This window comes from Triplophysa rosa, linkage group LG20 (genome assembly GCF_024868665.1).
Source record: "Triplophysa rosa linkage group LG20, Trosa_1v2, whole genome shotgun sequence".
NCBI lineage: Eukaryota > Metazoa > Chordata > Actinopteri > Cypriniformes > Nemacheilidae > Triplophysa > Triplophysa rosa.
Window position 1 is genome coordinate 10074944 of NC_079909.1, and position 103505 is coordinate 10178448.

General features: G+C 40.9%; 8 protein-coding genes and 1 long non-coding RNA gene across 15 annotated transcripts; 5 read left to right on the top strand and 4 right to left on the bottom strand.

The window, feature by feature from the left end:
- Nucleotides 1-13689: 13689 nt before the first annotated feature.
- Nucleotides 13690-16589, top strand: rpusd4 (RNA pseudouridine synthase D4). The gene is made up of 7 exons (XM_057361928.1): nt 13690-13937; nt 14037-14202; nt 14284-14488; nt 14739-14832; nt 15104-15248; nt 15346-15443; nt 15669-16589. Exons 1-7 carry the CDS (start codon nt 13746-13748, stop codon nt 15870-15872), a joined length of 1104 nt encoding a protein of 367 aa, XP_057217911.1. The 5' UTR covers nt 13690-13745; the 3' UTR covers nt 15873-16589.
- qrich1 (glutamine-rich 1) lies at nt 16247-25220 on the bottom strand. Its single transcript, XM_057361927.1, has 12 exons — nt 24987-25220; nt 23570-23846; nt 23405-23485; nt 22329-22466; nt 21531-22223; nt 20656-20809; nt 18038-18192; nt 17811-17925; nt 17622-17730; nt 17383-17534; nt 17205-17295; nt 16247-17070 (listed from the first exon to the last, which is right to left on the bottom strand). The coding sequence occupies exons 2-12, from the start codon at nt 23816-23818 to the stop codon at nt 16881-16883; spliced, it is 2127 nt and encodes a 708-aa protein (XP_057217910.1). The 5' UTR covers nt 23819-23846; nt 24987-25220; the 3' UTR covers nt 16247-16880.
- Nucleotides 25221-25462: 242 nt separating this feature from the next.
- On the top strand, nt 25463-32504 carry LOC130571148 (uncharacterized). Of its 2 annotated transcripts, none has more exons than XR_008965055.1 (3): nt 25463-27061; nt 27139-29874; nt 29964-32504. It is a non-coding gene; the product is annotated as an uncharacterized LOC130571148 (long non-coding RNA). The 2 variants fall into 2 exon arrangements; XR_008965056.1 differs by having other exon boundaries at nt 25463-28225; nt 28559-29874; nt 29964-32499.
- A 1683-nt stretch (nt 32505-34187) lies between these two features.
- On the top strand, nt 34188-35704 carry LOC130571598 (uncharacterized). The gene is made up of 6 exons (XM_057362712.1): nt 34188-34472; nt 34551-34670; nt 34746-34864; nt 34949-35117; nt 35190-35308; nt 35500-35704. The coding sequence occupies exons 1-6, from the start codon at nt 34253-34255 to the stop codon at nt 35578-35580; spliced, it is 828 nt and encodes a 275-aa protein (XP_057218695.1). The 5' UTR covers nt 34188-34252; the 3' UTR covers nt 35581-35704.
- A 3154-nt stretch (nt 35705-38858) lies between these two features.
- On the top strand, nt 38859-55189 carry tmcc1b (transmembrane and coiled-coil domain family 1b). 4 transcript variants are annotated; one of them, XM_057362670.1, is made up of 8 exons: nt 38859-40817; nt 41114-41290; nt 44751-44794; nt 45622-46386; nt 50775-51206; nt 51349-51824; nt 51992-52127; nt 54006-55189. In XM_057362670.1, exons 4-8 carry the CDS (start codon nt 45796-45798, stop codon nt 54318-54320), a joined length of 1950 nt encoding a protein of 649 aa, XP_057218653.1. In that variant the 5' UTR covers nt 38859-40817; nt 41114-41290; nt 44751-44794; nt 45622-45795; the 3' UTR covers nt 54321-55189. The 4 variants fall into 4 exon arrangements, with proteins under 4 accessions (XP_057218653.1, XP_057218655.1, XP_057218654.1 ...); XM_057362673.1 differs by having other exon boundaries at nt 38905-40817; nt 46124-46386; XM_057362672.1 differs by having other exon boundaries at nt 38859-40379; nt 44751-46386.
- A 942-nt stretch (nt 55190-56131) lies between these two features.
- mustn1b (musculoskeletal, embryonic nuclear protein 1b) lies at nt 56132-57122 on the bottom strand. Its single transcript, XM_057362677.1, has 3 exons — nt 56944-57122; nt 56741-56861; nt 56132-56494 (listed from the first exon to the last, which is right to left on the bottom strand). Exons 1-3 carry the CDS (start codon nt 56950-56952, stop codon nt 56388-56390), a joined length of 237 nt encoding a protein of 78 aa, XP_057218660.1. The 5' UTR covers nt 56953-57122; the 3' UTR covers nt 56132-56387.
- A 288-nt stretch (nt 57123-57410) lies between these two features.
- Nucleotides 57411-63298, top strand: LOC130571580 (uncharacterized). 2 transcript variants are annotated; one of them, XM_057362676.1, is made up of 4 exons: nt 57411-57983; nt 59043-59145; nt 59260-59476; nt 61972-63298. In XM_057362676.1, the coding sequence occupies exons 1-4, from the start codon at nt 57717-57719 to the stop codon at nt 62012-62014; spliced, it is 630 nt and encodes a 209-aa protein (XP_057218659.1). In that variant the 5' UTR covers nt 57411-57716; the 3' UTR covers nt 62015-63298. The 2 variants fall into 2 exon arrangements, with proteins under 2 accessions (XP_057218659.1, XP_057218658.1); XM_057362675.1 differs by having other exon boundaries at nt 57411-58586; nt 61972-63296.
- Nucleotides 60120-75040, bottom strand: stimate (STIM activating enhance). The gene is made up of 8 exons (XM_057362674.1): nt 74033-75040; nt 65323-65371; nt 65021-65116; nt 64768-64889; nt 64372-64484; nt 63866-63943; nt 63305-63454; nt 60120-62047 (listed from the first exon to the last, which is right to left on the bottom strand). The coding sequence occupies exons 1-8, from the start codon at nt 74199-74201 to the stop codon at nt 61931-61933; spliced, it is 894 nt and encodes a 297-aa protein (XP_057218657.1). The 5' UTR covers nt 74202-75040; the 3' UTR covers nt 60120-61930.
- A 1117-nt stretch (nt 75041-76157) lies between these two features.
- sfmbt1 (Scm like with four mbt domains 1) lies at nt 76158-99962 on the bottom strand. 2 transcript variants are annotated; one of them, XM_057362423.1, is made up of 21 exons: nt 99879-99962; nt 97054-97111; nt 95279-95373; nt 94679-94922; nt 93144-93232; nt 92592-92844; nt 91229-91326; nt 88677-88778; nt 87673-87832; nt 86850-86932; nt 85926-86052; nt 85652-85765; nt 80842-80884; nt 79414-79484; nt 79181-79323; nt 78951-79060; nt 78677-78852; nt 78412-78590; nt 77987-78211; nt 77539-77667; nt 76158-77460 (listed from the first exon to the last, which is right to left on the bottom strand). In XM_057362423.1, the coding sequence occupies exons 2-21, from the start codon at nt 97076-97078 to the stop codon at nt 77320-77322; spliced, it is 2607 nt and encodes an 868-aa protein (XP_057218406.1). In that variant the 5' UTR covers nt 97079-97111; nt 99879-99962; the 3' UTR covers nt 76158-77319. The 2 variants fall into 2 exon arrangements, with proteins under 2 accessions (XP_057218406.1, XP_057218407.1); XM_057362424.1 differs by lacking the exons at nt 94679-94922; nt 95279-95373; nt 97054-97111; nt 99879-99962 and adding an exon at nt 93355-93472.
- Nucleotides 99963-103505: the final 3543 nt, after the last annotated feature.

Consider the following 103505-nt stretch of genomic DNA (forward strand, 5'->3'; position numbering starts at 1 on the left):
CTCGGCGGATTTCACCCCCTCATCTCACCACCAAGTGGCCTTCTCTTCTGGCTCTCCTCTACCAGGCATCTCACCACCAGTGGTCATCTCTGAAGAATCTTTGGGTCGAGGTTTCTCCTCGCTTCATGCTCTCCTTCCGCGGGGTTTCTTTGGACTGCCGTGGTTTCTTTGGACTGGTTCGGTGGTGTCTGGAGGACTGTTTATTATTTCTTGGTGCATTATCGTATTGGACTTTTCAATAAAACCTTCCATTTTTACCCGCACTTGAGTCTCTGCATCCTCTGTACAAGCGCAGTCATGACAGTCATATCACAGTTGGAAAACAGAGTCGTTAAAGCAGAGCACTATAAACGCAGGTGGTGTCTACAACTATAGAGTGTTCCAGAAACGGAAACTGAAAATGTCAAGGTCAAGGTGACAGAGATATGAAAGGGAGTGGTACCTGAGCTTGCAGCAAAGATGAGTGAGGCAGTGGATGCAGCTCACAGACTGGGCAGGCCGATGTTGGGCGCTGCGCGAGAGATTCCATCTGGAAAAGTGCAAAGAATAGCGACTACCTCACAGAACGCAAACTACGCTTCGGAGAAGACCTGACAAAAGAAGAAAAAGAGTCCCGTGCACTACTCTGGCCTCATGTGCAAAAAGCTCGCAATGAAGGGAAAAAGGCTTACTTCATCAGCTCAAAAGCATACATCAACGGCAGAGAATTGTTCCAGAAAAAAATGAATACTACTTGGGGTTATTTTAGCTTGAAGCAAAACCAGAGATGACTGAAAGATAAGCACTTTTTGTTTGCAGTGGTGTAGTGGTGCCTGGAGAAGTGGGTATACTGTTAATTTATGCCCCCATTTTTAAAGCGGCCCAGCAAAGGATGAACGCCTCAGTGTTATAATGTAGCCAGGTTTCCACCCTGGGTTTATGCACATTTTGAAGTTCCCTTTCTGTCGGTCTCTCGACGTTGTGTCGAGCCGACAGATGGGGTTCGTCCTTGAGAACCAATCGCTTCCGACTACTTATAAAAGGCCAATGAAATTGGCGAATGAAATTTGAATGCCGGACTCCGCCCCCAGATATCCGGGTATAAAAGGGAGACGGCGTGCCTCATTCATTCTCCTTTTGTTTTTCGGAGCCTTCGCTCATGAATTGCAGACCTTCGCTACTATTTAGCAACACAGACTGCCGGTTCTACGACGTGGTGCAGCGGACTGTCCCTTCCTGCGGCGACTTCCCCTGGGCATCTCTGCGGTTCCAGAAGTGTTCGAGTTTTTTCTCTAAGAGAGCAAATTTCTCCAGCGTGGCATGCCCCGCTGTTCTCGTGGGTGCAACACACTCATCGAGGAGGGGGACGGACACGAGGTCTGCTTCCAGTATGCTGGGGCAGCCCTTGTGGATACGTCCTGCCTGCACTGCGGTCGGTTGACGATTCAGACGTTGCGTTACGGGTGGCTGTGTTCCCACGGGACTCAGCCACCACCTCGTCTGCTTCCCGTTCCGTGATGGCAGTGGCTACGGTGAGCAGCGAGGGTGATATGAGGATTACTGTGAGCGCTAATCCGTCAGCCACCGGCTCACGGACCGTTCGCACCTCGTCTCGCTCGTCTGACCATTCCCCATGAGACGGTCCCAACATCTCGTTCCTCAACCACGTATTCGGAAATGGTGCGTGATGATTAGATGTCCGTTGCAGCATCGGAGGGTGACTTACTGGCATCGGACTCCGACGACTCCCTCGGGGGGTCGAGCCCAGGAAGAAGCGGACGTCGAAATGTCAGCCATGCTTTCCCGGGCCGCCGGCATTGGGTTGCAGCGCACCGTACTACCTCTGCCAACGCTCGCGACTGGATACATGGTACCTCGGGTTTGAGAGCGGCTCCAAGCTGCACTCGCCCTCAGTGCCATGTTTTTCCGGAAGTGCATGAGGAACTTAGTATGACCTGGAACGCCCCCTTTCGGCGCGTGCACGTCAACTAGTTCCATCGCCCTTTCTTCCGTCGATGGTGGGGCAGCTAGAGGATAGGTCGATGTCCCCCAGGGGCTCGACCTAGACTCCCGTCCAAAGCATGTAGGTTTTTCGGCATCTTAGGTGTCGAGAGCTTACTCTGCTGCGGGCCAAGCTGTCCCCTCTCTCCACGCTATGGCCATCCTGCAGGTCCATCAGGCCAAGGCATTGAGAGAGCTCCACGAGGGTAAGACCGACCCAGCGCTTATGCAGGAACTCCGCGCCATCACCGACCTCGCTCTACGGGTGACCAAGGTGACCGCGCGGGCCCTGGGTCGGGCACTTGTGGTCCAGGAGAGACACCTCTGGCTGAACCTTGCACAGATGAGTAATATTGAGAAAGTTTGGTGATACTTTCGAGCCGCAGTTCTCGACAGTAAAGAAGCAGACAGAGGATACAAGCATATCCTGCCCCGCCGCGATTCGGCCGCCCTCTGGCCGTCGATATCCCGTGCACAGTCTGCTTCCCAGCAGCCCTGGACCCTGGTCCCAGCCCTGGAAACGCCTTCTGATTTCGGCGCCCCCCACGCAGGCGGCCCCCCGGAAGAAGACATCAAAGAGGAGACCACCACCCCATCAGCAGCTGCAGCAGAAGCCGAAGCGGCCCTCATGGGAAGACCCCAGGGAGATCGAGAATACCTTCGGGCCCGACCCCAGCCATTCCATCGCTGGTTAGTCGATCCGGGACGGTTCCTGCCCCGTCCCAACAGCCCACTTCTAAGAGTTTTTCTCTCTCTCTGGGTGTTTATCACAGCCGCTCTCACCCTCTACACGACGGTGTTCGGCAACTCGACGTTGCGTCACAGCGAGACCCAATGTCGAGGATAATCAGCAGCCTAAGCACTCTCAATCGACGGAGCATTGTGCTACATCATCGCCAGGCAGGTAAAACAGCAGAGCCGATCTCCTCTCTGGGGGCCACCCCACGGCGAGGGATCTGGCACTGCCAGCCATCGAACCACCCCCTGGGAGGTCGATGAAACAGAACGTACCCCTAGCCTGTCTCGGTGCCTGGGAGCCTGACAAGAGTTTCCCAAACCGTCACGGTGACTACGGGATACGCTCCGTCTCGGCTACAGGGTCCAACTCCCCAGACGCCCGCCCAAGTTTTGGGGCATCCTCTCAACCTCAGTCAGAGGCAAGGATGCTCCCGTGCTTCGGGCCGAGGTCGCCACCCCTCTGGAGAGGAAGCGATCGTGCTCGTCCCTCTAGCCGAGATGTTCAACGGGTTTTACAGCCCGTACTTCATCGTCCCCAAAAAGGGGGTTGCTAGATCTGCCGTTCAGGATGTTCACGCAGAAGCGCATCGTGGCATCTATCAGATGTCAAGATTGGTTCATGGCAATCGACCTGAAGGACACTTACTTTCATGTCTCAATTCTCCCTCGTCATCGCCCGTTCCTACGTATCGCTTTCGAGGGTCGGGCATATTAGTACAGAGTCCTCCCTTTCGGTCTGTCCCTGTCCCCACGAGTCTTCACGAAGATCGTGGAAGCCGCCCTCACTCCCCTCAGGGAGAGAAGTGTGCGGGTACTAAACTATCTCGACGACTTGCTCATTTGACACACTCGCGAGATCTGTTATGTACACACAGGGACCTAGTGCTTCCATAGCCGCGGGAACGTATTTTGAGCAGGGGGTGCTGTGATTTTTTTTATGACTGCCATGGGCGAGCCGCTTAAGTTTAATGTTAATAAATAACGGAGGAAAAATTAGTTGCTGCCGAGAATGAAGAAGATCCCAGTGTGATTATAGGATGCAGCATAAAAACAAACATATAAACGCATGTATGTTATATGTATGCCTATAGCCAAAGCACAATCTGTTGTACGAAAACTAGCTGCGCGGCGGCAGCTTAACCACCCAAACAAAAACCATGGGCAAACCGGTCACGCGATTAAACACAACTGCATGCTGCACGGCAACAGCACAGAAATCAACCCGTAACATTACATATTCTGCCTGTAGACCTAGCCACAATCTCAAATCAAGAAATAACTGTCTTACATTTCTGCTGGCCTGCATGCAAAACTCCGAAAGTGGCATTTCTTTCTGGGTTTACGCTGCTGAAGTCCTGCATGAGGTAAAAAAATCTGAAATTCGTTTTTGCGCCATTTGGACAAGACCACTCATTACACTTGATCTTCACTAACGCCGTGACGTCATAAGACACTTGCGTTGTCATTGTAACAGTAACGTTATTAAAGCAAAAGCAGTGACGTTATTAATGTTTTCAATGGATATTAGTGCATTAATAAAATGTATTACTTTGTATATTTATTTTTGATAAAACATTTCATTTACGGAGTGTCTATTTACACGGAGTAATGTTACAAATAGCCTGCCCAAGGCAGCAATGCTTTTTACTCTAAACAAAAATAGCTGTATTTTCTTTGGATTAAGTAGAAATAGTTGTTAGATGCTACTGATACTTATAAATAGTGGCAAATAATGTTACTTTACCCTAAACTTTATGAATAATTTTTTTATTGAAAACAAATGCGAGAGTTTGATTAGAACCCCGGCCTCCTGTGTCACACTATACAGACTTTACACCTTACGCCACTGCAGTCATTGTTCAAAATTAAGTCGTTCTTACATATTCTCTATTCCAATCACATATTGGTGGGCGGACCTGGTGCAAATAGTCGCTGCCTTTATTTATCTTTCACACTGTTTCAGTTTTTCTTTTCGCTCGACGCCAGGGGCGACCCCACTTCCCGCGGCTATGAGTGCTTCGGCACCTAGATCGATTGGGACCACAGGTCAACCGGGAAAAGAGCAAGCTCTCCCCTGTGCAGAGCATCCTCTTTCTTGGTATGGAACTCAACTCTGTCTCCATTACGGCGCGACTGACTACAGAACGGGCTCAGTCAGTGTTGAACTGCCTGGAATATTTCAAGCGGTCCCCCTGAAACAAATTCAGAGGCTTCTGGGCACATGGCATCCTCGGCGGTGGTGATACCCCTCGGGTTGATGCACATGAGACCGCTCCAACACTGGCTACAGAGTCGAGTTCCCTGGAGAGCGTGGCACACCGACAGCAGGCGGATGGTGATTACGCCTCTCTACCGACGCACCCTAACCCCTTGGTCTTCAATTACCTTTCTACGGACGGGGGTCCCTCTCGGGCAGGTCACGAGGCGCGTTGTGGTGACGACAGAAGCCTCCCTGCAGGGTTGGGGTGCCGTGTGCAATGGGCACGCAGTGTCGGGGCGATGGACGGGCCCCCGCCTGCGCAGGCATATCAACTGCCTAGAGTTGCTGGATGTGCTACTTGCACTGAAGGGGCTACAACCTCTCATGCAGGACAAGCACGTGCTGGTCCGGTCGGACAGCACAACTGCCATAGCGTATATCAACGCCAGGGTGGCGTTCGCTCACGGCAGCTAACACGACTCCCCGACGCCTCCTCCTGTGGAGTCCGCAGGTGAGCAGATCCCTGCGAGCCACACATATCCCAGGCGACCTGAACTAGACAGCCGATGCGCTCTCTCGTCAGTTGACGCCTCGCGGAGAGTGGCGACTCCACCCCCGCGCAGTCCAGCTCATTGGGTACAGTTCGGGCGGGCTCACCGGGGGGGGGTGGGACGGTTGCTGGCAGGATAAAGAGGGGAGGAGAACACAGGTTTAACCCTGGACACATGAAAGACAGAGTGAACCCTACCAAGGGAGGGGGGAAGTCTGAGCCTGACAGCCACTGGATTAACCACCTTGGTGATGCGGTATGGACCAAATGAAGCAGGTCCTTGGTGGAGAGCCATACCCGCTGACCACACACATAGGCTGGAGGAGAGGACTGGTGGCGATCGGCCACTGCTTTGGTCCGTCTTTCAGTTTGGGCCAGAACCCCCCTGTTGCCTTTTCCCAGGTGCACCGGCAGCGCTGAATGAAAACCAGAGCAGACGGGACCGCAGCATCGGGTTCCTGTGACAGAAACAAAGGGGGGTTATAACCCAAAGAGCATTCAAAGGGGGACATACCTGACGCGGCCGATGGGAGGGAGTTGTGGGCGTACTCTACCCACATGAGCTGAGAGCACCAAGAACTCGGGTTAGACGATGTCAGACAGCAGAGCATTCTACCAAGATTCTGACTGGCTCGCTCGCATTGCCCATTGGTCTGGGGATGAAACCCAGAAGACAGACTCGCAAAGGCCCCGATCTGTACAGAACTCTTTCCAAAACCAGGAGGAAAACTGGAGACCCCTGTCCGAAACAATGTCGACCGTCAAGCCATGGAGACAGAAGATTTGATCCACCAACAGTTGAGCGGTCTCCCGGGTGGAGGGGAGCTTAGGGAGGGGAATGAAATGGACCGTCTTGGAGAGATGATCCCCCACCGTGAGAACCATGGTGTTACCTTTAGATGGGGGAAGCCCTGTGACCAAATCAAGGGTGATGTGGGACCAAGGGTGGGAGGGGATGAGTAAAGGGTGGAGCAGACCGGGGGGGCGATTTAGCGGCTTGCATTGAGCACACGTCGGGCAGGCCAACACGAACTGTCTGACATCAGCGGCCAGTGACAACCACCAAAAACACTGATGGACGGCAGCCAACGTTCCCCGAATACCTGGATGGCAGACCAGTCTGGAAGAATGACCCCACTGAAGGACATCAGGACGCAGCGCAACTGGCACTCGTTGCTCGATACCACAGGAGAGAGCCCCAACCACCATCCTCTCAGGGAGGATGCCCTCGGCCATAAGCTCCCTTTCCAGGGCCTCGAACTGATGCAAGATGGCATCGGGCTTGAGGTTCTTAGACCCAGGCCGGTACAAGAGGGTGAAGTTGAAACGGCCAAAGAAGAGTGCCCAGAGGGCCTTGCACAAGCTCATCCTCCTGGCCGAACGGATGTACTCCAGGTTCTTGTGGTCCATCCAGACCAAGAAAGGCTGCGCTGCTCCCTCCAACGAGTGACGCCACTGCTCACCGCTAACAGCTCCCGGTTGACAATGTCGTAATTTCGTTCTGCAGGGCTAAGGCGGTGAGAAAAAAATGCGCAAGTATGCACCTTCCTGTCGACAGGAGATCGCTGATATAACACTGCGCCAACCCCGACGTCAGACGCGTCGACCTCAACAATGAACTGGAGTGCAGGATCTGGAACACACAAGATAGGTGCAGAGACAAAACGGGACTTTAAAGTGTCAAAGGCAACCTGAGCGTCATGATTCCACCTGAACAGCACCTTAGTGGAGGTCAACACAGTGAGAGGCACGGCGATGAGGCTAGATTTCCTGATGAATCGCCGGTAGAAATTGGTGATACCCAGGAAGCGCTGGAGTGCCTTGTGAGTGCCAGGGGAGGGCCATTCGGCAATAGGTCTTATCTTAGCAGGATCCACCTTGATGCCGCTAAACGAAATAATATGGCCAAGGAACGTAACAGACTCGGCATGGATTTCGCACTTCTTCGCCTTGACGTATAACTGGTTCTCGAGCAAGCGCTGGAGGACCCACCTAACATGCTGGGTGTGTACCTGGAGAGAGGGGGGAAAAATAAAGATGTCGTCCAAGTACACAAAGACAAACTTATTTATCATGTCACCCAGAACTCTATTGAGGAGGTCCTGGAAGACAGTGGGAGCATTGGTAAGGCCCAATGGGAGAACCAAATACTCGTAATGTCCCGTTGGGGTGTTGAATTCCATTCATCACCATCACAGATGCGGACGAGGAGGTAGGCATTTGGGAGGTCTAATTTGTGAAGACCCGGGCTCCTAGCAAGTGTTCAAAGGCAGAAGACATAAGAGGAAAGGGGTACCTATTCTTAACAGTGATGTCATTCCAACCTCGATAATCAATACAAGGACGTAAGGAGCCATACTTCTTCTGAATGAAGAAGAACACCACACCCGCAGGGGAAGATGAGTGCCAAATGAGACCAGCCAGAAGAGACTCTTGAATGTATTTGTCCATGGCCTCTCTTTCAGGACCAGACAGGGAATAATGGCGAGCCTTAGGAGGTGAAGTGCCCGGGAGGAGATCGATGTCCCAGTCGTAGGGGCAATGCAGAGGCCCGGGACTTGCGAAAGACCGTGCTGAGATCATGGTACTCCAGCGGGACACCGGTCAGGTCTGCGGGCTGCAGTACCAAGACATGACATATGACACGAAGGCCAATGTGCAAGACCCCTTGGAACTGCAGGCAGAAGGGCGTTGTTGTTTCTGTTGAGGGGTAAGGCGCAGGCGTCCCAGCTGCATAGGTTCAGGGTCGGTTGCTGGGCTCACAGCGGAAGCCGTGGCTGGCATGGGCTGAGGACGCCAGAAGGGGTGGGTGAGGCAGCACTGGCGGCGGTGAGTCAAACAGCTCTCCACCCGGACAGAGAGGTTGATAATAGAATCGAGATCGCTAGGTAAATCCAGAAGGGCAAACTCGTCGGCGATGGAAGGGTTCAACCCTTCGTTCCAGTTGCACGCTGCCATGAGGGTCCTGAGACAGATGCCGTATTCAGTTACCGAGCCCCCCTTCTGAGTCAGCCGAGCCTGTAATAGATTGTCCTAAATCCTTATGTGTTGCGTTAGATAAATTATTACATAATTTTATTACCTGGGGACCTCTAGTCATTTGTAATAATTGCAGAGGTTGTCTGTGATCTTAATTCTGTCCGAATCAGCCATGTCTGTAATTTGTAAAGTAAAAATTCCCCTGCAAATTACCTACCATATTTTGACGAACACCGAGGTCCTGTGGTAATATTAGTTCCGTGCGAATCGGCATCTCTATGATTCGACGGGCTCATGTATTATTTTTCAAGGTTTTATTCACCGGTTGCGAATAATGGAGGCTGTTTTGAAGTGTTTTGATATCATTTCGGGTGCTGGGTCATATCCATACCTGCCAACACTATCGTTTTGGCCGGGAGTCTCCCGTTTTGTTATTTCTCATGGACTCTCGTAACATGTGAGACGCGATCGCAGTGATCTGCCTGGTTCGCGATCGCGGGTCTCAAATGCTGACACCCAGCAAACACAGAACGTTCCCCTAACGTTAGTTTTTGGTTCCCTTTTGGTTCTATTTTTTTTGGTCCTATGTTTTATTTTTTTGCGACCAGAAAATAACGTTCCCAGAACGTTACAGGCAGGTTTTTTAAATAACCAGAAAATAACGTTCCCTGATTGTTTTTTTCTGGTATTTTTTTGCAACCAGAAAATAAGCAGAAAGTAACGTTCCCTGATGGTTATTTTTTGGTTATTTTTTGCAACCAGAAAATAACGTTCTCTTATGGTTATTTTTTGCAACCAGAAAATAACCAGAAAGTAACCTTACCTGATTGTTATTTTCTGGTATTTTTTTGCAACCAGAAAATAAGCAGAAAGTAACGTTCCCTGATGGTTATTTTTTGGTTATTTTTTGCAACCAGAAAATAATGTTCTCTTATGGTTATTTATTGGTTATTTTTTGCAACCAGAAAAGAAACAGAAAAGAACGTTCCCTGATGGTTATTTCTTGGTTATTTTTTGCAATCAGAAAATAACGTTCCCTGATGGTTCTTTTTTGGTTATTTTTTATGGTAAAAATAGTCAATACTGCTAAACGTCAGTGACATGTGCAATACAGAAATTATAAGATCACATTAACACATGTTATTCTGACCAAATGGAATTATTAAATGTGCCCTTTAATGGCTGAAAATAATAAACTAGATAAGCTAAATGAAAATACAATCATATATATCCATGTGTATTTCTTTAGTGTGGTTGTCTGTTACTGTATGTGTGTGCGCTCGAGCACGTGCATTCTCCGCTCTGCCGCACACTCCCGTCATTTAAAAATTAACGGTCATTTCGTTTTACCTCACCCACTAACACATTAGTTTAGCGGTTTATTTATTTTTTATTTAAAAACGTACAGATGTGAGAGTAAACTTATATTTTCGTGATTTTCGATTGATTTGACACATCTAAATCAACAGACCATGATGTAAGGACTGAAACTCAGGGCTTTTGATTGTTATATCTAAAGACGGAGCCGCGCTATACTTCTGTGGTTAGACAAGAATATTGTTAGCCTGAAATTCAATGTTTATTCTTCTGTCAATAAAAATCTGCTTTAAATATTGTGTTGAAGTCATTGGTTATTTTATTTCAATATCTATAATGTCTGATGTTGAGGTAGGCCTACACACAGTGTGGTTTTATTAGAAATGATATACTGTGATATACTGTAGTGATGGGAAGTTCGGATCATTTTACTGACTCGGATCTTTGAGTCTCGTTCAGCAAAATGAACGAATCTTTTTTCGAGTCATATCGTTCATTTCGTTCATTATGCAAACGTTGATCACATTACAAACAATACAAAACTATAATGCTATAAGAAACAGAAAAGATTAATTGATTGTTTACCTGGGTCTTTAGTCTATGATTAGCTCACCACACCTCTTATCTGACAAGTCCTCGGGTTTGACTCCTTCGTTCATCACGTGACAGCGTCGTAAGCTAAACCAATGCAGTCAGAGCCGGAAAGAGAATTGATTAGTTCACCTCTCGAGTCTTCGGGTTTGACTCGTTCGTTCATCACGTGACAGCGTCGTAAGCTAAACCAATGCAGTCTGAGCCGGAAAGAGAATTGATTAGTTCACCTCCCGAGTCTTCGGGTTTGACTCCTTCGTTCATCACGTGACAGCGTCGTAAGCTAAACCAATGCAGTCAGAGCCGGAAAGAGAATTGATTAGTTCACCTCTCGAGTCTTCGGGTTTGACTCGTTCGTTCATCACGTGACAGCGTCGTAAGCTAAACCAATGCAGTCTGAGCCGGAAAGAGAATTGATTAGTTCACCTCTCGAGTCTTCGGGTTTGACTCGTTCGTTCATCACGTGACAGCGTCGTAAGCTAAACCAATGCAGTCAGAGCCGGAAAGAGAATTGATTAGTTCACCTCTCGAGTCTTCGGGTTTGACTCGTTCGTTCATCACGTGACAGCGTCGTAAGCTAAACCAATGCAGTCTGAGCCGGAAAGAGAATTGATTAGTTCACCTCTCGAGTCTTCGGGTTTGACTCGTTCGTTCATCACGTGACAGCGTCGTAAGCTAAACCAATGCAGTCTGAGCCGGAAAGAGAATTGATTAGTTCACCTCTCGAGTCTTCGGGTTTGACTCGTTCGTTCATCACGTGACAGCGTCGTAAGCTAAACCAATGCAGTCTGAGCCGGAAAGAGAATTGATTAGTTCACCTCTCGAGTCTTCGGGTTTGACTCGTTCGTTCATCACGTGACAGCGTCGTAAGCTAAACCAATGCAGTCTGAGCCGGAAAGAGAATTGATTAGTTCACCTCTCGAGTCTTCGGGTTTGAATCGTTCGTTCTTCTTGAATTCCAGTACAGGACCCATAGAATGTTGCGCAATGCGCATGCGCGGCTGAACGAATCACTCCCTACGACGACTCGTTCTTCCCGAGTCACATTAAAGTTTCGTTCAAAATGAACGAATCGTTCAAGAACGACCCATCACTAATATACTGTATATACTGTGCTGTTTAAATCGAAAATTAGGCTACTTCAGTAATGAAAAAGGAATTATTAGGCTGAAAGAATAATGCATTGATTTCATCCTCCATATTGTGTGGGATGATGTATTTTACTTATTTTAATTAGATTAGACAAGCGATGGATAAAAACCCAGCATGGATGTATTCATTACTGACGTGTAGTGAGGCCAAATGGACCGAGAAAAATATGTTAGGCTAACGTTCTGGGAACGTTCACCTAACGTTCGTTTCTGGTTCCCAGAAAGTTTTTTAAGGTTTGTTTTTGGTTATCTTTACGGAAATAAACGTTAGTTTCATGGTTTCTATAACGTTAGGGGTAACGTTCCCCTAACGTTAGTTTATGGTTCCCATAACGTTCTGGAGAACCAAAAACGAACCTTAGAAAATAACGTTCTGGAAACCAAAAAACTAACTTCAGGGGAACGTTCTGGTAACCAAAAACTAACATTCTGTGAACCAAAAATTGTTAGCTGGGCGCCACCGTTTTTTATCCCAAAATTTTAATCCCGCATAGCAACAATCCTTATCGGGTCCCGCGGAATGCAGACCTCTAATTTGAGGTATTGTATTTTTGTGTCCCTTCTTACGGTAAATTACCCATTAAATTAGCAAAATTCCACCAACAGGTTTTATTATCATGGTAACTCATCTATAAACATAATTTCTCACCTCACTGTTGCTTTATTTGGAATAATCAGAGTATTGTTTACAGAAATAAATCATTATTTTTTGAAAGATTGTATTTGAATAACTTTTTTTGTTAATCAGCTGATGGATGATAATGGTCGATTTTATTCCTTTTCAGAATTTTCTAGGAAATTTGATTTTGGATTTTCGTTAAAAGAATTTAACACTGTATTTAATGCCATTCTTAGTACTATCAAAATTCTTCTGAAAGGCGAGCAAACCTTTAATTCTGTGTCTTTGTATAATAACTCTATTTCAGTATAAGGGATTTTGATCATTAAGGACGAATTGAATAACTGTTTTGTTCGAAATCTTATTAATAGAAAGTTTATTCCAGCTTTGTCTTTTAAATGGATGGCATTGTAAAATGTTAATTGGAATGTTATCTAGTCTTGGCTTTCCTGTGGCTCAGAGAGCATGGTGCTAACAACGCCGAGGTCATGGGTTCGATCAGGGATACACATTTCAGGTATGGGTCACCATACTTGACAAATAGGTCACTTCACTTCATAAAAGCGTCTTCCAAATGCATAAATGTCAAATGTGACCCTGGATCACAAAACCAGTCTTAAGTAGCACGGGAGCATTTTTAGTAAAAGACAAAAATACATTGTGTGGGTCAAAATTATTGATTTTTCTTTTATGCCAAAAATCATTAGGATATTAAGTAAAGATCATGTTCCATGAAGATATTTTGTAAATTTCCTACCTTAAATATATAAAAACTTTATTTTTGTGAGTGGGTGGTCTGCCATAGTGCCCCTGATTAACAACTTCAAAGGCAATTTTCTCAATATTTTGATTTTTTTGCGCACTCAGATTCCAGAGTTTTAAACGGTTGTATCTCAGCCAGATATTGTCCTATTCTAACAACTCATATGTCTATAGAAAGTTTATTTATTCAGCTTTCAGATTATGTAAAATCTCAATTTCGAAAAATTGACCCATAAGACTGGTTTTGTTGTCCAGGGTCACAAATGGTCTCTTTCACACAAATATATATTAACAAACAAGATAAAGGAAAAGGAACATTTAAAATATTACATATATGTTACCCGTGTAATAGCGTACTTAATACGTATATGCAAAATATTGTTTATTGTTTATTTAATATAATACTATATTAAAAAAATTCCTTGGTGGGCATAACAAACAAAAAATCAATCAAAAGTCAAAAGTTGCTCTAAATGTTTAATCTTAAATAATTCCCCCCTCTGGTTTATGTTATGTTATCTTATTTTTTGTTTATTTGTTCCTTCTTTGTTGTTGTTTGTTTTTTGTTATTGTCATTCTTTCTTGTATGGTTATGACTTTTGTTAAGTCTAACTCTTAATATTAATCTCAGTAGTTTCTGTATGTTATACTTAGTTTATTGGCATTAATAAAAAAATCCTTTCACTGGAAAGTGTCAAAATACGGAAGTAAAAACGATCGCAACTTCCGGTTCATGGGGACTTTAAACTAAAAACGCTCAAGTTTTTAAGATTCTCAAAGACTTTTATTTTGAAGTATTTTGTATCATGCGGTTTTTTTCGTTCTTCAAATTTTGGTGTAGAGGTTTTTGGAAGGGGAATGGCGTTTGAACAGTTTTTGGTAAAAATGCGACACCCATGTGAGATGTCTTTCATGATGTTCAGGAGAGTGTATGTCACAGCGTCAACTGCAAAGACAGCGAATTCTGACCAAAAAGTAGGATTGAAAGCAGCAGACATCGCGAGAAAACTTCGGAGTGAGAAACAGAAACCGACAGTTATCAACAAAGAGGTCGGCAGAGTCTGTTTTTTAATCATTTGCCTGTTTTAACTGAAATTACTTTATGTGCAACACGTTCAATGTCCCGTCTTTCTGGTTTGCATTTCAAAGGTTCCGGTGTCCCCTTTACAGACGAGAGTAAAAGAACTCAAACAGTTCACTCAGCAACTACAGTCTGTGCACCCTAGTGTATTTGCTAAGGCACTTTACAGGAGCATCCTTTATCAAGACAAAAACATACTTGTCGTAAATAAACCATATGGCGTGCCTGTTCATAGTAGGTTTGACAGCTCATAGTTATATATCTAATAATATGAATCTTAAATACATGCAACATTAACTCTGCGTTCATTCTCAGGTGTAGATGGTATCAGGAACAGCATTGCGGAGTGTTTGCCTTTGCTTGCTAAAATAACCGATGACATGCAAGCAGGATCACATTTTCACATCTGTCACAATCTGGAGAAAGATAGTACCGGAGTTTTGATTTTGGCGAAAACAAAGGAAGCTGCTGAACATGTACAAACACTCATCAGATCACATCAAATACAAAGAAAATACTTGTAAGTTAAACCTTTAATCCTTAATGACTGTATTGCATGTATGGGTAATTGCATTTCTATTTTGTAAACTGATCTAGGAGAATGTAGTGGGCCACAGTATATCTCTAAAAATGAACCACGTTCAGCCTCAGATGTCACTACAGCACAATCACATAAACTTTTACTTAAATTTACAAATTAAAACTTATTGTGAACAGATTCCCATACAATAGCCCACAATCACAAGCCTGTTTCTATTTGTCTCACTCAGAGTGATTACTGTGGGTGTGCCTGTCCCATCTGAGGGTGTGATTGATATTCCCATAATAGAGAAGGAAGTTATGGGACCTCAGCCACACTTTAAGGTACTAGAACATTTTATATACAGTGATGAAGGTCATCTTTGGAGGACCAAAAAAAAAAAGATAGGAAATAAATAAAGGAATAAATTATCTAATTAAACAAATACACGTTTTATTTTAAATTTAGTCCTGAATTTATTTTTCTATTTATTTTATTATCTAATTTATTTATTTTTCTCTTAACTTTTCTTTGTATACAGTAACAGAGAAAATGCAGTGGGGAAAACACGTTTTTTTATTGAAATATTCTAAAATTTAATGGTTATTTTCTTAGATGGGTCTAAGCCCATTGTTCAGAGTTTGTGAAGATGGAGTGACCAGGGTAAGAGCTCATCGGCAAGCAGAGAGTGCAGTCACACAGTATCGAGTTTTAGATGGCACCAATGGCTGCAGCTTGGTGGAACTGCAGCCTGTCACAGGTACTGAATAATATGAAGGGAAAACCATACCAGAGTTGAATCCAAGAATATTGTTATTCACAACTGTGACCTGATGCTTTTATCAAATGTGTTTCAGGAGTAAAACACCAACTTCGAGTGCACTTGGCTCTTGCTTTGGCCTGTCCCATTCTGGGAGATCATAAATATGCTAACTGGAATAAACTAGCACCTCAGGTATGATAAATATAACACAACTTCATATCAAGTTTTACTTAAATATATTTTACAGGTTACAAATAACTACCCTAGGTTCATAATTCAAGATCTTCTGATTTTTACCAAAACCATTTGTTTAGTCTTAAACAAAATAGCTTGCTTCGTGGTGTAGTGTTTTCCTGAGACATGACTCATAGTAACGTTTGAAGACTGAGCGCACACATCTCACATTTCTGATTACAGAAGCTGCCAGAGAGTGCACTGCGACGGCTGGATCTGGTACAGAGTAAAACCCGATACCTCCCACTTCACCTCCACTCCCGAAGGATTGTCTTGCCAGGGGTCAAAGGTCATCATGAAATCACAGTGTCGTGTCCTCTTCCTAAATATTTCACCAATGCATTGAAGAAACTACAGATTCCACTACCAGGAAAGGAATGTGACTGATCACTCAGCCAAAGAAACTTTTTAAATGTTCAATATCAGTTGCATTGAGGTTATGGTGAACTGCTTTAATGTTGCAGATAAAGGATATTTGTAGATTTTTTTATGGCATTGTGTAAAGTGTTTCAACTTTTAAAGGAAAAACTGGAAATGTTTTATACTGGACAATGATTTGGTTTTGCAAATTGTTCATAAAACCTCTCTTGAATTGAATGCAACACTAACAATTTACAAAATGGTTTCATAAACGATTTACCTAGAAATGTATTATACTCAAGTTTAACAAACAAGGCTCAGTGTGTGTTTGAATGCTTTAAGATCTGTGTAATGGAACCGTCCTGAAGGAGTAAAGAAAAACACAAATGCCAGTGCAGAAATTTCACTGTACAAAAAGGCATGTTTGAAAACACAGGTTTCAGTTCTCCAGCACCACTATAATATCAATACATGTCAGATTACCATAGATGCATGTATGGTTTCATATAGAAAAATAAAAACAGAACCAAAACGTCCTCATGTATAATACACTCCTCAGGTATGTGGGCTACCTCAAGCTCCTGGGGGTGAGCGAGGGTTGTGTTACATGTTTGTTGAGGTGTGTACAAGAGACCATCACATGGTTTTCAAGACCAATGCCAATAAATGAGCTTGAGATCTTAAAACTCTCAGATTCTTTCAGTTCATGACTAATTCCAAAAAAAAAAAAGCGCGCGAACAAGAGAGACAGTATCAGTATGTGGGATGGAGCGTAACATGGCAAAGAGAGAAAATGCACACAACATGAGATCTGGGCCAATACGATTCAATGGACATTAGGTGAACATGGAAATAGGCTTCTGTATCTAGAAAAAAAGGCTTGAGTGTCCAGTTCATTGAAAGCCTCTTTGTTCCCTTGGTAATAATTATAAGGAGACACTCCAGAGGCAACTTGATTTAGTCTCTTTAAGAAGAGAAATGAAAAGGGAAAAGGTGCTTTCTCATTTTATCTTGCTTTGTTTTCCCCATCTTCTCTCAGTGTACGCTGGCCTGCGCAATGGAGATTATCTCCTGGATTTCCCGCACCACCATGATGCGCGTGAGCATGTGCTCCAGTTGCTCGCTCGTGATTGGCTGAGTGGAGTACCAAATAGGGCTGTTAGGTGCCACAACAGGCTCTGGTGTTAGGTAATACGTGTCATTACGACCCTTGGCAGTCTGAGGGCTAAAAAGCAAAAACAAAAATCAGGAGGCTAAACAAAAACGCTATATATATATATATATATATATATATATATATATATACACACATATACTGTATGCATAATGTACTAGCATGTGATAAAATTAGTGGCTTACCATTTAAAGAGGTAAAAGTCATAAAGTTTAATAGGGCATCGCAGTGGGTTCTCTGGGTCCTCAGCTTGCTCTGCATACATGTCATCTGTGACTATAAATCAAAAATCAAACGTTTATATCTAACTAGTTTAATTGTGCAAGTACATTTTGACACCATTCCTTAATGTTGCCTCCTTACCTTTCTGTCCAACATGGTGGGGCCCAACTCCTTTCAGGTATCGGATGCTGGTGCTCTTGTCTTTTGGGTTGGTGGGGTTCTTCTTGGTGTGTCTAAGCACTTTGGAGAAGGCCACTTTCATATGCTGCTCTACTGTTGTCAGGTGGAAATACCTGTATGGAGAAAACGTTTAACCACTCAGCAATCACTGCCTTATCTTTGAACAACAGGTAATAAGAACAAGACACACGGAGACTCACTTGGTGTTGAAGTACATGAGTGTAGTAAGTAGAGTGGATGGAGAATGAGCTCCAAGCTGCTTACACTCCCACAGCATCTCTTCAGTCACATGACTTGGGATAATGTAGCCTGCGGGACATTAAAAAACAATTACCCTACAATTCTAAGATTTCAAAGTATATCATTTTCAAAACACAAATGTTCCTTACCGAGAGGATGAACACTGGGTCTCCACTCTTCCAGGATTTTGTGTAAACACTGACAAAACCGGCCGTAGTACTGATCTGAGAAGATGTCGTCTACCCTGTTGTTCTCAAACAAGTACTTACCAAAACAGGAAAAATAAAATTAGCCATTTCAATCTATATATGCTGAATTTATTATTTTACAGAATTAGTGATGATAAACGACAGTGTGCATCGGACGCAGGACATACTTTCTGTATACATAAAAAAACGTAGTAGAGCGAGTCAGGTTCAAATGGCTCCTCTTCCAGGCCCCGAGACTCTTGGGTCATCAGGGACAGAGCCAAGTTGAGCTCGCCCACTGAACTCGACACCAAATCGTCCTGAAACCGCAGCGGCTGCCGACCTGCAAAAACAAGTTTCAAGTTTAAGTTTTAACAATTTACTTTATTTGTCAGTGTAATCATTTACATTGATAATGGCTGCAAAAACGGATCTATATGCAACACACTTTAACTGGTCCGAAAATACAAACTCGTGCCATATTTTGTACAGAAATCTATGTCCGTGCACGTCTGTGTGTTTGCTTGCAACAACTGCAGTGTGCACGCATGCGCGCAAGGGTGACGACACGCGACTAATGTAGCCTATGAAAACATGACAAAACTAAAATAAGTTTCTAAATAACATCGATCATCTTATTTTGACTCGATCATTAATGGACCCTGTAGACGGACATTAGAATTTGTTTGTGCAAAGCAGGGAAATGGAAGCAGTAAGGAGATGATGAGTTTGAGTTTTGGGGAGGTAAGACTTGATAAACAAACTACTGTACATCCCCAGCCATTAGAGGAAAAATGTCTCAGGAAAACCTTTGTCAAGTCTGTAAAATTGCATTGTTGCTTAGAAAAACATTTGTGTTCCCTACTTACAGAAATGAAATTAAAATTTAACTTACTAGCTCTAGTTAAGGTCATTAAATAAAAAGTTGGCAGTAACTATGGCTGAGATAACTATGTGCTATTATAGGCAGTACAGTTTAATGCAGTAATGAATAGTATGTCTGAAACCTCAGTATGCAAAAAACAGTAGGCAAGAAATACCCGGATGGTCTACTACTTCCGCCGAGATTTGTGAGTGTGGATTGGATGGACACTTCTCTATCCCATGATGCCACAGGAGCTGAGCAACGGTCAAATTTAAAAAGTAAATCAAATAAATATAGCGGAAAACTTTAAGGCGGACGTCTGTTTTTAATGTAAGTGCCAATAAATGAATTTCTCTTGACTAAATTAGGTTTTTATCAATGCTCACATATAGGTTGTTAATACATCATAGGTCAAAGAGCATACAGGTCACATGACCATAAAACATGGCGGACGCAGTATATCCGAAATGTATTCATACTACTCCCACTCATACAGAACATACTGTTTTAACAGCTGATAGGTAGGTACTTATTCAAATTCAGTACGTACTGTCACAGTACGCAATTTCAGACGCAGCATTAGTTAAAAAATTAACCAACTTTGTTTGGACTTGGCTGTGAAACCAGAAAATATATATATATTTAAAGATAAAATATGCTCTTAATATTAGTTGGAGCCATAAAATGATTGGTTTCTTGAAATACTGTAATTGTAAATTCTTGAAAAGATGTAATTATTGATTGTTATCATTGTGTAATCAATGCAGATGTGCAAGAAAAATTCTCTCTGCTTTCATTATTTCCATACATGCAACCATGTTAATAAAGTTTGTTAAGTATGTTGAAGATTCTTTAATATTTTTAAATACATACTGTTTACTAGGGCTGTGCAAAAATATCGATACATGTAACTATCGCAATATTTTTTTTTCAATTTTTTCAATAGTGTATCGATAGTGATACCTCTACTATCAAATTAAAAAAAAAAAATCATGTCATATACATACGGCCAAAAGTAAGTGGCATGGCGAAAAACATAAGAACGCTTGGAGCTCTCAGAGCTGATGTGTGGGTGTGCTTTGGTTTTCAAAAGAAGTCATGGAGTAAATGAGTTATATAAAATAATGCTGTTTGTGGGCTTCGCAAGTCATGACACAAGTCACTTGGCTACTGCAGTGCATTAGACAAAAAGTTTATTAAGAAAACTAACAATGACATTTATTGTGCTTTCACGGATGTGACACCAGCGCATTTACAGCACGGATGAACCAGAGGTTTTATACTGCCCATGTTCATTGTTTTAACTGCACAACAGCCTTTAATGCACAACAGCCTGCATGCGTGAGCCACCTTATTCCCCTGTGCTACCCACTTGAGGGGCGCAATCCACAGTTTGAGAACCCAAACCTCTGATCTAAACGTCCATGCATCGCACATCATGGCCACTCTGCAGAGGTAAGGGATGTTTTTACACTTATCCTTACAGAAAACCCCCGGTGGTGCACAGCATGTTGTATTTCTAGCTCTACTTTTTACATTTTCTATTTAAAGTATTGCAATATATCGCAAATGTGTATCGTATCGAAATACATACCAATATATTGTATCGTGACCCATCTATCGTGATATGTATCGTATCGGGAGGCACTTGCCAATACACAGCCCTACTGTTTACCTTTCCCAGTATTGTTGCACTGTAGGAATAGTGGTTTAAAGAAGGGAAGTTTGTATAGTACATTGTGTTGCATACTTCTTGCACACAGCAGGTTTTTAAGAAAAAAATGATAGAAAAAGTAATGGGGGCCTGTGCCCCAGTAGAGCTTTAGGTCTAGCAACGCCCCTGCTGGAAACTTGAAGATTCTCAAGAATTATTAGAAAATTATTAGCACAAATAAAGAGATAAATCATAGTTAACAGAGCATTTATAGAACACAAACTCACGTCCAATAGGTGCCAGCTTATTTTGTTCATTTTTATCCAGCTCTGCATTTTTGCGCTGAACCCAAAGCCTCCAGACCTCCAGCCCCTCCTCAGGCTTCAGTGTGTTGGGCAGAACCAGCTCAGGGGGAGGTTCCACCTGTGGCTCCGCCTCTGTCTGAGCAACACAACAAAATATAATTTGCGACATAAATTACACAAAGAATAACGTACTTAACCTTAAAATACACCTGTTCACCTGTATCACCTGTTGAGAAAAAAAGTTAAAATTACTTTACATGCGACAGTCTAAAAAATATTAATAAATATTTCACACAAAACCTCTTATTATTTACGTCATATTCTTCAAAACCCATATGTGACCCTGGACAACAAAACCAGTCTTATGGGTCAATTTTTCGAAATTGAGATTTTTACATATTCTGAAAGCTGAATAAGTCAACTTTCTATAGATATATGAGTTGTTAGAATAGGACAATATCTGGGCGAGATACAACCGTTTAAAACTCTGGAATCTGAGAGCGCAAAAAAATCAAAATATTGAGAAAATTGCCTTTGAAGTTGTTAATCAGGGGCACTGTGGCAGACCCACACAATGTATTTTTGTCTTTTACTAAAAATGTTCCCGTGCTACTTAAGACTGGTTTTGTGATCCAGGGTCACATATGATGACTTCTGTGCAACACAAGTCTTAGAATAAATAACAAAAGTCAATAAAAACTAGTGCCATCAAGCCAAAAAATAATATAAATATGTGATTTATATATTTATAAAGCTGAGTTTAAAACAACATGATGGTAAATAAATGATGACATAATTTCATAAGTATAATCTTCCTTCCAAGCATGCAGGCTTTCTCAGTACATGTTCATGCTAACCTGCAGGTGGAGCTGTTGTTCCTGAGCCTCTCCATCCTGTATGTGCTGCTGCGGATCCCATATGTGCAGGGCCTGCGTAGTCCCCGAGTAAGCACCCCCCACAGTCTGCACTGCTACAGGGATGTGAATATTTCCATTCATAAACTGTGCAGGGAACAGCGAATGCACAACCTCCTCCTGCGTGGTCACTCCTGAGCCAGACATCGGGACAGCCACCGCCCCAGCTTGAGATATACCCGCTATCATCTTATCTCTGTCTTTATCCAGTGCGGTATGTGAGGCCTGCACTTGCACGGTGCTATAGGCCTCCTGAGGGATGGCGATGTGGGCCACGCCTTGCTGCTGTGGAGCAGAGTACACGGGGATGGTCCATGTCTCTCCCGCTGGCCCTGTAATGGTACCTGTGGTGCTGTACAGGTGAGTGCTATCGACGGTTAGCAGGTCTGGTCGAAGTGACAGGTAGCCTTGCTGTTGGCCCTGTGGGATGGCTAGTACAGTAGCGAGCTGTTGCCCTTGAGGCAGAGAGTAGGAGACAACCGTAGGTACGTCCACCTTGCGTTTCTTAGCAGGCTGAAGGACAGCAGGTGATACCCCAGATCTTCTGTCCACCTCTCTCGGAGAGCCCTGCTGCTGAAGAGGTGACAGGGCCTCGACTGTCTGGATCTGAATCTGCTGAACCAGCTGGGTCTGGATCTGCGAAAACAAAAAAATATATTTTGTAGATTTCTCTTAGCGGATCTAGAACTCATCAACTGTAGAAGATGATTAGTTTTGCATATACTGCTGCATGAGCATTACCTGCTGCTGCTGTTCTTCTGTAAGATCTGCCTGCTGTACCAGCTGTGTTGCGGCAACCCCTTGTAGGAGCTGTTGGGTAGGTGAAGCTACCTGAAGTACCTGGCCAACTGTTTGACCCTGTTCCCCCTGAATCTGAACCTGCCGGTAGGAGATGGACACTTATTTAAAGCATCTTTCCATGAGTAACTTTTTCGTTATGAAGAAACATTTTAAAATTTCACATGGTCAAACACAGTTCCTCTGTGGGACAAGGGTATTACAGTTTACTAAAATGTTTAACTACTAAAACATATCTGTTAATTTAAATCAAATCAAATATCCCCCTAAATTGAGAAAATGACTAAATGAAAATTAGAAATGTCGCCTCAGCATTAACCTGAAATAAGTTAAGGCACTAAAGTTGCAAAAAGTTGATCCACCAAATTATTAACTGCAAATAAATTAAAACTAAATCTAGAAGTAAAATTCTACTTATATAGCAATATACAAATACACAAATAATAATTTCTGTTCAATTTGTAACAATTTTGTCATTAACAAGAAAACTAAAAATTAAAAAAGCAAATTAATAGCAAATACAAACTATTAATAAAGTAAAACTATAACTCTGCTGTGGGAAAGCTCAGAATAATTTTTATGTCTAAAAAACTCCCGTTGTCTTGTAAACGGGTCCAAATAAATTGCAACCAAAATTTGTTTTACTGCTTTTTTTACTATTAATAAAATTAGAGGTTTACGTTCCACTCAGAAAAAAATGTCCGCCCCTTGGCTTTAAGCATCAATTTGTTTTGTTTTCTACATTATTCCCAATAAGTCTTTCGGGGACAGAGATGGGAAACATGACTGCTACAAAAAGCCTGTCTTGATTAAACTACCAAAGCAGCTGATCATGTAAATGCCAGATCATCTCAAATAACATAAATGTTCAAAAATCTGATTTTTTTTCATTAAATAGCTCAAACATACATCGCCTTAAATAGGTTTCATTTGTACTAAAGGTGGTCAGGAAGTGCTGTTAATGTTATAAAACTGTTCTGTACATCAGAGAAGCGTAAATAGAATAGCATGAGTCTGACCTGTACTTGGATCTGCTGTTCAGATGCTTGGTGTACAGCTGCAGCCAGCTGGGGCGAGATCTGTGTAGATGTCACCTGCACCTGCTCAAAGATCAAACAGAAGATACTGTTAGTGGCTTCCAACTAATAAAAGAAAAAAGAAACTAGAAAGTGACTCTGCCCTACCGGACATGCCAACTCCAGCAATGACCCTGCCACCTCAGTGCTGTCTGTATAGATACAGTTGGCACCCTGCTGGTAAACCATAGTTGTGGTGGTGCCACTGGTCTGCTGACTAAACTCCTGCAGAACCTCAGGGCCTTTGGTAACCAGCGACTCCAGAAACTCTTTCATGCGGTGCTGAGGTACAGTGCGTGCTTTTTGCCGCACATACTCGTCGAACGAGATCGCACCGCCTTCAATGGGCTCATTCATGACAGGTCAGTCCACCCTGTACTGGAACCTGGAACACATGGATATTACACTATTAACATATACCACAAATCACACAACTGAGACACACAATATTTTGCCTACATATAAATCAGAGTAAGTACAGATCTGTCCAGATTTTTAACCGCCATTGTAGTTGATCAACTACAGACTCAAACAACTACACTAACAAATCAGTCTAGTATCTACATGTGTAAATGAAAATGTATAAAACATTTAACGTTACAGAGACGCACTGCAAGTCCTGCATAGGCTTAAAGTCAGAATAAAAGCCATTTAATGCATATCTGCATAATGCAGAAGATCTGATTTCACATCAGATAGAGAACCAGTAGACAATACAAGATAAATATAAAACCTGTATCCACCCTTTGCAGCACGTAAATTATGGTATAAACTGGGCTTTTCACGTGTTTTTTTTCCGAGTGATTTAGTACACATGAATCTTAATGTGTGTATGTGCAAAGAGGATTCACTGAGATACAGCCCCTAACCCTTCTGGACTTTGGACCCTTCAAGCAAAGCTAACGTTACTGAAATGCAATGATGGTCCTAAACACAAAGCAAACCGCACAATGAGTGATCACACAGTACACAGATAAACTATGCTGACTAACAAATGTGTAACCAAGATCTGAACTAGTTTCGCCCATAGTGAATTACACACTCAATGCTTTGCCACGAAAAAAAAAAGTTAGCATCAAAGCTAACGCGCTAACCATTATCAAACGCAAACCCCATATCATAAGATGCAGACTATCACTTGCATTGAGCCCTAAAATATATTTATATTCTACTACTGAACTGAATTAATCATCGTTCAAGGAGTGAACGTGTATCCGTGCGAGCAGTTTTGTAGCTAATATGAGCTCAAATGCTAACATAGCCGCGCATCTTTCCATGCTACCTTAAATAAAAGCCGAAGCAATTTCCGCCAAAACACGCTGTTCAAAAACAAAAACCGCACTAAAATTCGCCGTGCACACGTAAACCCTGTTTGCTCGTCGTTGAGTCGTTATTTTTGCGCTCAAACGCCTGTTACACATTTAAGTATGATTTATGCCGTGACGTGTGCTTATTCTACCACACACATAAATCAAACCGATAAAGCGCAGCCGCGATCTCCAGGTCGCGTGCAAACATATCCTACCGTATTGGGAAAAACACGAACGCGCTGATTGAACGGTTCGGATGGCTGTAAAATATTGTTTTTTTAATAACTGTGTTTTCGGTAGAGCTGACGGAAGTAGGCCTGCTCTGACAGTGCTAGACCCCGGGCTGTCCTGTAGCGTGAGCGCCGTGTCGGGTGAAGGCGGGGACGGAATCGCAGCTCCCCCTTCCGGCTCAACTACTGCCGCGAGCACATTCACAATGCCATGAACGCGGAGCCTGTCTGCAGATGGCTCGGGTACGCGCACTCACCGAATGTGTATGCACTAGTAAACGACTATACCGTTGCATAAGATGACACTCAATAGGCGTCCCAATAATATTTAAGGGGTGTTTGTCAATTTTACATTTATTTATGTATAAGTAATTAATTTAGATGCCTTTGTTTCCATACTCTTTGTGGATCAATGTGTTGTAGATCATATAGTTTTGGACTAATTAATATACATAGATTTAACATATTTTATTTTATAAATACGACAGACTAGTTAGTTAGATACAGCAAGTATTTAATACTTACGCAGTGATTCACGTATAACAATTCACATTACTGAACAAGGTAAAGTTTTAAGCTGTCATTCAGCGTTGGTCATTTCAGCGTGCTTGTGCCTTTAAGCAGAGCTTCATTCACCCCAGTCCGCCTTAAAGCGCCAAGCATGTGTCTGTGAGGGCCTCCCCCTGATCGCTCTGCAAAAGACTGACTGACTGAGCTCTTAAGGTGGACCGGGCGAGATATGCTGTACATCTATTAATTGTGCAACTGTTATGAGATCATAAAGAGTTAATTCCCACGGTCTGTCGCTTAACCTCAAAATGACCCGGTCTTGTAATTTGGATAAATGTAACATTATTTACGAGCTATTTATTATTTTACATAATTAAACTTAACACGATCAACTGTTTTAACAATTGAACATGTTTACTGTAGTCCAATATAAAAACCAGATAAAACCTTTTAAACAAAACTATGTACAACAAAATTAAATGCATTTTTACTAGCATCAACTTAACAAACCTTAGAATTATGGGCTTTTAAATGCATTTCTTTTTTACATCAACACACGTTTTTTTGTGAACAAAACAGATCGGTATGCCACAATGCTAATGGTCTTACTTAAATCACTTATATTCAGGGGCATAGCCAGAACTTTTTTTAGAGGTGGTCAGGTAAGACCCAGTGGTTTTATTAGGGTGACCAAAAAATCCTTACAGACGGAAATTCTTTAACTTCTACTGTAATTTACACCAATTCTTCATTACACATAGTTTGCTGGTCAAAAACATACACAAAGAACGTAAAGTAAACAATTTATTTGCAATGCTTTCATGTGCTAACATTTTTTAAAAATAATTTGCTAGCTATCATTTGCAGTAAGTTAGCATTTTTTATAGAAAATAAACATTGCAGTACCCCAACTTAAACTTTCGTGAAAATGTAATTAATGAATGAAATCCAGTTCAACAAGACTGATTTTACTGACTTGGGGCCTCTTGTATCAACGTTGCGTACGCCAGCTTTCACGCTCAGGGTCGGATGTACTAACAGTGAAATTAATGAGAATGTGCGTTCCTCCACGCCAACTTCATGTCTGGCGTGAGTTTTTTTGTGCGTACGCACATTTACAGCTTTGTCCGTACGCAATGTTTTAGTATGGAATCAACGCAAGTCTTTGTACATGAGACCCCTGATCCTTCTGCTCGCGATGGACTTCCATGGTACACAGACAGTACCTGTCACAAAGCGGTAGCAGTTGTTCAGCTATAGCGCTCAGACTGTTTGTGTCAGTGCGTCAGCGTATGACATCATATTAACGCGAGAGTAATGTTCTCGCGTTACTTTCAGTGCATACGCTCAATGATCTGCGCAGCACTCCGTAAACTCCGACACACATCTTAAAACTGCTTCGCACAACAGAGGTGGCCAGATAGGTGGCCATCCTTCATTCAGGGGTAGCCGTGTAGCTACGCCCCTTCTTATATTAAAGGGATTACCTTTAACATCTGTGATTCCAGAAAACAACAGTAATTTGCCTAGACCTGTTGAAAACTAAAAATGTATGTTTTTTCATTTTTTGTATGAGATATATAATTTTATACATTCTATGAAATGTCCTTTTTCTTATTTTTCACAGCTCTTGGGTCTTTGTAACCTATATTGTTTGGACTGAGGTTCAGGGCTTAGGACAGTCGTGCGTTAGTGCAGAGTAGGACATCAACCAGATGGCAGAAAGATTACAAAGCAACCTCAGGTGGACTGCATTCTAAGCATCAGCTTGGAGAGGCAGTAGTTTTAGGGAAGGTTACAATCATTGATCACGGACACACCAGTGATAAACCGAAAATGAATCACATTTGAGAAACACTAATGAACTGCAATTTTCGATTTCTGACCTGAGAAACAGGTAAGTGTTATTCTGTTATATTTTATTACTGTGATGAGCCTTGTATTGACTACATTTTACTCATTGTTATGCTGCATGCCATGTCTGTTTTTGCAATAATCATACACATCTCCAAATCTTTGCATATAAGTTTCCTCACCTTAAAGGAATAGTTCATCATCTATTCACCCTGTTTAAATGTCAAGGTCCCCAATGACCCCAATATGGACACAAAACCAATGCAAGGCAATGGGGACCAACGGATTTCTGTTATCAACAATTTTTAAATATCCTCTTTTGTGTTCTGAAAAAGAAAGAAAGTCACACAGGTTTGAAATCACAAGAGGGCATTTAAATAATGACATCATTTTAATTTTGAAGGTGAACTATATCCCTTTGAACACTTTTCAAATTATTGTTTTACCTATTAGCATTTTTTTTATCAGTTCAGATGCTGTTTAAGAAATACAATACATTATAATAGGGGTAAGTAAAGTTAAACCAGTTGATTACAGATATCTTATTAGATATTTACATTTACATTTAGTCATTTAGCAGACGCTTTTATCCAAAACGACTTACAGATGATGGAAACAATGGAAGCAATTGGAACAACATAAGGACGACACAAAGCATAAGTGCAATAAAAAAACTGGTCTCATATAGTATACAGAGCTAAGTTTTTTTTTTTTTGAAAGACTAGAAAAGAGATATAAGTCAGAACTGATCGGTCAGGAAGAGATGTGTTTTCAGACGATTCTTAAAGATGGCTACAGAATTTGCTGATCTTGTAGCAGCGGGCAGATCATTCCATAAATGTGGAACCGATTCAGAGAAGGTACGTGAGAGAGATTTTTTTACCTTTTTGGGATGGCACCACATGGTCGTTCGTTTGGAGAGCGTAGGGATCTGGCAGGTACATCAGAAGATATAAAATAGCTATTACTATGATAGTTCTTATAGTAGATTTATGATATACTAACTGCATAAAATCTTCACTGCTTCTTCAGTAAAGATATAATTACAGTTTTTCAGGTTAGCCTTGCTTTCCGCTACCTACATACTGCATATCTAGCATGTTTTTCTGATTTTAACTGGGTTAACAATTTCACTTGAAAAACATGGTTTTAATAGTAGTTTTAATAATCTATATATATTCTGTTTTGTCAAGGGGCAGGTCCTGGCACCTTTTGTCTCAACACAGCCTGTGGAAATGATCAGAACATGATGGCTTGGCTCCTCACTCCAATATTAGGATGGCCTCTTGTGCAACCTGCTACCACACATAGCTCAATCTCAACACAATCCTTGGACCAAAACGACCTAAACTCCCAAGGAATTAATCATTTTCAGCAAACTCATTCCATATCTCGTCCCTCAAGCTGGATTGACGAAAGAGTTGACAATAGGTTATACAGAGACTTGCTTTTGCCCATTTGGCCCAACTTTGCCATTAATGGGGATCAGGGGAAGGTAGTGGACTTCAGTGGCGTATTGAGGTTATGATGCCCTCTAGCGGACTGTTAGAGATGGACACGTTCATTTCAGACAGAGCAGAGAAACTAGACTTTGAGGACCCTCCCGTTCCACAAAGGCAAACACAATATATTGTAAGCGATGACGATGATCGAGATGTCATTTTAGCAAAGACAAACACTGACCTTTATCAAGCCACGTCCACAATGCCTGTTCAGTTGACTACACACACACACCACATTTACAAATAACAATGAGAGAATGAACAAAGACCAGCTTTTGTTGACAACCAGCAAACCAATCACACAGAACAAGACTACTGTAAACTCTTCTCCGGTCAATATGCATGTACATAGTTTTATAACTAATGACAAACTCGATCACAGTACATCACTGAATGAGTTACAGATGAACAACAATGAAGATGTTAAGACTTTTAAAGAAACAAGGTTTACTTCATCCACACAGCTTTTACGCTCCATCACAAAGCCTGAAATGTTGGGAAACAAAGACACCCTTATGGTGCAATCCGAGTCCTTTGATAATCTCACAGTGAAAGAGGAACGGTATGTTACAAACCACGCTCCTACATCAACACCACCATTAGAGACTGGTTGGTATAAACAATTGGTGATTTTTGCATAACTATTAGTTATTTACAATTAGTTGTGGAAACGACGGGACTCTAGTTGGGGACAAAAATCCCTCTATACTAATGTATGACATATGCCTAAGGTTTGGAGGCTATTAAACGGATAAAAGTTGTAAATCATCTATGCTTTGAAGTATAACTTGAAATTTATTGCTTGGACTCCCTCCGAGTCCCTTCTATTTCGAGCCCTAATTATAATACATACAAAATAATGATTATCTTTCTATTTCAGGTCAGTGGAGAGGTGAAGAGACTACCTCTGAATTACAAATCCCCACAGAATTACCATTAACAAATCTGTCTGTAATACAGGCAAATACAAGTACGGATAAAACTGAAGAGCAAGGTAGTCATATACTGTGAGTTTTATTATTATTAGAACTAGCTATATTCTTTATATCTTCATCTGAGTGTACAAATTCTGATGTTTTCTCCATTTTCATAACAGATGAAAAACCAAAATGGTTTGGAGGTTTGTTTGGACCATTAACAGACTTGTCTGGTACAATAGCGTCATGTATGCCAGGTCCATGTGTGGTTTCCACCAACAGCAACATCACTCGTCTACAGTGGGAGGATCTGAAATGGACACTAACCTTTGCGTGGGACCGTCATGTCTATGGATCAGCTATACTCTTCTCATTGGTTGTAATTGTTGCTACTCTTGGCGTCATTGGTGGAACTCATATGCACCATCCTTGGACTTTCATTCTTGTGAATATCCTGCTTCTATTGGCAGGTTTGCTTCGATTAGTACTGTTCATTATAGACCCGTACGGTACAAGAAAAATAATGCCTGACCCCCCTAACTATATTCTATAACTTACCCATTACCTTACTGCTCTGGGCCCAAGCCACCCTGGCACTGACAAGAGAGACTGAGCCTTCAAATCTCCTCTCAACATCTCATTGATTGGCGGCCATGCACTGTACCTCCGTCCTGATGGCTGACCTGCTATCAAATAACTTGTCTCCAGCACTACCATCAATGCTCCAGACACTTGTACTATTTGCTGGGGTTTACCACTTTGTTTAGGAATCTTTTTCCAGTCTCTAAAGCAGCACCATCCTTCACACAGGACACCGTTACCAAGGTAGAGCGCCTCCAAGCGCATAGTAAACAACGTCAGACGTGTGCTTTTGTTGTGTGGCCTACTGGGGGTGCTCTCTTGTGCATTACACATCTATCTACTGGCAAAGGTTTGGGTGGGGCTGGTGGGTGATCCAACTCTGTGCACGACTGTTGGAATTGGCATGGAGTTTTTCTCTTCTGCTGCTGGGATCTCGGGTATTCTGGAGGCCACGATGAGAGCAGAGCAAAGAAAGGGGACTACTAGAAGAGCACAGAAAGGACAAGAGATGTCATATCATATGTAATGATGTGATACGGAAAGGCATCTCCCTTTGCTATACTTTGACCGTGAAGTGATTCTTTCCTGCCCTTTGACACTGCCAACAGTTGCCTCCACCGTACCTTCTGCTGACCCTCAAGTACCCCTAACTTTTTACCCTTTCCCATGGTGGTATTATCCATCTCCTCCTACCCTTGCGCCTGGACCCAAAGTATGACTCTTGTGGCATATTTTTCTACTATTGCAGTAAATGGATGAGATGGGGGGGATGACATCTGTTTGGTTACTGACACTCTTCCAAATATCTTTTGTGTTCAGCAGAAAATGTTACAAGACCATTGTCAAACAAGTACAACACTCAGGTTGACGTTATAAAACTTGTCAGATTTATTGGTGGCACTGAACAAATGAATACTACACACAAGGACACCTCAAATACATGAAAAAAAATACACATGAAAAGGAATACAAGAAAATTGTACAGCACTCAATTATAACACAATTGAGAGTCACATTGGACATGCATCTAAAAGCTCATCTCTACCTATGTTTTACCTCGCGCCCTCGCGCCCATTCTCCCAAACCGTGGGAGAAAACAAGTTACAAACAAAAAGAAACTAGTCAGTCCTCAAGGCCTTACCATCGGGCCTAATTACTCACTCACCAGGCGGACAAGAAAATTAACCAAAACCAAACAAAAATACCAAATAATAAATGAATAACAAGAAAATAGGCCCCTGTCGAGCCAACCTAAGCTCTGCAGTGCTGTCTCAAAGATCCAAACAGACCCACACGTAAACAACTTTGCAAATAACAATGAGCAGGACAATCAACTTCAGATTCTCGTATACATGTCCATTTATTTCAGACACCACAGAGCGGTTTCAATTATCAGACATGCAAATCTGTTGCATAACCCCAATACAGTTCATGCACCGATCTATTTCAGGCACCAGAGAGCTGCTCCAAACATCCAACACTCACATGCGAATCCTTCGCGTGCCCAGAATGTGTGTCAACTTATTTCTGCCGGCCAGAAACCAACACACCTAACAACAGCTTCCTACCTAGAACATTTATACTGTTGACCACACCAACTTCATTCATAACTATAATATGTACTGTACATGTTTGCAACAACCTGGGGTGAACTATCCCTTTAACTGGTTCATGTGAGTAACGTTTATTTGTTTACTGAAAACACAAACACCTGTATGTTTTGACAACTTGGTATTTTAAAGTTCTGTTTTGAGTCTCTGACATTCTATGTCTCCGTCAAATTTTGCCACGCGCAGTATGACCACAGTATGACAACACGTATGCTCCATCATTGGGCTTTCATTCTTTGCAATATCCTGCTGCTGTTGGCAGGATTGCTTCGATTAGTGCTGTTCATTATAGACCAGTATGGTACCTTCAAACCTCCCCTCAAAACTCTCTCATTGACTGGCGGTTTGGCAGCCATGCGCTGAACCTCCATCCTGATGCCTGACCTGCTATCACCATTAATGCTCCAGACACTTACTGTTTGCAGAACTGTTTGCTGTCCTACATTCTTCAAAAATGTCATCTTTTGTGTTCAACACAAGAATAAAAAATTATAAAGTAATTTTTCCTACTATGTGAGTCAATGGGGGGGCAAAATCTTCCAAATATCTTTCTCTGTGTTCACCAGAACAAAGAAATGTATACAGATTTGGAACAACTCGAAGGTGAGTTAATGATGACCAAATTTTCATTTTTGGGTGAAGTCCCTTTTGTTGAGTTCGACCATTTCCCCACTCACATTATGGGTGTTTCTCAAACGCAAGGACGCGTCCTGGGCAGGTTGCAAATCTCGGCTGCCATGTCATCAAGTATCAAGTGCTGCCGAATGACATCTTAAACAGAAGTATGCTTGGAAGGAAGCTTTCGCTTAGTGTCCTTCGTTCAGGCTGTTTTGCAGGATACAACAACTGTATCTTTCGCTGCCTGAAATCACCCACAATCCTTTGCATACGTTCGCAAAGAACATCGCGAGAATCCAGTCAGCACTTTCTTTACATTATTTTTATATAATAAAAGACAAAAAATGCAGAAAATGAGTAATTCAATATGTATAATGATCTATAATATGGTACATGACATTATTAAAATGAAAAGTTGTGTTAATGGACCTGAGCTAACATGAGCTAAAAATGAACAGTTACGTTGTTATGCACAACATTATAATACACGACTGAAAATAAAATGAACAATAGGAGATGCTCTCTCTATGATTTTATTTATTTTTCTGTGGTCACACATGACTTCTCCCTTTAAAGTAACGCCGCGGAGGCGGAAACAGTAATTATGTTGCTATGCGCTCTTACTAGACCATCTCATTCTAGCATTTAATGTCGAAGAGGACTCTCAACATCTACCTTTAGAAGGAGTGCTCTAGGCAGGAGGCAGCCTCACTAGTATGTGTCCTTGCATTTGAGAAACACCCGTTAACCTCAGTGACAGTATGGATAGTACCGTCCATTATGCTCACTTGCTCGGAGTAGGTACCATTTTTTGCCCATTACCACCCTCTTGGGACCAAAATGAGAGAGCATTTGAAGGTAGCATCACATCACCCTGCCCTAACAGAGTCTACAGGTGGACTTTAGATCGTTGCTCAAGCCCCAGCCCCACACATCATTTTGGGACTGCCGTTCAACGGGCTCATGTGTCTATGATTGAGCCCCTGGCATCACTGACTCCAGAGACCAAGTGTGTGAGAGAGATATAGATATTCCAAAAATCACTGGTGATGACTACTGGGCTAGCAAAGCTAGTGGGGATGATGTTCCTAGTCTTTAAACAATAGCAGTTTTCATCTGAAAAATAGAAGATTAGATTACTGTTACTGTATACTGTATATGCAGTTCACATTCATTTTTTTTTAGAAAACTAAGATTCCTATTCTGCACTGTATGAATTGAAAATGACATGACATGATATATGATATGATTAAATCTATTTAATGTATGTATTGTGAAGCAACTTTGTTTTGACAAACTGGAAAACCAAACTAAAAAAATTAAATAAAACCGCATTGTAAATCATTAAAACGAGAGTAAAAAAAGAATGTCTATCAATACAGGCTTCACATTTTCTAGATATTTGCATCCCTTGTGTTAACTCACAACGTAATGAGACACAGGTGAAAACAATAAACTAAGTGATGATTGATTACACAGATGACAGATTTTATTGGTCAGCCATGTAAATTACCAAGTGATTGAATACAAAAGGTGAGTACAAAAAGCATACTCTGTCTTGATGAGATTTTCAACTTCTGCAGTTAAGTTTTTCTTTACTGAATTGAGTTGTTATAGCAGCACTCACAAATAGAGTAGAACAGTGTATTGCCCTTGCGATGCTGGGGCTTAGGGATATTTTACTTTTTGGCTTGACTGTGGTGACAGCAAGCTGTTTAAGGATTGGTCATGCTGCTTTTTCAGGTATGGGTTTTTCTCATGGCACCATTGCCAACAGAACACTCAATTTTGGCAAGCTTATTATTGGCAGTGGTGTATCCAATGATTCTGCTGAAAGACAAGGAGAACAGCCTAATGGATACTGGTCTGATGAACAAGGTATGTTAATTGCATGTTTAAATTACAGCTTTATTTAAATGGGCAACTGGTTCACTTGTCTCATTTAACTAAATTAAGCAAAATTTCAACTTGCTGAGGCTAAGCTGAAACGCCTGGGTCCTTCGGTGCACTGTGGTAATGATGCTATGACCCTGCGTGTTCCTGGCCTAAAAATGCCCCACTTCCTGGTTGATAGAGGTAAGCCTATACAACCTTTTGGTTTCCTTATCACATTTTATAAGGTCTGTTAATGGTATGGTTTCGTTTAAATAGGAGTGGGGTCTCCAGTGCCTGTGTCTGAGATCCCTGCCAGCTGTGGTATCTCTGTGAAGAGGGTTCGTCGGGATGTTTCGTTTTCTGTTCCTTTCCGTGGCTGTCCTGTCCGACAACAGGTTAGTGTGTGCGCCTGCAGTGCTAAAAATGACATTGCTTCTGTTGCAGTGAAAGTGGGTCTTAATCTTTCTCTCTTCTGACAGAGTGGAAGTTATATTCTGTCTCTGATTATAATGGGGGCACCAGTGCAGGCATCATGCCCTGCAAGTTTTCTGCTTCCGACGGTTTCTGCTCCCCTTCCTACAGTTTCTTGCTTGCCCACTGGAATGGTTATCTCGCTTGGGTTCAGGGCTGATACTGTAAAGATCAAAGGTGGTTTTTGTCTTAAATTCTTGCGTGAAATTAAACTTAACTAGTTCTTGAGGATTTCCCCTCTCCTTTTAGTTGATGGATTATGGCAACCCCTGCTGTTAGAGTACTCTAAATGTGGGTTCACATTGGTTACTGTTGATGGTGCTCTGGTGGTTACAGCACCATTTACTGGAGGCTGTTGGGTAATGAAGGTAAGACGTAATAGTCCTGTCAACTACACAATTTTCTTACTCCTGTTTGTGAAGTACAAAAAGAGCAGCAGTTTCATATTATGAAAGCCTAGATTAATAAGATTGTCTTTCTCAGGATATGGAAAGACATCTTCCTTTGCTATACCTTGAGCATGAAGTGATTCTTTCCTGCCCTTTGACACTGCCAACAGCTGCCCCCACCGGACTTGAGTGGCCTGGACCGCCAACAGCTGCCCCCACCGTACCTTCTGCTGACCCTCAAGTACCCCTAACTGTTTACCCTTTCCCTGAGTGGCCTGGGCCGCCAACAGCTGCCCCCACTGTACCTTCTGCTGACCCTCAAGTACCCCTAACTTTTTACCCTTTCCCTGAGTGGCCTGGGCCGCCAACAGCTGCCCCCACTGTACCTTCTGCTGACCCTCAAGTTCCCGTAACTGTTTACCCTGGAGCTGGGCGGCCTGGACCGCAAAGACCTGGAGCTGGGCGGCCTGGACCGCAAAGACCTGGAGCTGGGCGGCCTGGACCGCAAAGACCTGGAGCTGGGCGGCCTGGACCGCAAAGACCTGGAGCTGGGCGGCCTGGACCGCAAAGACCTGGAGCTGGGCGGCCTGGACCGCAAAGACCTGGAGCTGGGCGGCCTGGACCGCAAAGACCTGGAGCTGGGCGGCCTGGACCGCAAAGACCTGGAGCTGGGCGGCCTGGACCGCAAAGACCTGGAGCTGGGCGGCCTGGACCGCAAAGACCTGGAGCTGGGCGGCCTGGACCGCAAAGACCTGGAGCTGGGCGGCCTGGACCGCAAAGACCTGGAGCTGGGCGGCCTGGACCGCAAAGACCTGGAGCTGGGCGGCCTGGACCGCAAAGACCTGGAGCTGGGCGGCCTGGACCGCAAAGACCTGGAGCTGGGCGGCCTGGACCGCAAAGACCTGGAGCTGGGCGGCCTGGACCGCAAAGACCTGGAGCTGGGCGGCCTGGACCGCAAAGACCTGGAGCTGGGCGGCCTGGACCGCAAAGACCTGGAGCTGGGCGGCCTGGACCGCAAAGACCTGGAGCTGGGCGGCCTGGACCGCAAAGACCTGGAGCTGGGCGGCCTGGACCGCAAAGACCTGGAGCTGGGCGGCCTGGACCGCAAAGACCTGGAGCTGGGCGGCCTGGACCGCAAAGACCTGGAGCTGGGCGGCCTGGACCGCAAAGACCTGGAGCTGGGCGGCCTGGACCGCAAAGACCTGGAGCTGGGCGGCCTGGACCGCAAAGACCTGGAGCTGGGCGGCCTGGACCGCAAAGACCTGGAGCTGGGCGGCCTGGACCGCAAAGACCTGGAGCTGGGCGGCCTGGACCGCAAAGACCTGGAGCTGGGCGGCCTGGACCGCAAAGACCTGGAGCTGGGCGGCCTGGACCGCAAAGACCTGGAGCTGGGCGGCCTGGACCGCAAAGACCTGGAGCTGGGCGGCCTGGACCGCAAAGACCTGGAGCTGGGCGGCCTGGACCGCAAAGACCTGGAGCTGGGCGGCCTGGACCGCAAAGACCTGGAGCTGGGCGGCCTGGACCGCAAAGACCTGGAGCTGGGCGGCCTGGACCGCAAAGACCTGGAGCTGGGCGGCCTGGACCGCAAAGACCTGGAGCTGGGCGGCCTGGACCGCAAAGACCTGGAGCTGGGCGGCCTGGACCGCAAAGACCTGGAGCTGGGCGGCCTGGACCGCAAAGACCTGGAGCTGGGCGGCCTGGACCGCAAAGACCTGGAGCTGGGCGGCCTGGACCGCAAAGACCTGGAGCTGGGCGGCCTGGACCGGTCCTCAAATTGGTGTTCTATTGATGCCTGGAGCGGTCCTCAAATTGGTGTTCTATTGATGCCTGGAGCATCATGTTTTGTCTTTCAAGTTCTTGAACAAACCTAATAAAGCTTGAATGACTACAGTTTTGTTTGTGAACGGATGTTTAAAGTTTGAGTAGTGACAGTTTTCTATGGCAGTAAATGGATGAAATGGGGCAATGGTTACTGACATTCTTCCAAATATCTTGTGTTCAGCAGAAAATGTTACAAGACCATCATCAAAAAAATACAACACTCGGGTTAAGTAATAAAACTTGCCAGATTTATTGGTGGTACTGTACGAATGAATACTACTCAAGGATGCCGCTCTTCCATCACAAATGACCTCTGAGAACGTACGTTAAACCAAACCCAAAAAAATCAAATGCACATGAAAAGGAATGCAATAAAATTTCAAGTGGGAGAACAAGTTTCAAACCGAAAGAAACTAGTCAGGCTTACCATCGGGCCTAATTACTTGCTCACCAGGCGGACAAGAAAATTAACCAAAACCTACCAAAAAATTAATTGCATAAACATTTAGGCCCCTGATCCAACAAGCGAATCCTTCGTGTACCTGGAATGTCAACTTATTTCTGCCAGGCAGAAACAAACATGCCTAACAAGTTTCTGTTTTCTACCTAGAACCTTTATACTGTTGACCAGACCCTCTTAACACTCTCTGTACCACCTGGTACATGTACTGTACATGTTTGCAACAACCTGGGGTGAACTAAACTGTATCCAGTTGTACCATGCCATGTACCATGGTCCTCAACCAATCAAGTCAAAGATGCCATCTGTGTTTAAATATCCCTTCATGCACCAATTTGCTCAGTCATAAATCCGGAGAAGTCCTTAAATTGGTTTTCTATTGATGCCTGGAGTGTCATGTTTTTGTCTTTTGGGTTTTTTAACAAACCTAATGTAGCAGGGCGAATCACGTGATGTCTGCATGGTCCGCTGAATTAATTTATTTTGAGCCTGTGGGTATATGAGTGAACTTCGGCCACTTGGATGTGCGTCATTGTTGGCACTGCCTTTTTCTTTGGTGATGTCGTCAGTTAGGGAAGTGCTGTTTGTAGCCCTGGATCTATGTATTAAGGATGGGTGTTAACTACATTTATTGCTAGCAGGGACTGTTGCATGCCCTATTGGCTGGGTCCTGGCTGCCTATTTCCCTGGCTATGTGGCTTATTTTAACTTTATTAGAAAATTGTTTAGTACCTTATGGTTCGTTATTGTTTTTAGTTGGGCTTATGTACCATGTTGCTGGATGAGTGCCTGCCAGGAATGACGTGAGCTCCGGTATTTGGTATGCAAGATAATATAGTCTATACTAATACGTTTGTTTTTCTTTAATGTTTAATGATTTTTGCTTTATGCTTAACAGGTTACATCTGCATAGAAGGGTTTCAGTGGTCCTTTGGAACTAAATGCTAGCTACGTGGCTACTTTGCCGTTTTGCCCTTGTTCGCTTGGCGTTTTGCTGTTGTTTGTACCTGCTTTGTGGGGAGAACCGTTGACGTGGCATCTTCCGGTCCTGTTAGCTGTCTGGCGGCTTCCACATGTGTTATGGGAAGAACTGTTGTTGTGACGTTTCCCTGTTTCCTACCTGTTTAGATTTGGGAGAATTGCTGTCGCCACACCTTCCTGTTGATTAGCGGTGCCTGGACTATGTTGCATCGTGGAAAGCCAAGTTAATTTTGTGTTTTTTGTTATTTTGGCTTTATCTGTATTTTTTGTTTCTTTTTATTTTGGCCATCACCGTCACCATAAGTGTGGGAGTCCTGCTGTTCACTGCCGTGCCGTTATGGTGGCTGTGAGTACGTAGCTAAAGGACGGAACCGGTCAGGTGGTGATTTTGTGAGCGGTGACTCTGGGATTGGTCTGGTTATTTTGGTTTCTTTGTTTGTTTTGTTTTATTGGTTGTCTTTTATGGTTTAATGTGTTTCTTTTGTTCTTTGGTTGCAGGAGCTGAGTGTGTCCGGAGGCGGGCTGACTCCTTGTTGCACCAAGTGGCGCAATCCTATTGAAGGTTGCTGCGTCACTATTGCTGTGCCTTTGGTGTGATCTTGAGTGGTGTGGTTATTCTCTTGCACAATTAGTGTGTGTGTTAGCCTGCTCTGTCCACAGGACGCCTCAGCTCCTAGCTGATTTATTTTGAGTTTGATTGTTATTTTGTATTTTGGGCTTTCCTGATTCATGTGTATTTTATTGTTATTTGGCCAAATCTATTTTTTTATTGTAATAAATTGAATGCTGATTTTGTAACTACCTTTAGCATCTCTTGCCTAAACCTTTTTGAGTGGCAGGGATCTGTGTTTCTTTATTTATTCCCCATTCATTTGGGGTGGTGTAGTCAGCACTACTAGGCTCACAGGCCTTGATTGCAACGCAAGCTCGGCCACACTAATAATGCTTGAATGATTACAGTTTTGTTTCTGTGAATGGTTGTTTAAAGTTTGACTCGTAGCAGATTGTTGGTCAGCAGTCTCTTTAAAATGCATCTTTAGGCCCAAGTAAAAAACCTCCTGACTAATTTTCTAAAGCGCCTGCATTTTATGACACCGGATGGGAATGGTTCACCAAAAAACAAAATTCGGTCTTTACTTGCCCTCAGATTGTTCCAAACATTTATACATTTCTTTGTTCTGCTAAACGAATGCTAAAGCTATTTGCAATGACATTAACCAAACAGATCTCACCCATGACTCATATTTTTCTACTAGGGCAGTAAATAGACGAGTCGGGGGATCTGTTTGGTTACTGACATTCTTCCAAATCTTCCTTGTGTTCAGCAGCACAAAATACATGTTTGCAACAACCTGTGGTGAACTATCCTTTTAACTGTTCCATGTAGTAACATTAGTTTGTTTGCTGAAAACTGCAACGCAAATCGCTGTAGGCTGTATTTTGACCAATTTCTGTTTTGAGTCTCTGATGTTCTATTTGTCCGCCATTTCGTGCCACGCGCAGTATGACCGCTGCGTCGTGTGCGCGCCGCTGACGTCACCGGGGGCGTGTTCCATCTTGAGAAATTAACGGACATCGGCACAATTCTCTCAGCGCTCAGTAAGTTGTAGTATTAAAACGCCTGTACTTGGACATTAGTCGCCGATATGTTGTCGTTAGGCCTGCAGGTTCGATCATTGTTTTTCGCCTTATTTGTTAGCTAGTCGGTTTTAGCTTGTTGATCCAGTCGGTGTGACGTTAGCAGAATGTTCGCCTAGAGGGAGCACGCCGCGAGATCAGGTGCAGCAGGTCAGACAGCATAAAAAATGACGTGTGATCGATTGTGTCCGTTGTATCGACTGAATACTTCTGATACAAGGTCCACTCGCACTGCGTGGTGCCACCCAAACAAGCTGCTTCGCTCGACCAGATGCTGATGATGTTGGATGTCTATTTGTATCTTTTTGACAGACATTAACATACAGTCTGTATTGTAACTCGCAACCAGTGTTTAATAGCTGATCGTTCTTAAGTGTCGTGTTTCCGATGTTTTTATTAGCCTCGGTTGATTGTTTGCAGCGGTGTGTGTATAGTATTAGCCTGGGTTGGGCGTAAACTGTCCGTTCACCAGCTAACGTTAGCCGGGCAGCTAACTCGGCTAGCGACTACATTAACTGGCATAAGTTATCTGGAAAACGATCGGAATAATTCTTCAGTCACATCCGTCAGTCTCAAATAGACAAATAGGTTTGTATTAATGTTTTAACCCTCTGTGTAGCATGTCATCCTGAAATCTGTCAGTGACAGCTCGACATGGCGAGAGTTGGCAGCGTCAGTTAGCTTCGTATGCTTAACGTTACACTATCGTGTTCTTTACAATGTCTGAAATTTTTATCATTCATTGATTTCAGTTTAGAAACGTGGGCACCTGTGTCGCGCATAACTGTTACCCGCCAACCCATTAAAGTTTCAATGTAACACTAGTCAATTGTTTTTTAATGTCTTGCTTAAATCACTTCATATGCATTTTCTTCATTTTACAGCTTGTGATACACATACATTTATGAGGGGCAAGCTGTCTGAAGTGTCCAGAGGACAGTATCCAGTAGTGATTCATTGTCTATGTGCAGAAGACCGTTTTGGATTACTAAAATTTGTCTACAGTATCAGTTTTCTATGTTAGGAAGATAGAGCTGGCCTGCTGATGACTGAAACTGAAGGTATGGCGCTGTGTTTATCACCTATTGTTTTATTCAGGCACCTGAAGAACAATTTGTCGCTTGTTTCACAGTAAAATATATTGCAAATTAAGCTTGAGTATGCAGACAGAACGATGCATAAGGATTTATAATGTGCTACTTTTGTGGAATGTGCTGACTGAGTGTTCTGAATGTCTTGAAGTCTGTAGTTGAGTGTATTATTGCTCAAAGGCGCGCACACACACACACACATACAGACACAGAGTGATGTGACCTTGGGAAGATATGTAAACGACACTGGGTGAGAGAGAGATGGAGAGAATAAGATGACCCATTTCAGCAACAAAAATCTAGTTGGTTTGAAGTGTTTTTGTGTAGGCATGCTAAATAAGGGAGTAACATTTTCTGATGCCTTCCTATCACAGTTTGTTTAATCCCTGTATTAATCTTGATATATCAGTTTTAAATTGTGTCAATAATCAGTTGACAATAAAATTTGAATCAATAGTCATTTAAAGGAGTTCACCTGCCTTTCCAGTCATAGTACAAATGATTGTAAACAGGTTTGGTTTGATATCCTAAGCAGAAGCTTGATCCAGAGCCTCGGCTTGAGACTCAAATCTCCAAAAATGGATAAAATGTAGGGATGCACCGAAACGAAAATTCTTGACCGAAGCCGAACATGATGTGAAACACTTGGCCGAAGGCCGAATAATACCGAACACCGAACATGGTTTTTTGCATTTCTTCTATTTATTAAGCCATTTTTTTCACTATTTTACAAACTGAATAGACAGAATGTGCTTTTTATAATTTGTTTTGCTTTTCAATGAAATACAATGCAACTTAATATAAAATTGAGCAAAACAAAGTAAATTCAAACAAGAAATTGAATAGCCTCTATATTAATTAGGCGTATAACTGACTGCTAAAAGTATGTAATGTAAGTTACTCTGTACCCCTACAACAAAACACTTCATTAAAAACTGTCATTCCACATTAGGCCATAAGCTAAAAAAAATGAATAAACTAAAACTGTTGGATTATTATAGGCTACATTGCAAAATGATTTGAGAAAAAAAAACATCCAATGCAAGCAATTCTGACTGACAACCATTTCAGTTCACGTCTCTCCTCCAAACTCCACCCACAAAAGCTGACTGTTCTCTCAGAAGGTGTACTCGTGGCCGAGATGCACAGAACATACTTTGACAAGTTGTTTAGTACAGGGAACTGTGTGCACGCGACCACTGTATGATGTCAAAGGATGTCGCGAGCGGCGGGGCTACTGTCAGACTGCCCGCTTCCGTCTGAAGTAAAGTTACCGACCGGTAAAGACGCTTTCATTCGGAAATTTACTTCCGTGTGGCAAGTCCCGTGCTGTGTCTTTCTCTGACACAATGCTCCACGCACACGCACGCACTGCCAAAATGTTTGCGGCAGTAATAAAGCGCACGCGTGTCTCTCATTCGGCCGAACTTGCGGTTTTTTGCTATTTTCGGCCGAACATTTTCGGTGGCCGAACATTCGGTGCATCCCTAATAAAATGTGGATGAATTAAAATTAAATATAGGAGTTGAGGTGAAGGGAGACATGCTGAAAGAATTGTCTCTAGCAGTAGGTAGGCAGCCACTTGTATACACTTGTATTCAGGACTGAATGATCAGGCAACTTGGTGTTTTTAGTTTGTTCTTTTTTGTTTGTTTGTTTTTGAGTCAAAATTATTCAATCGCAAAGTCTTTTTAAAAACAAATTGATTAACTGTAAACCCAAACAATTACACACCTAATGCCAGGTTTAAGTTTAGTTTAAGCTTTCACATGTCACAACTCAAATATTTCATAGCCAAATGTCCACAGTTATGCCTGTGTTGGTACATTATGACTTGGACTAGCATTAAATGATGGAAGAGAGTTAAATATCAACTTCAACACTCCAGAATAAGTTGGTTATATGTATGTTCCTCAAACAGGTGCCTGGTGCTTTTCTGTTATGTATACATTTATTTTTGTTCTGTAAATACATCTAGATGTAACTGGTGTGACAGCACCCCAGGGTGTTCTTGGGTGTGTGCTATGCTTGTTAACCTGCTGTTGTGTTGAATATAATTGTGTTAGAATAGCTGTGCTGAGCGTATGCGTCACTCGTCCATTTAATTATGCATGTAGGACACAGACACATCAACACTTCTTTACGGCTATAGAGGGTGTGCAAGTGTCGTCACTTTCCCACGTGAACACTCCGGAACGCGCCTGCTTGAGTGGTAAAACACTGGGCAAAATGAATGGTTACAATAATAGGAAACGCAATTCCACGCAACATTTCAGTGTTTAAGAACACCTGATTCCTTTGTAAGTCATAAGGTAGTCATAAGGATCACTGTCGAGTCCAGCTGCTTGTATTTTCAGCAAATAATTGCGTTTTTTAGACCAGGTTTTTGTTCCTCCTATTGAATGCAGCTATTTTGCCTTAGTTTTACCACTCAAGGGAGCGTGTCCCAGCGTGTTCACGTGGGAAAGTGATGTCAATGCATACCCTCTATAGCTTCACGGACACGGCAGTTCGTTCACAGCGCCGTGTGTCACCTTGCTTTGTGCCACTCCCACATCTGAAGGATACTATGTTTCTAAACAAATTAAGGTCAGGGTTATTTACTCCACTCAGGTGTGGGTCACGGGTTTAGTTTAACATGGTTCACAATGATGGCTGTTACTTACTTTAGCACGCTGGATAGTCATTCTTACAATTTAGACACATTTTTCACATTTTCTGTTTGACCATGGATCCAGGTGTGGTTGAGGTTTACATTCATGAGATGGTTTTGGCAGTGCTGTCTGTTTGCAAAGGGTAGAAGAAACATTTGCATGTTTCCCAGTAGACTCAATAAGGTTACATGAGGTTAACATTCATGATATTAAGAGTTGAAATGGTTATAGAGCAGCATGGTACTGCGGTAAGCGGGTTCATGTGTGTTGAAATAAGCTGAATAAAGAGGATTAGGGCAGACTGTTATTCTCTCCATCGGAGGCCCATTTTAGCCCTGAGCTCACACGCCAGACTCGACTCGATACATCTGAAACTTTAGGTCTGATTTTAGACCGTGTCGGATATCGATGAATGAAAGAGATTTATTTTACTTTTTCTAATGGTTCTGTGCCATGGTTGTTTGCCTACATTTCTGTTTGAAAGTTAATGTAGTCATTTATAAATAAAACAAGTAATTCAATGAGTTAATGGAATGATGACCTAATGATGTAATCATATGTTCCCCGGAAATTGCTCAACTGTGGCTGTTCGAAAAGAACACATGCCATAATCATTTATCATAATCTAAATATGAACACACCCTGTTTTCATTGTTTCAAGTATGGATCATTACACTGACGGTGTAGAATTGGCTTTGTGAAAGTGTCTGTTATCCCTGTATGCCATATTGGTTAGTGGAGTCCAGTGTGATAGTGACAACCATTTTCTTCTACAGCCAACCCTGAACTGTGAGCCAGTGGAGGCCAGGCTGGACTAATGGTAGGAGGCACAGTTTATCTTCTTGAAACGTCCAATTATTGCTATTGTATCAGTGTTTGTATGTAAATATAGAATGTGATATTGATTTGTAGAATGCTGTGTTTATTTATTCTGATTAAAACATTTTCAAAACAAATTTATCATGGATAAATGATTGGTTGAGAAACCGTCTGGGGCATTAGTATGGCTTCAGCTTCAATGGGTGATTACAAAGGAGCGTTTTTCACCTCGCCCAAAGCTCACTTATGTGTTTAACAATGCCAAACCTTTCACTCACCATCATGCTAAAACCTCTACTCACCATAGTTTTGTGTTATGCTTCAAACGTCATCCACAAGGGTTTTGATAATGATTTATTAAGAAATTTCTGCAATGTTTTTCACTAAAATGGTCAAATTTAGTGTGTCTGAGTAAACTTTGAGTCACTAAACAGTTGACCCACAGACCCTTGGAGCATTTCATAAATTAGCACTTTTATGTTTTCTTTGTAGTTCTGTCATGCCTCATTCGCTTCGCAACACCCATGGCTGTAGATTGCTAGAAGTTTGTTAATAGTGATATAGTTTTATTATGCTAATTTAGTTTTATTCGGTTGGCTCAGAACAATTGACCTTTGCCGTCACTGTCAGTAATTTGTCATTCTCTTAACGTCATCATAAATGTAATCTATCTGCATCAGGTTAAAGTAAAAAAAATCAAAGCCACATCTTTTAGTTTTAAGCCAACCGACGCGCTATCGTTGTGATTGAAAATTAACTTGTTGTTTTTGCTTGTTCCATCGCTCACGGCTGCATGACATAATCCATTTTATTTTCCTTCTGTGGTAGACGAGCATGACTTTACGCCAAACCACAGATGCATGTACGCTCTCAGAGTCCACCTGACCGCTGCTACCCTTTGCTTCCTGGCTTTTGAATCGGCCTATCAGAGGGCTGGTGGGGGCTGAGCTTAGCTAGACCCCACCCCTGTGCTGACCCTCTGAGTGAGACTGGCGCCTCCTGATGGATCAGGGTGGTAGCGAGCAGCCTGGGGTGGAGGAGCCAGATTCTGGGGGTCGTGCAGAGCGAGAGGTGAGCAGAAGGGCGTCTGAGCCTGATCATGGCCTGTCCAAAATTACCCACAATGCCTTGGAGAACATGGGTGCGCTGGGCCACGGCCTGAAGCAGTTCTTCCAACCTCAGCGCAGACGCTCGTCCGTCTTGCCGTACGACTCTTCCTCCACAGGCCTTATCCCTGAGCCCCTCGACTCGGGGGCAGAGCTGGGGGAAGCGCCTGCCATTACGGTCGCCACCCCTAACTCTGACCCCCACGCTTCCGCCCCCCCTGCAGCTCTGAGCCGTGTGCTGCAGCAGATTCGAGGCCCCCCCATGATGAAGAGAGGGACCAGCCTGCAAAGCCGGCGCAGCAAGGCAGGGGGGGTGGGGGAGCCCCCCCAGAAAGGCAGCCCCCAGATCCACAGGCGCAGCACCCAGGAAACCTTGCTGCAGGCAGGACGGCCACGCTCCTCTTCCACCACGGATACACCCAGCAGTCCAGCTTTGGCAGACATGTTGTTGACCTCGGGGTATCTCTCCACCGAGGAGTCTGAACGGGTGAGTGCCCCATCCTAAGTGACGCCTTTTTTTGTCCCATTTCTGTCAAAGGGAATATTCTATGATCGCGCTGATGTTGTCAGCGATGTCCACGATCTCTGATAGTTTAATTGTTGATACATACTGGGTTAGTGTGTTAGACTATTGGCAGTGAAATTGGAACTCATACTGGACAATACAAACTGTAATGATCATGGCTGTTTATTTTTGCCAAGAACACTTTATTGTGCTTCTGTATAAAATGTAAACATCTATTGGAACCAGAAAATGAATGTCAGTCCAGTTTGAGTCCTCAATATGGTTGCGTTCACACCCAATTTGTTTACGTACAGGAGTGACAACCACATTTGCAAACTGAACTTGCACGTCAACATAGACTCTTTTTGCAAAATGTAAACAACACTGGTTCAGAAGCACATAATTAAGTCGTATTACTTGTGTAGTGTTAAAATGAAATGCAATTTACGTCTTGCAAAATGATGTATAGTATACTGTCGTAAACTGCACATATCTGAGTGTGGCCTACTGTTGTTATACAATGCTTAATTAATACCATTCTGTTAATGGCGTAATGTTTTATATTTATGTCCGTCACTGTTATAGTGCTGTCACATGTGAATAGAATACAGGCTTGATTTTAGTTGCTCATTCATACAGACGGTGTGGCATCTGTAAATGTAAGCTGTTGTGTGTGTAAACAGGACATTTCCAGACTCAAATCTGTAAGTAAATCCTAAACATTGACAGTGTAAACATAGCCTTAGTGACACAACTTGTGAAACTGCAAAGGAGTTTGCTTTAGTTTTTTTATAAAGGAGTGTCACTGCTTTATTAACAAATTTAACATATTAACTATTTACACCGTGTCTAAACCAGATACAATGCAACATCGCAACACATTAGAAAAGCTTTTCCATGTTATTTTGAGGTTTTGTCCACACCAACCATGACAAGATACATTGTATTCTATATTCGAAACGTTTATTTTTATATTAGAAATGTTGCACTTCTCGTCACATCTGATGCAGACACTGTTGTTAGACAGAGGTTTAAAAGCCTACTTTTGCATTTCACACTTATTGCCACTGTTGAAGTATCCCAGCTTGCCTTGCACATACCCATTAATCATTTTATCAATGTAAATGCTATCCAGGGCTCTAGACTGCAACCAAAATGCTTGCAAATGCGATCTTTTTTTATAACGTGCGATGTAAAATTTCACAGTCGCATTGGTGCGAGTGCGTAAAATGAATTTTTGACCCGCCAGAGATTTATTTTAACATTTTATGTGATTTATGAGTAGTGAATGACACGATTGTGATTAGTGCAGGAAAGAGCGAGCAGAGAGCTCATGCACTCCCTCTGTCTCCAAACTAAAGTGTGTGTTTGACTTCATTCGGTGTTGCGCAGACTGAACGGCATAAAAGCATCACAGGACAGAGTGCTCCATGTGCTTTTCAAACGCTCTCATGGAACATTGATGTCATATTCCGATCATTCTGCTCAGCGCTTAATGAAGTCGAACACGTCAGTTTCTGAACTGTCTCTCCCACACACTTTAATAAAAAGCAAGGTCGGAAGACCGAATCCATTGTATTTGTGTCAGATCATTTCATAGCCAATATATAACTTGAATCTAAAACTAAATGATAACAACTGTATAAAATAACAAAAAGTTTCTTTGCATTTAAGTTGGATTTATTGGGCTCACAATTGTTAAAGCTCAAATATGAAGTGTTCTATAGCAGACTATTTTAAAGGGGTGGTGCGAATACGTGTTTTTCTGTGTGTTATAAGTTGCCCATGCATGTATTAGACACGTAAAATTGCAAAAATGAAAGTGTCGGAACAAAAGATGCATTCTATCTAAAAGTGAATGCTCACCCAGACCTGCCTGAAACCCCTCGTGTAACCACACCCCCACAAATCTATGCCAGTTTGTGGTATGATTTGACTAAGACCGCCCAAATGTATACGCAAGTAAGGTGGGCGTACCTGTCAGTACAACTGCTTTGGAACCTGATGTTCCAAATATGGTAAGAAGCATTACATTTCCGTCACACGCTTGCAGTATTTGACCAATCACTACGCACTGGTTAACTGGCCAGTGCATTCAGAGCGATGAGAATTATGCAAGGTCTTTATGATTACTATAAAAAAGGGTGCGACCAACTGAGAAACTGGGTCGCACCATTGCGACCAGTGGGACAAATTTGTCTAGAGCCCTGCTGTCAAGTGTTTAATTGAAGGCAATAGCAGAATGTTTAAACGTAGCAGAGGGACACATTTAAATCGATATTTGACTGCAATCTGCACAGACAGCAATCTGTTGCATGCCACATGTGTCTTGAAGAAATCTTCAGGATGGATAGATGAGTTGACAGTGTGCAGAGGTCAGGAAGCTTGTGTGGCAGGTCACTATGTTCTCTGAGCCTTGCTATATTTAGCCAAGTCTTTGGGTGCACTTCAGTGCATGGCACTTCTGTAGGCAGCACTGAGTATAATGTAAAAAACAGTGACTTTGTCCACTTTTCACAAGCCAGGCTGTAAGATCAGGGTAATTGTTTGTTTTCTAGTGTCCTCAAGGATACATTCAAGGTTAGATTTGCTCTTGCATGGCAGGTGCAGCGACTTTATTTAGAACCGCAGTTCAGAGATTTGCAAAACCAGTTACTCTTGCTTTTTTTTCTATGACTGGCTGGATTTTTCCCTCTAAAAATAGCCATCAGTATGTTTTTACAAAGACAAATGTTGACTAAAGACTAATGCATCTCTGCAGAAAAATTATGCCTACAGTTCATAGTACTACCCTTTTAGGCATGCCTTTTTCGACAGCTAAGCATTTTCACTGGACACACTAAAGGATCTGGGTGTCTGCCAAACCGATTCAACTCGCTAGTTGTTGGAGAGCTTAGTGGCACCATCCAGAATGTTCTCCTCAAAGGAGTGTCCAAACATAAGCCCAGTCATTCATTTTAGGCCACTGTTTGAGTCTGGCTATCCTAGTAAAGGGGTGCTTATGTGGATTCACAGGGGGCTGTGTGCTGCTTCTTAGTTTTAAAGTAGATGCATAGTGCTAGAGATTTACAGCTGAGTTTTCTGGATTTAGTCATTAGGAGCGTAATGTGTCATGATGTGGTTTTAGTGAAACTGAAAGCTAACATATTTTGTCATAGAGTTAGCTTAGCTGCTTAGAAGGGCTACGTAAATACTTTAATCAAACAGATGTGGGTTTCAAGATAAGCTGACCTAGGTTAAGAGAAAAGTCTACTGTAATGGCAGTGGCGCGGTTTCTATAGGTATCGACTGGATCTTATCAATATGCTGTTTATCACGTGCATGGCCACATAGTTGAGAAATCAACATTTTGTCCTACATCAAGTTAGAATTGGGAGCAATTGTCTGCCCAAACAGACATTTGACAGTATTAACAATAATTAGATTTAATACAGTAGTAGAACATAGCAGAGCCTATATAGTCATTTTTAATCTCGTTTTATAGGATGCTTAGATCACTCTTAGATGTCGTATCTATGATCAGGCCATATTACTGATATAAAGGTTTCGACGTGACAGCATTCCATGGGTGAAAGGACAGAGTTCATTTTAGTGTGAGGTCACACTAAAGATTTAAGTGATTTAAGTTTGCTTAAAATATTTCTGTGCAAAAACAACCCAAAAATACTACTTGGTTGTTTTTTTGGGGGGGTTGGTTCTTTTTTATTTTTGCCAATTGAAATGCAATGCAATGTAATATTCTTTATCAGTTATTTACAATGCCCTGCATTACCTTAGCCGGTTGTGATGTCATGGTACAGAGGTCAAAATGTTTAGTGGCACCTGAAGCTGGTGTAGTCACAGACAGTTCAAAGTGGCACACCTGAGAAGATGAACAGCACGGAAAGTGAATTGCCAATAATTGTGGTGTCAATGATGGTAATGTATTTTGATTTGAGTATGTAAAAGAGTGAACTAAAATATTGAACTTTTTAAAGAGAAAGCAAAGGTTTTTTTTGTGGGATTGTAAGTGCTAAACATGTGAGCTGTCATACTGTAAACTGCTTTTTTTTCATGTTGAATGTTTTTCTGTTGCTAATCTCTCTGTTGTTAAGATATTTAAAAAATGGTAATATATATATCTCATGACTTGTTACATTATGATGCAGGAGAAGATCTTTTCACTTTCATCTAGTCTTGTGTCTCAGACAATGAAAAAGACTTGAATTTTTAATATTTGTTTATTTAGATGATGTGGTTCTTCATTAACTGAAACGTGGGAAATATAAACACACACAAAAGTAAATCAAAACAAGGATATAATGTATCAATGCAACATCATAAGGAAACACTATATTTCCACACTCTTAAATCGCACTTCTTTTTTTCAGCAAGATCGTATGGAAGGTTCTGGCCCAGCCGTATCTCCTAACGCTCTGTCAGGCAGTTCAGATGTCGGTCAGTATGGCGTAGATTCAGTGGACGGCACCCCAGACCCTCAGCGCACCAAGCAGGCCATCGCTCAGCTCCAGCAGAAGATCCTCAAACTCACGGAGCAGATCAAAATCGAACAAACGGCAAGAGACGACAATGTAGCCGAGTACCTAAAGCTGGCAAACAACGCAGACAAACAGCAGAGCGCCCGCATCAAGCAGGTGTTCGAGAAGAAAAACCAGAAGTCTGCCCAAACCATCCAGCAACTACAGAGGAAGCTTGAACATTACCACCGCAAGCTCAGAGAGGTGGAGCACAATGGAATACCACGGCAGCCTAAAGATGTCCTGCGAGACATGCATCAGGGTCTGAAGGATGTGGGGGCAAAGGTAACATCTGACACTTTTGTGCATAGTTTGGTGTATTGGAGGTTATGTTTTTAAAATGGTTGCTTGCTTTTGTTTTTGGTTTAAGTTTATATGACAAGTATAATGTAACTCAGCCACACAAAACAATCCTGTTTTCTCTCAGGTGACTGGTGGCCTCTCCAGTATCTCCCAGGCCACTCACTCCGCCGCAGGAGCAGTTGTGTCCTCTCTTATCCGCAACAAGTTTGGAAGTGCAGACAACATCTCTGCCTTAAAGGACTCTCTAGATGAACAACAAGGGGACGAGCCTTTGCCAAGTGCAGGGACAGCTGTCACCAGGACTCCAGGACCCGGGCAGCTTCAATCCAGCCCGAAATACGGCAGCGAGGATGACTGCTCCAGCGCAACATCAGGGTCGGCAGGGGCAAACAGCACCACCGGAGCTCCCGGGGGGCCTCCGAGTTCAAAGGGTAATACACTGGAGCACGGTCAGAGCTCTGGCTTTGATACACTACTGCACGAGATTCAGGAATTGAAGGACAACCAGAATCGACTAGAAGAATCTTTTGACAACCTGAAGACTCACTATCAGAGGGACTACACAGAAATCATGCAGGCTCTGCAGGAGGAGAGATTCAGGTATGTGGTACTGTAACTGCTGATTTGTAATGGCACTGGTAGCATGGTATGCGGAGCATTATATTGCGTTTTTCATATTTGAAACAAGAAAGCACTGGAAAGGATGATGTTGTGCTATTTGTCATTGTAGGCTCTTCTCTCACTTTTTTTTCATGTGTATACTTTAGGTGTGAGCGCCTAGAGGAGCAGTTGAATGATCTAACAGAGCTGCATCAAAATGAGATTCTCAACCTAAAGCAGGAACTGGCCAGCATGGAGGAGAAAATCGCGTACCAGTCTTATGAACGAGCCAGAGACATACAAGTAATTTATATTCTGTTCCTATGTATATGAGTTGCACTTTTATTGAAAGCAATTATTATTTCCAGAATATTTACATTAAACATATGGTGTAAGGTGGTGCGAAGTCAGGCAAAATGGTAAATTGGTAAATTGCAGTTTTTACAGTGAGGGAAAAAAGAATTTGATCCCCTGCTGATTTTGTATGTTTGCCCACTGACAATGAAATGATCAGTCTACAATTCTAATGGTAGGTATATTTTAACAGTGAGAGACAGAATAGCAACAAAAAAATCCAGAACAATGCATTTAAAAAAAGTTATGAACTGATTTGCATTTTAATGAGTGAAATAAGTATTTGATTCCCTATCAATCAGCAGGATTTCTGGCTACCAGGTGTCTCTTATACAGGTAAAAAAATGAGATTAGAAGCAGTCTCTTAAAGGGAGTGGCGCTAATCTCAGTTTGTTACCTGTATAAAAGACACCTGTCCACAGAAGCAATCAATCAATCAGATTCCAAACTCTCCACCATGGCCAAGACCAAAGAGCTTTCCAAGGATGTCAGGGACAAGATTGTAGACCTACACAAGGCAGGAATGGGCTACAAGACTATCGCCAAGCATCTTGGTGAGAAGGTGACAACAGTTAAGCAATTATTCGCAAATGGAAGAAACACAAAACAACTGTCAGTCTCCCTCGGTCTGGGGCTCCATTCAAGATCTCACCTCGTGGAGTTTCAATGATCATGAGAACGGTGAGGAATCAGCCCAGAACTACACGGGAGGATCTTGTCAGTGATCTCAAGGCAGCTGGGACCACAGTCACCAAGAAAACAATCGGTAACACACTACGCCGTCAAAGACTGAAATCCTGCAGTGCCCGCAACTCCCACCATCCCAACTGTCAAACATGGAGGTGGAAACATTCTGCTTTGGGGGTGTTTTTATGCTAAAGGGACAGGACAACTGCACCACATCAAAGGGACGATAGACGAGGCCATGTACTGTCAGATCTTGGGTGAGAACCTCCTTCACTCAGCCAGGGCATTAAAAATGGGTTGTGGATGGGTTTTCCAGCATGACAATGACCCAAAACATATGGCCAAGGCAACAAAGGAGTGGCTCAAGAAGAAGAACATTAAGGTCCTGTAATGGCCTAGCCAGTCTCCAGACCTTAATCCCATAGAAAATCTGTGGAGGGAGCTGAAAATTCGAGTTGCCAAACGTCAGCCTAAAAACCTAAATGACTTGGAGAGGATCTGCCAAGAGGAGTGGGACAAAATCTCTCCTGAGATGTATGCAAACCTGGTGGCAAACTACAAGAAATGTCTAACCTCTGTGATTGCCAACAAGGGATTTTCCACCAAGTACTAAGTCATGTTTTGCAAAGGGGTCAAATACTTATTTCACTCATTAAAATGCAAATTAGTTCATGAATTTTTCTGGATTTTCTTTGTTGCTTTTCTGTTTCTCGCTGTTGAAATAAACCTACCATTAGAATTACAGACTGATCATTTATTTGTCAGTGGGCAAACATACAAAATCAGCAGGGGATCAAATACTTATTTCCTTCACTGTATATATGAACGTTTAAGTAGAACATTACGGCACTAATGCAAAGGTTATTGATTTGGCAAGAGTATCTGCTCTATTCCTTAAACTATTTTGTGTCAATATGATGGCCAACATTCATTCTCGTAATTTAATTTTTATAATGAAATCCATACGTTACTCGCTTACAGGCTTCCTTGAGGCCCTAATATGAAGCAGCTAAAACGCTCCATTAGGTTTGTTTAGCTACTCTTGTCTTACATTGACAGGAAAGGAGGTTTTTTATTAACCGCATTTAGCATCATACTATTTCTATTAACCATAACACCTCTCTCGTTCCATTTCTGTAGGAGGCATTGGAGGCTTGTCAAACTCGCATCTCTAAGATGGAGCTTCAACAGCAGCAGCAACAGGTGGTTCAGTTAGAGGGTTTGGAAAATGCCACGGCACGCACTTTACTCGGCAAACTCATCAATGTGCTGCTGGCAGTCATGGCTGTTCTTCTAGTGTTTGTCTCGACGGTTGCAAACTGCGTAGTTCCGCTGATGAAAACGCGTAGCCGTACGCTTTCTACGTTGCTCCTTGTTATAATCTTGGCTTTCCTGTGGCGGAATTGGGAAGCCATGTCCCAGTACCTGGACAGATTCCTGCAGCACCCCAGATGACCTGCAAGGGGAGCTGTTGTTGATTAATGAAGGGACTGCAGGTCAAGAGCTTTTTTTTGGAGAATGGAGACTAACACTGCCTCAGTTGCACTTAGTACAGAGGGACCTGGCACAAGAGTGGCGGACATGGATGTATCTTACAACCTCTTATCTTTCACCGAAGGAGTGAATTTGTTTACATTTTAAAGATCTTTTTCCGTCAACATAAGTTTTATTGCCGAGTTTCCTTTTATTTGTTGTTGGAAATGATGCAAGCCGTTTTGTTCATCGTTACTGTAATTATTGTTAGGATATACATTTATGCAATTTACAGAGTGTTGCATTGCATTGACTTGAGGTTTTAACATGCACTGGATGGAGATTCTTCTCCTCGTTTTTTTACTAACGCAACTACTGTTACTCTTTACAATCTTTTTACTTTTCTCACTCTCTTCTACTGTCTTCTCTCTGCTCCTTTCATGTATATTTAACTCTGTTCCATTTCCTGTATTCATAACGTCACTTTTCTCACAACCGTTTTGCTGCTGTTTGGACTTCAGAATGAATTGGTGAATGAAGGAAAAGATGGATTCTTTTGAAGAGGAGGCACATGGAGTTTGATTTGAATGGGCTTTAATAGACTGGGCCAAGGAATCGGAACACTCTTAACCCGAGCAGGCCCAAACTGCCCCATGCCCCTACTGGCCTGCCCCCTTATAGGCACAGTTCCCTGATATATGAACTGAATGAACATACTTGAAGAGCTAGAAATGCTCAAAGACTCTCAGTGCTTCCGTACTGTTTCTTATAGCGACAATGAAATGGTCCTTTTTAGTTTTATTTTTTATTTTTAAAATGAAAAGAATAAATATGCTGTTTTAAAAATGCAATGCTTTGTCATATGATTGAATATTTGCTTTATACATTTATATGCACACATAATTAATAAATGCTGGGTGATACAGGTTTTACTGGGTTACCGTTGTCCAGACCCAGATACATTGGCATTTTAACTGTTTAATCCATTGGCTTTGTTTAGCTTTAGATCTAGCTTATTGGTCTCAAATGCTTCTTGTAATTAAAGATTGCCCACTTGTTAAAGGGTGTTAAAATAATACAGCTATTGCACATCATCAAATCACCTTAATTTTCAATGCAATTAAAAATGATGCAAAGTGGAAAATAAGGGAACCAGTCTTCCTACAGAATATAATATTTTATATTCCTATAAACTATTATTTAGCTGTTTATAAATGTTTCGTTAGCCGTATCAAATAATGATTTATAAGCTATCCCCCTCCACACAGTGGACATTATACCTCATTGTTCACTGGTGCAGGCAGCATCAGCTGGGCAGGCTGTATCATCACTGTATTAACATGAGGCGCCACCTGTTGGAACGGAAGGTTTGTATGTAGATTTATTACAAAACCCCTCTACAACACAGCTTGTACAAGTGTTTTATGCTTGTTCACCTGATTCAAAGACGGATGTTTTCAAGTTTGGACAGTATAAACAATTGAGCTGTTGTTTTGTTTTTTATTTGAACATGATTAATAAATTAATCCACCTTTAATAAATTAATCATTTAAAACATGAAAGATGTCAGGCACAATGTTAGTGACCATTGTGCTGACAAAACATACCCCATTCTACGTTTCACAAACAGGGGTGTGCAAATGATGAGGGTGCTATGACAGAGGAATTTTTTTCCAATTTGCATTTGATTATTAAATTGCCATTGCATGATGTAATGTTTGCCCTCTTGATTTAAAACCACATAAAAATGTGTACACAGCTTGACAGAGAAATCATTTGTGGTGACTCAGTGATAATTTTAGCAATGTTTAATATACCAAACAGGACACAGAAAACTGGCACAAAGGGGTTGAGAAGGGGTTTGAAGTACGTTACATAGCAACAGTAAGCAGTATAAAAATACAAATATCCAATTTCACAAATGTATCCACATTACACGCATTATACACAATCATTTAAGTTGTGAATGCGAAAAACTTCCTTTATGCTATTACAGACATATATTTAAAACCCAGACAGCAAGAGTCCATTTGTGCATTCCGCATTTTCTCATTTGCCAAACACACTTCCTGAGGGAGGTTTGGGCTTTTCAAGTGCCGTCTCACCTCCGGACCGTACACCACTGAATACAGACGGAGCAACCTTACCCATGCGCTCTACACAAGAAAACAAGAGATTTGTTTTTTTACTGGTACAATATGACATGAATACATGACCAATATAATTTGCAATACAATTTAATTCTATCTGATAAAAAATGTTTAATATTGCTTTTATATTCTATTGTTATAAATGTATAATAAAATAATAGTATATGAACATAATACAATATTGGAACAATTACTACAACTGTCTACATGACTAGTTTTCAAAAAGATCAATGTAGGATGATGAAGACTCACCACACTCAACCATGACCTCATATGTTTTGCTCTTGACATCTCCTTTCAGTCCCAGTTTACTGCGGGCTCCTTTCAGGTCCTCCTCTTTAACAACTGGCCGCTTCTTCTTCTTAATCTCTGGCTGATGGACAGAGAAAATGTGAATATAAACAAATTAACTTTTCATCTGTTGTTCAGCAACACTGAATAAAATATGTGCATACCTGAGACATACTGTGAGGTTGTGGTCTTGTCTCTGGACGGTGGCGTGTTGATTTCTTGTATACTCTCCTCTTTGTGCCCTGTCTCTTTTATACCAGCTCAAACTTCTCTCCCCCACCCCTCTTTTATCATGATATAATATTAGCTCTCCAGTAAGTGTCAGAAAGCCTGAAGTGGGTGCTCCCTCTTTCAGAGCGTGACTACTATGAACAGCTGAACACATTATAAAACAAAACATCCTCCTATTCCTGTTTCAGCCCTCCTCTCACAGACATCATATCAATGACGTCTAGTTTATTTTTGTATTTGACATCACTGATATGGTGCTGTTTTTTGGTTTGGTGTGACACAAAGATAATAAAACTGACCATGTGACGGTAAAAAATTTTTTTGAGAAGAACAGAATTAATATATGTATATATATATATATATATATATATATATATACATACAAACATGCTTACTGACAATGCCGTTGGCCACATTATATGAAATGTTGTCATGGTGCTTCTAAAAAGGCAGTGTTGTTGGAAATAGAACAACATATTCACATAACCACATAAAAGTATGTCAAATATACATATTACAAATCTACTCCCCGCTGCATATTCATCATTTACACATCAAAACTGACAGCCTTCCAGGAAATGGAAATAAAAAATACTGATGACTCATCCTGCACTACGTATACCGTTGTCCAATCAAATGCTCTTTTGAGAACGTCTCTTCCCCAAAACGATAGCCCTTTCTCTTTGTGTAACAACAGCTCTCAGCTATGGGCCGTCGATGTGTATTTGGCTGCTCTAATGCACGCACTTTATTCTGTTTCCCAACTGTAAACTGGCTGCGAAGGAAGTGGCTGGAGTTCGTTCATTTCGAAGAGACGGGTGTTCATGTCAACACGCGCCTCTGTGACAGGCATTTTTCTGACGACTGCTTCACTAATTTAGGGATGTTTGGCGCAGGGATTGTGAAATACCTCACACTGTCAGAAACAGCAATTCCTACTCTGTACACTGTGGGGACTTCCCCTCCAGCACGCGTGAGTATTCACGTTTTCGGAGCATTAACCCAAGCACCCTGTTCGCTTCCTCAATAAACGTCATTGCTTTTGCTGTGCACGATTCAACAGTGCATGCTATTCTAAAGGGTAAAATGTATTTGTTGTAAGGGTGAATAACCTTTATTCAAAATATAAAGTTCTCCACCTCTGAAACGCCCTTTCTTGTCTGTTTTGACGTAAATGCGTGGTGACGCAATGAATCACTGAATCGACTTTGAACCGGTTCTTTAGAACAAACAGTTATTGTTCACTGAAAAAGAGTCGGGCTACTGGAGCATAGATAGTGCTACACCTGCCCTAACAAACGAGAAAAAAATGGTGAAGAGGTGCGTTTTAGGCTGTTATACGCACAAAACCTTGTTCCCTTTCCCGAAAACACCTTGGCTGCGTGCCCGCTGGCTTGAGTTTTTGCATTTTGAGGAAGGAGGAACATCGGAGAGCTCGCGCTTGTGTGCTAGACATTTTGCACCTGAATGCTTCACAAATTTGAAGCAGTACGAAATGGGATTTTCAGACTTTCTATACCTGATAGATATGGCTATCCCGACTATATACACCGTTGGTCCCTCACCAAGTGTAAAGGTAAGCAGTTTCGCATCGGCAAACCTTGACTGAATCCTTATCCTGCACAACATCGTAGTTTATCTTACTCGCGAAGAACCGCCTCCTTGGACAGGATGTGATCGTGTCATTTGACATATAAAGCGACCAATCACAGCTCGTTTTATAATCCGTCAAAATAACAACTGTTGTTTTGTGACTACCTATTTTAAGATCATTTTTGCAGAAACATTCATTTGTAATATATATTTTAAAATATTAATGATTTATTGAATGATATTTTTCCATGAAGGAAAATAGTAATATCGATCTAATAATGCTTTTAAGAATAAGGTTGGCCTCTCACCTCTAAACTAACCAACTACACCAATTTATACCAAATAACACAAGCAAACAAAATATTATGGGATGGGATTAACAACAAAATTGCTGTAGATTAAACATTTCCAATGTAATTATATTGTGTCTGCCCATCAGCCATTGACACGAGAGGTGGGCTGCCAATGTAATGTGCCACTTATGAAGAACGTTTCGGTCCAAGCAGTAGTCACCCAAAAGAAGCCAAAAATACGAAGTAAAGGTAAAAAAATTATTTATGAAAGTTTAGCTTAAAAGTTCATTTAGATACAGTCAACTATTTTCTTGTGTTATGCTTACTGTCTTAATTTTTCTTTTGATTGTGTGTGATGATCAGCGATTCAAGTGAGACCTCTCGTGAGACGCTGCGCGAGCGTCTCCTGCTCTGAAGAGGATTTCAGCGCCAGCCCCGAAGCTCCATCCAAATTGATGCCAGTAAAAAGACCACGAATGCAAGAGAGCACTGTTAAGTCCACCAAAGGGCCATCACAGTGCAAAGAGGAAACAATACGTCCTACCGACGTGCCTGATATCATTAAAGAGGATTACATAAAGTACGTGCACTTGAGTGTTTTAAATGAAATGTTGCCCCCCATCCTGTATAATTATTCCTGCCACATTTCAAGAGGTAACTTAAATGTGGCATGATTGCATAAGAATTTTAGTTAGGGTTAAAATGCATGATCAGATCTTTTTATGTTCTTAAAGGAACAGTTCACCCAAAAATGCCACAACTTGGTTCAAATCTGTGTAAATTTCTTTATTCTGATGAACACAGACAAAAGATATTTGGAAGAATGCTTTTGCAACCAAACAGTTCTTGGCCAACATTTGACTACCACAGTAGGACAAATTGCTTTAATTTCTTTGTTCTGTTGAACATAAAAGAAGATATTTTGAAGAATGTAGGAAAGCAAACAGTTCTGGGGCACTATTGACTACCATTGTAATTTTTCCTACTATGGTAGTCAATGGTACCCAAGAACTGTTTGGTTACGGACATTCTTCCAAATATCGTTTGTCTGTATTCATCAGAATAAAGAAATGTACACAGATTTGGAACAACTCAAGGGTGAGTAAATGACAGTTTTCCATTTTTGGGTGAACTGTCACTTTATAAGAGGTTACAAAAACTCCAAATATAGTTGACTTTCATCATTGGGTTGGGTTTGATTCCATGTCTGGCATGATAACAAAAAAGGCGTCACACATAGCTATTTTACATAGTTTATTGAAAAAGCATACATAATGTAAGTTCATAATTAGTCAGTTATTCATAATTGTCTAATACAGTTTTTTTAAAACCTCTCTCCATTTTAGATTAGGTTTTTCCATACCACCAAAACTGCTCAGTAATAAGAGTCAACCCAGAGAGGGAAAGGCATACATTTCAAATCCTTATCAGTAACCATGAGCAGGCCTGACAAGAAAGCCTGCTTTCAAATTCACATTTCCTGTAAAACCAACACAAACACATACTGTACACAAACAATACGATCACTCGTACAGAATTGGTATGTAGAATCAATCAATGCTTGCGCTATCAACTTCCTTCCTTGCATCTGAAAGCCAAACATGTACAGTTACGTGTAAAACTTATCCCAAATGTCTAAAACAACCTACAAGCATTTTTCCTTTGCTCATCTCATTCGCTAAAATAATACCAAAAATAATCAGAGACACATCCTCAATTTTCTAAGACCTGCAGCAAAGGCAAAATGCAAAGGAGTAACCCTGTAAGTATCTGTTCTTTAGAGTAGGAATTAAACCAAATGCTTAAAACAGCAGAAGTGTGTGTCGGGGGTAGGGAAAACATGAAATTGGAATATAGGCCCTCCGGTTTAGTGTTTGATAGTGTTGATGTGATATGGTTATATAGAGGCATTAAAAGGAAAAGAAAAACATAAAAACAGCATACCAAATGACCAAAGCACAGAACGGCCACAATGCATCATCAAACTGTGCAATAGACCACAAATGTGTCCTACACCAAAACCTCTAGCCTGAAATGACAAGGGTGAGGGGAGACCAATAAAAACTAAAGGTCACAAACACAACAAATAAATACACAAGGAGACAAAAGTGGCAGCAATACACAGACACTCAGATACACATTCAAATGCTGAACAATAAGACATGCATACTATCACAGATTAAGGACGCAGTGCTGTACAGGGAGCTGAAAGCCTTTCCCTGCATTTATGTACCATGTCATTAAATCCTCTCTGTCTAATGCTTACTGCTTAAAAAAGGCATAGCGAGCAGACCATACCCAGCTGTATAATATCATCAAGGGGCTTATAACACTGCTGATAAATCTATTACTGCCAAAGATTTATCAGCATAATTCCCTCAAAACTCCGCCACAGCATATACTCTCAAATACGTAGTCGGGAACTGACTACAAGCAACCCTGAGCGGTTTCGCCCAGTCAGCGTCATCCCAATCACATGCATATGGTTAAAGGTACTCATCTTGGAAGAAGAAGAATGGCAATGTGTTATTTGTAAAGGTAGATAAACGTATGGAATACAACACTTATTGAAAGGAATTATTGATTTTTTTTCTCAGTTCAAAGGCTGGACAGAGGCATAATGCGGATGATCTTGTAGCCACCGTTTAATATCCAATGGCGAATCACTTGATGTGGACGCAGCACAGTACAGAATTGTGCATTGCAAAACCCTGACAGGTTGAAATATTGTGTTTCAATCGTTCTTCAACACCCATCATTTGTGACACACATTAAGGGTAGCAAAAATTGTTCTATTACAGATAGACGTTTCTGAATAGCTGCAGGCACCTCTTGGGTATATTCAGGGATAAAATTGCAGAAAGATTGTGCATTGCTACTTTAGCCCTGTCCTTTTCCCACAATTCACAGTAAAACTGCTCACAATGTCTTTCTTACTGGTTTAGATTTAGTCATTATGCCACTCACTTGCCGATCCATGTACAGGCCTGTAGTAATTGAGCAAAATCCAAACGGCAACCAGAATGATTTTAAATCACACCGGAATACCAAGACGGTGCTTCTTTTTCTTTACAGACTTGAGCCCTGTGATTCTTCGTACATCGTCATCACCATCTGAATCCTCCATCTCGTCATCTGCGGAGAACAGGATCTGAGCAGCAAAGGAGAAAATGAGAAAATGACAGCTCAAATGTGCCGGTGATGTTGATTACATTTCTTACAACAATTCTCACCGCAAGTGAAATACTCCCTTCTTTGTCATTTTACCAGTGCTATTGCCATGTAAAATGGATAACATTCTCCATCAAACCTGACTGAGATCTGACTCTTGGAAAACATGCAGATGTGACAGCGTGATTCTAGTCGACACCTAGAAGTGGCATGTGGATGGAAATGCTAAACTTGCGATGATTGAGGAGTACGCGTCTTGTTGTTGTAACCATCAATTTTTCAAAGCTTCCTGCTCACATGACTTACCTTGTCTATCACCAGTGACACAGTTGAACAGCGAGCTAGTTTAATGCTGGGTTCACATCAAACGCGAATTAAGCGATTTGCACGAGTAAATTACATACAAAGTAAATGCAAAGACACGTATAGACACGAACTCACGGCAGGCGATGCGATTGACTCGAATCAGGCGGCGCGAACACTTGTCAATCTCGTCTTCCGCGAAGGTTGAAAATATTTGTCAGATCGCGTCACTCACGCGAAAATAACTAATTTTCCCACGAGTAATAAAGAGTGTGGAACGCGATTGTTCGCGTTTGGTGTGAACCCAGCATAAAGGATATGCATTTATTTACCAGACGTTATTGGTCAAATAAAAGCCAGTCAATTATTGAGAACACCCAAGCACAAATCCTCTATTTGTTTAAGTAATCTGTCTTACTTTGAAAATCCTGTGTACCCAGAGGTAATAACCGGATGTGCTAATATTTTGTGTACTGGAACGTACAGTATAGAACACTGTAAACGGCACGCCTGTTTCATTCAATTATGAACTCACAGGCTTGCCATATTTACAGAGACTTCAAATTTAAAGTGTTGGGAAGGTTTATAAAAATGGTGAGGAAACTCCAACATTAATCGAGAAAGAGTTTCAACTGAGAGGGAAAAGTGTGTTTACAAAAAGACGTCCAAGTCTGGATTCAAATCCAAATCAAAAGACTTTGTGTTGTATTAAAATAGTTTTATACATTCCAAATGTCACAATTTGTGTTACTTTGATTTATTAAATGTGTTTATAAAATGAGTTTTATTCAACTTCCAATATAAATGTGAAATTTACAAGTCTCTTTTTTGGCAGCTGCAATGTGTCAATCATAAATATGATTTAGACTTGCGGTGTTACAGAGTAAAAATCATCTAATGGCTGTCACATGAAATCAAATCAAGCGTAACTTACTTCTGATTCAGAATCATCGTGTGACAGAGCACGTCTGTAGCGCACTTTACTGTTGCCACGAGGATCATCTTCTGCCTCCCTCTCCTCCAGTTTGGCTTTTGTTCTGCCCTTCTTCATTAGGAAGTTATCTACTACCCAGAACATCAGAGCCTGGATATAGCCCAACACACACAGCGATTAATCTATAGTATGTAACTACATATTGTACAGTTTACCTGTAATGTAGACTGAAACAAGCATCAGGTCATTTATCTGCATAATAGAAATACTGAATATTTAAAAACTACATTTAAAGCTGCAATTCATAACTTGTCTCTTTATCGCCATCCCTGTTAGAAACTTAAAATTGCACATCAAATGGACATTTCCCACAACATTTTTCTTAATTTATAAATCATTATTATAAGGTAAGGTAAGTAGACTGATTTTTTTATTTACGGATTTACGGACAACTTTAAAATGGACTCTTTGTAAATTAATCATGTACTTTTTTAATCAATGCAAGGAGTAATTATATGTTAACCAACACATGAGTATGTCTTTAACAAGATGGTCACTTACGTTCACAAAAAACGGGACAATTAGCATGACAATAGCTAGTTCCAGATGAGGGTTTGTTATAGGGTTCAGCGTAGCCAGCTGTTAAACACACAGAGTGTCAATACAACATATCAACGCTTGTACACCATTAAAGGTACAGTTCACCCAAAAATGAAAATTCTGTCATCATTTACTCACCCTCTTGTCATTTCAAACATGTATGACTTTTTTCTTCCGCAGAACACAAATGAAGATATTTTGAAGAATGTTATTAACCGGCATTGACTTGCATTGGTTTTGTGTCCATACAATACATTTGAATGGGTGCCAGCCCTGTTAGGTTACCAACTTTCTTTACAATATTTTCTTTTGTGTTCTGCGGAAGAATGTCATAACTGTTTGAAATGACAAGAGGGTGAGTAAATGATTACAGAACTTTCAATTAGAAAAATGATCTTCTGTAAACAAACGCTTTCTTCCAAACATGTAAAGTTTATAGCATGAATGAGAAACAACATCTGACTAACCTTCTTCCACTGTGGGATGAGGAGGACAAGCATGATCATGACCTTCTCAAACATCATGATGAGGATATAGAGTGCACACTGACCCGTCCAGGCACTGCACTGTACTGGCTCACCTGCAAATTACACAGAATACATACATACATCAAACATTCAGTGGATTTTAACATTCATTCTATAATAATAGACTTGGGTTTAATGGAAAGGCAGAAATGGTAAACTAAGAGAGAGCTCATGAAGCTGGTATATTTGATAGCTGTATCCTTCAATGCTTATATCACACAATCGTGTTTGCAAACCAGCTGGTGGATTAAAGAATAAAAATAGCTTCCGATTTGTTTTTTCAATCCAAATGATTAAAAATAAATGTACAAATGTCAGGGTTTTTTATCCCTGTACCATATTCTCCAAAACGCAGAGAGTCCCACTGCCTCCACTCGACCACAGCACTAACAGCCTTCACGCCACCATAGATGACCAACATGCCCAGTGTTGCATCCAACAGGAAGTTGATAAGGTATCTATGGAAACAACATGAGGAACTATGTTACTGGGCACAGCCTATCACAGGTATGTAAATCAGACACGTAACACAATGGGGAAGTACAACAATGTGCGGGGGTAACACTGACAAAGACGCACACACACTCACAGCGAACATGGGTCCTCCTCTGTGAGGTCAGACAGGTAGACATTGGCAAAGTGAATGAACAGCATCCCTATGGCCTGTTTGGAGGTGTCCAAAAACCTGAGAGAGGTGGGGGGGAGGGATCGGTGAGAGGGAGGGAGACCTGGTTAGAACTCACCTTCAGTGAGTTTTCCCCTTAGAAAAAGCAAATGGGCTTTTTAGAGGGCTGCTGAGGTCAGTGAGGTGCAGTGTTGACCGTGCATGTGTTCCAATGAGTTTGTATAGAAGTATATAATGCTTACTAATGAAACAAAATGGCGCTTTACCAGATTCTCCAGGGTCTCCGTTCGTGCTTGGGCTCCCTGAAGCGTTTCACTGAGGAGAAACAGAAGCTTTCAGGTGGTTGAAGTAGAACAGAAGTAATCAATAACGTCTAACACATGGTTACAATGCGGATGCTAAAAAAATGCTCTATGGCCATTAAAAAGGGAAACAAAACATGAAAATTTGAAAAGGAGAAGAGATAAGAGGAACTGCATAATTATGAGTTTAAAAAACTTCCTACACTCACACAAAATAAAACCTCATGTAACGCAATACAGATGTGTACTGGTCATCATCAATCAATGATGCGTTTATCAGCAGTGCTTTAAAACCGCACTATACTGCATGGCCTACAGACATTAATAAAAAGCTAGTCATTGCAAACCACTTCTACTTTTCTATGAAAACTTGGATAAATGTTGGCCACAACTGTGTATGATAAATCAAACCAATAAATAAAATTCTGGCATGTGGCTCTATACAAAGACATTTTATTTAAAGCAGGGTACAAAATGCACAGCAGAGTAAACATAATACACTGCTTGCACTGTTGTTTTTGAGGAGGTGAGAACTGCTGCTTTCTGAGCTGTCGAATCCGCTGGTGCGGCCACCCTGGTTGCCAAACATGACCCAATGGCTCACACAAATAAAGGACAGCCTGTCTGTCACAATGAATGTTTGTTTGTACAGCTATTAACTATGTGCCTCTGAACACCGTCTACTACAATTGCAGCTTACATAACCAGTGAGGGAAGAGGTGAAATAGATTTTTGAACATCTCACAAGACATAAACCTAAAATAACTTTCACTTTCAACTTTGTTTTAGAGTCTTCTTGCGTACCCAGTATTTAAATGAGTGTTCTGTGTTCAATACAAAAATCTGTGCCATTGGCATGCATTAGTTTCGCTTTAATATGTGAAAACAAACAAAAACAGCTCTTACAGTATTTCCATTATGCTGTAAAAAAAAGTGAAGCTTTTCAGTAAGCTATAATTTAAAGCGGAGTAAAAAGTATGATAGATGCTTTTTAATGCACTTCACTAAATAAAAACTCTGATCAAGTAGATACTTCAAAATGTACTTGAGAGTAAAAATACTTCAGAACTCAACTCAACTTTATTTATATAGCGCTTTTACAATTTTCATTGTTACAAAGCAGCTGTACATGAGACACATTGACTACAAGCAAAACAATCAAAGTTGTACCTGCAAAAACAAGAAAAGGTTGAAAACACAGAAGACAGACACACCCACACACAAAACACTCCACACACACAACACGCACACGCACCAACACACACACACACACAGACACACACACACACACACACGTACGTACACAGACAAGTACGCACACACACACACGCTCAGTGAGAGCACACATTTAGGATAAAGGAGAGAGAAGCACAGGTCAAATATAACAGATAATAAATTCCTATATGCAATATTAATTAAGTAAAACTTTAAGATTCTAAAGCAGCCCCCCCGGTCAGGCAGATAGTGCAAAAACAGTATGCAAACGGTGGCGAGGAACCCAAAACTCTAATCGAGAAAAAAAACCTCAGGAGAACCCAGGCCCAACCAGGGGATTCCAGTTCCCCTCTGGCAAAAGCTGCTGCCTCTGCACAAGCTCCAGAGAACTTGCACAACAAGGCTAAATAAAATAAATAAACTTAATAATAAAATAAATTATAGTTTAAGATTATCATTAATAATCTAATAGCATTTGAAATTTTGTGGTGAAGACATGTCAAGAGACCGCGTCCTTCTTTATCCAGCTCTATCATCTCAGCTCTTGTCAGGTCCCCACTTCCCATTCTCCGCTCTACCATCAGGTCAGGCCATGAACTGCATCCTGCTCGCTGTGGTAACCTTGGAACAATGAGACAAGACTGGCTGAGAGTAGAGTACTGTTCTGTACTCTTTGATGCAACAAGTACATCAGTTGTGTTTTTGGTTCCGGTTGATCTAACTAATGCAGCCTAAACCCTCTGAAGATTTATATTATGGAAGAGTAGTGTATGCAAGATTAAAAAGATGCGTCTTTAGTCTAGATTTAAACTGACAGAGTGTGTCTGCCTCCCGGACAGTGCAGGGAAGACTATTCCAAAGTTTAGGCGCTAGATAGGAAAAGGATCTACCACCTGCACTTGATTTTGAAATTCTAGGTATTACCAACTGACAGGACGCCTGAGAGCGTAATGCACGTGAAGGACTGTAATACAAAAGGAGTTCATTCAAGTACTGAGGAGCTAAACCATGTAAGGCTTTATAGGTAATAAGCAAGATTTTAAAGTTAACGCGATGCTTTATAGGTAACCAGTGCAAGGTTGACAGAACCGGGCTAATATGTTCATACTTTTTTGTACGTGTAAGAACTCGAGCTGCCGCGTTTTGGACCAGTTGGAGTTTTTGTAATAAGCCTGCAGGGCAACCACCTAACAGTGCATTACAGTAATCTAGTCTTGATGTCATGAATGCATGAATTAACTTCTCTGCATCTGAGATTGACAGCATATGACGTAGTTTAGATATATTCTTAAGATGGAAAAACGCAATTTTACAGGTGTTGGCGACGTGGCTCTCAAATGACAGATTACTATCGAATAGAACGCCAAGATTCTTTGCTGACGACGAGGGTTTTATGGAACATCCGTCAATAGTTAAACAGTATTCTTGGTTGTTACTTATAGCAGTTTTCGGTCCAATAAGTAACACTTCCGTTTTGTCCGAGTTCAGTAATAAAAAGTTGTTACTCATCCAGTTTTTTATATCGACTATGCATTCCATTATTCGATGGAACTGCTGTGTTTCATGAGGCTTCGAGGAAATATAAAGTTGAGTATCATCAGCATAACAGTGAAAGCTAACTCCGTGTCGCTTTATTATATCTCCTAGAGGTAGCATGTATAATGCGAAGAGCAGAGGCCCTAAGACTGAGCCCTGTGGTACACCGTACTGGACTTGCGATTTGCGTGACACCTCATTGTTTATTGCTACAAATTGAAAACGGTCGGATAAATAAGATTTAAACCATTTCAAAGCTATTCCCTTAATGCCGACATAATTTTCGAGTCTATGTAGGAGTGTGCTGTGGTCAATGGTATCGAATGCAGCACTAAGGTCTAGCAGCACCAATAACGAGATACAACCTCGGTCAGACGCCAATAGCAGATCATTTGTAACTCTGATCAAAGCAGTCTCTGTACTGTGACATGCTCTAAATCCAGACTGGAATTCTTCATTGATGTCATTCCTTTGGAGGAAGGAGCATAATTGAGTTGAAACTACTTTTTCCAGAACTTTAGATATGAAAGGTAGATTCGATATAGGCCTGTAGTTCCTTAGTTCTCTAGGGTCAGAACTGTCCACCTCTGGGTTTAAACACTAGTAAGAATGCACACACCGACATGCCTTGACCTGTCTCATCTAAAAACCAATACAGTGTTTTAGTGAGGCTACCTAAACCGATGAAATGTCCTTGCACAAATCATCCCGTCACATCATTACTTGACAACCATCGGTTTCCTAAAATGCAGATGTCCCAGGAGGTAATGTACAGTCGTTAGGGATGGGTATCGTTAAGATTTTATCGATATCGATACTGCTTATCGATACAGGTACTTATCAATACTGTTATCGATACTACGCTCTATAATTTGATGCAAAAACACACGATGTGAAAAGATATCACTAACAGTTTCTTTATTACAGCTGAGCTATAGAACGGCAGTTTACAAATACTTCTGAGCAAACAGAAAATGCCACATAACAAAACGTGTGTGTGTTCCTTATCATACCACTTACGGCACTTAGCATGTGCATAGGAGCACATCATAATGTAATTCAACATATTTACTTTACATCACTATGGTTATTTGGCTGGTAGACCGTATTTCTTTTTTCCTTTCTGGTTTTAGGTCTACATAAATTTAGGTACTATTAGTATAATAAAGTAATATTTTTTTAATTATATGTACTATTTTTATAATTTTACTAGCACATTTACTTCAATTTACTAAAGTAAGTAAATATACTCCGTGACCGAATTATTAAAAACAATGTTATAATTTGTTCTCAAATAAAGGACTTTTATTTTGACGGGTTGCTGCAAAGGTGTATTTGACGGACGCTTCCTCGTTGTGAAATGCGGACGCTGAAAGCTCCACAAGCGCAACCATGCCACTCTTTCACTCATAAACACGCAAAACAAGATTACAAATACATCGCGGATATCATCCTAGATATCACTCACACGTCGAGCAAACTTCAGCCATTCGGACATCATTCAGTGATGGAAAATGACAGGCAGCAGCCTCTAATTCGCCATTTAACACACGAATACACAGAGATAAAACAACGCAAGTATCGATAACAGTATCGTTCGTCATGAAGCTTATCGATACTCTGGTATCGACCCAATTATGTACCGGTACAAAAAAGTACCGGTTCTCGGTACCCATCCCTAACAGTCGTGGCCAAAAGTTTTGAGAATGACACAAATATAAATTTTCATCAAGTCTACTGCTTCAGTGATTTTTATATGTTTTTGTCAGATGTTACTATGGTATACTGAAGTATAATTACAAGCATTTCATAAGTGTCAAAGGCTTTTATTGACCATTACATTAAGTTTACGCAAAGACTCAATATTTGCAGTGTTGACCCTTCTTTTTCAAGACCTCTGCAATTCGCCCTGGCATGCTGTCAATCAACTTCTGGGCCACATCCTCACTGATGGTAGCCCATTCTTGCACAATCAATTGCATAATCAAATGTTGATGTTTTGGTCCCCGAGCCACTTAGTTATTACATTTGCCTTATGGCAAGGTGTTCCATTATGCTGGAAAAGGCATTGTTCATCACCAAACTGTTCTTTGATGGTTGGGAGAAGTTGCTCTCTGAGGATGTTTTTGTACCATTCTTTGTTCATGGCTGTGTTCTTAGGCAAAATTGTGTGTGAGCCCACTCCCTTGGCTGAGAAGCAACCCCACACATGAATGGTCTCTGGATGCTTTACTGTTGGCATGACACAGGACTAATTGCAGCGCTCACCTTTTCTTCTCCGGACAATCTTTTTTCCGGATGCCCTAAACAATTGGAAAAGGGATTCATCAGAGAAAATGACTTTACCCCAGTCCTCAGCAGTCCAATCCCTGTACCTTTGGCAAAATATCAGTCTGTCCCTGATGTTTTTCCTAGAGAGAAGTGGCTTCTTTGCTGCCCTTCTTGACACCAGGCCATCCTCAAAAAGTCTTGGCCTCACTGTGCGTGCAGATGCACTCACACCTGCCTGCTGCCATTCCTGAGCAAGCTCTGCACTGGTGCCCCTATCTCGCAGCTGAATCAACTTTAGAAGACGATCCTGGCGCTTGCTGGACTTTTTTGGGCTCCCTGAAGCCTTCTTCACAACAATTGAACCTCTCTCCTTGAAGTTTCTGATGATCCGATAAATGGTTGATGTAGGTGCAATCTTACTAGCAGCAATAGCCTTACCTGTGAATCCCTTTTTGTGCAAAGCAATGATGACTGCACATGTTTCCTTGCAGGTAACCATGGTTAACAGAGGAAGAAGAATGATTTCCAGCACCACCCTCCTTTTAAAGCTTCCAGTCTGTTATTCTTATTCAATCAGCATTACAGAGTGACCTCCAGCCTTGTCCTCGTCAACACTCTCACCTGTGTTAACCAGAGAGTCACTGACATGATGTCAGCTGGTCTTTTTGTGGCAGGGTTGAAATGGAACCTGTACGTGGTTTTTTTGGACTAAGTTCATTTTCATGGCAAAGAGGCACTTCACAATAAAATTAAATTCATCCGATCACTCTTCATAACATTCTGGAGTATGCAATTCGCCATCATAAAAATTGAGGCAGCAGACTTTGTGAAAATTAATATTTGTGTCATTCTCAAAACTTTTGGCAACGACTGTACTTCCTTTAAAGAACATGCCAAGCATGCGACAGCATTGTTGTAAATAAGGTACACTCAGACTGTCAAACCTAGTGAGCAGAAATCTGCATGTGCATGAGATACCTTAAAGTACAGCTTTACTATTAGGCACTATGCTTTAATCACTATGAAAAAAAGCTTCCACTTTTGTGCTTTTTTCTTTTAAAAAGCACATACATCCATGATTAAATTTAGTGAGTTAACAAATGATATGTTTGTGAGAGAAAAAAATATTAATTGCATGGACTTATTTAGCAATCAATATTTTGTATCATTGGTAACAGATCAGCACAGTTAAAGTGATAGTTCACCCGAAAATGAAAATTCTTTCATCATTTACTCTCCCCTCAGATTGTTCCAAACCTTTAGTCATTTCTTTGTTCTGCTAAACACAAAGGAAGATATTTGCTAGAATGTCAGTTATCCAAGCAGATCTCGTCCCCCATTTACTGCCATATCTGGAAAATAAAAACTTTGGGAGTCAATGGGGGACGAGATCTGCTCGGTTACTGACATTCTACCAAATATCTTCCATTGTGTTTAGCAGAACAAAGAAATAATACAGGTTTGAAACAATCTGAGGGCGAGTAAATGATGACAGAATTTTCATTTTTGGGTGAACTAAACCTTTAAGTTCAAATTTGGCAGCACGTCAATAATGTTGAACCTCATTGGCCTCAAACTACATGAATCTCAAAATACACATCATTTACTTTCAAAAACATACAGTTCCGCTTTAGAAGACATTTATTAACCCACTAAAGTTATCTGGATTTCTTAAATGATGTATGCATGTCTCTATTGGATGCTTGGCATGGTGGCATTTTAACAAAGTTACACACATCTGGGATGGCATGACGATGAGTAAAATTGCAAGATAAATTTCTTATTCTTATTCCTTTCACCCTGGATTAATCAACTCCAAACCGGGGTCTGCTTTTACCCAGGGCTAAGCAATAAGCATAGAAGTGTGACATATCACACTTCATTTTTATCCAGACGTTCTTCTTCCATGTTTCACAATGTTCATAACTCATCTTTGGTTATTAAATAACATTGTATACCTTTGCTTAAAGCGGCAATGAGTAACTTTTGCTTACTGTTGCCCCACGTGGTTGTTTAGCAGAAGTGTCTGTATGCAGTGTCGTAAAAACTGTCGCAAAGATTTCCCGCTGGCAGCTCAATACACGTTAGTTTGTTTACTAAGCCGACGGACCCAGATACGTCGTTCAAACTATGTCCATCGATCAGGTAAAGTAGTCCGTGTTACCATATGTTCTTCGTATATCAGTTCAAAGATTTATGTATCGTTTCTCCATAATTATAAACTGTAATGTCAACAAAGAACGGTAAGTAAGCTTAGTTGTTTTTGCTTGCATAGTTCTCGTGTATGTAGCTTGCGTATGTAGCATTGTTTGCAAAGGGTGTCATTTGTATAATATAATGAAATATTGACCACCTATAGTACTTTTCTTTTGTTATTATATCGGAAGTCATTAAACACAATCGCGACCAGGCTTTGTGTTTTGTGTAATATATGTTATAACTACAGTCAACTCTGTATGAAAACAGCGCATAGCATGTACATAATATAACGACAACATTAGCCTAATCAATCGATTGAACTGTTCAACATTTGCGTGGTTTACTGGTCTGAACAAAATAATCTGCTACTTTTTACCACAACACGTTTAGTGTGGTTTTTTAGTCTTTATTTACAAGCACTACACACATTCATGACGAGACACGACAACATGCTAGCTATCGACACCGGCAACCATATATTATCTCTCAGCTACCTTACGCTTATAAAGTGCAAACCGGTGTTGCGCCAATGACACAGACTAATAACAAATATGTTCAAAAGTACAGGACAGTAACACAAAATGTACAAATAACACTTACAATTCCAGGAGCTGGACTGCTAGGTCTCCATCCGTTTTGCAACCCGTTGCCTGTTGCTGCTCGCGCCACATAGTGTAAGCCCGTCCGATATTGATTCGTGACCGGCCTCATGTCTGATCACTCTCTCGCTTTTTTTTTTCTTTGCTTCCTCCGACAAAACCCTCTTTGTTTTTTTGGCTGGCTCTGCCATGGTGATGTTTTGGATAGTTTCTTCTTACTGTTAGCTCTGCTGTTGGCCAACTTCTCCCAGGCTACGACTAAAACGTGACGTATGCCGTAAAGCAGGGGATAGGCGGGGCTTGTACCGACCAGAACACCAAAGTTACAAGTGCAATTTCAGCCGATAGGAGGCTGCTTAGGTAGTAAAGGCAGTAAAATTCGTCCAGTTAAAAGTTGTCCTACCACTAAAATAATTTTAGAGACATTATTTTAAGGTCAAAAAGTTACTCGTTGCCGCTTTAATCCAGGGTTAAAATTGGCTCAGGGTTAAAAAATTACAATTTAACCATGGGTTACAAAACAGAATTAACCTAAATTGTAGTGTCAGTGTAGTGTGAATATCTAAACCAGGGTAAAGTATAAACAGTAATTCAGGATAACCCAGGGTTAAAGTAAAAGGGAGTTAACGCTGCTTTTAAACATTAAAGATGGTTTACAGAACAGGGTTAAAACTAAACTGTTGAACCAATATAGTGAGAATAACTAAACCAGGGCAAAGTACAAACAACAAAACAACACATGCAGGATATCCCAGGGCTAAAAAATATCCCAGGTTAGCGACTTTTAAATGTGACAGGCCCATTGGTTTTATGAAAACCAAACACACGGTTATGGTTTGAATCCTTATACTTACACATAAGGGTACTGAAGGCCACTACTCCCAGCAGGCCCTGCAAGAAGATGCCAAAGGAGTCCATGAAATCCCCGTTGGAGCAGCCCCGGGTATCAGCATCAGTGGGGGAGGAGTTGTTGGTTGGAGGCAAGTGACCCCGGGATAACACACTGACCCCAACCGCCGCCATTGCGCAGCAGTTACTGGAACCAAACTCGAACCCACAGAAATTTCAGCAGCTTTCACAGACGTGACGATACGCAGACGATCTACAGACGATGACACAGCTATCGGATGATCATAACTAAAGAGTCTGCCGCCGAGCCTACAGTTAGATTACGAGTCAGTCAATGAAGCGCAGATACGTCGTATTTCATAATGAAACCCGATGGAAATATCTTGCCCTCCAGTTGTTAGCTACCTAATATCGGTCAGCAGGTTGTGCAGTACAGACATCATCTTTAGCATCGCGCAGACATGCTACAGACTGAGGCGTTTAACGTGAGTTTACTATTAATGCGCTGAATACTACAACACGCACGTTGTCATGGTAACATTAATTGGTTAGATAAAATGTAGACCGCTGCGTTTCATTAGCCAGTGGAATAAAAAACTAAAGATCTATGGGAAAGTTATAGCAGATAGACAGTCCACATTACAGCATCCAAAGTCAATAACGTTACATAAAGCGTTTAAAACCTTAACAACCCGTTTTAACTGTTTAAGAAACGCACACGGATACAAGAATAAGATAGTGGTTTCAGATAGATGGAATGATAGTTTCCTTTTTATAGCGGGAGTCTGAACAGACGCTTTTGCTAGCAAACCAACTGGTGAACGTCGTCCCGCCGACGCCGATCTCTCAAGAGAAAAGTTTCCTCAGAAACAAAACAGATGTGATGTTTTGCTTGTTTTCTTGTCTCGGCTCACGCGTACCTGACAAAGCGAAATATTATTCGTAAAGGAAGGACTCTTCCGTGCTCACTTAATTCAGGTGCCGCTTACGCTCATTTACGCGACAGTGTACTGCGTCATCGCTGTGTCGAGGATTACAAGTGCATGATGGGATATGTAGTTTTGCGCTCGTACACATTTGTACTAGCAGGTGAAATTCTTATACTGAATGTTTCATATACAGACATTTTTTTTATTTACAGTAACCGTGCTGAAAAAAACAATAGAACCCTGGCCAAAACAATTTAACGGTTATAAAGGGAATTGTATTGGGTTTAATGGAAATAATGGTGTCTACTAGTGTGTGATGGGTTCTATTAGTGGGATGTTGAAATGATGCCCAGAACACAATACAAAAGGTTTTTTAATGATTTCAGTGGAAAAAGCTAATGGTTCTTGGTATTTTAATGGAAACCAGAATTTCTGTAATGGTTTTGGGTTGTTTTTATTCAGCAGGGAAGTGTATACTTTATACTGTATTGTGTATATTGTATAATATTAAACAATGTTGTATAAATCCTGTATTGTGTAAATGATGTATTATGCACATTCTGTGTGTATATATATATATATATTATGACCAAAAAATTCACCCACTATAACCACTGTTTCTGTTTTGGTTGTGTGAGAATAAAGGTGATTTTATTTTATTTAGTATGATTTGGTTACAATATCAGGCCTGGTGATCACAATTGGCCTGATAACCATTGTCTTGCTTTATTTTAAAGCAGGAGATTAATGCGTCATTGACACTACATTGTGTTTCTTCAAATTTTCTGAAAAGCGGTCATACAATCCCTTTCCATAAACTTTCCTTCTCCGACTTTTTACTGGCACAAATTAACTGTGACCTATTCATGACCCCTGTTTAGACATCTTGCTTAGGTCAATCATTGATGTCACAAAGGCGGTAATTGTGGTAAGTACCACTGCAATTGAGGAGTTACCATACTTCATATTTAGAAAAACACTAATAATACATTTTCAGAATTATTGTCCTGATGTAAAATAACCACATCTCACCAACTTAAGGAAGATATGACCTGCTGTGTTTGTTATGACATAAACTGAAAACTTTGTTTATGTTACCCAATTACATCCTCTAAAATGTTAGAAGAGACAATTTTTTACAGTCATTACAGTAAATAAAACATTTCCAAATACATTTCCAAAGAATCAAACAAAAAGAAGTCCATTCAATTTATTATCTTTTAAATAACACTTTCCACCATCATGTAATTCAAAGTAAACATATTTTAAATCAACAGCTTTTTTTAACGAATGGGCAATTCATTATGAAATGAACAAAACAACTGTAAGCGCAAATGCTTACAGAAGGGGGAGCAAGAGAAATGAATGTTAAATCAAGAAAATTGAGACTGTTGTCTATAAATGACACCTCTTGAGCCATAGCTTTGCAATGCAAGCCAAAACCAGGTGATATTTTAGGCATCAAAACACATGTTTTTATTTAATGCATTAAACACATGTTATCTATATGATGTTACAAATATTACAGCAGACATGTTTAAAAGAGTGCCAAGACTCTTCAATTTGGTGTTGATAGACCCTGGATTTGCCACTATATTGTCCATATCACAGTCAGTGACATAACCTGAAATCTTTGTGTGCTTATATCTTAACCATAACTCTGCACTTTTTATTTACTAACAATTTATTAGGATAAGCAAATGTTTATTAGTATTTACATCAATCACAATTACAGAATCAGGCATAAATGCCTTTTCCTAAGAACTATTGTGTTACAGTGTAATTCCCAAGCTTTTATAGAAAACCAAAGCGAAATGGGACAATAGTCCCACTAAAATTAACATCTGGTTATTTACACTATTTACATTCACACTCCTGTATGTACACGTTTACATACCACTTACAGTACATGGGCAATTGTTATTTTGTGCTTAAGGTAATTGCATTGTCATCCGCTCTACAGTTAAGAAACATTTCAAAAACAAGTAAAGAGCTTTGCTTATTCTTGCAGAGACTGAATGGACTAGTTCTTTGGACTCAGGTTTAACATAACCTGAGCTGAACTAATCTCTAAAAGAAAGATCACACGATTAAACGAAGTAGTCCAGAACAAGGCTTACGTTGAGATGGACAGCCCAGCTGTAAAAGTACCAGAATCACCCTGTTAAAAATGCGCCTCCAGTAGTTAATCTCAACTGTGCCTGCTGTGTAAACAAACTAATGGTAAAGGAGGCTTCTAAAGCGCTAAGTGAGTTTTTAAAGGTTCTATGGTCCATAGAGGTAAAGGAAGATCACACACACCAGGAAACCACCCCAAAATGCCATAATGTCATAGCTCTACCCCTCTCTACCGAATGTCACCCTCAGCTTGCAAACTGTTGATAAAATGCCAGCTTGACCCTTTCAATGTGATGGCACAGCTTAATGGCAGGGCCGAGCTTCAGGTCCATACACTCTTGCACGGTGGGAAGATTTAACAGAAGCAGGGCCTGACCGTCAATCTCCTGTAAAAAAAAGTGTGAGTTTTAACAAATGGATCGATGTGAATGTAATGGAGTTGTGTGTAGGGTGCATTTAATTACTTGATCCACGAAGATGCGCGCCAGCGGAGCACAATCGGTGGTCCTGATAAAGCTTACGACGTCAGTGACGCTCCACTCCAGCGGACTGCTGTCTAAGCAAAGCTTCTGAGGAACTTCAACACGCGGACTCTTCAGAAGAAACGTTGAAAAACAGTCAGAAAACTTAAAACCACTATAACAGTAATGGAGTTTCAGTGTCATGTATCTAAACAAAGCTATTTTAACCCCAAAATTACAATTTTATTATTGATTCACTCTCCAAACCTGTATGACACAAAAGAAGATATTTTGAAGAATGTTGGTAACCAAACAACACTGGCCCCCATTGACTTACATTGTCAATGAGTAAGATACAGGTTTTGAATAACACAAGGGTCAATAACTGACGACAGAATTTGTATGTTTTAGTGAACGGTGCTCACTTTAAGTATAGGTTTAGAAACACTACCTTGGGTGAAGGAGGCCTGTTTTCATCATCTGAGCAGGAAGGCGAGCGAGCCTTGCGACGTCTACGTGAAGGACGAGGGGTTTCGGGAGGAGAGGGGGATGGGGTGGGGGGCTGTGACTTCTTCTCTGAGTATTCAGAATCATCCATCAGCTCGTCCTGCATCTCAGAGCCTGTGTCTTCACTCAGAGAGTCATCGTCATCCAGGTCTTCCTCATCACCACTGCCCTGTAAGACCAAACAACACCCAGTCTTTTTAGTACATTTCACAATACATGAAAACCAGGTTCACTGCTTGCAATATCTCATATTTACACCGGCTCTGACAGCACGTCAACTCCAGATTGTATACTTCACATTCTAATGACCATTAAAGCAGATGGATGAAGCAGTCATACTCTCAGTCTGAACAGGTTTTGTTGAGTTACCTGAGGGGAGCCTACAGGAGTATTGTCGACTGAGGCAGAAGAACGTCTCTTTTTGTGGACGAAAAGCTGCTTCCTTCTCTTCCTCCTCCTGCCTCGTCTCTTTACACCCCCTTCCAGGTTCGAGTGTCCTCCAGGAGGTCGGCCCACACGCCTGCTCTTCTTCTTCCCATAGTAGTACGCTAGAGAACAGGGTCAGTTAGATTCACAGAGCAACTTTAACAACAAGTAGAGCCAAACAAGTACACAAAAAGTGAAAATTACTCACTGTATTTAGTTTTGGTGAGCACCGAGCAGTTTTCCGAGCAGCGGTCCAGAACCATACGTGGACCGAACAGGTTGGGACAGCACTCTAGTTTAATGCAGGTCTTCCGACAAAAGTCAGCCACCTGGTCTGCTGTGCGAACGATCGCTACTGTCGCCCTGTAGCTTTTTCCTTTATACCTGTGAAACACACAGACTAGTTAGGAAAGCAACAGCCAACTATTTGTAATATAATTATATCATAAATGACATACTGTAAGTATAAGGAATATACTTACTTGGCTTTAAGTGTCTCTCCGTGACCCTGCCAACGGCCCTCCTGGTCCAGCTGCAGTTCTCTCAACACTCGACTGGGCTTATAGGCAGAATTTATGAGCAGCGTCAGCACCTGTACATGCGACAGGTCACCAGCATAACATGAGATGAGCTAATAAGCCTTTAAATAGCACACATAACATTTTCCTTATTTATAGAAAGTAAAATTAGTAATGTGTAATGCATAACCTACCTCTTTCAGTACCAGAACACAGTTCCCGGGTCCCACACACTGGGGTAACTCTGCAATACGGCCCTTATTGAGGTAAGGCCCTGAGAAGCAGCGATGGTTAAAATAGATCTTAGGGCAGCAGTATTTGCCATTTGTCTGGCCAGCTGAAACAAGATCAGAATAGTAACAAGTTAGTGTGTCAGGATTTCACATGACCATGTTTTTTATTAACTCCTGTATGTTTCAGAGCTCACCTATCTCAGCCTGACTGTTGTTCAGCTGTTGTTTGGCTGTATCAGGTGAGGAGTCTTTAGACGGGACTCGACTGTAATAAAAGAAATGAATGAGTATCTGTCTATAAACAAAACTGTAAACTCAGACCAGGGGCCCGTTTCAGAAAGGAGGTTTAGTGAAAACTCTGAGTATATTAACCCTGAAATGATGGAAACTCTGGGTTTTCCGTTTCAGAATTTGATGTATGTCAAACCCGAGAAAGCGGGGTAACTCAAGCCCGTTTCTAAAGGAGAGGTAACTTATACTCAGATTCAGTCACCATAGTAACTTACTCTGTGAACCTAACCTGGTCGGGAGCAGGTTTTCTTTGGTAAACCCAGAGTTTATTTCTATCTCCTCCCCTTTTAAAGCACAAGTGGTGTTAACTCATTCATTCATTCATTAATACAGTCATTCATGGCACACATTTTGATCACATAGAGACCATCTCAGTGACTTATATGTCATATGTGCTTTTATAGAGGATTCATGAAGAGGCTGCATTAATTCATTGGAATGTACTTTGATTTCAGGAGAGCAATTTAGGATCCGAGTGGAATTTTGTCATTTCCCTGTGCATTTTTATTAAAACTGTACCGTTTTTCTTTACAGTGAAGTAGATATATCATAATATATCTCAATCATCCTTACATCAATAACATCAGACACCGTAGGTGTATTACATCAGAGCGTAATTTTCTATGGACGATGAGAACTTGGACTTAATAAAGTGTATAAATAAAGTGCATGAATAAAGAAATGAATAAATACAGACATAAATGCAGAAATGAAGCGATAAAGGTAATAAACAATTAATTTTGACGTGCAGCCATTCCAACTGAAATCTGCTCAGAGCAGGGTTCGAACCGGCTATCAGTTTAATCTTGCACGAGAGTCTTACACCCTACAGGTGTCCTATACACCATGACGTCTCATTTGCATAACTAGAGCACTCATGCCGAGTGAGAACATACAATATTTTTTTACTATTTCTGTTTTATCACTCATTTAATGATTAATTTATTTGTTTATTGGTACATTTATCAATTTATTAAATTAAACTTAAGTCATTTTCAGGACATCATTAAATCCACTGCATGCAGAGCGGAAAGTGTGCCTCACTCTCAAGTGCTTTCTGTCGCCATGTTGCTTTTTTTGGTGCCGTTGCCATGGTGAATCGTAATATCGGAGCTCCATTGATGATGGCTTCTTATAGTCATGGTGCACGCTCTTAACCCAGGGTAAGCCTACCCAGAGTAAACTGAACTAACTCAAATCAGCTGTTCTGAAACCAAAAACTCCAAGTTTCTAATTTCTAAGTAAACCAACTCTGAGTTCAAGGTTTAACCTAGAGTTGGTTGAACCTCCTTATTGAAACAGGCCCCTGTTTGTGTCTTACTGTTACTTACTGTTTCTCTGGCTGTACGACTGCCACCTTTCTCTGTTTCTCCACTGCAGGAAAAGAACAATTACATGGGTTGAGGTGTGTCATGTTTTTGAAGGTCAACAGTCAACTCAAATAGTACCCACTTTATCAAGTTAACCCCTGGTTATTGCACATTTCCGGTCACACATTATACATAAATGGCAAAACAGTGACACTTTAAATCCAACGCTTTTGTACGGCACTTGTCAAAACTGGCTGACAAGTCAAGTGACAGCTGTAGGAGTATTACAAGTGCATTTTGCTTTACTTTTCCTAGTTGCATGATGCTTATTCTCTTAGCTGCATGTTACGTTTAAAGTGTAACACCCCGTTCAGACTGCCAGTGACACCCAGCCACAATTTGACACTTTACTCATTACACAGAGGGAAGGGCAGTAGCACACAGACATGCCAAATATAAAAAAATTAATGGATTACAATGTGAACTGTTATTATTGTGTACATAAAGATAAAAATTCAGCTTGTCCTGTAGATGGTCTGTCGTTAAACGAGCAAAAGTGGATTCGGACACGCCCCGAGTGCACCTGCGCCGTGCGCTTAAGACCATGCGCTTAGATCGTTAAAATAGGGCCCTTAGTGGTTTCTGTAAAACCGATGTGGCTTGAAAGTATGATTTGTGTAATGACCATAGACTGTATAAAACAGGTAACGACTAATATATTTTAAGAAATGGAATCGGATCACTTTCTCTCTTGCCCCGCCCACTCCCCACTCTTTTTCTCACAGCGTTCATGCCTTTTACAGGCATTTTTCAAAATGACAGTGAGGTAGAATTTAGCAGATCGCTGCTACCACCGATCTGGATGAGCTCACAGAGACTGTAACATCATACATCAGTTTCTGTGAGGATTTGTGCATTCCTACTAGGACTTCCTTAAAATACAACAATGATAAACCATGGTTCTCAGCAAAACTCAGATTCGCCAAGCCAAGGAGGATGCCTACAGAAAAGGGGACAAAGTCTTGTACAGGCAGGCTAGAAACACATTGACAAAGGAGATCAGAGTGGCTAAGAGAAACTACTCTAAAAAGTTGGAAAACCGGTTTTCAGCCAACGACCCTGCATCTGTGTGGAAAGGCCTTAAAGACATCACTAACTACAAGCCACCATCCCCCAATTTTGCAGGCAATCAACACCTGGTCAATGATCTGAATGACTTTTACTGCAGATTTGAAAATGCTAACTTTACACCTCACACCAACTCTGACATTCTCTCTACACAACACCTATCACCTTCAGTCACCCCACCTCCTGCACTTCAGATCAGTGAAGAGGATGTGTGCCGAGTCTTTAGGAAACAAAAGACAAGAAAAGCACCAGGCCCAGATGGTATCTCCCCAGCCTGTCTTAAAAGCTGTGCTATTCAACTGGCCTTCATCTTCTCTCAGATCTTCAACAGATCACTGGAGCTGTGCACAGTTCCTTCCTGTTTCAAGCGCTCCACCATAATCCCCATCCCAAAGAAACCCCAAATCACAGGACTGAATGACTACAGACCCGTCGCTCTCACATCTGTGGTCATGAAGTCATTCGAGAGACTGGTACTGGCCTATCTGAAGGACATCACAGAACCCTTACTGGACCCCCTGCAGTTTGTCTACAGAGCAAACAGGTCTGTTGAGGATGCAGTTAACATGGGGCTGCATTTTGTCCTGATACATCTGGATAGACCAGGGACTTATGTGAGGATCCTGTTTGTGGACTTCAGCTCCGCTTTCAACACCATCATCCCATCACTGCTCCAGACAAAGTTAACCCAGCTATCTGTTCCTGGCTCTATCTGTCAGTGGATCACCAGCTTTCTGACAGACAGGCAGCAGTTAGTGAGAATGGGGAAACTCACATCCAGTACCCGCACAATGGAGTGCTCAGAAAATCACCCTGGACCTCTCACATCCAAGCCATCATCTCTTCACAATGCTGCCGTCTGGTCGGCGCTACAGAGCACTGAGCACCAAAACAACCAGACACAAAAACAGCTTCTTCCCTCAGGCCATCTACCTCTTGAACAGTTAAATGTTCTTTACCCACCGTGCAATTAATAACTGTGCAATAATAATTAAGTGCAATATTAATTATATCCTCCAGATAATACACTATCTATTTTTTATACAACTTTTTCTGTCAATTATATTTCATTCTGCTGTATATAGCACATACCTTTGTGACACTCCCGTTCGTCCCTAGTCTTGTTTTCCCCTGTTTTGCCCCAAGGATGTCCTTTTCTCACGCTCCCTCACGAGTCCCTCATTGACTTTTGCACCTGCACCCCATCATCTAGTTCATCCCCATCACCTGTTAAGCCCTTGTTATCTGTTCTATTTAAGTTCTCCCCTTAGTTCAGTTCATTGTTGGTTATTAATGTAATCTTGCTTGGTTCATGGTTTGAGCTTGTGGATTACCCCTTGTTCCGTGGATGTTTTGTTTATTGGATTACCCTGTTTTGTTCCTGTTCACACCTTTTTATTAAACCTTTTTTACTCACCATCCGTTCCGTGTCACCATCATCTGTGGACTGTTACAACCTTGTACTACAATAGTCTATTCTTATTTTTTACTTGTACATATTTACATACACACATAGCTTTACTCTCTATATCTTTATCTTATGTTTATTGTATTGTATCTCTTAATTTTTTTATACCCATAGGCCCTTATTTAAACCATCTGTGTATTGTATTCTATTGTGTTATGGTCTCTGTGTACTGTTGTTGTTGTTTCTATGTACTGGATGCTCCTGTCACCAAACAAATTCCTTGTATGTGCAAACATACTTGGCAATAAAGCTCTTTCTGATTTTGATTCTGATACTTGACCCTTTAAGGTTTGTGCCACAGCTGCTCTAAACTAAACAGTATTGGTGATTATCAAAATTACTTTTAAGTTTCTGTAATGATTCATCCACCAGTATGTTTAAGATCTTTAGTCACTGTAGTATTTCTAATGCTTCTTATTTCTAATTTTCTAATGCTAAAATATAATTATTGCTATTATCCATTAATTTTTTAATTTTCAGTTGAATTTATAAGAAAAGCAGAAAATAGGAGATATATCCAGCTGCAGGCCCGCAGCCACTCATTTCAAGACACACGATCCAGACCACCAGTCTCAGGGTGGAAGGGGCGGGCCACGCATTTTCGGACAAACCCATTAACAGCATGGCGGAGAGCAGGGTGAGTTCTGTCCAGTTTATGTTGTTAAAAATTAATATATATATTAAGTTATGTGTTTATGTGCAACTATTATGTGCACGTCTTTCACATGTTATAATTGAAGTTTAAAATCATTGTAGTATTCAATCGTTTTGTGTTTTATTTCTGCCCCTTTTGCACAGCATTGGCAGTGGATGAAGAGGAGAAGGAAATTGCCCTCAATGTCTCATGGAACACCTAGAAGGTTCCAGGGAGCCCTTTACATTTTTGTTTTTTCATTCCAGGAAGACATGAGTATTTTTGTGTAAAACACATGATAAATGGGACTGAAAGTTACTGAAACTCTTTCTAAAAGTTAAGAGTCTTCATTATTTGTTTATTATTTCTGTTGCAATTATGCATATACTATACATCTATTAAAATGTTAAAAATATGTTCTGTTTGAGTGTGTTTTGTTGAAATGTTTGTTCATATAAGAAATGAAAGACTTTATTTTCTATTTATTTGAATTCTGAAAAATAATGTATATTTGACGTTAAAAGTCTACACTTTGTCCCAAAGTGTTTGTTACAAACTGAACATATATTGATTATTTAGATATTAATTATGAACATCAAGTAATAATTAGAATTCTGAAAAATAATGTATATTTGACATTGAATGTCTACATGTTGTCCAAAAGTATTTGTTTCAAAATGAACAGATATTGATTATGTCGATATTATGAACACTAAGTAAATATTATATTGAGTAAAATAGAAAGCACTATGCAAATAATAACTACTACTAATAACTAAAAAATGTAGGTTATGCATTTTCTAGAGTTTTCAGATATTGTACAAGTCACCAAAATCTATGCGAATATAAGAACATAAGCTACAAAAACTGTTGGTAACACGCGCTAAACCATTTATGGTTCCGGCCTGAGACTGGTTGTCTGGATCGTGTGGCCTGAAACGCGTGGTGCTGCCAGCCCGCCCCTTCCGCCCTGAGACTCGTGGATCGTGTGTCTTAAAATGAGTTGCCTGCAGCTGGATACTATTGGAAAATAGTAAAGCACTTTATTATTATGCACAATTATAGTTATTTACTTGCCCTCCTTAATAGAAAAATAAGTTTTAATGGTTGAATGTTATGCTTGATTCATTTCTGACTTCTGACAGAAGTTGAACGTGCCGGCTCAAATTTTGGTATAGACTGTTTCATCGTCTGTGTTTGGTTATAATAAAACAATTTATTTTATATTTCATTTATAGTTATATTAATATAAATTTTCAATAATCATTTATTGTATATTAATTATATTCAATTATATTAAATTCAATTAAAACTACTGGACAGTTATTGACTCTGTGGAGGTCTACCGGAAGTTAAGTTTGGGCCATATAACGCTTGTTTATGTTGTTGGCGCTGAAACTGTCTATAAAAACATGAATAAAAACTATTTGGTTGGTTCAGTTCAGTTCCAAAATATTTGTGTTTTCTCTTTATTATGAAAGCTGGTCTAAAACATTTGTTAAGCACTGTATAGAAAAAGGAACAAGGTTGAACAATGTTAAGCTATAGGAACAAGGTTAAACATAAACACATAAAAGACAGAGTGAGCTCTTTCCACTGACCTCTGGGCTTGCTGGGGTACTGAAGAGGGTAGCCATTTGTTTCACTCCAGCTCACTGGGAAAACATCCATAGAGTCTGTGTGAACTATGATCTCTGGGATGGGCTGCTTTGAACCTGAGCAAAGACAGAAAAAGTTTACGCTCATTATAGGTGATAAGTCTATTAGTAGTCTCAGTATTTTTATCAGAGATCTTCCTCTGACAGACATTACATAATCATTTGTGTTCATCTAGAGCTGTCATGCTGAAATAAGATAAGAGTGTTGATGTCACACCTTCTAAACGTAGCCACACGTGTTGACCTTTGACCTTGGTAACAGTTGCTACGTGAATGTTTTCAGGGCACAGGGGGTTGACGGCCTCCAGCATCATAGACTCTTTAATGCACTGATCAGACGGGTCCTGAAAAGCAATTAAAATGCAAAGACATGTCAAGCTTCAAAACCCATGAATAAGTTAATAAAAAAGATGTTTACATTCTGCAGTATGTAGCCTGTTGTGAGTTAAGAACTGTTACATGACCAACACCAGGGCTGTAAAAAACCTCATAAACGATTTATTATTTCAGTTCGTAAGTAATATTAAGGTCATGAGTTTATATATTTATTAGTGATGTAATGTTACAGTCAGCTCATGGGTTGACAACACAATAGTGTCACAATATTTTCAAGAACATTTTAAAAATGAAACTGTAATCTAAATGACAGACTTGTTTCCAAAACAATTTTCAATATTTTTTGTTGTACATTAACTTGTTAAAGAATTAACAACAGACCTGAAGGTTTAATTGATCCTTCTTGTAGGCAATTTAGAAATTTAAACTGCATTAAAACTGAATCGTTCTGTCACTAAAAAACAATGTCATACATTTAAAATTAAAAAAGGAATTAGGAAAGCTAAACCCCCAGACAGAACTTCTTAAGGAAGATGTTATATTTTATATATTACATTTTTTTAAATCAGCATATAATACATTTATTCTTTTGCATCATAATATCGCCTTTGTGTGTGTGTTTTTTTTGTGATCTGTGTTTTTGATTGTATTGTATTGTGATATGTACATACTGTATGTAATGTTGCATATGCACCCTCCTGTGAAAATGAATTTCTCCTTGAGGACAAATAAATTATCTATCCAATTATCTATCTATCTATACCATAACACCGCTAACATTCACATATGTAGAACAGAAACTCACAGGTGGGAAACAGTGCTGGGGGGCAGCTTCAGCCTCACACTGCTTAAGATAGTCTGCCCAGTCAAAATCCTGACCTTGGAACCCTATAAACACACACACGTCCATGAGTGCATTCTTCCTAATATACATATAGATTACAAATTAACTAAAACACCACACGAAAAAGAGCTAAATTGTGGAGTAAAACCCAATTACATATTCTGCTCTTATTTCATAAACATGTAATTAATGTTGATTGCACACTAACATATAAAAGTGCTATTTGTCACATCTCTTTAAAGCTTTAAAGCAAACAAACAGATCAAACAGAAAAATATTTCAGCCTAGATTTCTCATGCAGATAAAATTATGACAGTCAAAAATTCAAAAGACATACAGCTGTTAAACTAGAGAGGGATCAATAATGGCATCAAGGTACTCATCATGTCTAATGACAGCTCTGTCGGCCACTATAACACCCGAGAAGTGAGGAATTTTTATCACATTCTGTAGTGAAAGCAATGTTCTCTAATCTTTCCATATTACAGGGTGATAATGCGCAATGCCAGACTATATCAGAGTGGTTTCATGGTTCCAGTCTGAAGTGAAATGCTTTTGGTGGTCTATCCAAATCCCAGATCTCAATTAATAAACCACTATAAAAGTTTACAGGGATGTAAAATATATTTCTTTCTAAGGAAAAAGCAGAAGGACCTGCAGAACGGCATTCTAAAAAGATGTTTAGAAAGCAAAATGTTCGACTTACTAAGATCTTAATACATTGTTCGGCATTTCAGTTATTTTATTGTCCCGCTGTATATAATGATTGAAAGAGGTCACACACCTGGAGGAGGGCTGAGCTTTACTACGTTTTTTAGACACCACTGTGTTGGGAAGATTCCAGGACTGTATCTATGACAGAGAAAAGCATGTCCACCCCCGTCTTTCTGTGCCTCTTCTCTCATGTCATCCATCAGCACCAGAAAGAACTGATCATTAAACACCTGTCACACACACACACACACACACAGGTTAATGAGCACAGGCTGCACAGCTACGAAAACAAAGCGACAGGTCTAAAACTGGCTTTCCTGTTCCTGTGTTCAGTTACTGAAAGCATGTTTACGTACACCCTCCCTTTGAAGTTGAATCACACGTGGCCTGTTTTTGTAAACCAACATTACCAAGTTGTGATTGACAGAACACAAAGTGGAAAAGAAAATGAAGCCAAAGGCTGATCAGCCTCACAGGCTCATAAGGGTAGGGGGCTTGTCAGCCTGTCAGGCAATAAGTAGGGTACCTTCCTCCAATGGGAATAGCTTCTTTTAAAGGAGTAATTCACTATAACATTAAAATATCATGATAATTCACTCAACCACATATAAAACAAGCCGTCCGTGTGTTTATTTCTTCTACTAGAGAGAAATGCGAGGCGCCCGACATGCATAAGCAGTGCGCAAAACGCATCTAACAGCAAAAATGTGTTCTGTCTGATCGGCCTCTTATTCATCGGCTGGTGTTGTGTAGAGCCTTTTGAACCTGCGATGAAACTGAAATTTGTACCTTAACCAACAGCACCCCGTTTAAGTGCGTTATATGGATAAGAACCCTGGATTTCTTTCCTCAAAAGCCTCAATTTGTTTTCGAAACACACAGAAATAAACACACGGATGGCTTGTATGACATGTGGGTGAGTGAATTATCAAGAAATTTAAATTTTATAGTGAACGACTCCTTTAAGCTTTCTATAATATTTAGCAAAGGTTAAAAGCAGTGTCAACTACAGTTTTGGGCCAATGAGAGCATAGAGCAGGTCCTTCAGATGACATTAAGGATCAGTTACGGTACCTTTGTCACAGTGGCCGGGCTGATGGTGAAAGGAGCTGCTGGGTCCACAGCTTCTAGCTTCATTGCTTCAATAAAACAGTGTGGAGTAATGGCCGGTCTGTCCTGAATAAAGAAGCATATAGTATGTCAATAAAACTGAATAATTTACAAAGCTAGTGGTGCTGTATAATTTTCAACACAGATTTAGATTTGCTGCATTGTGCAGTCAAATATTTTTGTATAATGACGCTATAATAGTTTTATGTGTCTTGTATCATTGTAACGAGGAAGATGGGACGAGAGCCGTGAGGGAACGGTGCGAGGCCGGTGACGCGAATGATAATGAGTGTCAGCTGCGCGTTGCACCGGTCTCGCATCGCTCACGGAGGAGCGGAAGCATAAAATGACGAGCGACAGGAGTGAAGGAGGAGAGAGGACCAGGCCTGGACATTGTGTTAAGTTTTATTTACATACATATGAAGAGTTTGGTTCCAAAATGAGATAAAAAATCATGTTTTTTATTATGTTATGTTTTTATTGTGTTTTATTGTGTTAGCTGTATTTTTTTAGTTATTATGGCTTAAATCAAAACAAACCAACTGCAGTTTGATTGATATTAATTGGAATGCACATTAAAAAAACATAATTTCTGAAAAGTTGTCTCATTTTGGAACCAAACTCTTCATATATACTGTATGTTCAAACACTTCATGAATTTTTAATAATGAACATAATGAATGAAAATCATTAATTTGGCCAAAAGATTTCATAATAACAATATTAGCAAAATATCTATTGTATGTGTTACAACAGAAAATAATAATGCTATCAGTCAAATTCATCTTTAATTTAGTTCATATTGAGTTTTCTCCTTTTTTGGAGAAACTCGAGTTTAGGGATTATAGAGTTTGTACCCACTGTGGCTCTGGAGCAAACAGGTGCTGAATTATTTACAATATTATCATATGTGTAGCTTAGAATTAACCCAATATCAATAATCAATGATTTTTAATATCACGGTTATTATCAATACCAATTGTGACTCCCCAATAGGCCCTATGTTCACTTCAGTTTATATACTACAAAAAGTAACATATTGTCAGGGTCCTGTCCTTCCTATTCGGAGTTTTCGTGTCTTGTGGACAGGGTCGTGACAGTACCATGTCTTGTGTGTATATGTTGCGTCTTGTGTGGAGACACGTGGTGGTTTGTTGTGACATTTCGCCGCGTGTCCTCCTGTCTTTTGTTTAACTACGCCCCCTTGTTTCTCCGTTAGGGTTTCGATCCAGCCGGCAGTCCAGCCGGCGTCCAGTCTCGTCCAGCCGGCCTTCCTGCCGGCGTCCTGTCCCGCCCAGCCAGCCCTCCAGCCGGCATGCTGTCCCGTCCAGCCGGCCCTCCAGCCGGCATCCAGTCGCGTCCAGCCGGCACCTAGCCTTTGTCAGCCGGCCTTCCAGCCGGTGTCCAACCCTGTCCAGCCGTTATTGTCCCAGTCTTCCTCAGCCATGTCTGTCCCTTCCCGTCCTGCCCCTCCCAAGCCCCCGCTCTGCCCTAAGAAACATCACCCTGTCCAACCCCAGTTTAGTGTTCCCCGTTTCTTCCAGCCCGTTACCCCCCTCCCTTCCCGTTAATGTTTTTCTTATTGTCTAACCCCAACCCCTTCGTAGTTCTGTCAGCCCTGCCCCTAGTATGTGCTGTTCTGTCTGTATGGTGTCTGTCTTCGTTTTTGTCTATCTTGTCCTGCTGAATTTTTTCCTCTTGGGCCATTCGGGGTTCGGCCCTTGGAGCGGGGGTACTGTCAGGGTCCTGTCCTTCCTATTCAGAGTTTTCGTGTCTTGTGGACAGGGTCATGACAGTACCATGTCTTGTGTGTATATGTTGCGTCTTGTGTGGAGACACGTGGCGGTTTGTTGTGACATTTCGCCGCATGTCCTCCTGTCTTTTGTTTAACTCCACCCCCTTGTTTCTCCGTTAGGGTTTCATCTCCCTCACCTGTCCCAATCATCTTCCCGCAAGTTTCCTTTTAATGTTAAGTCTTGTCACCTGCCCGTCACTATCCCTGTCCTATTATCCTTCGTTAGTTTTCCCCTTTATAAGTCCCGTGTATTCCCAGTCCTGTGTCGTTGCATTGTATTTGCTGTGTTTGTTCATGCCGTCCACATCCCGTTCGTGTCTTCCGTCAAAGACTGTTCCTGTTTGGACTTTCCCTTTCTGTGTTTTGTTTTATTATTAAGTAGCCCTGTTTTGCCCCCATTGTGGGTTTTGTTTTGTTCTTTGTTATTAAATGTTTGTTATTTAACCCTTCACCTGCCTGCGCTTGGGTTCTGTCTCCCCATACCGTGACACATATTGCATACAGCAAAAACTGAGGCTAGTATGTTAATATGCTCTTTTGGAGCATAACCATTGATTGGTTAACTACCACTTAGCAGCTGCCTCTGTAGCGAGTATACTGTAAGTCACCTTGAATAAAGACAATATCCGGGAGCAACCTGCATGTGTTTTATTCAAGCGCATTAAGGCCACAGTGGATCACAATAACTACGTCATACAGTAGTTCACTAGTATTTACTGACCTTGTAAAACTCATCACTGATGCTGGAGTCCTGTTCCTGAGAGGAGATGGTCTTCTTCACCTCCTCCCATTCTGCTTCAGTGCGTAGAGGGAGCAGAGCTGCGACAAACAAACAACACAAACACACGCTCAGCTCTCTGTTGACCTCATCAACTGTTTATCTTCTGAAAGCTATTGGACTTTGATCTAAACCCCTGTAAACCCTCCCCCATGCATCAATCCCTCATATTGATCTGCCAGGGTACACATGCCAGGATGACCCACTCGCCCAGGGTCCATGTGAACAAGTTTTGTGACAGTTGATGGAACCGTTGCTTCACTCGCCGTTCATATATTTCAACAATTTGTTAAACCCAAAGTATGGCTATGAGGGAAACTGTGACAAATGCAGATCGTGGAAAACATTCCTGAGCCTTTAATCACGCGTCTTCATGACTTGCAACCTTGAACATTTAGTGTCGTGATCAATATTATTTACCTGACAAAAATTAGGTTTTGTTGAAATTGCAAAAGTGATATGTGGATATACGTTTCGGGAAAAAATGAAAATGGATTAAGATTTCTTAAATCCATTCTCAAATTATGCTAATTGTTGTTTTGCATGTTAGTCAGGAAAACATATATGACACATCCCGTTAGTCTTCTGGCTTGATGATTGCTAACAATGACAAAACTTAAGATCCACATGTACTTCAAGTTTCAGCTTCTGTTACCATGGTTTTAGCAGCACTTACATACTTCAAGCACTAGTAGAAGTATGAGCTCAAAAACCAGCCATGTACTGTGTGCATATGACACACTACTAAATATTATTTTTTAAAACTGTATATTGTATATATGATACAATAAACAGCATTATCACAACACTTTTATACTCTGGACTTCGTGTTTCCAGTTCATTCACACTTCATGTTGACAATACATTATGTAAGATAATACTGTACATGCTACAGTACATATCTACATCTTTACAACAGGCTCACCCCAAATTTTGGCAAAATTTTATAGCAATTCCAACAGCAGTTATGATTATTATAAAGTTATGTACTGTATAAAAAGGTTTTAATTTATAAAGATAATTTGATTTGCAAACCAACACTACGGGAAATGATAGTCAAGCAAGAAAGCCTAGGCTGTACCTTAAATAATGTACATTTACGCATCCAAAGCGACTTACATTGCATTATACTATACATGTGTTTTTTAAGTACGTGCAATCCCTGGGTTCGAACCCATGACCTTGGCGTTGCTAGCGTCATGCTCTTACCGCTGAGCTCTATATAGAAACATAGCAGATGATCCACATTTATACACTATTTACATTCTGCAGAATATTATAAGGTAGGTGGTTCACAAACGCTCACCTGCTGGAGGTCTAAGAGTGCAGTTGTGTTCCTGTGCCCAGCCAGGCAGATGAAGCAGGGGGTCCAGGTAAAAGACCCATGTGATGGAATGGGTGTCAGGAAGCCCCTCTGTGCCGGCATATCGAAGTCGTAAGCGACCCCCTATATTATCCTCAATCACTGCAGACCAGACCACCCCGGCATCCTGACGGTCCACCAGCTCAACACTGAGACCCGGACTTAAGAGATCTATAGGATTACAGCCACGCTGGGCCTACGTAAAGAAAAACAGTCAACATCTTTAGATCTACTTTATAACTTACGATCATCAGTTTTAAGGAGAATCAAATATGTCATCTGTGGCACAGTGTGAATGTCAATGTAATCAAATGGCAACAGTTGTCACATGACCAAATGTAATGACACTAAATAGTACATTTTGGGGGGGGTTGGAATTTATATGGAACAAAGCTCACATTTTAGCATGTAATTAAGTGAATAAAGACCAAAATGGGTGAACTATTCCTTAAAAGGTGACATAATACAGTATAATATATAAGGCACGTCTCTCACCCCTTCCAGTAGATTAGCAGGTACACTGCAGCTTTCATTCAGAGCTTTCTCCAGCAGAGTTTCCCAGTCCTGATGCTTCTCACGCACACCTAAACACAAATTCAGCAGCGTGTTAGAGACATTAGCAGGAAGTAGCTGATCATCTATTCTAACAGACTATACTATTCAAAGAGTTATTCCATTTAGCACTTAAGTTCACTTTATAACTGACATTGTATTTTGTGGTATAAGCCTGACAGAGGACAAATAGTAGCAACCATCTGGACCTCTGCATCCCTGTATCTGTTCCAGGATTTTATCGCTTTAAGTATTAAAACGGGCCGTTTAATAAATTCATAGAAGAAAAGTCTGTGCCCATCACGGAGTGGCAAGCTATATAAAAGCTCCGACACAACACCCCTCCCCCATTTCCTGAATATGCCCACAAATCAACTATCAAAAACCACCTACAGGAATTAGCACTAAGCTGCAACACAGCAGCTGAAGTACTCAATAAGATAATGCTTCGAATATATCATCCACACACTGCCAAATTTGCAAAAAAAATTAATTTACCTACACGGTTAATGCAATGTTCAGCTCTTGAGAGAATGCCTTAAAAGAAACTGATTATCAGAAATAATAAAATCTCTTTGCTAAGAAAACCATACAGTGTGTGTGTGTGTGTGTGTGTGTGTGTGTGTGTGTGTGTTGTGTGTTGTGTGTGTTCATGTTTGTATATCCCGGTGGGGACCTAAACCTGAATACACACCAACACATGGGGACTCGTGTCACCGTGGGGACCAAAATTGAGGTCCCCAGGGGCAAAAAAGCTAATAAATTGTACAGAACAATATTTTTTACAAATCTAAAAATGCAAAAAGTGTTCTATGATCTTTAGGTTTAGGGATAGGGTTAGGGATAGGGGATAGAATATACAGTTTGTACAGTATAAAAACATTACGCCTATGGACTGTCCCCCGGATAGTCAACCAAAGCCGTGTGTGTGTGTGTGTGTGTGTGTGTGTGTGTGTGTGTGTGTGTGTGTGTGTGTGTGTGTGTGTGTGTGTGTGTGTGTGCTGTGCGTGTGTGTCCGATAGCATGGACTAAGCTGTGAATCCATTTTCAATTCATTCTCATGAGAGCTGAGTGACAGGCTCACACGTGAGATCATGGGATTGACAACACAGCAGAGCAAGCGGTGAAGTTGAGAAATGCTTAACTTTATGCTAACAAGATGGAAAACATACTGGACGGCAGCCAATCACTGTGAATCACACGAGAAGGCTGTGACGTCTTTCATAAGCGTTTCAAAACCTGTACATAGGGCTGGAGTTTCCACTAGAATCGATGTATAAAGTATATATATTTCAGACCTTGTATGCAGTTTGCGCACTTTCATTGCATTGTAATGAAAAAATTGAACTTTGTATTACGACTATTCATAGACAATCATGCTATTGTTTATTTAGCAAAACACCTGCAAAGTAACATATGTATGGCAGAGCAGCAATAATACTACATTTGAGAAATTGCCATTTGCATGCTCTGCTCACCCACAGGAGGTCTTATTGGTCGACCCTGCTGTCTGCTCCATCCAATCGGGTGCAGGTCGGCGGTCATGATGTCACACCAAAAGTCGGCACGCCGGTCATCTTGGTGCCCCTCGTATCGCAGCAACAGTAACTGTCCACATGTGGTAATTATTGTGGCCACCCAATAAGTGGCTTCTGATTCTGTACGCACACACACCTCTAGCTTCATACCAGGAGCCAGACCCGTCTGCAGACCCTGGTCCACCTGCAGAAAGGTAAAACACTACTCGGAACAGTTCACCTGAACAAACAAATCTTTGAAATCACACCTTGTGTGTAAACAAGGGTGTAGCCAGTGATATCATAAAATAAATACTTATATAAAATAAATGCAAAAATATCTTTAATATCACTGTCTTACAACACAGTAGCCTACATTTTGGTATTGTTGTGTGTTTTAAGAGTTGATTGTAGATTGTACAAAACACTTTCTTACCTACATTCAGTAATATAGCAAACAGAATAAATTATTAGGTAAACAATATTTAAGAAATAATATTGGTTTAGCTCTACAAGGAGACAATTCAGAAAGTGTATCATGTGCTGGCCACATTCACTCACATGTTTAAACACATGATGAGGAACAGAAAGTGCCCCCGTTTCTTCCAGGTGGTCATCCCAGTTAAACTCCAATGCATCCTGACCAGAGTCTGCATCTAAATCAGATCATAGTAAGAATATAGAACAGTTAAAGGAGTAGTTCACCTTCAAAATGAAAATGTTGTCATCATTTACATGCCCTCTTGTCATTTCAAACCTGTATGACTGTCTTTCTTCTGCAGAACACAAGATAAGATATTTTGAAAAATGTTGGTAACAGAACAGCACAGCCCTCCATTCACTTCTTTTGTAACCAGTGCAAGTGAATGGGGGGCTGTTAACAACATTCTTCAAAATATCTTCTTTTGTGTTATGCGGAAGAAAGAAAGTCATACAGGTTTTAAATGACAACAGGGTTAGTAAATGATGACAGAATTTTCATTTTGAAGGTGAACTATTCCTTTAAAGGCCTACTGCAATGCCTTGGAACGTGCAACATTATTTGATATGTTGATGTAATTTCAACTGAAAAATGCAGAGAGCGCAAGACATATCGAGTGGCCCCTCCCCCTTTTAAAATAACCAATAGCACTTCGTTTACAGCACAGTCAGCCTCAACCTGGCAAAGCTCCATTTAACAGCATGATAGCCACAGTGACAGTAGTGGAAGTCTATTGAAAAGAATAGGCAGATCAGTGTTACCAGTGATGTGTCATTTAAAGCTTGTTATTTAAGTTGGTGAGTGACACTGGCGTTTGTCTTCTCCTTTACTCACCAAGGCTGTGATGCCTGATCTCTCTCACTCTCTATAGAGCCTTAACATTCAAAATAATGTGTAGACTTGAAACGGGTTAGATACGTTTTGTTTTCTCAGCGGATTTGCGCGTATGATCGTGCATATGATCAGCTCTGAGCTATAGTGTCTCTTAACCGGAGGACACTCACGTGCAGCCGCTCGCGTGACACTAATGCGAAATTAAGACTTTAATGTAAATGTTTACACTGTCTGGATCATCCCCTACCTCCCATCTAGTGCATTATGCATCATTCACCATGTAGGACATAATAAATGTGCTGATATGAGGCACCACTTCCGCAGCTAGTGAAGGGGGCGGGACTCTTCGGAGTCTAAAGCGGATTTGATTGGACAAGAACTTTGACGAGAGGCTAAAGTGTATCGGGATGTCATGGAATTTCTAGATTTGTTTGAGGGCAAGTGCCAGATTGTCAGTTTTGAACGGTTATATCTCCTAGGTGGGAATTTTGTCAGCGCTTAAAGGTGGGGTGTCCGATTTCTCTTAGCCGTTGTTGATGTTCAAATCACTAAAACAAACACACCCCTACCCCCATCTTTCATCAGCGCTCGGCTCGGCTAATGTCCGTCCTGTGCACTGTGCACCTTACTGTGCACCTTACTGCTGACTGGCTACAAGGTTGTTTTGGTACTCGGCCTGACTCAGTTGTCTAAAGCGTAATTCGGAAATCGGTTACCCCGCCTTTAATAGCATATCAGTTTATTGACTTCCTTAAGGCTCACTCATTTTGAATTAAAGGAAAACAATTTTCAATTTGATTTCACTGGGTCTTTAAGATACAGGAGAACTTATTTTGTACTGAACTTTGTTTGCAAAAATGTCTAACATTCTGTGTCAAGGACAAGCGCTCTCCTAATCTATGTATGCTTAATGCAGCAAAAGCTCACAACACTGTGATTTTCAGGGTCAGGAAGCAGACTATGGGATTGTTTTTCAATTTATTTAGCAACAGAAAACAAAGAAAGAAAACAACTAACTTACCAGATTCCAGCGCCTCAAGGCTCATGTCTAAACCCCCTGGAGCACAACCGAACAGCTTCTACATGAATAATGAGGGGAATGGGGAGGAAAAACAGAGACAAAGAAATTATGAGGTTTTAATTATGCAAAAGCCTTTCTGTAAAACTACTTGCCACATACAACGTTTGTGTGTGTGTGTGTGTGTGTGTGTGTGTGTATAGATAGAAACATGAGGAGACTTGTACAAGCCTCCTCAACACTCCTCAAAACAAAATTTCACACAGCCATATTTAATGGGATACTTCAACCAAAAGTGAAAATTCTGTCATCATTTACTCACCTTCAAGTTGTTCCAAATCTATAAATCTCTTTGTTCTGATGAACACAGAGAAAGATATTTGGAAGAATGCTTGTAACCAAACAGATCTTGCCCCCCATTGACCACCATAGTAGGAAACATTACTTTATCTTTTTTTGTTCTGTTGAATACAAAAGAAGACATTCTGAAGAATGTAGGACAGCAAACAGTTCTGGCGCACTTTTGACTACCATTGTATTTTTTCCTACTATGGTGGTCAATGGGGGGCAAAATCTGTCTGGTTATAAGCATTCTTCCAAATATCTTTCTGTGTTTATCAGAACAAAGAAATTTATACAGATTTGGAACAACTCGAAGGTGAGTAAATGATGACAGAATTTTCATTTTTGGGTGAAGTATCCCTTTAAGCAAGAAGAATCTTTGGTGTGTCTGTACGTAGTAGAGCTTCAAAGATAAAAGCCACTTGTTTCGCTCAGCCACTCTGCATCACCCACCATTACATTAAATAAAGACAAATGCAATGTACCTTTGCAAAAAAAAAGAACACAACTAAAAAGCACAGCAAATGCTCTAATAATGAAATATAGGCAACAAATAAAAATAAAACATATTCTACAAAACTAATATTAAAAGATCAACTACACAATAACTAGAAATCAGAAGGGCAAAACCATTCCTCGATGTTCAGTTTCCAACTCAACATGCGATTTAAAATATGTCACTCTTAAAAAAATAGAAAGAAAGAAAATGGCTAACAAAGTTGCATTAACTCTGTCTATTCATCCAGAGCTGTCAAGCTGTCTTTGTGAAGGTTGACGTCTCTATTAAAGAAAGATGGACATTCTTCCTGACAGCCGTTGGCGGGCCACGACCCTCCTGCTCCGCTGGGATCAACTCTTTCAGTGCACCCCCCTTTGCTTCAACTTCGTCTCAGGGCCCTGGAGCACAGCCCAGGCCACGGACACAATATACTGGGGGTCACAGTGGTCTCCAATAGGGATTGAAAAGAGCAGCCAGGGCTGTTTAGAAAGACATGTCTCTTTCCCTTGAAAACTTATATATAATAAAACAAATATATAAATTGCAACCATGTGATAACCACAAATAAAATAAGTAAACAAAGTAAATTTAGGATTTCTAAATGTTTTAACGTTGTTTGGAGTACAGTACATGTTCATTTAATATATATTTTACAGTAGCAACAAAAACTAGGCATGTTGTCTGAAACTGTGGTTACCATGGTAATTTTTCAGAAAATATAGACTCGGAAGGGAAAGGTACTGAGATGTATATGAGGATACAGCAGATATCTATTTCTGGTGTCTATGAACCCTCAGCACATTCCTGCCAAAGTCTTTCGCTCCATCACCCCATGCAAAGGACAACTTCCCCCAAATGATAAAGGCCCAAAACATAGGTGTACACACACTCGCAAACACACCCTGAATTACTGTATATAACACAAGTGGCTATAAAAACACTGATAACAAGAACATGACAAACGACGCAGTGACCGCTATAACGTGGATCAACCACAGACTTCTAACAGTCAAATCGTCATTCTTTAAAAAGTGTTTTACAGACATTTTGGATAACGTTGATCGTTCAGAGATACAATTCACAAAGTAGATAACACGTTTAACATATTCAAAAGTCAAATGAAATGCAAGTCTTTCAGAATGGTTTTTATTTTTATGTAACATTATAGTGAAATATAAAAAGTAAAATGATAAGTGCACGTTTTTTCGTCATTTTACCTATAGAAAGCTTTAGGCTGCTGCTGACGCAGAACTTGCTGTTCTTCACAATAGTGATGTGACTTACAACACAACTTCTATTATGTAACAGTGAGAAAATGAAACTGTCATCATTTTCTGAAAGTGGTTAAAGAAACTTATAATAAAACTGTATCGTTTAAATATACACGTTACTAACCGTTATATATCATATAATTGTACGTAAAAAATAATTCAGCAGTATTGTGTTGAACCAAACCCTAAATAACCGCCATTTAGAAATACCGACGGCAGTAATAAATAAGCGATAGCGATCATTCTGTATTATTATATATTATTTAATAGGAGTAATTTAGAGAAATCCTCCGGTATAGGATGATAGTTGCCTGATCGAGTGCGGTGTGTTTGGCTAGCTACATATAACTGGATAATAGCATTAAATATATTCACGCCGATCGGGCAACTTTCATTCCGAAAGACACACAATGCAGTTGACAATTACAAATATCAAACCACGCGTTTTCTTAAAGACAATGTTTAGCGACGCTTTTTCTTTGATGTGAGTGCCGCTGGTTTCGTGCACATGCTAAAAACGCCTGTAACCAAGTCAAGTTACTGAAACGTCATAGCTTAAGCAATAGAGCCAGGCACTCATACGAGCGAGCACAAGTCACCTTTTTTTGGAGACGGGAAAAAAGATGAAGGCTACGCAAAATCGCTTGTTGAGGCCAAGGTCGCTTAGTGCAAAGGGTAAAATACATAAATATTTGGGATTGAATTTCGTTTCTTACCAATGAGGAGTTTTTCAAGTCGGTTTTAGATGCCGTGTCTTTTTCCGCCTAGTCGTTCTCGACCTCATTCCAATATGGCACAAAGTGTCAATGCGCATGCGCCGCCTCTCGCGCGAGCCTCTCATCCACGAGCCCGGGGATTGATATTTGTTGGCTTTCGATTAAAAAGGCGAACTTGCCGCATATTTCAACACAATAATTCCAACGTCCTATCGAGATGATAATAAAATAACGTAAAAACAACACTTTTGCTAATATTTAGTGGTTATATTTGTTATGTGCCCGTACTGAACAATAAAAACGGTGGGACGCAATATTAAACGGTTGCTTACAACTGTCATAACCTGTTCAAGTCTCAATCGCGCGGTTGGTGACGATTATTCTAGTTTATTTAACTTATTCGGTTCAGGGAGGAATAAAATAGTATTTTTATTGTGCTATACAAGCTTTGCCGCCCTGCCTTTACTGTCGTTTGTTCAGTACAGAAAGTGTTTGTCCTATTGGCTAGAATGCACCACTAAAGAGAGCTTAATCTATCGCGCAACTGCGCCACGCTGAGCAGCCAGTTCCAGTTTAATTAATCTTTCTGCATCCTTCTATGTGAAGACATCATATTTACATTTGAGAAATCTGGATATAAAAAAGGTGTACAATTATCATAAACCGAAATAATGTTTAAAAAAGCTACATATATTGAAAGAGTGACATATTTCTATGACATGTCCATTGTTCCAGAATACAAAATATTCTTATTGGAGGATCACGACGATATGATAGAATGTCTAGCGTTAAATATCAAATTTTACATAGGATATTGCATTTTAAAATGTGAAAAATCGAAAAGCTATATTATGCCATAAAGCGTTTTCTTTTTGTTTTTGCTTATGTCCACCTGTCAAGGTAATGCTACACATAAAGCTATAATTACAAAATAAGCAATATGGGCAATAATTATGATTTTCCCATATTTTAATGAATGACATCCAGCCTGAGTTCTCATTCACTAAAAAGGTCATTCACATGGTTCACGGGCATTCACTTGCGAAATCCTGTAAAAAAAACTATATTTACATTTGTCAGCTTTAGCATTTACCTATTTATATTTATACATTGTGAGATTTAAACTTTATGTTCACAATTCCTTCATAAAGAATACAATTGTTTAGAAACCATCTCTACTTTATAGCCACACTCTTATTAGCAAATCTGTTTTAGTCGATTTGTCTTATTTGCTATATATTTTCTGCACTCTGTCCTATTGACTATCTCTAATTCTAGATTAGTCACAGGCTCTTTAGGTCACATAAGGCTTAACATGCAGTTGGAAACAATACCCACAAGATGGCAGTAGTTTCAATCTTTTTTAATTAGTTTAAGACGCTGTGATGGGTGACGATGGGTCAGCATAAAACACATTTAATGCTATTCGATTTCGGTTTCTTTAAAACGTTTATTAGGGCAACTATAATATCCCAAATATCATAGTTAAAATTGTTATTTTTAGTAGGCCTACTTCAGAACATATTCAGTTCTACGGTATTTATTTTTAGGCAGATGAAGGAACGGTTCACCCAAAAATGAAAATTCTGTCTTCATTTACTCACTCAAGTTCTGTATACATTTCTTTGTTCGGACACAGAGAAAGGATTTGGAAGAATGCTTGTAACCAAGCAGTTCTTGGCCACCATGGACTACCATAGTATAGGAAAATGTGCTTTATACATTTCTTTGTACTGTTGAACACAAAATAAGATATTTTGAATGTTAACATTTACTATGGTAGTCAATGGTGGCCAAGAACTGTTTGGTTACAAGCATTCTTCCAAATATCTTTCTCTGTGTTCATCACAGAAATTTACACAGATTTGGAACAACTCGAGGGTGAGTAAATGAAGACATAATTTTTATTTTTGGGTGAACTGTCCCTTTAAAAAGCTTTCAGAATTGTCGGCTTCCCTAATGAGCAACTGCAATTATTCTCTAGATCAGGATGAATCTCAACTTAGATCATCCATATCAACAACACGCATGCTAGATCCTATACTAGTTTATTGAAAAAGATGCTCCCTGAAATTATAGATCCTCTGCTTAGTATTATTAACTCATCTCTGTCATTAGGACATGTCCCTAAAGCACATAAGGTGGCTGTTATTAGGCCCCTTGTCAAAATACTCAACTTGACCTATAGGGACTTAGCTAACTATAGACCTGTATCGAATCTAAAGTACTTGAAACGGTAGTTTCATCACAGCTATGTTCCTTCCTCCAAAGGAATGACATCTGTGAACAATTCCTGTCAGGATTTAGAGCACACCACAGTTCAGAGACTGCTCTGATCAGAGTAGCAAATGATTTGCTTTTGGCATCTGATCGTGGCTGCATCTCGTTACTTGTGCTATTAGATCTTAGTGCTGCTTTTGACACCATTGACCACAGCATACTTTTATATAGACTTAAAAATGATGTTGACGTTAGTGGAATAGTATTGAAATGGTTTCGTTCATACCTATCTAACCGTTTTCAGTTTGTAGCAATAAAAAATGAGGTGTCATGCAAATCACTAGTCCAGTACGGCATGCCACAGGGCTCAGTTTTAGGGCCTCTGCTCTTCGCACAGTACATGCTACCTCTAGGAGGTCTAATTAAGAGAAACAGAGTAAGTTTTCACTGTTATGCTGATGATACTCAACTCTACATTTCCTTGAGGCCTCACGAAACACAGCAGTTTACCAGAATAATGGAATGCATATTTGATATAAAAAATTGGATGAGTAGCAACTTTTTATTGTTGAACTCGGACAAAACAGAAGTGTTACTAATTGGACCGAAAACCGCCATACGTAACCACCAAGATTACTGCTTAACTATTGACGGATGCTCAATAAAACAATCGTTGTCAGCTAGGAATCTGGGCATTTTTTTATAGTAACCTGTCATTTGAAAACCATGTTGCCAACACCTGCAAACCGCGTTTTATCATCTTAAGAATATATATAAATTACGTCATATGCTGTTACTATCAAAGGCAGAAAAGTTAATTCACGCATTCATGACTTCAAGACTAGATTATTGTAATGCACTGTTAGGCGGTTGCCCTGTAGGTTTATTACAAAAACTCCAACTAGTTCAAAACAAGGCAGCTAGAGTTCTTACACAAACAAAAAATGATGAGCATATTAGCCCGGTCCTGTCAACATTGCACTGTTTACCTATTAAGCAACGTATTAACTTTAAAATCTTACTGACTACCTATAAGGTCCTACATGGTTTAGCTCCACAGTATACCTGAGTGAACTTCTACTACTATGTATTATACTACTTCAACTACTACTTCTATACTAGTGTGTGTGTGTGTGTGTGTGCTGTGCGTGCCTGTGCGTGCGTGTGCATTTTGATGTGCATTAAGGCTGGAATACACTACAAGATTATAAAATGTGAACAGATTTAAAAAAAACTAGACATCATACACTTGCAGACTGTTTGAACGTTTGCATAGAAAACAATACATGATAAAATCTGCATACTGGCACAGACTTTCTGCAACAACTCCAGACTGAAAATCTGGGCAAAAATCTTGTAGTGTATTCCAGTCATTAGTGTGTGTTTCAGTGCGTGTATATTATGTTC

Coding starts and splice junctions, on each gene's coding strand:
- rpusd4 (XM_057361928.1), top strand. CDS start 13,746: ATGGCGTTTGAACAGTTTTTGGTAAAAATGCGACACCCATGTGAGATG. Junction 14,203..14,283: donor ATATGGCGTGCCTGTTCATA/GTAGGTTTGACA, acceptor GTTCATTCTCAG/GTGTAGATGGTATCAGGAAC. Junction 14,489..14,738: donor CAAATACAAAGAAAATACTT/GTAAGTTAAACC, acceptor TGTCTCACTCAG/AGTGATTACTGTGGGTGTGC.
- qrich1 (XM_057361927.1), bottom strand. CDS start 23,818: ATGAATGAGCCCATTGAAGGCGGTGCGATCTCGTTCGACGAGTATGTG. Junction 20,810..21,530: donor AACAACAGCTCCACCTGCAG/GTTAGCATGAAC, acceptor TGTGTTGCTCAG/ACAGAGGCGGAGCCACAGGT. Junction 17,071..17,204: donor GACTTTTACCTCTTTAAATG/GTAAGCCACTAA, acceptor TTTGCTTTTTAG/CCCTCAGACTGCCAAGGGTC.
- LOC130571598 (XM_057362712.1), top strand. CDS start 34,253: ATGCTGGGGCTTAGGGATATTTTACTTTTTGGCTTGACTGTGGTGACA. Junction 34,671..34,745: donor CCACTTCCTGGTTGATAGAG/GTAAGCCTATAC, acceptor TCGTTTAAATAG/GAGTGGGGTCTCCAGTGCCT. Junction 35,309..35,499: donor GAGGCTGTTGGGTAATGAAG/GTAAGACGTAAT, acceptor CACTGCCAACAG/CTGCCCCCACCGGACTTGAG.
- tmcc1b (XM_057362670.1), top strand. CDS start 45,796: ATGGATCAGGGTGGTAGCGAGCAGCCTGGGGTGGAGGAGCCAGATTCT. Junction 51,207..51,348: donor TGAAGGATGTGGGGGCAAAG/GTAACATCTGAC, acceptor GTTTTCTCTCAG/GTGACTGGTGGCCTCTCCAG. Junction 51,825..51,991: donor CTGCAGGAGGAGAGATTCAG/GTATGTGGTACT, acceptor TGTATACTTTAG/GTGTGAGCGCCTAGAGGAGC.
- mustn1b (XM_057362677.1), bottom strand. Junction 56,495..56,740: donor TGAGGTCATGGTTGAGTGTG/GTGAGTCTTCAT, acceptor TTTCTTGTGTAG/AGCGCATGGGTAAGGTTGCT.
- LOC130571580 (XM_057362676.1), top strand. CDS start 57,717: ATGGGCCGTCGATGTGTATTTGGCTGCTCTAATGCACGCACTTTATTC. Junction 57,984..59,042: donor GGACTTCCCCTCCAGCACGC/GTGAGTATTCAC, acceptor TCTGCCCATCAG/CCATTGACACGAGAGGTGGG. Junction 59,477..61,971: donor ATTAAAGAGGATTACATAAA/GTACGTGCACTT, acceptor TTTTCTTTACAG/ACTTGAGCCCTGTGATTCTT.
- stimate (XM_057362674.1), bottom strand. CDS start 74,201: ATGGCGGCGGTTGGGGTCAGTGTGTTATCCCGGGGTCACTTGCCTCCA. Junction 65,372..74,032: donor GGCCTTCAGTACCCTTATGT/GTAAGTATAAGG, acceptor GTTTCTCCTCAG/TGAAACGCTTCAGGGAGCCC. Junction 63,455..63,865: donor TTGTCCCGTTTTTTGTGAAC/GTAAGTGACCAT, acceptor GGCTATATCCAG/GCTCTGATGTTCTGGGTAGT.
- sfmbt1 (XM_057362423.1), bottom strand. CDS start 97,078: ATGAGCCTTGAGGCGCTGGAATCTG. Junction 93,233..94,678: donor ACCAATAAGACCTCCTGTGG/GTGAGCAGAGCA, acceptor ATTTGTGTTTAG/GTGTGCGTGAGAAGCATCAG. Junction 78,853..78,950: donor GGAGAGACACTTAAAGCCAA/GTAAGTATATTC, acceptor TGTGTTTCACAG/GTATAAAGGAAAAAGCTACA.